The sequence below is a fragment of the Carettochelys insculpta genome, chromosome 2, assembly GCF_033958435.1.
Source record: "Carettochelys insculpta isolate YL-2023 chromosome 2, ASM3395843v1, whole genome shotgun sequence".
NCBI classification, from domain to species: Eukaryota; Metazoa; Chordata; order Testudines; family Carettochelyidae; genus Carettochelys; species Carettochelys insculpta.
In genome coordinates this window covers 101,756,283-101,900,461 of record NC_134138.1, presented here as the reverse complement: position 1 = coordinate 101,900,461, position 144,179 = coordinate 101,756,283, and the positions used below count along the sequence as shown (strand labels likewise).

The 144,179-nt window shown below is 41.1% G+C and overlaps 1 protein-coding gene across 1 annotated transcript; it reads right to left on the bottom strand.

The window, feature by feature from the left end:
- Window positions 1-23,330: 23,330 nt before the first annotated feature.
- LOC142008617 (cadherin-7) lies at window positions 23,331-130,195 on the bottom strand. Its single transcript, XM_074985853.1, has 11 exons — window positions 129,986-130,195; window positions 79,252-79,546; window positions 70,052-70,171; window positions 66,461-66,628; window positions 65,020-65,207; window positions 50,451-50,704; window positions 40,489-40,625; window positions 39,418-39,539; window positions 36,697-36,814; window positions 33,936-34,187; window positions 23,331-25,926 (listed from the first exon to the last, which is right to left on the bottom strand). Exons 1-11 carry the CDS (start codon window positions 130,193-130,195, stop codon window positions 25,433-25,435), a joined length of 2,358 nt encoding a protein of 785 aa, XP_074841954.1. The 3' UTR covers window positions 23,331-25,432.
- Between the last annotated feature and the right edge of the window lie 13,984 nt (window positions 130,196-144,179).

Sequence of the window (144,179 nt, the reverse complement as noted above, 5' to 3'; positions counted from 1 at the left end):
TTCAGAAGCTGTCCTCTCTTTGCGCCTTCAGCACTGGGAAACAAGATTCCTCAAAAGTTCCCAGGAAAACTCCCTGCCCCAACTGCCTCCTTTTACTAGCCAGTGGAGCTATCTGACTGTGCAGCTGCAGTCTTAGGTGGAGTTGTGCTTCTTGCAAACTACCAAAGCATAACTAAGCCTTAGAAGAATATTTTTAATTATTAAATGATTTATAGAGATCCATCAGCCCAACCCTCTATGTGCACCAGGAGGGAATAGGTAAACTGGAACTCTGCAGGCAAACCTCTCAATGGGTGGGGGAAGAAAGGGTGGAAGAGGGTACATTTTACTAGAGCACAGAGATTCAAAGGGGTCTGGAGCTCCAGTCAACCATTACTGCTGCAGTGGAGGGGCCAGAGCCCCAATCCCCTTTTAATGGCCACTGGAGCACTGTTCCACATGGCTCTGAGGACTGGGAGGTTAGAGAGCATCATGGTCAGGACAGTGCTGTGGGCCGACTGCCTGAGGCCACGCCCCTTCTGGGGGGTGCAGGGCTGCCCCACACCACACCTTGCCTTTCAGTTTCCTCTGAATTTCTGAGCCCACTCTTTCTTGGGACAGTTGCCAGACTGAGGAGTCTGTAGAGAGTCAGCACTGAAAAGTGCCAGGGACAGAACCTGCAGGGATGGTAGTGTATTTTCCTCCATAATCCCCCACTTATATCCCTTTGGGTACTAATGCATTTTGGAGAAGTGTTAATTTCTGCTAAATCCCAGATGTATTTTTTACGGCACAAATGTAGGAACGTTGGCAGCAGCAGGGGCCATTACGACATAACAGAAGGTCAAGGGCCCAGTGCAGCCCCTTGTGCCTTTGTGGTTTCCACAAAAAAATACTTCTCTGAAAATTTGGGAGCAGCCTCATGTATCAGTGCATGCACAAATTATTGAAAATCTGTAAGTATCTCAAATTGGTCTAATGATCATGGTTGAACAAACATGAATTATGAACTGTCTGTGGTGTTATGACTGAAGCTGGCCACTCATGAGTACAAAATCAGACAGCATTTTTCATCTCTGGAAAATGGCCTGTTGACGATTTTCAGTGACTGAGGAGTTAGGCCCTTATCCTCAGGAATAGCCAATGTGAACAAATCTGAGATGGGAGGAGAAGCAGCAAGGGGGTAAGTTTCTGTGTGTTTACATGGCTCATAACTGTTCTGTGGGATGTCTCTGAGTGTAGGCAGATTGTGTGCCAGCCTGGTGTGTGTCATCACTTTTGGCAGCCTGAAGGCTCCTCTAAATCATGCCATCTACCAAATGCCTTGAACGGCTGAAGATCAACTGAGCCTTGGGTTAACCAGGCCATACCCTCTCTTTCCTCCAATAATGCTTGTTAAGTGGGCACCAGTTAAGTGGTATCTGTAGCAGTTTTTGTGCTGTCTGAGAATTCCCTTACATTACAGAATTTGTCATATGATCAGAGATAATGTCTTCAAGGCCATAATCTTGTAGGTGTAAAATGCGCATTATGTATGATGGCTCTGAGCCATAGTGTTCAAATACAATTAATTAAACAGCCTTTGGCTGAAGACCTCTATTTTCAATGTACGAAGGATGATTATGAGTAAGAATGAGAAGCAAATAGTCAATCATGTCTGTAAAACCCTTGTCTTGGACTATTTCAAAATGTATAAAAATAATCCCACACAGGTGGTTTAAATTGTTAGACCACAATCTCTCATTGTAAAGCAGCTTTGTGGTATATGACAAATTAACTAAGTTAAGTCAGCAAGCTAAACAAAGGGGATATAAAGGATTAACAAGGAGATATTACATATTCTCTGCAGAGATTGTGGAATGTTTTTAGTCCACCAGTACTTTGAATGACATACTAAAAGGCACACCTTAGAATCCTGAAACCAATAACTTTACCAATTTCTCAATTAGGGCATATTTTTAATCAATTTCTGCAGAGACAATTAAATGACAATAGATAACAAGATGTTATCAATATATTTGCAAACAGTTTTTAATATATTGATAACTATTAGAAATATTCCAATTGATTAAAAGTTTAAATTGATTCATTTTTATACATATTATTTGACGAATATGATTCTTTCAAGCACCTATTTTAGAACAGAGACGTATGGAAATGAATTTGTTCACCTTGTCCTAGTTTTTGTCCCCATACCATGAACTGACATGTGTTCATTGACCTGATTGTCCATTCTGTCGCCATCAGTATTTTCTTTAAAGTAAGTGATTGCGGAGCTGCCCAGGAGATATTCAAATGCCGCCCAGACGATTAGCAGATCGCCACAGCCACACACAGCTGGCAGCATATGTGTATATTGGTGACGCACATCTGCACATGCCTTGGTGCACATAACAAGCTTTATTCTACATGTGAATGGAAAAAATTGAGGGAATGTTCAGCCCATTTATACCTGTGCAAAACGGAACCAATGACTATAAATCAGAAAGGTAGAATTTTACATCCACTTTGCACAAGTATAAATAACTGTATGACCTAAAAAGGTTGGGGTGACGTCTACAATGCAGGCACTCTATGAGTACAGCTAGGATGCCATAGCTACGCTACCTTAATCCCATAGTTTAGTTTTAGACTACAGTGATGGAAGAGATTTTCCACTGCTGTAGGAGCATCCTTTCTCCAGGGGGTAGTTGACAGACTAATGCAGCTATTTTTCTGTTGCCCTCCCTGTGTTTTCACTGAGCACGGTTTCCATGTCAGCCTAAGTGTGACGTACAGACCAGGCTTAGGTGCACTGCCACGGAGGTGTATTCCCAACTCATATCCTGTCCTTAAGCCATAGGTGATCAAATTTTTACACTTTTTGTCGCTGCAATTTTCAGCCCTCCCCCGCCACATACCTGTCTACTGTAATCCAAACCAATGGAAATGTTGGTTATGTTCATATGAAAAAATCTTTTTGGCGCGTGTAAAAAAATAAGCAAGCAGCGTATAAAAACTTTGATAATAGGTATAAATGTGTGAACACACATGCATAAAAACAAACATATTTCAACATTTTTAAATGAGATGGATGAGCCTGACACATAGTAGCAAATCATTCTGCATCCCCCTTATGAAATTTCATCCCCCCCGAGGTGTCCGCACCCCCAGTTGTCTCACCCCTTCCTTAAGCTGTTGCCCGGTGTTGCAAAAGGACAGGGTTTACAAAAGTGTTGACAGACAAGGGTTTCAAAATTATTAGATGGCAGAACTCCAGGTGCGTGTACATGACTTGCCTTTCTTCTCAGCTTCTATTTTTTTTATACTGCTCGCTAATGACTTACTGGCCGTGTCTACACGAGCTCCAAACTTTGAAATGGCCACGCAAATGGCCATTTCAAAGTTTACTAATGAAGTGCTGAAATGCATATTCAGTGCTTCATTAGCATGCGGGTGGCCGCGGCACTTCGAAATTGATGCGGCTCGCCGCCGCATGTCTCATCCAGATGGGGCTCCTTTTCGAAAGGACCTCGCCTACTTCAAAGTCCCCTTATTCCCATGAGCTGATGGGAATAAGGGGACTTTGAAGTAGGCGGGGTCCTTTCGAAAAGGAGCCCCGTCTGGACGAGACGCGTGGTGGCAAGCCGCGTCAATTTCGAAGTGCCGTGGCCGCCCGCATGCTGATGAAGCACTGAATATGCATTTCAGCACTTCATTAGTAAACTTCGAAATGGCCATTTGTGTGGCCATTTCGAAGTTTGGGGCTTGTGTAGACGTAGCCACTGTTGCTTAGATCTTGATGAACAAAACAGAGGTGAAAGACGGACAGAAGAGTGATAATTTAGCATTCAGGCTCTGTGCTCATGCTAAGAAGGGACTGAGTATGGGATTTAAATAAAGGCCTGTGACTGAAAAAAAAAAATCAAATGAAATAACTCATTGATGTTAGAGGTGTTGTGGGCATGAGTGACTTTCTACACTGAATCCTCCCTTGACAGTTACAGCTCTTTTCAGGAATGGCAGTTCAGAGAGGCCCACTGTGTGACATGGGAGGTAACAGTGGTGTCACACATAGCTGTTGATGGAAGATATTTCTTTTCCTACATATTTCTACCGTCTACCACATTTATTTCTGTTTAAGTTCTCAATCCAGTTAGCTCTTTGGTATCACAGCTGCTCCTTACTAGTCCTCAGTCTACCACTGTTGACGTGCAAGGAAAGTTTCACTATCTACTGGTTGCCATGAGCAGTAACGTCTTTCTTAAACCAGAATACGTCCCAGAAGAAAAGTTAAAAGAAAATGTTGCAGACATTTAAGCACAGAAAAGTAACATTCATGAAACCTTGTTATGACATGTCAAGTAAGGACTGGCCTATAGAATCTGGTGGGGTTTACTCCAAACAGTTAGCATGTATTTTAGATATCAGTCCCTTTTTTGAGTGCATTACTCCACTTTATAGACAAGATCTAAGGCAAGCCTGATTCAGTTTCCTATGGTTTCACACCAGCACTAAGCAGTAAAATATTTGTGTACAAGAAAGTAACTTGGCAGCAGAAAGGAGACAAGGAGTGAGGAATCTTGGGCTCTGATTTATTTCTGCAGCGCATTATCGGATGCTTTCAGAATCAGGAGCGGCATCAAACAAGGATGCGTGCTTGCTCTGACATTGTTCGGGATCTTCTTCACACTCCTCCTGAAGCATGCCTTTCTTCAACAGAGGGCATCTTGCTGCACACAAGATCTGATGGGAAACTGTTTAATCTTGCAAGGCTGAAAGCTAAGTCTAAGGTGCAGGAAGTCCTCATCAGAGACATGCTGTTCGCAGACGATGCTGCTGTAGTGTCTCACACAGAAGACCAGCTTCAAAAACTGCTGGATCAGTTCTCCAAAGAGTGCAAGGACTTTGGGCTTACCATCAGCCTAAAGAAGACAAATGTACTCGGTCAGGATGTTGCTGAATCCCCATCAATCAGCATTGACAACTATATGTTAGAGGTCGTCCACGAGTTCGTTTACCTTGGGTCCACCATCACTGACACCCTGTCGTTGGACACTGAGCTAAATAGGAGGATCGGAAAAGCGGCCACAACTCTGTCCAGACTCAGCAAGAGAGTGTGGAATAACAACAAGTTGTACACTCACACCAAAATGCAAGTCTACAGAGCCTGCATCCTCAGCACCCTCCTTTATGACAGCGAGACTTGGACCCTGTATGCCCGCCAGGAAAAGAGGCTGAACGTCTTCCACTTGCGCTGCCTCAGGCGCATCCTTGGAATATCATGGAAGGACAGAGTGACCAACACCTCCATCCTCAAGCAAGCTGGAATCCCAACCATGCACACTCTCCTCAGGCAGCGTCGACTCCGCTGGCTTGGCCATGTCCACAGGATGATTGATGGAAGGATTTCAAAAGACATCCTGTATGGTGAGCTAGCCTCTGGCAAAAGACCTCCTGGACACCCCCAGTTGCACTACAAAGATGTCTTCAAGAGAGACCTCAGAGAGGTAGACATTGAGCTGGACAAGTGGGAAGAACTAGCAGATGACCGCAGCAGATGGAGGCAGGGGTTACACAAGGGCCTTCAGAAGGGCAAGATGAGGATCAGACAGCTAGCAGAGGAGAAACGAGCACACAGAAAGCACAATAAGGACTTGCCAGACACCAACCACATCTGCAAGAGATGCAGCAAGGACTGTCACTCTCGTGTGGGTCTTCATAGTCACAGTAGACGCTGTAAATGAAGTCCTAAATTGAAACTATAAATGGCGCGATCCATAGTCTTTGTAGACTGAAGGATGCCTACTACTAGTACTACTATTGCCATGTGACCTTTGGCAAGTCATTTAGATGTTATACATTCCCCAGGCTCTAGTCTGGGAATACGGCACCAATACCTACATTACTGGGATTCGGGAAGCTTGTAAAGTGCTTTGAAATCCTCAGGGAAAAAAGCTCAATATAAATGTACAGTATTTTGATTATAATTCTCATATTATATTAGCCTTTCCCTGAAGAAGGGATAGAATTAAATTAAGGATTTAAAAGATAGCATGATTCAGCTGTCAGAGAAATAATTTTAATATGCCAAGGCATTAACTTTCTCCTTTCTTTAGATGAATGGCCTTATTCACAATAAATTATTTTTTGTAAAAAACCCATTATGTACAAATTACTGAACGCTTGCTCAAAGTGAAAAATATATTTAAAAATAAGCAATTAAAGGTAGAACAAATGCCCTGACTAACAGCCACATTGGCATGTAAATATATACCGGAAAAATTTTAAAAAATGTAAAATAGGGGCTCCTGTGTAAGTGTTCCAGACCTGCCTATACTGGCACACAAGTCTGCTGATAGGAATCTGGGACCCAGGACAGGACAATCAATAGGACTCCTGTCCACTTCCCTCACACTGAGCCAAAATCTCCCACCCCCTGCCCACACTCAGGGAGACCCCAAGCCCCACCCCTCAATCAGAGCATCCAAATTTATCACTAGCCCATCCACCACTTGCCTGGAGATGCCCTTCGCAATCTCTTTTCTCACTCGACCAACCTTGCCCAGCTCTACCCTTCAGCAGTCCCGCGCCCTGTGTGGCTCCTTCCCCTCTCTGCCCCATAGCAACCCTCTGCCCAGCTCTGCCCTACAAGGGTGCTGTGAGTAAAGGGGCCCCTTGCCCTCTGTGCCCCCCCACCAGCCATCCTCTGCCCACCTCTGTGCTCAGTAGTCCTATACCCAGTTCAGGCCCTTCCCCTCTCTGCCTCCCCCAGTGGTCTTGTGCCCCCAACTTGGATTCTTTCTCTCAGCTGTCCCTACCTACGTCTGCCCACCCCTTTTTTCTCATTCTAGTCATTCCCCACCACGTCCTGCCTCCTGGGCTTCTCCTCCGCACAGTTCCCTGCTCAGCTTTATCCCAGAGCTCAGCTCCCTTCTATGCTTCACAGCCTATCCCCGACTTTGTTACCAGCCTGGCTATCCCTTTCCCACTCACTCACCTGTTTAGGACTTCTTGGGCTCCTTCCCACTCTGTGGCTCTGTGGATCCCAGCTCTGGGGCTCCCCTTAGTCACTATCACAGGCCTGGTGGGCCTGCTGGGACACAAAAAAACCTTGGAGAAAAACAATAAAAATATTGCAGTAAAATTGCAAAAACCCAGTTCAAATGGATGCCAGCTATGCCCATGTCTTCTTCAGCTGCATTAAAACCAGCTCCCAGATTCACATTTCCTCTTTCCTTGCCTTCTGTCCATCAAACATTCCTCCCCTTACATACTGCTGCTTTCCTGTCACAATTCCCCATGGAGGAGGTGGGCTTGGAAGTTGTGCCCATCACTTCTGGATGATATTGTTTTGGCACCTTTGTGGAAGGGGAGCTCTGTCATTCAGTTTTTCTTGAATTCCCACTCCCCAAGAGGCAATGGAGCAAGAGTAAGTATATATGAGAAACAAAGAGCCCCATGTAGAGGTGTGAAAAGGAAGAGTCTGCCAAGGTGACCTATCTCTTGCCCATTGGCTGCAGGGTGTGCGGGTCTCAGTGGCAAGCAGAGAAAAAAATAAGTTTCTGACAGACAGCCAGAAAAACTGGAGGCAGTGAGAGGTGAGCCAAAGTATGTGTGAAGACACAGGAAACTGCCAGCATCTCTGGCCAAAAGTCAGGGAGGTAGCTGGCAGGTACAGTTATATGCAGCCCTCAGCTAACTAAAATAGCCAGAATATTATTCTTTCATGTCCCAACATTTGCAAATTCACATGAATTCATGGTAGTGCAAATGAATATCTCTTGGCATATTAATCCTAGATCATATTCATACCAGTTTAACAACATTAACCTCAGCAGCATTACTTTTACTCTAAAGTTCAAAATAAGTGTAAGATTAGAATTAGGGCCCAAAGATTTATAGGGTGTAAGTCCTATACTTCTACAGCTATTATCAGTATGGTTATATATTATCAGAATATGAAGAATAAAGTATTGTCTAGCAGTTAAAGTGCAAAAATGAGAGTCACAGAGTTCAAGAGATACATGTGTAACCCTTCTATTAATGTCAGGTGCCTGCCAGAAGGCTAGATTCAGTTCAGGGGTTTTCTGTCGATGATGCAACCAATCAGCTCGAGCATCCTACCCAGTGACCCGGGACAATCTTACCCCACTTGTTGGGTGCCTGCAAAGCAGTTCTTCCCCTCTTGCAAGCTCGAGCTTGTTTGTTAACAATAGCCTAACCCAAGTTTACACAGTGACACATGCAATATATCTAAACAAAAGAGAGATAAATCCCATTAACAATGTACCATCCCAATACTTTGGAGAACCAAGTTTCTTGCTGAGGGCTCTTTGCCTTTACCCCGTGCACACTTATAGGATATACCTCTCATGGTGCAGTCCAAAACCTAGAGTCCACAGATACATCACCATGGTGGTGCTTTCTGTCCACAGCTTCCCACTTGTTGCCTCCTGCTGCCTGCTGTCCACAGCTTCCGGCCAACCACCACCTGCTGGCCTCTTGTCCGCAGCTTCCTGCCTCCTGCTGGCAGCTTGCTGCTCCTCCTACCAGCTGGCCACACCATCCATCTGTCTGCTTCTCCTACTACTGGCCGGCCGGCCGGCCAGCCAGCCAGCCATGCCTGCCTGCCATCTGTCTGTCCACTGCTCCTCCTACTGGCCAGCTGCCAGTCACAATGTCTGTGCACTGCTCTGCCTGCCGGCCACCAGTTACACCCTCTGGGGTGGGTTTGGCCTCAGGCAAAACCCTGTGATTTCAGCTCTTAGTGGCCTCAGCTGCCACCCTGTGATTTCAGCTCTCAGGGTCTGCCAAAGTAGAGTTTCATAAAAGCTACAAACACTAGTATCCAGCTCTATCTTTTAACAGATGGGGAGGGCTAGTCAAACCAAGTTTATAGTTATGTGGCCAAGACTTAGGCAAGGCCAAGGTACTCAGCTAGCTACTTCAACCACTATCCCTCTGCTTCTACTTGACAATGATTTAGACCAGGGGAGCCCTGTGCAATCCATGTCTTCTGCCATTATGATGACTGCCCTGTCCCCCACAACAACTTTGAGCATTGGTGAGATTTCATAATTCTTATAGTGAGTGTTAGCATAAATCATGATTTTACAACAAGGTGTTTATAATAGACAAATCTCATTGCTTCCTTGCAATGGCTTTGTTTGCAAGGTATCACATAGACACACCTTAGAGACACATTCCTCCCAGCTTTCAGCAGCACTTTCCTTACATGTGTATCTCATAGAGCTGGAAGGGACCTTGAGAAATCATTGAGTCCAACCCCCTACACTCACATCAGAATTGTGACCATCCCTGACAGATTGTTGTTTTTTAACAATTTGAACCTAACCTAAACCAAACCTCAAAATGCCCCTGCAAAGATTGAACTCACAACCCTGAATTTAAACAACCAATGCTCTGGCCACTGAGCACTAGCATTTCAGCCTAGCTTGCTGGTCTGTTGAGTTGGTACCTTTCCACGGGTTTATCAATTTATTTGCAGTTTCAACTCTTGCACAATAAACTCAACAGCCTAGTCGGTGTTTGACTTTTCTGCAATCATCTCTCTTTGTTGCTTGCTTGTCAAGTTGAGCGGCAGTTTACATTTAGTGTATGCTCTTGTCTCGATCTGCCTCTTGGTTGAGGGTCAAATTCTCTCCTGAGCTAGACCAAATGCAACCCACTTGGGCAAGTCCGTGAAGAATTTGCTTCCAAACAACACTGGCAGAATGCAGCTCTTCCAGGGACACTAATTCAAAGGCCCCAGACTGCAGACTAACTGCAGCCCAAGGTTTTAGTTTCTGTGTTATTGAGGAACGTGATCCACCCTAATCTTCAGGAGACTAAGAATCTGTGAAATGAAATAACTTGATTAGGGGAAAACTGAAGGGGAATGAAGAAAGGGAAAAACAGAGTGAAGGCATACAAGAACAAAGGAAATTGAAGGCATCATGTGACTAGCTATTTATTTTCAAGCTGCCAGTGTGGCAACCCTATAAAATATTGATGGACTACCACAATGATTGACCTCTAAATCATCTTCTAACATTACACTATGTATTTATACCTATTTTAGGACTGGGAGAGGGTTAGATTTATTTGCCTGTGGGATACAATTTATATTCAACATCTTCTCTGTACAGGTTTACATTTTCTAAAGAGCACTAAATTTAATATTTCCCAGTTAACAGCTCTCAGATGTATACAGCTGCGGTAAACAAGACATTTTCTTTCTGATCTGGTTAGGATAGTAGCCTCATATTCTAACATCATGTCATTCTGTACATGACTCACAGAATTGCCTGTCAGCTGCAAGTAATGTGTCACTCTGACTCCTAAAATAATATGCATAACAGTACTTAATTTACATTGTGTCTTGGAATGTGAAAGTCAGCAGGGGAAAAAAAAAACTTTCCTTTACAAGGAACCACAAAAGGAAAAAACAACAACAGCAAAACAAAAATAACCCACAACAATACATGGGATGTTTGATGAGAGAGAAACATGTACTGGACACTTCTAAACCTAGCCAGCTCATTATTCTTCTAAACCAGAAAGATAGCCTGATGCTAAAATTGGGCACATATTGTGTGCCAAAGGGATGAGATTTATTTTAGAAAACCCCTGCAAATAAGAAAGAGAGAAGATGTATTATTTGACCTGCCATATGTCTTCTTGTGCAGCAGCTGGAGAAAAGAAGCACGGCAACTGAAAAATAATTAGAAATCATAAAAGTTGTTCTGTGTAAGCTACCAAAGATCTCCAAGTAAGATCAAGGGAGAATCTTCAAAAGAATTTTAGGTTATGTGACTTCAGTGGGAATTGTGCAGCTGACAACTCGTGAAATGCTTTGGACATATCAGGATAAAAGACTGGTATGATCTGTTACACTATAACATAACATGAAAAGGTGAAGACTGCATATGGCTTCCCTTTTTTCAACACTCAGATCTCCTCAGACTGAGCATCTTGCCACGTTTAATAGAGTAAGCAAAGTTAGACTTAGTCAATATTTGGTCAGAAGCACCCAAGGGAATCTGGCTGATGCATGCTTTTGTTATTTGGTGGTTGCTGGCTCTCTGCCTTCTGAATCAGAGTGCCCAGCTTCACCCCACCCCCCACAGAATTAAAGAATGGCATTGCGCTACTGAGGGTGTGATCTGCTGGATGGGATATAAAACCAACACCTTGTCCACTTGTGATTATTAAAAATCCTACTGGACTTTGTAAAACAGCAGGGCTGCTAACCACCTGTGTCTTAATCTCAATTTCCCATGGATTTTCATTTGGGTATGATCTTCTGTAGATCAGAACTCATCATAGAAAACATGGTTTTATGAATATTCATTCAGATTGGAAAAGCATGTTACTATTAACACAATACTTTTGAGTTCTCTTTCAACTGATATTTGAGCTCTTAAGCTTCATCAGCATGAATCCTTGTGAAATGTCATTTTTTAACCTTGAAATGTTCCCTAAATTTTATATCTGACTATAAAATTCACAAATTGCAACGTTTACTGTATTGGCTAGTTACATACTTTGTTAAATCTGGAAACAGAAATAACAAAGAAAAATGGTTTCATAACTGTCTATAATGTGAACTTACCAAAGATCTCTTAGATCATTGAACTCTTTGATTTACAATTATAGCATTTAAATTGGTGTTTTGCAAAGTATAGGCCAAGGGTCAGCAACCTTTCTGAGGCAGAGTCCCAAAATTTGACCTCTTGACCTCTATGTAGGTGCAAGTGCCGGTGATACTTTTAAAGTTACTAATAGTCCGACCACAACAGCTTTATAAACAAATAAATGAAGCTGCAGATCTGTACCATTTAGGTGGTGGCTGGTGACGTTAGCTGGTCTTTGGTTAACTCACATGTGGCATGACTTTGAGCAAGCTCCCAGCTACATGGAAGACGGGTGCAGGGCTGACCTCACTCCTTGCATGACAATGATAATTGGTTCATTTCCCACTCTTGGCACTCGTGCCAGGAGGGCTGCCGAATCCTGGTATAAGCCATGTTCCCATAAGGGTTGAGGCATGAAGGAGTACCAAGTGTAGGGGTCATGCAACAGTACCAATGTAAGTTCCCCCCATTCTGCTTGCTAACATGACTTGTTTGCAAGGGGTACAATAAAGTTCCTCAGGTTCCACTTTCAAAATGTTGGGGATTGCTGATTTATATGCCTGAAATGAAGGAAGAATGAAATTCTATTTCCCATACGCAATAGCCCCCTTCCTGAAACTTTAATTTATTCCTCTCTGAGATGAATTCAATCTTACAAAAATTCTTAGGAATAAACTCTCCACCACTACAAGGTGGTTATCCAGGAAGAGAACCCAAGAATTCCCCAATGGCAAAACAGATGGAAAATAACTGCACGATGGAGTTGAAACTGTTGTGTGATGTTATAATGGCTGTGAAGTTGGATGAAAGTTGCAGCTGACAGGATTTTCAATTGTCATGATGTTTATGTGTTGGTTTCAAGCCCTCTATATGTCAAGGACAGTGTGTTGACTCTTGTGCGACAGTCTCCCAACTTGAAAAAACAGTCCCACATGAACGTCTTCCAGTTTTTGGGAAAAAGGCACTTTGCACAAGTCAAAAGTGCAATGGTGATCAGTGATGGGAACAGGACAGTGAGAGCCAGAAGTTCCTAGTCACAGGCTGACACCAAAATGGTGGGTGTGGTGATTCAACTATCTTGCTCGAGAACTGAGGCAGGTCGATCACTTCGGTAGCTGCACCCATGACTGAGCAGCCCTTTCTAGGACCCCCTCCCATATTCCAGTCTCCAGGGGTCCTTTACAACACTTCCCAATTGGAGCAATGCTCAGAGGGCCCGATTTTGACCTAGGTTATAGATGTGCACAGCTACCACCAAACTCACCCCCGCTTAACCTCCTACTCCCATGTGAAGTATTGTCCACTCTGTTCAAGGAAAATGGAAATCCTAAGGCTGCTGCCTACCTTAGGTTCTTTCCACAGTATCACATCACTTTAATTTTTGATTCATTACCAGGTTGAGTGATATTAAAAATGAAAGCCACAAATGATCCAGCATCTGGACCAGAAGGTGCAGCTTAATCATTGGCTTCCAGTTACTGGTGTTATTGTTTAGTCCCAATAATTGGTATTGGATTCTGCTTTCTAATCCTCATATGTTAAATCCTAGAGAAAAACACAAACTACTGTCATGCCCATAAGAATTGGATCATTGCTTATTCATCTATCTTCTATTATTATTTATGCACCATTGTAATTTTTATATTTATGTAGTCTTTTAGGATTATTGTCCCTACTGAAAATATGAGCATTTCATTTCCTTGTAACCACTCAGCTGAGATCACATAATTGTGTTGTCTGCTCATTCTACATTCACCCTACACACATTTTCACTGAGAGGGGGAATGAATGAATGAGTACCCAAAGAAGAAAGAGCTAATGGATCACACTGTATCTTGGAGGACAACAGGAACTGGACAAAAAGAATGCAGAAACACATATCTCTCTACTAGCCTGTTTAGGTCACATAAGAAGAAGCAATTTTTAACCACATATATTGCTTGAATCCCTGCAAACTCCTTGAAAGTACCATATGCCATCAAAGGAAGGACATCTTTTCATCTTTGTTTGTGTTTTCTGTATGTCACAGTCAAGCACTGCCAGGAACTGAAGGGGGAAAAACCTAGTAGACATGGAGCTATTCCCTTCTAAAAATATTAAGAGCATCAAAAATGCATTTTGTCTGAGAACTTCATCCATTGATAAGGATCAGTGTGGGCAATGTCCATTTGGCAAAAACTTGTGACGTATGGGAATTTCATACCTGCTATTAAGCTTGCAACTATCTGATATCATTTCTATCAGTGTCCGTTATGGAGACTGGAAGCCTTTACTCTACAAGAGGACAATTTCATTTTCCTTGGGGGAATTTTACTGCTGCAACCCTATTCCCTTTTATCACTGGATCATTTTTCAAGCAATGAAAGCACCAGTGCAGAACTATGGTTTCATGTCTCTGTCCTCCTCTCCTCATACTCTTTTATTTTTTTCATCTAAATTATTAGAATAAAAATGCAAATTAAGTGACCTCCCTTACACTCAGAAAGGGATGTCTTGAGATATACTTGAAGAGTGTATACACATTAATTCCACTGAAGCCAGTGGAATTACTCAGTGTGAGTAAGGACATCAGAATCCGGACCTTAATGAAGATCTCTTAGAGCCATCTTACAAAGCACATTTGTGACTTTAGAAAGCTGTTATTTTTCCAGTCAGTATCGTATACTATGAAAAAATATAAACCACTTGCAACACTATTCACAGTATTATGTGCTGAGGTATCAATCTTCAAAAATGATCTGTGAGAGTATGTGTATTGTCTGTAACAGCAAGGTTAAGTGTGCTCTGTTGAAAGCAACTATATCATGCCATTAAAAACATGCTAGTAAGATAGGTGTAGTATCATAAAATATGTAAAGGATGCTTTATTGATGGCAGGACAAGGAAAGGTGACTCTTAAGACAGGAAAAGGAAAAAAGATGTGATAGAAAGGAGAGAGCATGAAACCTGACCAACTATCCTTTCTCCTGTCACTTTCAATAGTAATTTTATCACTCTCTTTTTACTATCCTCCACTAAGTGTGATTTTATCTTTTGCGTCTTAATGACCAGTTCTTTATTCCAACCACCACTTCATCAATGTGATAATATTTTTAGGAGGTGGTGAGTTTTTGTAATCACGAACAAAGTAAAAAGACTTAAAAATCACACTATCCAATCTTGCCAGTCTCAAATGATTTTATGTGGCTTGAATGTCTAGTTTGATCTCACAGTTACGCTTAATAGATCCATAGTTAGTCACAATAAGAGGGCAAGCTCTCTGTGTATTGGATAGTACAAAGACAAACCAGTAATTAAAGGAAAGCTATAAATGTCAGTGTGGATAGGGCATTTTGAACTCATGCTGTTTCAGTTTATTTTTAAATCTTTTTCTGTCTTTCTGCACACATATAAAGTGAATGCTATAATTGATAATGAAGAAGCCATAGTACAGGTAATGAACCTCAAAAAATGCTAATTTTAGTTTTGCCAAATACCAAAAAATAGTAAAAAATGACACTGTTCTGAAAGTGAACTATTAGCCTGGGCGGGCCAGGTGAATAGGGCTCTTAATGACAGCTTGACATTAACAATGGTCTCTACAACATCTTGTCATCCAATGCTGTTTTGTGCATAGATCTTGCTCTTCATCCTGTGATATGAGAAAGAATGTGTCTTCCTTCTTACTTCCAGACAATGATGGGTAGTTCTTATGGATAAGGAACAAGACTAGGCTTGAGAATTTAAGTTTTGGATCTGCCACACAATCAGCGTGACACTCTAGCAACTCGGTTCCTTTCTTCCCTATTGGTAAAATTGGGCTAAAACTTACCTCACTGCTAGAGATATTGAAAAGTTTACTAATGAATCTGAGGCAAAAAGCAGTTAGCTACCCCTCTGAGACTTAATGCAGGTGAAGCAGACAGGAAGACGGAGGAGCTGCGTTGACTCATGAACATCTTTCTCTAGAAACCAGCAGAGAAGTGGGGGTTGGATTGGTTCTTCTCTTTCCCTTATCCCTAGAAGCCGGGACGAGTGAGAGGCCCAACAACTTGTGAACCGTTGAGTGTTGTAGCTAGGGACAGCAAGAGTCTGCTTCACAATTAGCATGGAACTTTCTGGAAGAATCATAGGCTATGCAATGCTATAATCATATGTCAATAATGACATCTGTTGACAGAGTTGTGCCAACAAAACATCTGTCAACAGAGTGCATCTACATATAAAAGTGACTCAGCAAAGTGATCCACTCTATTAACAGAGTGCATCCACACAGTCAGGCTGCTCTGACAACAGATGGGGACCTAGAAGCCCACAGACAGGGGTCACATGGCCGGCAAGTTCTTCTTAGTTGGCTAGTCCTGTGTGCCCTTAAAGGGCTCCTCCACAACGGCAGCTCCCTGCAGTCCCAAGCCCATGCAGCCCCAGGAGCAGTGACAATACAGCACCTGAGGCAGTCCCATACCCCCAGTACAGAGACGTTGACCCAGACCAGACCCCAGACATGCCCTGGACCCCAGAGGTCTTGCAGTAGCTCCTGTTCATCCTGGTTGCAGCAGTCACCTACCTGTTCCAGAGGCCTGTGTGCCTCCACCATTGAAGGCCCTGAGCCCGGTGCATTGGTGGTGACTCCCCCAGTCCCCTACCCTGACCATTGGGCAGGTCTGGCTTTATCCAACCAGCAGTGACTGGTGGGACCAGATTGTCCTGGGTGAAGGGGATGACTGGCACTGGGTCCATAACTTTCTGATGTGCAAAGCCACTTTCCTCAAGCTCTGTGCCCAGCTCACTCCTGGCCTGCGCTGGAAGGACATGTGGATGTGATACGTCGTCCCCATTGAAAAACATGTGACTTGCCTATGGAAGTTTTCAACCCTGGGCTGTTACTGCTCAGTCGGGAATTATTTCAGGGTGGCCAGGTCCATTGTCAGGGCTGTGATCATGTAGGTAAGGCACACTGGGTCCCCAGGCCTTGCCCAGGGTGGCAGAGGTTGGGTCAACATAGGGAAACCCCAGGAAGTGGTGGGGGAAAGGGGTGAGGGGCTGAAAAGAGGGAGCCCCGTAGTCCTACCCTAGCACATGCCCATAGCAGGAGATGGCCCTGGGGGAACAGGGAACCATAGGCCACCTCCCTCAGCCCTTCACATGTGTGCTCCATCTCTGGGCATTGCAGGTTGTCAGGGCAATCAGTGATATCCTGCTGCAGAGGGTCATCCAGCTCGGTGCTGTGGATGTGGTCGTGGCTGGCTTTGCGACCCTTGGAATTCTGAACTGCATCAGTATGCTCGGTGGCATGAATATCCCCACCCATGCCCCAGACCACAGTGTGGCCCAGTTTGTGAACCGCAAGCGGTACCACTTGGTCACCATGCAGACCCTGGTGGACCACCAGGGATGATTCACTGACATATACATTGGCTAGTTGGGCGGGGCCCATGATGCATGAGTTTTTAGGACCTCAAGCCTCTTTCAGAGGATGGAGGAAGGTGCCTATGTACCCCAATGGGAGATGCCTATGGGGGACACAAACATGGCAGATGCAGCATACCTCATCCTGCCCTGACTCATGCAGCCATACACTGAGCACGTGGCTGCCTTCCAGGAAATATTCAACACCCATATCAACCAGGCTTGGCTGCCAACCGAGTTCACCTTCAGACGTTTAAAGGGTTGCTGTAGATGCCTGCTCACAGGGCTGGACATGGATGTTCAGAATGTCCCACAGGTGCTGGGCACTTGCTGTGCTCCCCCTAATATAGTGGAGAGCAAAAATGCAGACTTTCACCAGGGCTTGTCTGTCTGATGCCACCCCCGGGCCAGACAAGGGGCTGGCTGGGCCTGGCAGGCTTTGAGACAGTCTAGTACAGGACATCGATGGTGTAGGGAAGGGAACACAGTGAATTCCTTCTGCCACATGGCCCCAGGGACATGCCCCACCATTCACCATGAGTGGCGGCCCCTGACCTTGGGATGAGTCTCCTCTGTGTGGTGTGCCCAGCTGCATGGGAATGTGGCAACCCTCCCTGGTGCCCAAGCCCAGTGGGCTGGGGATGCCCGACCAGTGGGGACTCCCAGCATAGGTGACAACATGGCATGGCACACAGTGGCTCTTCCCCCGCAACTCCCCCACACATAGGGCCTGGAGTGCTGTGATGGTGCTGTCCCTGCAGCTGACCTGCATCCACCCTCGGTGTGGCCTCCTGCCCTCCTGCCCCTCCCGCAGCTGGGTGTGTGCCCATATGGTACTTACCCAATCCCCAAAAAAAGGTTTGAGAAGCCCTGGAGGTTGCCCTGCTGGAGAAGCCAGAGTCCAGAATGATGACCACTGGCCCCTCGTCTGAGGTGTCTGATTCCCTTAGTTGGTTGGAACCTGCTGGGACTCCAGGTGTGGTTCCTGCTTGTTCTGGGATGGGGGGGTCTAATGCACCAGTGTCCAGCATTCCCTCACAGGGGGAGCCACCACCGCCCCCCCCCACAAGATGGTGGAGCTTCTAATAAAAGTGGCACATGGATGTGGCTGCCCCTGGCCACTGTCTCATGTCCCGAGTCCTCATGTAGCCCTTGCAGAGCTCTTTAACTTTTCCTTCCACTTGTTCCAAAGTGTGGATAGGGTGGCTGTGCTCTGTCAGGGCTTCAGCAACATGGGCATAATGCAGGGCATTGTGCTACCTGGCTGAGGTGTCCAGCAGCATGGACTCATTGCCCCAGAGGGCCATGAACTTCACCTTGGTGAGTAAAGTGAATTACTCCGTGATCCTAGTTTGAGACTATAGCAAGCATTCAACAACAGAAATTCAACAACATCTCATGGAAATACGAGTTTGGGAAGTATTTCTGACACTTCCTGAATTCATCTGCATCAGAAATATTAAAAACATATCTGATTTTCCTCTTGAAGACTATCTCAGCTTTTTTGAGGTGGACCTGAGAAACAGTCATCAACAGATGTAAATGATTCCCCTACACTGCTACCACACCATTACGCTTAGGGATTGCCTAATGATTTAGGGAAGATTTACTGAACGGATTCTTTGGGAAACACACTGACCCTGAGTCCTTTACATTTTCCTAAAGAAAGAATACGGCATGATTGAATGCATATTTTGATTTCAGGAGATATTGTTCCCTGCTGGGATCTAAGGAAAATAAAAGATAAGATGCACAATGATGCATGATTCTATTCTCTGTCAGTTCTTTAAAATAGTCTGTGTGCATAGATTAAGAAATATTTTCAATATATTTTATTTGGCAGGAAAGGTTCTACTGATGTGATCATTCACAGAGAACAAAGTCTATATTTAGAATATTTAGTACTCCAGGCTTCTTCAATATTCTCTTCTGTTCAGGAGTTTAGTTTGCAAAGCAGAAATGCAGATATCTGGCAAGAAACAACACAGTCAATCTGTACCATTGTAACTTGTTGTTGGGGCTGCTGAAGAAAAGAGTTAGAAAATGGAGGCAGCCAGCAACAGAACCTAATCAAGCACCTGTGACCAGTTCAGACATCTGGGCTCCTGATAAAAGGTTTCCCCCCCTGGCAGAAGGGGGAAGGAGTGGAGAGGTGCACAAGGAGGAGGGAGGCTGGAGGGCAGGGCAGAACAGAACAACACAACACAACACAACACAACACAACAAGGCATTAGGGAAGTAGTGGGTGAAGCGGCCCAGGGAAAAGCCATTGTGGTAGGGCAGGAGCAAAATCCCCACCAGCTCCCTCTTCCCTAGAGTCCCTGGGCTGGAGTCCAGAGTAGTGAGTGGGTCTGGATTCCCCCTACATTCTCTTGGAGGGCTGCCCATATGGGGAAAACCAGAGCAGCCCAAGACCTGTGGAGGACTGGCTGGTGATGAAAATAGCTGGTTAAGTGCCTTGGGAAGACCCAAGGCAGCAAAGGGGCGGCTGTGAGTCTCAGACACGTAAGAAACCTCCAGGAAGTACAAAACTCCTATGGAATGAAGAATCTGTCACAGCACATATTCCTTTCCTTCTGTTGCAGATACATTCATAATGATAATTAGTAAGTTGATTTCTTCAGGCAGTCCTTGTCTTGTTGTGTGGGTTTTTCTTTTTTTTTCTTTTCAGGAGCCCCACTTGTAGGAAACGATTCTGTAGCAAGCCAAAATGTTACATAAACTATGACAGTTAGGCCTAGCCTCATTGCTTTTCTATGTATCCTTATCTCAGGGAGTGAATTCAGCTATTAGAGGACATTCCTGTTTTGTGTTCTGACCCCTTTTACCTCAGAAAATACAATGGCAACTCTTAGCCATTTTTAAATCATTTTTAAAAAACAGTGCTGGATGTCTCCAGCTGCCCTTGTGATACATCTGAGTGAAACATGATTGTTACTAGACAAGACGGAGGGAATGTGATGTCATGGCCTGGGCTCTGAACTGGGACTCAACAGATATACATTCTATTCCTGCCTTTGCTGTTGACTTCTCTCATCAGTAAAATGAGGATGATGATGACATTTCACCCCTTTGTCAAGTATTTTGAGCTTGATGGAGGAAAAGCATGTTGTATTACAGTGAGGCATGATTTATGTGTGATCCTTATTTCAGTTATCTGTGCTGCTGTGAATGTGAAGCTGCTTAGCATTACTGAGATCTGTGGAACTATGCACAGATTTTTGAAAAGAGCACAGTTTTTTAAAGGAGAAGTGGTCAGTGCAAAAATCAGCTATGTAATCATCTCTGAGCATGAATTTGATAGTAAATGTGCCGGAAACTACAGTCAACAATATTGTGTGTTAGCATTTCATCTCTGCAATATTCTTATATGTGCATATGAGTTTGTAGTTTACAGTGTTTTTGCTTTTCATGATGTCCATGTGAGAAAATACCACTTCATATTGTGTTATTTGGTACTTTGGAAGAAAGAAGAGATTGGTATTTTATATTGCACAACATAGTTTCTCCCAGAATCTGTACAAGAAAAGAGGATGGGAAATGTTTTGATATTGACAAGTGTGCATACAAAGAAAATCAATGGAGGAAAAGTAATTTAGAAGAGAAACATTGATTCAAGAGAAAAATTCTTAAGGAAGGAGACTTAAAGACTGAAAAAGGACAAACACGTTCAGAGAAGAGTGAAGAGACTGGACCATAATCTCATCTGTGTGTGATAGTTTTACCCAGACTTTTTCAGCAGTAAAGCTAGATTATTGCAGAAGCCTCAGGGAATTTCAGTTAGAAATGCCCACCATAAAATCCAGCAGAGAGTTGGTGGGAATAGGAAGAAATGAAAGTTTAATTATAGATGGCAGGTTGTTTGATATTCTGCCAAATGAGGACTTCAGTCAACTTTCATTAGCTGTAAAAACTAGCTAGAAGTTTTCAAAAAATTCATGAAAACTTTGCAGAGAAAGGTGAAGGAAAGTCTGATCAAAAGAGGTCTTTAGGAATGATCCATTTGCCCTGTGGGATACTATAATGAGCCTCTGTGGCCTCCCTCTGACTCAGAGACAGAGGAGGCTGTGCAGAGCCCTGGTGGGCGGGCCTGGAGCCAGAACACCAGTGGCCCGCCCCTCAGAGGGCGGGGCCTACAGCCAGAAGGGCCAAGGGCAGAGCTCGGGACCCATTAAAGCCTGGGCCTCCAGGCAGGGAGGGAGCACCTTTGTGGGCTCCCAGACACCAGGGGCAGAGAGCCTGCTGCTGCCGGTTGGTCGGGAGGAGCAAGCCCCCAGCAGCCCAGACCCGCCAGGACAGCTATGGATCCGGATGCCCCCGGGGACCTACCCGGACTTCCCAGATCTGCCAGGGCCCTCATGTCGGTGGAGGATCCCCTCTTTGGAGGAAACCCCAGGCCCAGCCAGACAGGCGGGGGCTAGCAACCACGAGGCCCCAGGAGTGGCCTGCCCCTGAGTTCCAGCAGACCCCTGCAGTCCCCAGGCCCAGGATCGCCTCGGACCCACCGTGCTACCGCCGCCGAACTACCCCAACGATGTGGAGATGACCGACTGGCTGGAGCCCCCAAAGGTAGACGATTTGGAGGGGGCCGACCCCGCGGGACCCCCTGACCAGGTGGACTGGGACCCTACACCAATGGAGGTGGGGCTAGGAAGTGGCTCGGGGAACGCTGCACCAGAACCCATGGCGCTGTGGAGCGACCTGGATCCCCACTGCCGGGGTCACATGTAAGCGACCCGTAGGGCCCCAGGCTGGGTCGCAGTGGTGTGGGAGGGCCTGAGACCCCCAACCCCCCTCCCCTCCTCGATGGGCTGCTGCCCTGCCCCGAACTGAGGGCTGGGCTTGTGCTACAAATTGTGGGTTTCTGCCCCACCCTGAACTGAGGGCTGGGCTTGTGCTACAAACTGTGAGCTGCTGCCCCGCCCTAAAATGAGGGCTGGGCTTGAGCTAGGAACCTTGAGCTGCTGCCCTGCCCTGAACTGAGGGCTGGGCCTATGCTGTAACCCTTGTGCTGCCGCCCCACCCTGAACTAAGGGCTGGGCTTCCCAGCGCAGCCGGTGTGGCTGCGGTCCCATCCAGCGCTATGGGCACAGCCATAGCCCCGGACACCTACAGATACACAAAAAGAAGTAGGACCATTTACTTTCACCTTTCAGACTTGGAAAAGTTATCAAATAAAAAGATAATAAGTGGGGATGCAGATATGTGTAAAATCATAATGATGAGGAGAAAATGAATACATTATAAATAAGTGACATCCCTTATTCACCCTTCACATAACACAAGAACCAGGAGGCAACCATAAAAATTTATAGGCAGCAAGGTTAAAGAACACACAAAAATGTGTTTCTTCATACAACACACAGGCAATCTAGGATGTCCTGAAGGACATAGTAGAACTGGGTTAGAAAAAATATTAGGTAAGTTTATGGATGTCCATCAATTTCCATCAATGAACATTTAAAAGTCCATCAGTGACTATTAGAGAAGAAGGTTACAGGTATGTCACTCCAAGTTCTAGCTCTAAACTTAGACTGCCAGAAGCTGAGACCGAATGTCAGGGATTGGATCACTGAAAACGGACCTGTTCCGTTCATTCCCACTGATGCATCTAGCTCTGATCATAGTCAGTTGGCTAGATGGGCCATCAGTCTGCCCCAGTTTAGTCATTCTTGTGATATTTAGTCAGCCATTTCACCTTGAATAATGCTTTCAACATCAGGCCACAAAGCAACAAAGGCCCCTAAAATAAAGAATTTTAATCCTATGAAAACCTAATTATCGTATGCTGCGGAGCGACTTTTTTAAACTAATTGCATTCAATGTGCTGTAGTAACATCTTTCATCAAATTTTAGGGACTTCTTAAATATCAAAATTTTTATACCCCACAGGCAAAAACAGAGACTCAGAATCATCTTCAAATTGTGTAATGGCAATGGACATGTGCAACGTTCTCAATGCATTAAATAAAGTGAAACAGATTTCTTCTCATAGCAAATGCAAAGCACAGCTGACACATTTTTATGATAAAAAGGATTAGAACTTGTTTTTTATAAAATCTAAACCAGGGAAAAAAATCAGGCAGTTGTGCTGTTTACTTAAATCACAATGAAACCTCCTTTGAGTAATATGTGCTAAAATCAGCACTTTTGACTTCATAATCCAAATGCATGAAGTATTGTATCTTCCCACCAATAAAAAGATTACTGTAAAAGTGTTCTCTCAGCACCTTGGTGATTTACCAACTAAATAACACCTTATTTTATTGAACTGCATGCAATAGATACATTTTTTTTCAATTTCTTTTATTGAAAATCTTACATACGTGACTAAAAGGCATGGGTAATATCTTTCAGTTCCATTACAAAATCAGTCATCTATTTATTTCTCTATATATGTATATATAGAGAGGAACAGATTTAATACAACTAGAAGCAAATCTACTCAATGATGAAACAATGATTGTCTACAAAAATGTTATCCAAATTAAGTAACTGTGTTGCAGAAAATCAAAATTATGTTTTCAATGAGGCTGAAGGCCACTTTCACACAGTTAATTGATAATGCTGGGTTGCAAGAGTTACAAAGCCTTAAGAATATTTTTCTAACACCCAGGTGCAATCCATGCACTAGGATTTCACTTTAAGGGCTCTCTTGTCAGAAAGAAGAATTTTCAGAGTGATCATCATCTTCTATGGACTAACTACTATCTGCATACTTAGGCCCTGACCCTTAAATGCTTATGCATGCCTCTGAATTCCTAGGAAGTCAAGTCACTGGAATTTAACACATGGATAATGTTTCCAAGATAAGATCACCTACATATTCTTCAAAACAAAAAAATATGGAAAGAATATTAAAAATATAATTACTTGAATATATGCTTTATTATCTAATAATAATTCATGAAAGATGAAGTATAAATGTTGTCAGAATTATTTAAAAAAATCTTATTCTAAGAATCCCTATTTCAAAAATTGTACAGTATTTTAACCTACTGCAATTGTCCTTTTATTTTGGCACTCCTGAATCTGTAGAAATTACGTGTTGTGAAGTGAATTCCTCTGGGGGAAATACTTACGTGAGTCAGGCTCTAAAGATGGCTTCTGGAGTTTATAATATTACATTGCTTAACATATGCAAGAAATTTTCAACTGTCTTTTACTGTGATTCATTAACAGTAAAAGACAAGGGGAGAAAAAAGCAGTCTTTAAAGTCTTCTACGCACAGGGGACATGTGACCTTCAAAAAACTAAATCTTCAGCTAAAGACACTCCCAACTACCACTGAGTCGTCGTCTTTCAAAAATGCAATGTACAAATATTTTATTCAAATGTCTCAGACATGGTAGTAGCTCAGAAGAATGACTGTGTGTCCTTGTAGCTGTGCTCCTTTTGGAGAGATGAATGGCAGGCTCAATTGCTTTACTGTAATTTCTCCATTTCCATGCTTCATTTCCTTCTTGTATCTGAGGCTGGAGAAAAATCAGCATGTTCTGACAAGTCTAATACCATGAGGCAGTAAAATGGACCTGAATTTAGTGGAGACTGGAGCTCCCAAATAAATATAACACTATATGTCAAATTAAAACCAAAACGATAAATTCTCCTGTACAAATCAGAAGAGATAATAAAAAATAACAAATAGACAGCAACTTTTTGCATACCTACACAGGCATCACAAGACTGTTTTCAGCTTTAAGAATCCCTTTCCATATTTCTTATTTTATGTGATCTGTAAATTATTTCAGTATGCTAATGGCAAATACTGCAAGTTTTCTTAGCATGGCTTGCAATTATTTTTGTTTGTTTTGATAAAGTAAGAATTTACACAGACTTCTGATTAAATGGCTCTCATGACTATCACAATCACCAACAAAAATATTCTGCTAAATTTCTTTTTTGTCTGTTTTTTTTTGCTTTTTGTTTGTTGGTTTGTTTGTTTTTTGAGCTACCAACTGGCATGCAACACTGTGAATAAAATTTGCCAAAAGATTTTGTATCAGAAAAATACAATACATTGTAAGACTGTGTTGAATGGTATACTGTGTGTTTGGTCCCTCTTCTACCTATCTCTTATTACAAACTTTACAATCTAGACATGGCAGAACTGTGAAGGCATCTACAGGCTATCATTGGCTCATTGAAGTCACAGTGCACTACATACTCTTAGAAGTTGCCTCTGCAGGTATCTGAGTTGCTATCCATTTGGATATGGCTGAGCATCTCATTTAATCAAAAATGCCATCAAATGCTCAGGATCTGTGTAGTCAGTGCAGTTCCTAGGACAAGTCTAATGAAAATATGCTTCACCAAGGCAAAACAAAAAACCAAAAACCTAAAAGATTAAAAATGGAGAAATATGTACAACTTGCCTTAGTCCAGATGTTGAGTTTTTTTTACTATTTTGTTTTTCTTCAGTGCATTTACATAGAAAGTTCCCAAGGCTAGGAGTACAAGCTGTCGGGTCCAGTTCCATACATATCCGCAAGTCGTTTAAAACGAGGCCCCCAGTCACTGAGGTAATCATAATTTTGATCAGAGTTTGAACTGATGGAATCTAAAGAGCTGAGTGACTCAGCCACTGAGCCATTTCCCTCAAATGCATATGTCTGCAAGGAATCATATGGTGGAGCACAGGGATCCACATCAGCCTCTTTTAGTCTCTCCCAGATAAATTCCCTAAAAATGACATTATCTGGGATACTTTTAAAAGTTGGTCTGCTCAAGAACTGAATCTCGGGAGTCACATCCCTTCTGGTCTTGGTGTCTCGGATGATGTTTAGATTTCTCAAGGCAGCCATGTCAAAAGCCTCTGTGTCTTCTTCTCCACCTCCTTCATCATCATATCTGACTATGTTTTCCCTGATATCTCTCTCCTCATCAAAAATGAGTGGCTCTTTTTTCCGCCGTCTCATGGTGACAATCAGCAAAACCAGCACTGGAACACAAAATACACAAGTTTTAGTAAAGCTAAAGTTTGAATTTAGCCTGCATGCAGATGTTTCCCAGCAGTGAAACTGTTCCTCAGTTTATACCACACAAAGCCCTTCTATATCCAGCCAGGGAACATAATGTCCACATCACGCAGTTAGATTTTGAATCACTTGCAGGTTCCAAAATGGCTTTTAAACAAAGACCTTTTAGATATTTCAGTCTATTTCCACAGTCATTCTGACTTAACGTCTTCATCTTTAATGCTTTATCCCACACTATCTGCTAAACATAAACGTCAGAAACAGTTCAGTCTGAATACTATACTCTGAGAGACACAAAATGTAAAATAAGATTTTTTTTTTATTCTTGAACTCCTAATTGCTCAAGTGGTAAAAGTGCAGGCACTAAAATAAAATAAAAAATAAAATAAAATAAAATAAAGCCCACCATGGAGTTTAACAACCATCATTAGAGAAGTGACTGAATTAAAATTTGCCACCATAGGTTCACTTGACTGGGAAACTCTGAGTTGTTAAGTAATTCCTAATAATGCCTGTTTGAGTTCATGGATTAAAAGCATTCTCTATATTAGGCTGCACTTTGCTTTAATGTACAAAGTACTATAGTTGATGTCCATGAATTATATCTGATGAGAATTGTTGAGGCTATTTGGGTTTATCAGAATAACTCCAAAATGTAATGATTCAAATAATTCTGATATTTTGGGTTTCTTTATTTTACTTTTCTTTTTGCTTTTTTCATCTTAAAAGACAAGATTAATTTGTTAGACTTGTCCAAAGAACAAGGCGGAGTTTTACTCAAGGTGTATGATTGAAGTCATTTACAGTTTAAATGTGGTTTTGGTAAACAACGAGGTATTATTCATAAACATAATTCAAAAGGACTAGTATGAATACTATATTCATGTCTGAGATAGAATGTTACTTATCTCCTAAAATTATTCTTTTAATATGGAGGCATCTGAATAACTTTGATGGGATTAGTGGGAGCTGTAATTTGCCCAGAGAGAGGGGAATGTATGCTCAAGGTTGTAAATATCACGAGATATTCAGTGGTATAGCGGCTCTTTCTCCCTATCTCATGGCATTGTGCTTTGGTGCTATATTTGATTGCACCAAAGAATGTATGTTTGTAAAACACACATTATCCAGGGTTATGTTTTCCACCCCACAGCACTCACATACGTCAGCTGAATGCTATGCATACTTCCTGAAGGGAGAAGTTCCTGAAAGCTAATTTAGATCAATTTTGGTTTAAAGGAACTCAGTTCTCCTTTGGGCTGATTTCTTGCATGCCATGCTTCTTCATGGACTGATCTTTTGTTTTAGAATATGAAACACCGAGCGTAAGGTTTTATAATTTAAACACAAGCACAACTGGATCTATAGAACAGACAGGAAGGAACAGCACAATAGGTTAGTTGAACTAAGATATTACATAATGAAAAATAAATTAGACACTGCTAACCCAAATATATATTATAAGCACTAAGTATATCAATAACAACCTAGGGATTTCTCCTGACCTACATGAACTGTCCCCAGGTAGTCTCATTTGTGACATCGGTGTGGTACATAATGCAGGATTGTTTCCTTCATAAGAACATTTTTGGGCGGTACTTTCTGCAAATAACAGTCTACACATCGGTCATAATAGGTGGATCTGATGGCAAAAACACCTAAGCAAGTCAAAGCCTTCAGTCTCATTTTCTGTTCAGAAGTATGACACCATATTTCTTTTGTAGCTTTTGCAGGCCAGTGTCAAATTGGCCTACAGCACAATCCAGCTTCTTGAGCACCTTGTGTGCCTTCTGACAGTAAGACTGAAACAAGTTTTTTTGCTAAAGGTTTCTCTTTTTGACAAACACAGTAAGCAATAAAATGTGTTTCCTTCAGTAGCTACAGGGCACACATTTAATAATCCACCTATTACCAGATGTGATTGTGAATTATTGCTGCATCAGCCTATATATTTTCTATGATGTCTATTGGCACAAGACTTATGTTATATTGAGGTGTCACTGGTATGAGACAAACTCTTCTGTGCTAGGCTTACCTAAGCAGTACGAACAGTTGGGATTTTGGCATTTAAAAGGGATTTAGAATATTTTCCAAACTTTTTTTATCTTAGCAGAACTTATGTTTTGTTGTAAATTGCGCTATGGTGAACATGACTCCGGAGGTTTCTTTTAGCCCTATGATTTTATGATTCAATGATATGAAAGTTATATAACTATATATTTATATATCCTGGAGAAAATGGTTAAATTTCACTCTTAACTTCTTAGTAAAGTGACATTTTTAAATGAAACACAAGTTACGTTGCTATCAGTGATAAATTTGTAATCTTATTTAAGATCACTCTAGATATAACTAAGGGTTCTCTCCACCTTTTAGTTCTTCTTTTATATTTTTACCACGTCAGTGTGACAATTTTTATTGCCATGTAACAGTCAGCTAATCATTTCCTTTACTAAAGTGTAAATGTGTTTTCACACTCCTGTCATGCTGAGCAGACTTCATTTTGACATTTAAATACCTGCTAATAAGTGAAAAATATGAAACTTAGTAGCTATCCCTGCCTAGAGGTACAATAAAAATCAAGATAAAATGAATGTTTTATGTGGTATGCCTTGTACGTGCCATTCTTCCTTGAAGCCAAGACAAATACAAAGCGTTTCAAAAGGTTAAATATTTTGGCATTTAGATGGCTTGAAGAGATTATTAATTTCTAACTATTCTAGCAGCTATGAACAACAACCTCTAAATGAACAAGCCTTAGCTGCATTGTAGGAACTCCAGCGATTATGACAGACCAAAATCAAATGTCTGTGGTACCTAAAGCAATCAGATCTGATTTTAAAAGTAGTGTCTTTCCCATTATGTTCTAGTTCTTTCCAATGTTCATCACGTAGACAGTGATCAAGAAAGTAAAGAGTACCCGCCTGACAGACAGACTTGAAAAGCTAATTGTATATATTGTACATTAGAAATAAAAATGTAGTACAAGCATTAGGTACACGTCCTAATTCCAAACAACCACACAAACAAGAAAGTGACAGGCAAAATCACTGGTTGTTATATTTAATGAGCAAAGCTGCTAATAATAACAACTGTTACAAACAACTAATCCATGATTAACCAGAACAACTAATGGCAGGGACTACATTCAGGTTATGTACCAATTTAACTAAATTTGTCAAGAAGAACAATTGCGTTAAATGTGATAATGTCCTTGTGTGGATGCAATTATACAGATCTCAATGCACTTATATCGGCACAGTTTGTTTGGATAAATTTGTCAAAATCAGCTATACCAATAACAATAATAATAATAAATCTTTCTATCACTTCACTGTAAGGGTTGTACCCATTTACCTTAGTCCCTCTCTAAATAAAGAGTTCAAGTCAATGCAAAAACTGTGAGCAGACCAGTGCCAAGTATATTCCTGTTTAAGTCACTGACTCTCAAAACCATTTTCAGTGTGTGTTAATTTGAAGTTCTTGCTTATCTCAGTAGGTGGTCACCCAGCACATCTCCCTGTCTCTGTTTTTGTTCTAGAATTTCATTTCAAATTTAAGGAAATTGCTGTGTCATTGTAAACATGCAATAATAGCCAACAGACAGCCCAGAGGAGAGGACCACAAACAGGGCTATAAAAATGGCATGCAGCTAATAAACAAAGATCATCTCTGCCATACAACTGTCTCATAAGCATGATATCTAATATAGCAAAAAACACATCAGGCTTTGAATTAGTAAACTATTAGTTCATGCCTTGGATGTAGTATAAGTCTTGAAGCTAAAGTGCCTTGGTAGTCTTCTAATTCAAACACTTTCATGGTTAGATTGATTTTGTGGTTAAAGCAGACTGGAATGAGGACATCTGCACAGACTTTCTGGGTGACCTTGTGTAAATCAATCTGGCTTAAATTTTCAGAAGTGACTGGTAAGGTTGTATGACCACTCTGAAAGGTTTTAGGAGGGAAGATTTTCAGAGGGTGGGTTCAAAGCATCGTCTGAAACTCAGCCCTCATTCAAGGTGTCTCAGGTTGCGTAACCCACTATTAACCCACCCCAAAACATCAGCCACTCAAAAATATATATAGGCCATAATCGTTTAATGAATAAGTTTAACATTCTGTGTCCATTTTTTTCTCTTAAGAGTGTAAGCTGTTTTAGGTCTGGAGCTGTTTCTGAATATGTATTTGTACCTAAATTGCGAAGATTCTCTGATCTCATTAGGATCCCTCATGATGCAATAGTCTGAACAACTAATAAATAATGTTATTTTAATTTTTAAATTACTTTTGAAAGTTTAACCAATGTACTATTATACAATGTAGCATATAGAATCATGTGTAACAAAGGTGGGTAATGAATGGCTGGGGGAGCCACATGCCGTTTGTCAGGGTTGCTGTTTGGCTCCCTGCCAGAGGCTAAGCCCGGCAAACAGCATATGGCCCGTGGGCTACCAATTGCCCACTCCCAGTGTACAATGAAGTGCAAAGACCTGCTTTCAGTATGGAATAGCAAAGTAGGTGTTGATGGTGGGTTATAGTCTAACATATGGAAACAAAACGTAGGTGAAGCACATTACTAACTAGACTAACTTTATCTCTCCACTGTTCCAATGAAATTGAAATTGCTGAGCTCTGGAAAAAAACTTATATAAGAAAATACTCATTTTGTGACCTTTAATGTATGTGTATAATAAAACTGTAGTTATACACAGTGCTAATTGCTTATTATAAAAATTATTATATCTGTGAGATGGTCACTGCAAAACAAGGTATATTGAATGAAACTGCCATATAATTTTCAAAGGAGTTAAAGATTTCCTCTCTTACTACTTAAAAGAATTGTGTGTAGGATAAAGTAAATGACACCCAGCATGGTACGTTTCAGATGCTCTCTGTAGCATAAATTAAAACCATGTTGTTCATTGGAAACAACGGCCCTGATTGATACTTGATACTTGTGCAGCTTTTCTAAGGAATTGACTGAATACTGCAACTTTCTTGTGGGACAGAGTTTGGAATGCAATCTTCTTTAGTAAGATTTGGGGGAAAAAATTCATCCCTTTGGCCCCTCCAGTCTGAGGCTATACATCTGGCATTCACACAGGATTACATCTTCAAAGTCATGTCTCACAAGCACCTGCTGCTTTGCTGCTAAGCACACAAATGTGACTTTGTAGGTAAAAAGGGGTAACATACTCAGATATGCAACTGTCCATAAAGACAATTAAAAGTGAGTTTTATGGGCATCTTCAGATGGCTAGTTGTGAAAGACCATAAAATACAATCAATGACACCTCACATCAAATACACAAACACAGTCTTGATACCTTACATCAACAGCCATCTCCCACATATGCTGCAGAACAAATTATTTACATCATATCTGCTGACTGCCTATCTCCTTTCCCAATTAACAACTAAATGCTGGTGAACAGCCTCAAAGTGATAGGTATTTCTGTGTAGCATTTTGGACCAGATTCCAAGTTGTGCAAACTTGGTTAATTTGTCATCTACCTCCAAGCAAAACCAATCAAGACCAGATCAGGATCTGGTCCTTAATCACTGACTCAAGTTTGGAAATAGGGGAGGACCGTTCTTTAGTTCTGCAGATGATCAGGACGTTTTATCTTTTTTTTTCCATATGGTTCTATTTCACCTTTAAACTCACATACTGTTCTTAAGTATTGAAAGAACAATTTGAGAACAGCAAAATGAGTAAGAAACAAATTTGAAAAGCTCCTTGCTTTGCATGTCACAGCCTTAAAACACTAGAAACAGGTGCACCAGGGCATAAGATATGTCCTGGGACACAGACATGCACAGATTTTGGTGGGCTGTGGTCCACTCCCCCAGCACACATCTGTAGGGTTTGACCCAGGTACTAATCCTCCATTGGGATAAGGGTGAATGAGCAGGCAGCCAGAGGCAATAAAGGAGATATTCAAAAAAGGTAGGCCCAATGCCTGGGGACCTAGACCTGGCGTGGGGCGGTAAGATCTGGAAGGGTCCTGGGATCCATGTGTGCAGCTCTCCTCCAGGAGCGGGGTGCAAGCCTGAGGCCCTCGTGAGCCCCTGGCCACAAAGTCCATCCATTGCCCCCACAAGACTCGCTGCAAGGGGAGGCAGGGTCGCTCATCCCTTCTGCCCTCCCAGTCCCCACATAAATTCCTGCCCACCTGAAGGTGGGGAATATCCAAATATCTTCCTGCTGTGTATAACAATGGTCTAAACCGACTGGGTTCATCTTACCACTGGTACTTTCTCATTCCATTAACAGTTAGTTTTGAGCCTGCCTAGAGGGCTGGGCAGAGTACACACAGTAGGTGTGATGCTGAAGGGATGCACAAGGGAGTCTTTGGGAAGGAGTGTCTGGCTCGCCACAGGTCCAGTTCATCCACTATGCAGCCTGCAGCAGGGAAGGAAAGGGATCCCTGCAGTGGACCACAGCTTGAGAGTTCAGAACGGCCAGCACCAAGAAAGGCACATTGCTAGATCCAGCTGTTGTACATGTAGTAGAGAAAACTACAGGAAAAGCTTTTTGTTTGGAATGACCTGATCTATTTCTGTATTTTAGCTTCCTCTGTGGCGATGATGCCAAACTGTGGAAATTGCAATCTCCCTGTGCATTTTGGGATAATATGCTCACCAAAAGAGCTCATACTGGACCCAGGAAAGCACTCCAACATGTGCTCAGCTGAGGCCTGAAGCAACACGGGGACCCAGATGGCACCAGAATCCTACACTGGATTTGAATACAGTCTTGGATTTTTAAACCTGTCATTGCTCAGTCAATTTCACCTCAGTCTCCACAGGGAGGTGAGAAATTCTGATCCAGCTAAGCTTCAAGTGTCATTTCACAATTTCCAAATCAATTTTCCTTCTTCCCTTATCTAGCTTCCATTTTGCCATGGTTTGTAAAATTCAGCTGTGCTAAGAGCTGCAGGTATAACAAAAGCATGTCATTCAATTGCTACTCACTTAAATGTGCTAATTCTCATCAAAAATTAATGTGACATTTGCTGTGTGATGTTTGCTCTCTGCAAATGAATAAATGTTATATGTGAATTATACCGTTAAAAGAAACAATATGTTGCATATAGATTAGCATGTTATGTCATGTTCTACAAGAGAGAGAATTCCATAAATCCATTTTTTTCACTTGTACAGTAAACCTTGGAGAAGTGCAATTGCAATTTGCGTTTAACTTGCATTAATGCGAGTTAAGTGCAAATGGAAACTCCTCCCCCACCCACTTCTACCCCCTGGCTCCCCACAGATGCAAGAGCCCAGTGGGCACACAGCTGCTTTTGGCATGATTTCTCCCAGATGGGAGAAACAGCGCTGCAAGCATCTGTGTGTTGCCCAGCTGGGAGAAACTAGGGGCCGCGTGGCTGCCCCACCCACACTTCCCCCAGCTACCCTTTCCCCCAGCCAGGGGAATTCCAAGGATCTCTCCAACTCTCCCAATTTATGCAAAATTTGATTTACGTGGAGGTTGCCCAGGATGCAAAGTCAGTGTAAATTGAGGGATTACTGTACTGTCTATAACTATTGTATTAGATACCATTGAAATTATTCCCTCTATCATTGCTTTCTGGCAACTTCACTTTCAGACAACCTACCTAATCTGAATAGCCAAACTAAATGTCTTTGTAAAAACAAAAAAGCAGTCCAGTAGCACTTAAAAGACTAACAAAATAATTTATTAGGTGATGAGATTTTGTGGGATAGACCCACTTCTTCAGATCATAGCCATACCAGAACAGACAATATTTAAGGCACAGAGAACCAAAAATGCCTTTGTGTGGTCCATGCTATAAAATGTCTCTGTTTTGGGAAGATTCGCTTTTCTTGCCTAAAGAAAACTGAGGATAAACAATAAACAAGGTGTGCATGGGGGGTTGCTCGCTGTTGCTACTGGTTTTTTTTTTTTTCTGGATGAAAAGTGAACAAAACACCAAAGACATACCTAGTAAAGTCAGGACACAAGCAAGTATTGCTATGAGTGCGCCCGTGCTAAGTCCTGCAGGCAAGACGTAAGCCTCTGCATTGCATGTTTGGGCTATGCCATCAGCATCACAGTCACATACTCTGATAGTGAGGGTGTTGGTGCTACTAAGCGAAGGCGAGCCACTGTCCACAATGAATATAGGTAAGTAGAAAACAGACTGTTCCTGTCTCCGGAATCCATTTCTCCTGGTTAGCACTGATGCAGTATTGTCTAAAAGAAGAGAAAGATAAGTGTAAGAAACATGCAGTTTCTGGAGGAATAGTTCATACGTACAAGTGAATTTTTTTCAGTTGGATGGACTTGAAGTTTTACATTATTTTATTTATTTCTGTTTCTGGCCATCCACTATAAGGAGCTGCAATGATATGATATGCTCAAGATTCCAATTCTAGCTCATACAAATTCTATTTAGGCCTCCTTTTACCAGTAAGACTGGGTCTCATATTGGGGAGGCTTGCACACTTTAATCATGCTTGCAGAAGGGAGCACTGTAAATGAGAGAAAAGTCTGAGCTTCACTTGTTTATCTAAGTAGTTATACAACATATCTACTTGCACTTCATTTCTCATTTTATGAGGCTCCATTTCCCCACCCTAAATGTGTACTGATATGACAATGGAAGTTAGAGTCACACATGAAGAGGAAAAAATAAGCCTCTTAAATCCACATTTACACTGCTTGGGTCCCTGCACAGTAGTATAAAAAAATATGGAAACCACACCCACAAACACACATCCGTGTGTATGAATGCACATTTAGATAACAACATATCTAATGATTTGTCTGCATGCATCAAAACCTATGTGTGAGCACAAATAATGCAAGAATCTGCCCATATAATGGGAGTCTGCATATGTTTGCAGGCTTTCCCTGTGTATAGAAGTTTAAAACTGAACTGGCGATGACAATTGTTTTAGCTATTCAACATCACAAATGAGCTTCTCAAAATGGTGCCCATGATTAATTGTTACACTGACTTCAACAGTGCCACCTATATTCCTAAACTTAAGCATACGTTATGCAAACTGACAATGTCCAGCTGCTGTACATATGCAGCAATTAATGAGCACATCATAAGGATTGTGTTTTCATCTCCTTTCACCAGGGAGAATGTAATGCTAATGAGGAACCTTTGTGTAGATCTTTGGGGATATATATCCTAGACTGTATGGCTACAGTTACACTAGCAAGTTTTGTCAACACAGGGGTTTTGTTGACAAAACGCCACACGTTTACACATAAAGTGCCTTTTGTCGACAGCCTATCAATGGCCTATCAACAAAACCCAACACTTTTACCCAACAGGGTTCTGCCTCTCTGCGATGAGGCATACTGCCGCTTTAACTGATTGCTGTCAATGAACCAGCTGTGCAAACACCCCCAGGTGGCCTCTCTACACAGACAGGGCATCCACACCAATGGGTAGCACTGTTTGCTGTGTTTCTGGGTTCCTGTTTTGTCGAGAGAGCAGCCAGGCAGTTTGGCTGTTCTGTCAACATAGCAGAGCACTCTTCTGGTTGGCTTTTGTATTTGGCCGCACTCTGTCGATAGAGGCTTTGCCAGGAAATCTCTTCCAACAGTGACTTCTGTTGACAGAACACTGTAGTATAATTGTAGCCTATGTGTAAATCCTGTAGGTAGCCTAAAAAATGAACATTCAGCTTCCACCTCTAAAAACAGTCTCAGAGGGGTAGCTGTGTCAGTCTGTATCTTCTCAAAATAAAGTAAGAAGTCCTGTAGCATCTTAAAGACTAACAATTTTATTTATTTGGTAATGAGCTTCCGTGGAAAATACCCACTTCTTTACATTCTGCAATAGTGTATATATAGAGAGAGAATGAGCCCTCAACACATGGCAAAGCAAGCAGTCCTGTAGCACCTTAAAGTCTAACAATCCTGTTTATTGGGTAGTCAGCTTTCATGAGAAAGACCCACTTCTTCAGATTCTGCAATATTATACATAATAATAATATATCGACAGAGGGGATTGCTCTTTCAATTCTTTCATGTGTAAATGCATGTCAACAGAGTTTTTTTTTTCCATAGATGCTTCTAGTGTAGACACAGCTTATGTACTCATGATCACATGATAAATTGCATATCATGCACCTTCTGCCACCTGACTTGCATTCTGCCCCCTAACACCTTCTCTATATAGATATATAATATTGCAGAATCTGAAGAAGTCGGCTGTTCTCATGAAAGCTCCTTACCAAACAAATAAGATTGTTAGACTTTAAGATGCTACAGGAGTGCTAGCTTTGTTTTACCTCCAAAAATGTTCTTCAAGTGTTAATGTTGTTTTAAAAAGGTGCTTTTCCCCAAAAGGAATGCTCATTTTGCTATATGTTGAGTGTTCATTTCCTTACGCCCTGTGTTCTATTAACAAAACATGAGGCTTCCGACATTTTTCAGTGGCTAACTGCAAAGAAAGCTTTAATTTGGATAAAGACCTATAGACACAGAAAAAATGAACAGACACTTTGGAAAAAGAAAAAGATTTGAGGTTCCTATGTTTAGCTCAAGGCTCAAAATGATTTAAACAGCTTCTTTCTCCAGACAGATAATCTATTAATAAAAATTACTTTGGGGGCTTATTGCTCTTTAATTAATGTCCTCACTGTGTGGGAAGTTAACACAATTGATAATCACTACGTGTTTGAAAAAAGGGTGGTGATCAGTGCATATATATGACACTCAAGCATATTTATGTTCTTACCTTTGTTGTCCTGCAAAGTAAAATTGTGGTTATTTGCTGCTTCTGCTGTCAAACTGAAGTAGAACTGGTGACCACTGGGTGGGTCATCTTTATCAACAGCACTGATTTTCTGGATTACCTGAAAAGACGAAGTTAGTTTGAAATTATATTAGGATTTATATTTTACATAAGAAGTATATACATATATACTGTATGGTCATGTCCACGCTACAGAGTTTTGTCAACACAAGTGGCCTTCTGTCAGCAAAACTCAGGGAGCACCTACACATATAAAGTGTTTTGTTGACAGTCTCAACAAAACCCAGCATTTGCCTCAACAGTGTTATCCCTCTAATCTTTGAGGAATAACACTCTGTCAACAGAGTTCTGTCGACAAAAGTGCAGTGTCGACAATTTTGTCAACAGAGGGCTTCCAGTTCACCAGGCAGCTCTGTTTGCAGAACTTCTGGTCAGCCATTCTGTCAAGAGAGGGCAGGGCAGTCTGACTGCTCTCTGTTGACTGAGTGGATTGCTGTTTCAGTCTTCTTTTATGTCAACAGACTTTTTTCAACTGATGCTTCTAGTGTAGACGTAGCCTATGTAGGCTGTACTCATGATCACATGATAAATTGCATATTATGCACCTTCTGCCACTGACTTGTTTTCTGCCCTCTAACACCTTCTTCTAATATTTCAACCTCACAAGCAATTTTAGACACCCCAGAGAAAATGGTGCAAACTGAATTCTTTTCCTTTCCTTCCCCTACCTCAAACTGCACTTTTCTGAGACACTATATGGACAACATTCATCCCATGATAAGTTAAGATCTAATACATCTTCACTCGATTAAGTAAGGAATAAGAGTTTTATGGTGTTGGAAAGGGGACACCTTATATGTGAAAGTAAAAGTGGATATAATATGTCAGTAGGAAGAGAATGACAAGCCACTCGTTTATTTGTGGGTAAAATTAATGTCATATGTTGTCTCTAAACCACAGGTGTAAAATAAAACTCCAGATTTTTTAGTTCATTTAGGATGAATAAAACATAGTTTAGTTTTAGTATTATTTTAATTGACATTTGCTGCACCATAACAAACCAGACAACATGTAACAGGAGAGGCTCATGACATTGTTTTTTTTGCAGTTTGTGAGTATCTGGATTAATTGATTAAAACCAGTGACAGAGTTGGCAGATACTTGTATGCAATTTGGGCAGTCCATCTTAATGCTCATGGCTTGCAAGACCCCTGCTGTTCCAGGTCCCAGTTTCTCTTGAGCAAATATGTCTAATTATGCTATTTTCTGTTGTAATTTTGAAGAATGGTCAGAATAGTGATGCCTTCTGTGAAAGAGGCATAAGGCACAGAGGTGGAAATCCTCTATGCAGAGGACCATCACATTCAGGGTGGGGAAGGGTGCTTCTAATTTCTGCCTTCAATCTTCCAGCGAATGAGTGCTAGAGCAATTTGAATAGATCTCTGTGGGTCTGATTTTCAGAGGGACCAAGGACAGCCAACTTCAGTCATAGCCAATAGGAGAAAAAGGTGTTCAGAACCTCTGATGATCAGGCCTGGAGAGGGCTAACCTGTATAGACTGTCAAAACAAAAAAGCAGTAAAGTAGCACTTTAAAGACTAACAAAATAATTTATTTTGTTTATTTATTTATTTCTTCAGGCCAGGTCTGAAGAAGTGGGTCTGTCCCACAAAAGCTTACCTAATAAATTATTTTGTTAGTCTTTAAAGTGCTACTTTACTGCTTTTTTGTTTTGATAGTATATAGCCTAGCAAGGCTTTCTCTCTGTCTAGACTGCAACATAAAATAACCCTCATAGGGGGCAATGTGTCCCTAAGGATCTTTTTTCCTTATACAGCCAAACTGATACCATCCCACTGAAATTTAAAGAGTAGAGTAGACCCCCAACCTATGTGGGGATTGGCTTCTAGTTTCCTGTCTCCTGTGAATGGTGGACAGTCGAGAGCCTGGCTCTGGGTTGCCAGCTGCTCACATGACAGGGGAAACTGACCAGAGCTGATGCACTGGTCAGTTTCCCTGCTCCTCTCAGGGATGGCAGCCTGATTCTTGGCTCTGCTGCCCCTGACAGGAGCAGGACAGCAGCTGAGAGTCAGGCTGCCACCCCGGCAGGAGTGGGAATCACTCCTGTTGGGATGGCAGCCTAACTCTTCCTCCCTGCTTTTGTCAGGTTTCCCTGCTCCTGTCAGGGTGATAGCTGAAAGTCAGGCTCTCAGCTGCTGCCATTGACAGGATTCGGGAACTGACCAGGGCAGCAGAGGGGAGCAGGCAGCCAGGCAGCAGCACTTGGCAGTTACCCCACCACTCAGAGTCGCATTAACCTGAGATACGTGAAACTTGAGTGTCCCTATCTCAAGGGTCTACTGTACTAGAGGATCTAGGATTCTAACATGTGAACCACTGAGCATCTCACTTACTAAAGAGATCAGTGGGAGTTAAGGGTGTTCATCCCTGTATGAAACCAAGCCTGCTAAGCATCACTTTGCCATGTAAGGATTAGATGTGCTTGTGCTCGTTTTTTTTTTCTGCAGCTCTTTCACCATAGTCAGTACGGTGGCATTTTTAGGGTTTGTTTATGCTGCATGGAAATTCCAGTGTCACTTGTTTCACAATAAGCTGATGGTTTGTTATCTTAAAGCTGGCATAGTTTCCAAATAAATTACATTCCAGCCAATATGAATAAACACCTAGAAGTATTGATCTGCACCTGGCCAGGCTGAGCATTTTCACAGACAGTGGTCTCGTAGTCCATGGCGAACTCAGGGGCATTGTCATTGATGTCAAGGATAGTGATGGCCACATATCCTCTCCCAATCTGCACTGGGTTCTCTGTGTAAAACAAAGAAACAAAGACTCTTTACAAGTGATTTTTTGGATCAATATGCTTTTCATTTGCACTTTTCATGGGTAAATTCAATTAAAATATTCCCTAGATATATAATGACAAAGAAACTCAAGGGGAGAAAAAGTGGCCTTTTTTCTGATAAGGGAAGTTTTGCCATTTAGTTCAGCAGGACCATATTTCCCTAGAGGAGTAAAATTCTAATTTCAGTGTATAAACCTCAGGAAAAAAAAGTCCCTGGAGGGGCAGGAGTGAGGGGACATAAAACCTCTGCCACTTCCTGTGGGCTCACAGCCAGTCAGCACAGAACTATTCAGCTAGGGTGGGGCATAGTTGGAATGGATATGAGACACATGTGTACACTTAATTCCCCTCAGAAATTCAGTTGGTTAGGCTCTGGGAGCCCATGACAGAATGTGTGGTTTCCCTGTAACTGTAGGATGCATAAGACAAGGATAATCTACCCACTCAAGTGAATCCCCCTGCAATTTCCTTCCTGGTAAGAAAGAATCAAGCTATAGGAAGTTTAGCAACCTTATTTGCAGGCATGGTATAATTCCTATCAGACCTGAATTACATCCCTCAGTTGAAGCAGTTATGGAAATTAGCAATAAATCCACTTCTTTCCCCACCTTGCCTTGCATCCAGTTCATTCACTGAGAAGACATGTGGCTTAATGAATAAAACACCTGTCTGCAACGAGACAGGTCTAAATGACTGCAGAAGATATGAGACAGAGCAGGGGTTTTATCTATCTATTTATCTATCTACCTACCCTTATTTATAACACAGCCTTCATCACATAATCTAAGTAAGACCATACATATAGATTTGAATTTTCATGGGTTTTTTTATTCAATGACATCAACCAATTATTTTAATTGAAACTGAAACTTTTGTTCCTTCTGTGTGTAAAGCCCTTAAATTGTAACTTACGGCTCTCCATAGCCAAGACAGTGATGTTATGAACAGCATTAGTTTCTCTATCCAAAGATTTGGCAGTTGTTATGACTCCACTGTTGGCATCAATATTGAAATATCTCTCCAGGTCTGTGTTTCGGTCTATTGAGTACCTGCATGAAAGATTGAATAAATCTTTTTATTTTTGTTCAATTTCAGTTTGTTAAAATGTTTCACTGTTTTTGCATTACATAGGAAAAAGCATTCATTTCTCCTTCCACATCACTTGGGATTGTCTGAGTTTTTTTGGAAGAAGCAAATCTATATAAGCAGCCTCTTCATGCTGTAAGGTGACCTGTGCTGAGAGATGTTGGTTCTTTTCTCATACACAATGACTTCTCAAAGGAGGTAACGGGTATTTCCTTATCTTATGTTCTTCCTTAAGGCAGCCATTCATTTATTCATGGACTAGCATACTTCTGAGCCCAATCTAATTTGAATCACAACGGGAAACTTGCCATATGCCTATGTCAAATTCATGCAGCTGCCATCAGAGCTGGCACTGAGTGGAACAGAAATTCTGTTTCCAGTGGAAGAACTCCTGTCTTACTCTGTGTTACTGGGCTGGGGACAGAATATTGGAAGAGGTCATTCATGTTCATCTGACAGCTCCTGGTGCTTTACTGTCATTAGACAAACATATTGAGGTTCTTGGCTTAACACATTATTTGCTAGGAAGGGAGAGATAGTTTAGCAATGAACAAACAACAACACAGAGGAAAAGGAGAGTCTGCCCCTGGCTCCACTCTTTACTTCTCTGTGTAAATGAGAGAAGGCATTATGCAGTTTTCAATTGACTAACAATGACTCCTTGACATAGCATTCTTAATTATTGCTCTCTCTGAGCTAACCATAATCTGCCCAAATGTTATAATTACTGTCATAACAATTCAACAACTACACTTTCAGGCTACATCCACACTAGAAGCATCTGTCTACAAAAGTTACTGCCAGAAGAGATGTTCTGACAAAACTTCTGTCAATGGATCGTGTCCACACATAAAAGCAGATCAATCTTTTGATCCACTCTGTTGACAAAAGGGCCCCACGGAGCATCTGCACAGCTTTTTTTTATTGACAGTTTTGTCGATAAAATGCATTTTTTGTGGAGATGCTCCACAAGTTTTGTTGACAAAACCTCAGTTTTGTCTACAAAACTCTCTAGTGTAGACATAGCTTTGGTGTACTACTGATCAAATCTTTGAAAAAATGTGGAAGGCTCAAATTACAGTAGTTATCTCAAAGATCTCACTTCCCAGGTATAATGACCATATCCCCTTATGCCTTTGTACCATGCTGTACTATGCTAGTTTGTACTGTGCTGTACTGCTCTGGTTTCATTTGTCTCTTTAGCCTGCAAGCTGTCTGGAGCAGAGACTTGTTATACAAATTGCTGTCATTTTACTGTACAACATTATGTAGTGAGGGTACTATAACAGCAGAAGCACTAATGAAAAGTTTTTGACTTTTCATCATTTGAAACTTTCCATCTCCCATAAATAAATACTACTTTTTATTTTATGGTATTTCCTGTCTTTTCTGTTTCATTTTTTCCCCTTTTCCCCAGCCAGAGCTGCTGCATACTTGGTCAGCAGAGTTCATCAACTGTTTCATGGCTGCCATGTTATCCCTAGAGACATGCTGTACCTGTCATCTTTGCAATAAGTCAGTCTTGCCCAGCACTGACATTCAGTTCCTTGCCAAGCCTGAGATTTTCTAGTTATTAACACCATCACTGTGCAGTCTGAGGTGCCAAAGATCTACTGTTAATGTATTACATAAATTGCAACATATATGCATAGAGCAAAAGGAAAAAATGAATGTTTTTAAATGTTAAAAAAATGCTTATGTACAAGTACTCTTTCCACACTCAAATCTGAATAATTATTTCAGTGTGATTTAATCTTTTAATACCTTATTATCCTTATTATCAATTGCATTTGAAATTAGTTTGGCAGGGTTTTGCCAAAGCTGTATCAAAATTCAGTAATTCTTATTACCTTATGATAGAACCCTGCTTTTCTTAACACATCCCACATTTTTCTTAAATGTCAAGGTTTAGCTGTGTCTAATCTTATCAACACAGGCCGTGTCTGTCTGCACGAGAAGCCTCTGTTGACAGAAGTTGCTGTTGGAAGGGATTTCCCAGCAAAACTTCTGTTGAAACCTATCTAAAGATGGGAATAGCGCCCTACTTTGATGTTCAACGTCGAATTAGGGCATATGTTGATGATCCGCGTCCCGCTACATTGAAATAGCAGGGTCCTCCATAGCGGCTATCAGCTAAAGGATTGAGAGATGCTCTGTCCAGCCCCTGCAGGGCTCTATGGTTGTCACGTGCAGCAGCCCTTAGGCCAGGGCTTCTGGCTGCTGCTGCTGCAGCTGGGGGTCCATGCTGTGTGCACGGGTTCTGCAACCGGCTGTCAGCTCTGTGGACCTCATGTATTGTGCAGGCCAAGTGTGTTTGGCAGGGGCCCTTTAAGGGAGCAGCTTGCTCTTGTCCCAGAAGGGCTAGTCCAGGCTGTGACCCCGTCCGCAGGCTTTGCTGGCCCCTTATTTCGACGGAGAGTGCTTGTGTGTGTGGATGCTCTGCACTTCCTTCCCAGGCAGCTCCTTTCAATGTTTCCCGTCACTACTTCAATGTTGAATGATGACAGCACCAGCCCTGGAGGACATGTAGATGATACGCATTGAAGTAGCCTATTTCGATGTTCTTATTTTGAAATAGGCTACTTCGATGTAGTGTGCTAGTGTAGATGTAGCCTTGGTGTATAGATGTTCCATGTCTTTTTTTCCAGCGAAAGCCCAGCTTTGCCAGGAAAAGCCAGTCATGTAGAGGTGGCCACAATCTCCCACCCAAAATTTTAAGATATATACATTTCCAGCCAATTCACTTCTTTAGTCAATATCAATTTTCCTTCTTGGAATATATATTGTTGAAGTAGTCATCTAAACTTCCTAAATGGATCAAGAAAAATCTCTCTCTCTCTCTGCCCCCACTCCTCTCCCCACCAATAGTGGTGAATCTGATCTCTTGTGTAAATTACAATAGACACAAAACATTCTAATTTATACCAGTGGTTTTTCAAGGTATGATTCCAGTACCCAGGGATGACGATAGTATCATCACCCCCTAGCTATTTATGTTTGGTTTGTTTGTTTGTTTCTCTCTAACCACACCTCCTATGTGGAGCAATGTAAATAACTCACTTTGGCTACGTCTACACGTGCCCCAAACTTCGAAATGGCCATGCAAATGGCCATTTTGAAGTTTACTAATGAAGCGCTGAAATGCATATTCAGCACTTCATTAGCATGCGGGCGGCAGCGGCGCTTCGAAATTGACGCGCCTTGCCGCCGCGCGGCGCATCCAGACGGGGCTCCTTTTCAAAATGGCCCCGCCTACTTCGAAGTCTCCTTATTCCCATGAGCTCATGGGAATAAGGGGACTTCGAAGAAGGTGGCGTCCTTTCAAAAAGGAGCCCCGTCTGGACGCGACACGCGGCAGCAAGGCGTGTCAATTTCGAAGCGCCGCTGCCGCCCGCATGCTAATGAAGCGCTGAATATGCATTTCAGCACTTCATTAGTAAACTTCAAAATGGCCATTTGCATGACCATTTCGAAGTTTGGGGCACGTGTAGACACGGCCTTTTTGGTATAGCTCTAATTCTGAAAAACTGAAAATGTCAACTCAGAAACAATCTTTTTTGAAAATTTCAGAAAATTGAAAAAATGAAGAAAGTTTCATTTCCATTTTCAGCAGCTTTTAAATGTATTTAATTACTGAAACTAATGTAAATTTCAAGAGGAAAAGTCATTTTGAATCAAAAAATAAAAATGCAAAAGTTGAAACCAAATATTTCAAGGAAAGGGTTTCAGTTCTTTTTACACACACAATATGGTGAACCTGAAATGATTTATTGAACTATTTTGGCATTGTTGAGTCTGCCATTTTTGATGAAAAAGATTTATCTGAAGAATTTTAGCCTGCTCTACCCCTGAGTCCTGCACAACCTTGGGATGCCCTTCAGTCTCAGGAAATCATCAAGATGCCAATTAAGCTGGTTTTATGGCTGCTTTTTGCTTCTGGTGCAAATTGATTAAAGTGAGATCAAGAATTTGACCCTCACCATTATACAGTCAAAAAGTGTACCATGAGGATGCATTGTAGGCCAATGGGAGTTGGAATTAACACTAATATTCATAGTTCTGCTAATTTTATAACCGGATGCTATAAACCAAATTTTATAAGACAGATGCTCACAACACAGTTGGAAAGCATTGGCATGGCAGAGAGAGTTTAGTGAAGATAAAGTTCAGAAGTAAATCTATGACAACTCATCCATTTAGACTTGTTTTTACATGCTAGGGAACAGCTATTTTGAATCTGTTGTTAATATGTATTGAGAAAGAGAGAGAGAGAATATGCGTACCTCACCTCTTCAAGTGAGATACATGTTTTATTTTTCATGTCAGGATTGCTGCATTGTACATTACAGAGCCACTACACAGTGGCAAAATCACCTCTAATAAGTGTAAATAAAAAATAGATAGCAGGAAAGGTGAAATAATCAATTATCACCATATAATGCTCTCAGTGTGCATGGCAAATGAATAATATTAATAATAACACTTAATAGAAACTTTCTTTTAAATAAATTGCCCTGTTTTCCATGGATCTCAAATAGGTTAGAATTTCTGTGGATATCACTGTGACAGGTAGTCCAAATGCCTATACGGTACTTAGAAAGAGAATTACAGTGGTCTGGCTGGGTTTTAACTTATGTGATCATTTTCTAACATTGTCCTTCTCTCCTGACACAGATTAAAAAAAAAATCACTCTACATATGGGGCTCTTTGTCATAGGTTCATAATACTTGGATCCCAAACATAATATTATAGCGGAATAGCAGATTCTCCATCTATACATGCACAGAGATGGGGGAAAGGCCTGAAACAGATTTTTCATTCCATTCTCTATAGTAGGGAAATGTGATATCTTCACATGTAGTGATGGCAAATATGTGACTTCAGTGTCATCTGTAAACAGAATCACACAATCACAGAATCACAGGGCTGGAAAGGGACCTCACGAGGTCATCTAGTCCAGACCCGTGCTTCAAACAGGATCAACCCCCACTAAGTCATCACAGCCAGGACCTTGTCCAGCTGGGACTTAAAAACCTCAAGGGATGGAGAATCCACCATGTCTCTAGGCAACGCATTCCAATGCTTCACCACCCTCTTGGTGAAGTAGTTTTTCCTAATATCTAACCTACACATCTCTCTCTTCAACTTTAGACCATTACTCTTTGTTCTTCCATCTGACACCACTAAGAACAGTTTCTCACCCTCCTCTTTAGAGCTCCCTTCAGGAAGTTGAAGGCTGCTATTAAATCACCTCTAAATCTTCTCTTCTGTAAACTAAACAAGCCCAAATCCCTCAGCCTATCCTCTTAGGTCTTGTGCTTCAGCACCTTAATCATTTTTGTTGTCCTCCGCTGAACCTGCTCCAGCAAATCCACATCCTTTTTATACTGGGGGGCCCAAAACTGGACACAATATTCCAGATGTGGCCTCACCAATGCCAAATAGAGGGGAATAACTACTTCTCTAGATCTGCTTGAAATCCGCCTCCTAATGCACCCTAGTATGCCATTAGCCTTCTTGGCTACAAGGGCACACTGTTTACTCACATCCAGCCTTTCATCCACCATAACTCCTAGGTCCCTTTCCATCATACTGCTGCTGAGCCAGTTGGTCCCCAGCCTGTAACAATGCTTGGGATTCTTCCGCCCCAGGTGCAGGACTCTACACTTCTCCTTGTTGAACCACATCAGATTTCTTTTGGCCCAGTCCTCCAATTTATCCAGGTCACTCTGGATTGTCTCTCTACCCTCCAACATATCTACCTCTCCCCCTAGTTTTGTGTCATCCGCAAACTTGCTGAGGGTGCAATCCAGTCCTTCATCCAGGTCATTAATAACGATGTTGAACAACACCAGCCCTAGAACTGAGCCTTGTGGCACTCTGCTTGAAACTAGCCGCCATCCACATATTGAGCCACTGACCACTACCCGTTGGGCCCAACCCTCAAGCCAGCTTTCTATCCATCTTATAGTCCAAAGATCCAATCCATATTTCCTTAACTTATGGACGACAATGTTGTGGGAGACCATATCAAAAGCCTTGCTGAAGTCAAGGTATATCACATCTAGGCCGTGTCTACACGTGCACTCTACTTCAAAGTAGCGGCGCCAACTTCGAAATAGCACCCATCACGGCTACACGTGTTGGGCGCTATTTCGAAGTTGAAATCGACGTTAGGTGGCGAGACTTCGAAGTCGCTAACCCCATGAGGGGATGGGAATAGCACCCTACTTTGAAGTTGAACGTCAAAGTAGGGCACGTGTAGACGATCTGCGTCCCGCACCATCGAAATAGCGGGGTCTGCCATGGCGGCCATCAGCTGAGGGGTTGACAGATGCTCTGTCTCCAGCCCCTGAGGGGTTCTATGGTCATTGTGTGCAGCAGCCCTTAGCCCAGGGCTTCTGGCTGCTGCTGCCGCAGCTGGGGATCCATGCTGCATGCACAGGGTCTGCAACCAGTTGTCGGCTTTGTGGATCTTGTGTTGTAAGTGCAACTGTGTCTGGGAGGGGCCCTTTAAGGGAGCTGCTTGCTGTTGAGTCCGCCCTGTGACCCTGTCTGCAGCTGTTCCTGGCACCCTTATTTCGATGTGTGCTACTTTGGCGTGTAGACGTTCTCTCGCAGCACCTATTTCGATGTGGTGCTGCCCAACGTCGACGTTCAACGTCGACGTTGCCAGCCCTGGAGAACGTGTAGACGTTATTCATTGAACTAGACTATTTCGATGTAGCGTGCACATGTAGACGTAGCCCTACTGACTTCCCCATGTCCACAGAGCTTGTCACCTCATCGTAGAAGCTAATCAGATTGGTCAGGAAGGACTTGCCCCTGGTGAATCCATGTTGGCTACTTCTGATCACTTTCCCCTCTTCCAAGTCTCCAAAATGGATTCCTTGAGGATTCCCTCCATTGTTTTCCCAGGGATTGAGGTACAGCTGACCGGTCTATAGTTCCCTGGACTGTCCTTCTTTCCCTTTTCAAAGATGGACACTACATTTGCCTTTTTCCAATCATCCAGGATCTCTCCTGATTGCCAAGTGTCTTCAGGATAATGGCCAAAGGGTCAGCAATGACCTCTGCCAATTCCCTTAGTACCTTCAAGTGCCTTAAATCCACACCCATGGACTTGTGAACATCTAGTTTTTCTAGATAGCTCAGAACTTGTTCCTTCCCTACAGATGGCTGTCCTCCACCTTCCCATACTTCATTGGCTAGGACTGCCATGTGGAAGTTGACTTTGTTCATGAAGACTGAGGCAAAAAAAAGCATTGAGTACTTGAACTTTTCCTGTACCATCTGTCACTAGGTTACCTCCCTCATCCAGTAATGGTCCCACACCTTCCCTGATAACCCTCTTGTTGTTAACATGCCTGTAGAAACCCTTCCTGTTACCTTTCACGTCCCTTGCCAGGTACCGTTCCAATTGTGTTCTTGCTTTCCTGATTACTGCCCGACACTCTCCAGCTGTATGTTTATACTCCTCCTTAGTCAACTGTCCACGTTTCCATTTCTTGTGTGCATCCTTTTTTAATTTAAGCTGACTAAGGATTTCCCCGTTAAGCCAAGCTGGTTGACTACCATGTTTGCATTTCTTACTATGCAGCAGGATGGTCTGTTCCTTCAGTAAGATTCCCTTAAAATACTGCCAGTTGTCTTCAACTCTTTTCCCCTTCATCTTCATTTCTCAAGGGATCCTGCTCATCCCTTCTCTCTGCTCTTCTGAAATCAAGGGTCTGTATGTTACTGCTCACCTTTCTGCCTTTTGTCTGGATCCTGACATCTACGATCTCATGGTCTCTGCAGCCCAGGTTTCCTCCCACTTTTATTTCTTCTACTAGTTCTTCCCTGTTTGTGAGCAGCAGGTCAAGTTGTGCATGGCCCCTGGTCAGTTCCTTCAGTACTTGTACCAAGAAGTTATCCCCAACATTCTCCAAAAACTTTCTGCATTGTCTGTGTGCTGCTGTATTGGTCTCCCAACAAATGTCCGGATGATTAAAGTCTCCCATGAGAACCAGGGCCTGTGATTTGGAAGCTTCATTTAGCTGCCTGAAGAAAGCCTCCTCTAGCTGATCTCCCTGATCTGGCAGTCTACAGCAGACACCAACTACAACACCACCTCTGTTACTTCCACCTCTAAGTTTAACCCAAAGACACTCGACTGGATTTTCTCCTTCCTCGTACTGGAGCTCTGAGCAATCATACTGATCCCTCACATAGAGTGCAATTCCTCTTCCTTTTCTCACCTGTCTGTCCTTCCTAAACATTTTATAACCTTCCATGACCATGCTTCAGTTATGCAAATCATCCCACCAAGTCTCCGTTATGCCAACCACCTCATACTTCTTTGACTGTGCCAGGCACACAGCCTAGCATATCCGAGCTATCCACTCTATGTTCTTCACACAACCATTATATTTATTAGAACCGCATACATAGAATCATAGAATCATAGAACAATAGAGCTGGAAGAGACCTAAAAAAGCCATCAAGTCCAGCCCCTCTGCCCTAGGCAGGACAAAACCCATCAGATCAGCCCAGCCAGGGCTTTGTCAAGGTGAGACTTAAACACCTCCAGGGATGGAGGCTCCACTGCTTCCCTGGGTAGACCATTCCAATGCTTCACCACCCTCCTAGTGAAAAAGTTTTTTCTAACGTTCAACCTGGACCTTCCCAACTGCAACTTGAGACCATTGTTCCATGTTCTGCCACTGTGAACAGCCTCTCTCCAGCCTCTTTGCAACCTCCGTTCAGTAAGTTGAAGGCTGTTATCAAGTCCCCCGTCAGTCTTCTCTTCTGCAGACTAAACAGACCCAATTCCCTCAACCTTTCTTCATAGGTCATATGCTCCAGCCCCTAATTATTTTGGTCACCCTCCGCTGGACCCTCTCTAGTGTATCCACATCACCAACAAACAACCAGATACATTTATTGACTGCCCATTCCTATGATTTCTGAATAATTCACATTGTGGAGATTATATGGGAAAACAGTCAATATTATATGTGGGACCTCAGGTCTAAGTTTCTGAACTATAAATACTAACATGATTTTGTTTTCACTTTTGTAGGGTCTGATTATACGACTCTTGTCAGTTAAGGGCTGATGGCTGGTATTATAAAATATCCTAAAGCTGAAAATCAATAGGACTCATGCTCCTGAGTTATTCTGAAAAATCTCATTCTCTATATATTTTTACCATAACTTTGTCTTAAAATACTTTTGTCTGGTAAAAGTGAAATGTACACACATAATATATGATTAATTATTAATTATATTGTAATAGAGTGAACACATCATTCAATCAAATATAAAGATGTAATTTGCTAAACAAATAACCTCCACTTTGTACTTCATGTAAATATATATTTAATAACATCCACACTGTCAGTTCATCCAGAAAATGCATCACTTCTTTCTTGTATATAGGTTTGGCATAATTAACATAATAGGAACATAAGCTATGGTTTGTGGATTCTTCCCAAGTGCTGCAGAATAATGAATTTGGATGATCAAATGATATTTTGTTTTGGAATCCTGAAAATATACATCTTTATTCATATTTCCATATTTTAAAACAGATTTAAATTAAATTAAAGGTACTGGAATCAAAATCAGCAAACTTTTCAAACAGCACAGACATATGTCGCAAGGGAAAAAAAACAAAATAATTCCTTCCAGGAAAATGAATAATCCAGCACTACAGTGAACAAAATGATATTAAAGGACAATATGCACATACATACATGTGTATATACACACAACCATACATAAAAAGAAGACTTCTAATTACCTAACAGGGCTGTTCAAGACATCAGGGTCATGGGCTGCAACTGTTCCAATAATAGTGCCAACCTTTGCTGCCTCAGATGCCACCAGGGAATACAAACGGGAGGTAAACACAGGGGGCTCGTCCACATCCTCCACAATTATCTTCACTGTTGTCATATCACTAAAAGGTCCCAGACTTTGAAAACGAGGGTCAACATGTTTATTTGCTGCTTCTATCCTCAGTGTGTAGCTTGTTTTAGCTTCAAAATCCAGCTCCTTTAAAAAAGAAAGTTATTGTGAAATTTAATTACCAATTAAAGAAATCGTGCAGTAAAACTCTTCCATTTACAAATGTCTCTGTATATACAACGAACTCTGCCACTGGCATCCTGGCAGTATGTTCAGCTGGCAGATCATAGCAAACTACTGACTTTTTTGCATTCAGCTTTTTGCAGTTTGCAGGGTCTCCCTCAGTCTACACCATACTCTATATTGTAATGTTTCTGGTGACCGTGAGCTTGATCGCATGCACTGGCTGCCTAGCTACCTGCATTATAGAAGTGTTCATGCATAGATAATAATGAAGGAACCAAAGCCTGCTAAGTTTGCAATTCAGTTAACCAGCTACACTTTCAAACTTCATCCATAACACTACGAAATACTTAAAGAAAATGACCATGATTTTACAGACAACGGAAAAAAACTGTTAGCATCTGAAATGTCCTGCCACAATAACTTGCTTATAGCTGCAAAACATCTTTATACACACTTGGGCTACATCCACGCTCTAAAGTTTTGTCAACAAAACTCATGAAGGGTCGATACTCAGAATGCGTTTTTTCAACAATCTGTTGACAAAACTCAGCACTTTTGCTGACAGCATTCAACCTCTGCGATGAGGAAGAATGCTTTTGTCAACAGCTTCAGCTGACGAAAAAGCTTTGTAGATGCTCCAGGAGGCCCTCTGTCAGCAGGCAGGGCTTTCCTTTCACTGGGCAGCCCAGTTTGATGAGTTCCTGGTTGGCCATTCTGTTGAGCCAGGCAATCCGGTCACTCTCTGGCAACAGAGCATAACGCTCTTTTGATCCATGTGTGTGTGTACATGATCAGTCAACTGAAGTTTTGTCAGCAGATCTCTTCCAACGGTAACTTCTCTTGACAGATCACTGTAGTGTAGACGTAGCCTTGGAGGAGCAGTATTTATGGGACTCAGAGTCAAACCCTTCAACTGGTAATCTGTGTATGCTATGGGACAAGCTTGCCTCTCAGTTACACAAGTGAAAAAAATTGGGTTCCAAGCAATGCCATGGAGAGGAAGGAAAAATAGATTTGCTGAAGATGAAAACATACGTTTTGTGCAAAGCCTATAAACTCTGAATCAAAGTGCACATCAATTCTGTAACTAAGTGTCTGAATTCTGTAATATTTTGCTATGCCAGTATCAGTTTCAGGAAAAAATGAAATTTTAAGGAACTATATATGCAAAGAAATAATACAGTCAATACAAAAGACTTATTTTGTTTATTTGTATATTAATTTCAGTTTAATAAGTGCTCTCCCAACATTGTCCATCTGCTGTAACTCAGACCACTCAAAACTCATATTTTAGGTTGCCTGAAGACTTAGGAAACAATCCATTTACTGGTTTGCACTTGCTGCACATTTTCAAGGCTATGTTTAAAGTTATAAGGCCAGATACAACTGAAAAACAGAAAGAAAAGTTTTTATTCTGGAGTATATATATAATTGTAGGTTTTAAGGTTAGGAATGGACTACTCTGATCATTTATTCTGACATCCATATAATATGGTCTTATAGTCTCCCCTATATTTATTCCTGCTTCAAATCTAATAGTGATCCATGAATTAAAGCATATGTTTCCAGGAAAAAAAATCCAATCCTGATTTAAAATATCAACATATAGGAATTCCTCACAACTCTTGATTCAAAAAGAAAGGTGCCTTCTTTCTCATCTGAACTGACTTAACTTAAACTTCCAGTCACTAGTTCTTGTTACTCCTGTGTCTGATGGAATGAGGCTAGCTGCATTGCCATACCTAAACTTGCATAGCAGCTCTCAACATTCCTGATAAGTGTCGACATAGCCTGAAAAGCCTTCTGTCACAGTTCCAGGGTTAACTGAACTTTTGCTGCCTCGGCGATCTGTTCACGAGTTCTCTTATAGATCTCATGCCTCCAGCTATCACTTCTCTGTGAGTGGGGACCTTCTTCCCTCTTCCTCCTGACTAGGGTGGTGGGGAAGGAGGCAGCAGCCATGCATTCTGTGCTGTGTTTGATCTTTGTCTCATTCCCCTGAGTGTTAGGGAGTGAGGGGGTAGTACCCACATTGTGTGAGCACCTCTTACTTCTGGACACTGAGAGAAGGGAGCAGAAGAGTAATTCACTCAACCCGGGTATGTTTTATGTTTAATGGTTTAATATGTTTTATATTTCAAATGTCCCTTTCATTTTAGAACTGCTTTAGGTTGCCTACATCTCGTAAAGAGTAGTATATGTTGAAGTAAGATTGTTTTAGATTACAGGAGGATTTCCTCATACAGGACGCAGAATAAAATATCTTTTTAATTAGGCATTCATGACCAGCTAACGTGTAACAAAATCAGCAGTCAGAAGAAAATGTTCAGGAGTAATTTGATTGTAAAAGAAAATGTGCATACAGTTCAATATGGGTATACAGTTCAACATATCTCATCAGATAAACTTGGCAAAGCCTAATTCAAATACAGAAGGGCACAACAAGTTAAAAAAGTATAAATCAAGGGTCAGCTTTTACAGACATTCCTGTCATTATGTATTATTTATAAAAATGATTTAAATTAAAATGTCTGGTAAGTTAAATAATTATACACACACTTGGGCCTTCAGTTTGCTGCATGGGTATTAATAGTTATTTGGCACAATGGCAAGCATTATTATTTTTTACCATTTTTTAGCCTCTTTTTCTACAGTTAGAAATTGATTTCTCTATTAGCCTGTAATTCAAGGATACAGTTGTGATAAAGGATGCAATGTGAAACAATAAAGGACAAATAAAATGCATATTCATAAAAGGGAGGTAGTTCATTATTGAGAAGAATGGATGAATAAGATTATGTAATTTGCATATGTTTTACAGCCCAGTTTACTAGGGTATCTAAAGGTCATTGAGGCTGCAGCATGAGCATTCAATGCTACTAATAGTTTCTAAATCTACGGAGAAATTTGGTCCAATTTTTAAAATACATTTTTGATGGAAAAATGTATTTAGTAATATAGAATAGCCTTTATTCACAGAAACAATACATTTTTAAGAAAAAAATAGGGCTCATAATTAAGTTTTGTAAATTGTAAGTCCCAAAAGGCACTGCGCCTTCACTTTCCAAAGAAATCAGCAGTCATAATGGTGATAAAGCACTCTGCAAATGCTTGTCACAGCTAGCCCTGGCCATAAATGGGCATTTCTCTGCTGTGAAAAATTTATATTTTTTGAAAAAAAAAATAGTAAAGCAGAGGACAAGTCAAATATTCATTTTTTTCATGTGAAGAAAAATTGTGAAAACTTCTGTTTCAGAAGAAATGAAGCCAAACAGATGCTGAACCTCTCTAGTCCAGCACCCTCAGCACCTGACCAACCCCAAATGAGAGAATCTGCCGAACCATAGGACTTCAGTATTGCCTAGCACATTACCAATACTTCCACTGCTTACTAGGCTCTTTGAAGACATTTAGGGGTAAATTGCAGCTACATAACAACACAGAACATGGAAAACCTGGCCTAGTTTCCCACAGAATAATTCTGTCGCATTGAGTCAATGCAGGGGTGTTGGTGCTTTTTTTTTTTTTTTTGTGACACGGCATCCTGTAAGAACATTTTCAAGCCACTTTACTCACTACCAGTTAGGAACAGCACCTTATTTTTCAAAACTGACCACTGGTATCCAGAGGTTGAAAGGGAAAAGGCTACATTTGTGAAAGAGAAATGTTAACTGTAAGAGATAGCTAAAGTCTGTGTAGAATACAGTTCTTATGATAATATCTTTCCCAGGGCCCCAGCTGAATAAAACATTGAAAGGCACTCATCTGAAGTCAATTGGACTGAAGTTCATGCTGAGAATCACTGCCTGAGGGCCTGACCCAAAGTCCACAGAACTCAAAGGATGGAATCCAAGTGAATACAGTGGACTTCAGATCAGGATATTGCTGAACAGAGATGGGATAACTCATGTGATTAAATTTAAGAAAAGTGTTTTGCTGAATGGAGACCCAGATCTCTGAAGAAAGTGAAAAGAAAATCACTGGCCTCAGAGGATAAAGGAAAACCATACAGTATGCAATCCCCGACACTTCTACGGATACAAAGTCAGGAGGTGTGGGGTAGGGTTTACCTCTTGAGGTCCAGAGTCTTTTTGCCAGTGTTGGTCTCTTTGATGAACTCATCTCTTTGGTGAACTCACGTCCCTCCCCGACACTGGTGAAATGGATTAGTAGAACTTGAACTCTAATGGCAGTACCTCCTCAGAAATAATAGGTGATCTAGCCTAACTGTGAATACTGTACTTCTTTCATGAATATGAATAAAATTCTCAAATTACCAGAGTACTCCAATAAGCTTTATATAAATAATAGAAATTATAAATATAAAAATGTCAGGAACAAGTTATACTAAATACATATGTATGAATATGGGTGGAATTGAAAATATATACACAGATATCCATAGATGAAATCTTTTTTTTTCCATTTTGTTCACATAACACAATCACACAAACTCTCCCTGATTCAAGTTGTTAAGTCATAACTCTAACATGTCAGGTGCATTGTCAGGTACCTTACTGTGGTACATCTGCCGATATTGCAGGCAGTAGGGTCCAATGTGTATCTTGTTTGTGAGATGAAAAGATCTGCAGAGCAGTTTGGATCTCACATATCTTTTCAGCTCCAAAGGATTGTCTAAACCCTCCTCCACCAGGAGTGACAATCTTACCTATAAGCTTTCTGCCTCCAGCCAGCTTTGGGAGTCCCTCCCTTCTCAACACTGTGGCTCACACTGTGGAAACCTTCCTTCCTAACTTGACAGACGTTTCCCAAATGAGGATTGGGACAAATGGAAAAAATCAATAAAGCTTGATTCTGTCTCTTTCCCTCTTCAACTGAGACTCTAGAAGGATAAGCTACCTCCTCTCTCCCAGGACTGTGGGCTCCAGGTAAAGAACCAGGCTTGGTCTACACTAGGCAGGTAAGATGATTGCAGATACGTAATTCTAGCTATGGCAATTGAGCAGCTAGAATCAACTTATCTGCACTTGACTTACCTGGCTGTCCTCCCTCAGGAAGGTGGACAGGAGAGTTTTTCCTGCTGACCTCCCTTACTCCACATGATAACGAGGAGTACAGGGGTTGACTGCTGACCTCTGATAGATCAGTTTTGCATCGCTATCAGGCCTGATTGACCTTGAGTGGGTTGATCTTCCAGGTAATGTTGCCATGGCCTCGCTCAGAGATCCCCTCTCTCAGTAGAGTAGTGATTCCTGCTTTAGTGATTTCTCTCCAGCCTTCTCTGTATTTAATGGAGGGCTTTCTGGCAACAAGGTAGACACCCTTCTGAGATGCTATCTTCAGCCTTGTCTGATCCCAGGGAAGCTTCTTTGGTCCCTTTGTGCAAAGGAACTTAAGGAATGGGAAAAGAAGAGCTACAAGTATATTCCAGAGTATTGCAGTATATGAAGCCTCTGTCATTACCTGTCTATATTAGATCACAACTCAAAGAAACACTTGTTCCACATAAATAAAAATGTGTTCCACTTAGCACTTCGTAATTATTTATAACTTTTAAATTCCTTGTGCACATAATAATAATCATGGAATCTGCCTGTATAAGTTATGTTACAAAGCATATTTCTTTTTGTGAAGAATGTATTTCCCTGACTAAAGAAAACAATCCTTAAAACTATTAACTGATCTTTTCAGTTAATACAATCGAGTGGCCTCAGCTGTGAAAAGAATGAACTCAGTCTAGATATTTACACATTGCAAAATAATCCACTATTGTTCAGCAATGGAGGAGCTCTGATTGTTGATTGAATTACTAATCAGCTATCAGGAGATGATAAGAGCAGATTTTCAAACTATTGTCAAGCCAGTTCATAGGATAGCTAATTCAGCAAATTTGTAGTTTACTGCAAGAGAAGGACCCAATCTTATAACTGTTTTCTAGCAAAGTAATGCTCAATACTGAGTAAATTTCAGCCTTGAATAGGGGACCTACATAGGAATGTGTTCTACTGTACTATGAGTAAGGCCACATGAACTTCAATGGAACAATTTATAATAGAGATTAAGATGTCTTGTGTTTCAAGGCAAGCCCTGGAGCTCAGTTCCTGACTATCACAAACTTCCTGTGTAACCTTGTCAATCACATATTATCCCCATTCCTCCTTTCCTCAACTGTAATATGGAAGTCATAACAACTCTAGTTATATTAGGTATTATATTAGGATAATAATATCATCTTTATCTTTAGCAATATTATTGTCTTTTTAGACTATAAGATCTTTGGGCACTGTCTGTTAGCATATATGTGCATAATATCCAGCATAATAATACCCCAATACTAATAAGATAAAGTATCAGCAGTAGAAAGAAGCATTGGTAGGATCAACCCCTAAGTGTTTGATACTGTCATAAGACATATTTCCCAAAAGCTCATTGAATAGGTCTTTTGTGCCATCTATGTCTTTTGGGCAGAAAAATCAAGTTATACACTTTAGGTAATCTGGAAGGGTTTCTCTTTCTCAGTTAGGATATTATCTGATAAAAGCAACAGACATTATAACTGACCTGGAAAAAAGTGTTTTCAAAAAAGGTTAACTTTCAATATAGAAAATGAAGAAGATACTGCACATTACAGACATTAATGGAAGACAGAAAAAGTACACTGGTAAGATCTGTAGAATTCTTTTCTCTATCAATCTAATTAGCACTGATGCTTATTTTATACAGAGCTTCATTTAACTGGCCTAAAGATTATTCTCTCATTACTGCATGCTGTAACAGAAGCACAGTTTTCAATAAAAGAATAGCAAGCCAACAGCTTGCAAATCACTGTGTTAGTATTGAAGGTTAAAAGGACAATGTATACTTTAGTTCTTCCTTCAACACAGTGAATAGAGTTTGACAGCTTCATTAATATTTGTGCATCAGTGTTATCTGATTAGATCCTGTACAGGCTCCATTCATCTTGTCTTTGTTTTCCTCCTTCTTTTTTTAGGGAAAGGATTTTGTCTGTTTGAAGAAAATTACAAAACAAGTCATCCATATCACAGAAGCTGGATATTCAATTATTCGTCAAAGTAAGCCCATTTTGTAATGCTCTTTTTTTTCTTTACTGTATGGTAACTTTGTAATAATATACTTTACAAAGTTGAAAAATTTTTTTTTAGCCTGGTTGAGGTATCAGATTGAACACCACAGTACATCACACAAATGCACATTGTAGCTCAAAGGAACCAAGAATGGTTCAAGTTCTTATATTGTAAACTCTGATACAAAATTGAAAGCAAATTTTGTAGATGGAAAAAATGGAACGTTAACTCTCAAATGCTCACCCTTTAAAAGCTTTATTTTTATAATTGCCACTAGTACTCCTAGAAACTAGCTCAGGTTTTTAAATGATCTCTTTACAGATATACTATTTTGCACCTCATGTTTCAATTGTCTTCATCTACCATTCAAATTGCTTCTTGGTACTTTACTTGTTTCCAAACAAAAATCAGCTATGACCATCTTCCAAATACTTTTTGGTATTACTCACTGAATTAAATTCCACTGAAGTCTTTCCATTGACTTCAAAGGACTTTGGATCAGGCTCTATCACTTTTAAGATTTTTAATAAATATCTTATTTAAATAAAAGACAATATTCAGTACCTACCTATTTCTACAATTGTCACTTCATAGTAGAGTAGGATGGATAGAAGAGACTTTGTTATCTATCACGTGCCTTATACAATCATTTTCTTAATGTAGTGTGTCATGAGGTGACTTTTTGTGACTGTAAGCTTACTTTTTGCCTACAGTAGTTGTTTTCAGCTTTCCAAACATGCTGTGAAATTTCATCAATTTCTCCTCACTATGGCTCTTTGCAGAGCTGGGGGAGGACAGTAAGGGAATTGGTGACACCATGTCAGCTGGGGCTCAAGCAGCAAGGCTGCCTGAGTCCCACTGGGTGAGTGGTTCATCATTTCCTCCCCCTCTCCTCGTGCTGGCTCTTTGCAGAGCTGCTGCGAGGGAAAATGCTGACCTCTTAGGACCTTGTTTGCACTGGGAGACAGCTGAACTGGTGCTTTACAGCCCAAATGAGCTGGTGGGACCTGCCCCTCCAGTCCCTGCTGTGGCAAGGAGAAAGGAGGGTGGGAGCCTGTTGGAGCTGGGATGTTGTTTAAATAGGCAGGGAGGAGGGTACCCTGCTTTCTGGAGTCACCTCTCCACACATGAGTAATTGAGTAGCCACTGAATTTTTCTGTGGTTACTCATTTCCTCAACATCCCTAGCTAAGATGGAGTATTGTGTGGCGGGGGATTTGAAACATTAATGCATATGATGCCTGTGTAGCCTGTTGTGTGCACTACTATTCTGCAAATCTCTCTAGTAAGACTGTAACCATAGAAAATGTAAGGAAATGTGATGTTTATGGGCAAGTGAGTCAGCTGAAAAAAGTGCAAGTGCCATGGAATTGTTTGTCCCATTGAAGTGTTCCACATTACTGAAAAGATTGCAAACCACTGGCCCACAGTAAGGGTCTAGGCACTCTTTTGATATATATTTTAAAATATATTAGTAAGTGAATTTGAAATCAGTATGCATGCTTCTCTTATCCATGCATCAAGCTGAGGTATAAATCCTTCAGAATGGGTATATGCAATGGCATGCACAAAATTGCATGTAAGCATTTTCACACAGGAATAATAAAGCACTCTAAAACATCTGATGTGTGCACCTACCAATAAGGATTGTGCAAACAGCCAGTGCAAGTTTTGCAATTGCGCATGCACAATTGTATACAGATACTTTGAAAAACTAAATTCCCTTTATTGTGATATGGGGTAATAATAGATCAAATCTTGATTCCACTTCTAGATATTCTATTCTAATTCCAGATGTGCTTCTGGAGAGATGAATGTGACATAATTTCTGCAATCATTTTATGAGTAAGGAGATTACTCTCTCCATTAAAATGCTGCTAACTAGAACATGCACATAATTTATATAGGTCCTGACTAAAAATAATATTAATAGCTGAATGTTGATAATGCTCATTTAAGAACACCAAAATTGAGCAACAAAAAGAAAAGTCATAATTGTGCTCTCTCTCCATTGTGAAATTGCTACAATCACTTTCCCTCCAGCTAAATCTTCCAGTAAATAAAATCCACAATGCCAACAGAGTAACATGCCCTTTCAAACCTAAAGTGAATTTTGAGGATTCATATTAATACAAGGCAACACAAAGGTTAGGGAGATCAACCCAAGGAAATATAGGCAAAGATTTGAAACTCTGTGCATGACTGGTAAGTACTGCCCAGCAGTTCTTCTTGTGCATGGTGATTCTAAGTCATACACATCTGTAGATTTTAAGCTTTAAAAAAGTTTCCTATCAATCTTAGCTACTGATAAGGCCTCCATCCCTCACCACCTTTAGAATACGTACCCTCCCTACACTCCATGAGGTAAGGAAAAGCTCTTATCCCTACTTTACAGATGGATGACTGAGGAATAGAGAAACCAAAGGTATCTGCATTTGACCAGTAGGTTTTGTACTCTGACTCATACATATCTGATAAATCTTTCAAGTCCTGAATACAGGTAGTAAATTAAAATTGACCTGCTAGGAACAATGTATCGATTTATTTGGTATGTGCTTTTCTACATATAAACAGAATGAAATGTTTGTGCACACATCCCTTGCATGCATCGTTAAGTAGGGAACAGATTAGTAATTCAAATGCATATGTGCCATGTGATATGGAAGGTCTTTAATTTACTGGTTGGTTGGTTTTTCTAAAATGCCAATAGCAAAGTAAATGCCTCATTTCTATAATTATTATTATTTACTAGATTAAATTTGGTTAATAGCAAAACTCTCATTGATCTCCATGTTCTAAGATTTCATCCATTATTATTATTCAGTCCCCCCACAGAGTGCTCTGCTTTATAGATGATATGTCTCTTCTCCTGAGAAACTACCTCAAAAATCAAAAGAAAATAAAAAAACCCAGCAATGTATGTGACATGAGCTTGAAAAAAATTAAATACCAAATACTTCTCTTGTTCATCCAGTCCTGGTGCACATTCCTAGCTGGCCAGGCATGGAACCACACACAATCACTCAAGGTAAGTCTTGTTCCAACCTCTTCCATTAACTCAGGTGAGGTCCTTCCAAAATTTTCAGAGAAAGGAGAGTTCTAGGGACTCTACTGACCTATGTACAAGACAGCTACACAGCCTTGCATAGCAATGCTGCCCAAGGCTATGGAATCACTGACACAGTCTTGCTATTTATTGTGTTGTGAGTGAACAGTGGGAAGAAGCTACAGAGAACCTATATTCTCCTTGCCCAGTTTCCCCCCACCCTATTCCCAGTCCTTAGGAGAATGCAAACTGAGGGAAAAGCTACAGTCACCACAGACAAATATTGCCTGACATGGGGCTTCATCTAATAGCTATGAGATGTAGCTAGCAGCCCAGTCAGCTACTGCACACTGTCACTTACTGCTAGGCAGCAGCAGTACTGCATTCTAACCAGCATGTTCTCCAAGTCCTGTTATGGCAGCATGAACCTTAAAAATAGCAGATTCACTTACTTTCTGGTATCTCTCCCACAGTAAAAAGATTTCATCCAAAATCAGCCTACAGGGAGCCTCTACTTACACCTGTGCAACCCAAATGACTTGAGCTGGAATAAAAGGGTATACATGGGCACAGGATGATTAGAATATGTATGCACAAAACACCCCAAAAGGTCTTGCCCCTACCTTAGAAATGGAGTTTACTTTTGATGTATTGGATACCTTAGAACAGAACTACAAATAATGTATCTCCTTGTTTTGGAGTATGTGTCCCTAAAATGGAGAGGAGAAATATGATCAAATGAGTACGGGAGGAAAACAATTGCCTTAACCCCTCCTAAATCTCAGGCTGCTTCTACACATGCCACCTCCAATGGGGCAATTCAAAGCAGGCTAATGAGGCACTAAGGTGCATATTCAGCACCTCATTAGCATAATGGCAGCCGTGCGAATTTCAAAGTGCAGCTTTGAACTGCAATTGACATGGTAGATGGGAGCAGCTTCAAAATAAGCCCCCAACTTCGACATTCCCTACTCCCACTAAACTAGATGGGACTAAGGGAATGTCAAAGTGGGGGGCTTATTTTGAAGCTGCCCCCATCTTCTCTGTCAATCTGCAATTTGACATCTGCACTCTGAAAATCGCATGACTGCCATTATGCTAATAAGGTGCTGAATATGCACCTTAGTGCCTTATTAGCCTACTTCAAATTGCATCATTACCATGGCACCTCCGATGCTTCTACACATGCCACCTCCCACCTCTGATGGGAAGCAGCATGTGTAGAAGCATCCTTACACTTCACCCTCAACCTCAACAAAGGCAATATCTATATTAGCTAGGCAAGACCTATTAGCCATAAATGATCTCGCTCTATACACAAATGTGAATTAGCTTCTTAGTCTGAAAATCAGCCTATTTGTCCTATTCTTCCCTTAACAAATTATTTTAAAATAGAGGCTGAACCTCTCTCATCCAGCACCCTTGGGACCTGACTGATGCCAGTCAAGAGAATTTGCTGGATGATGGGAAGTCACTATTTTCTACCACATTACCAACACTTTCACTGCTTACTGGGCTCTTTGAAGAAATTTAGGGGTAAATTACAGCTAAATAATAACACAGAACACTGAGCCAGGACTGGTCGCTATAAATTAACTTTATGGGACCACAGGAAATGTGACCACACCCATGATAGCTGGCTAAGTGATTATGGAGTTTGCTGGGCAAGAGTGTTCCAGATTAGAGAGATTCATCCTGTAAACTACTTATGCCTTTTGCTGACGTGGATAGTTTCTTTGATTCTCCCATTCAGTATTAATGTTTGAAATTCTGCTTTATTAATGTTCCTAGCCTAATTCATCCCATAACACTGACATCTTATTTTAAGGAAATATAATCTTCATTTATTTTAAGTAATGATTCAATAAGATCCATGTATGATTTGCAATTAAGCAAACCTAGACTTTAGCAATGGGACCAAATTTTTAATTATTTCTAAATTAATGCTCTACTAAAGCCAGAATGTAAAATCTATAATTTCCATGAGAAGAGCAAGTAGCAGGAGGCCAAATATTAAGCAGAGAGCCAAATGTAACTGTGTTCGTATATTTACCCTAACAGTAAGTGGTCATTTGCATGCCCTTTGGACTGATTTGCCAAATGACTATAGCAATTAAGCAAAAGCCAAGTTGCAGAGTTACACCTGCATTTTTGTACACTTAGCACATACCTCCCTATTCAGAAGTATTCCTCGTGACATCTTATTGCTTAATGTAGGTGCACAAATGACACCTGTACATACACAAACAGATTGCATATTATGTTATGGGCAAAAATTATGGAGGTTGGAGACTTATGTTCATTCCCTTACTCCTCTATTCAGAGCTTAGTCATGCTACCATGCAGTGACAACCTCTGGCAGATCCAGTTCAGAGCTAGCATGTTCCTCCTTACAGTTGAAATCCACTTCATACAGAACAATAAGCCCTCAAAGACATGAGGGTTGTGTTCCTGCAACAGCCGTGTAACTCAAATTTTTGTGCAAGTCACTCCTGGCTCTCGGCTGCCATCCCTGGCAGGAGAGGTTTCCTGCTCCTTTCCGGGGCAGCCATTGCATTAATCCAATGGTATCTCAAGGGTTTACTGTAACCAAAACTGAATTCTGTAAGAGGGGACTGCAGAGAAAGGGAATTGGGAAATGAAATGGTAATCCCAAGCCTGGAGTCACCTGGAGTCCTCCACTACCAATCCTCCTCCTCACCCTACGTTGTCTGCAATGGGGTGTGCCACCTTCACAAAGCAGCTCTGTTGACTGTGCACAGCCATACACCTGCATACCCATCCCCCACCGATTTCCCTCATGAAACTCCAGTGCGGAAGCTATATACTGTGGAAGGTCCTGAGTGCACCATGTCAGTACCGCAGTTAAAACCAGGCTGCTAAGAGAAGGAAAATGGAATGCGATGACAAAAGCAATCTTATAAGAGAAAGAAATTAAAAGATGACAGTGTTTCTGTGGCTGTGTTCTTTGACTCGAGAAAGGTTTCAAAACAGTTAACAGAATGGAGAAGTACAGTGAGTCAAAATTTGGTAACCTGTTTAATGTTATTCACCAGAAGTTTAATAAAACACTTTTCAGGCCAAATTTTCAGCAATGAAAAGTATAGGTCAACATCCAACAATAAGTTTACCAATGACAACAGAGATGATAATAATAATAATAATAATGAATGGCAGTTATTTCTCCCTCTCTGCACAACACTGAAATTGAGAGCCTCTGAGTGTAAGTACCATGCCTACAGGCTCATAGCAAAATTAAAACATATGCATCAACTCCTGACTTGGATCATAAGAGACCCTAGACTGATTCAATATTGTTCAGAATGACACTGACAAATGTTCTCCCTCTAGGATAGGCATAATTCTTCCAGAGTTGTACTTGGGAGACATTAAATGAGCAAGCCGAAGAAGCCACACTGAATTTGGCTGCTGAACGAAGAAAAGGCTAACTTTTCATTATCTATATTTCAAATATGTGCTAAGTAGAAATCAGCACAGGATGTGAGAAGTGTGCTTGATTGCTTCCACCTTGAAAGAGATTTGCAAGTCATGATTTTTTGGGGGGAAGCTGAACATCATCAAATTGTTTTGACTTCAGGGGAACAGTTCTCAGGAGCTATGCAGTACCTTCACAGGATCAGGCAGTATACTGCAATATCATTACCTCTTTTGTATGAAAACAAATTGTGGAATTTCCCATAGAGTGGAAATTCTGGATTCTATACAGATCTAACTGTGAATTTAGGCCCCTAAAAATGATAACAATGGCTTAACAATCATGAGATTTTAAAGATAATAAATGTGAGAACCTTTTTGTTTGCCTTTTGGCTTTTGAGCCTTCAAGGTGTCCCCAGTTCACGTTTTCTTTGTAATTTTGAGGGCTAGAAATCTACTTTTTATAAATGGAAGCTGAGAGTCTCAGATAATTTTATAGGGGCTGGGACTTTAAAAAAAAACACACCAAAGCTCATTGGATTCCTCATAAGGTCAGAAGAGTTTTGGGGACAAATGCCATTTAGGCATTTTTTAATTGAACTGAAAATGAGACCTGCTAATATGAATCTTATCAGCAGATGAGGATCTTCTCTGTCTTACCACATAATCTCATCCTTATACCTACTACACTGGCCCTGCTGCACAACAAACAATTAAAAAAAAAAAAAGAAAAAAAAAAGTCCATGTTACCTTCTGAATTGTAATTATTCCCTCCTGTGTATCTTTGTCAACAGAGATTTTGAAAACTCCAAGGCCATCACCATCCACAATTTTATATTCCATTTCAGCATTAGATCCCACATCAGCATCTGTGGCTTTTATTCTAGCCACCACTGAAGCCAGAGGCAAGGACTCTGGGACATTATACTGGTATGACCCTGTGAAATGTAAAACAAACATTGAACCTGTGGTTGTGAACTTTAACTTATGAATTTTATTGAAGGTAACACCAAAAAATCTTAGTTGATAATCAGAACAATTGTCCCCCCACCCACGGCTGAAAGATGGCAAGTAGTGTTTCTCAAGCCTATGCTCTTTCCCACCAGGTTTGTGGGATGGTTTAGACAGGACATGTCTCTAAGTTAAGGTGTGAAATAAGAAGATGAACTGTTGTTAAAAAAATTCAAACAAAGAAAAATTTTGATACATTTCTTTTAGCTCTTAGTTTTACAACTTTAAATCTCAGGGAAGATCTGCCCTTGCTTGACATGGCTGGATCTTGAGATGTACTCATTTTGTGACCCTTTAATAATAAGTGCCTCTCCCTCTCCCTTGAAAATTTCAACCATGTGTATCAAGTAGTTGATATATAATGAAGCTAGAGGAGATTTCTGAGGTTGTGTGCAGCCAATATTTTCCCCAGAAATAGATTCACTGTTGTTCTATTAATACCACAGACAATTGATGGCAGGAAATCTAACTTGCATTCTCGTTGGACATATTTGTTTTTCATATACACTTGAGAAGAGACCAGACTGGGCATGAATATATTCTGCATATTATTCTAATTTCCCATAGCAATGACTTTACAAGAAAGACCATTGGAAGAAAGAAAAGGGATGAGATAAAATGTAATGCATAAACAGGGTGGCTGGAATTTGGTAATATACTTATTTCTTCCCTTTCCTTGTTTAAGTCAAGAGCCATCTTGGTCAACACAAATAAATTGAGGGCAGATGGCTTTCTGGTTCTTCCAAGATTGACTTCTTATGAAATACTTCATGTCTACACAAGAAAAATGTTGCTGAATTTCCCAAAGAATGGGAAGGGTATGCAGAAAATTAGAAAATATGCATGTTGAAATCCAGGAAGTAAATGCTACACTATCCGTCTTTTTTCTTTCCTTTGATAGGGCAAGCACAAAAGAGATTAATACATATACATAGTGTGCATTGCTTTGCTTAAACAGATCTGAAAAAAAAACTACTTATATGTGGTAAACAAGATAGATTTTTGCAAGGTAATAATATTAATACCACTAATAATATAACCGTGATGTACAGCAATTTTTATAGAGATCTCAAAGCACTTTTAAGTGAAAGTACATATAAGCTCCATTTTATAAACGGTGTGTAATATACAGAATTCAAGATCATTTAGAAAGTGTAACAACTATAACAAAGTAACTTACTCCGTGGAAAGCGTGGAGGGTTATCATTCACATCAGTCAGAGTGACAGTTACAGATGTGGTCCCGGATAGTCCACCATTTTGTCCAACCATATCCTTTGCTTGAATAACAAGTAAATACTGGTCTTTGGCCTCCCTATCCATGTTTGGAAGGGCAGTCTTGATAACACCTGGTGAACCACAAAATACACAGTGCTATTGGTTGTGTTTATTAATGGTAAATATCTGACATAGACATTATGTTTGTCTTTAAGTAATAGGGTTGTAATAAGACACAATGACAACTCAAGCCAATATTTCTACGTCTACATTATATTGTAAGGCACAGTGGTGAATGTCCTTTTAGGTTGATATGAGAAAGTGTCATCATCTATGGATGTGTCTTTCATGTTGTGAAATTAATAATCAATAAAATAGTTTATAGAAAAATAGAAAATATAATTATATAGGCATCAGCCATCCAATGCAAGCCACTATTTGTGACTGTGTTTTTAAAGCTTGGTCTGAAATGACTTCTTTTGTGTCAGTTTCCATGTCCATTCAGTCCTTTGCATCTCTGTTTAGAGTGCCAGGAAGGAAGACAATTAGAAAAATTAGGTCATGGCACTTTTTCACTAGGAACTGAACTGAATCCACCAACTCACTTTTAAAGCGCCCAATAATTATCGATACCAAAAGGTAACAATTTTCATCCAATGGCACCATGGGCTAAAGGCTCCCTCTGTCTTATGGTTTTATACTGCTACCCATCACTGTACTATGAGAGCTGTATATGAAAAATCAATAGCAATATTTAAGTCCCTAGTGAACTTCATGGAGTTACTGGCAATTGCACTTTTTTGGGGTTCTCAGTCATCCTGTCTCTCACACATCTTCATTTCCCCACTATTTTGGTGCTGTGGAGAAAGATGTATTCACTAATACATTTCAAGATTTCAAGCTGAGAGAACAGTTAAACAAATGCCTTGAGGTATTCATTGACCAACTGGATTCTTAGTATTATAATCTCATATCCTACTAATGCATTCAAATGAAGCTATTTTTGTTGGACACTATTCATTTAAACAGTAGCCACTTCTAAAGCACTCCATGTATGGAGGTGGCTTTGATGTGTTAACTGAAATATTTTAATGTTTGAAACAATATTATTGTTGTATCCTCTTAGTCATTTATACACAATCTGTAATTATGTTTGAAATTTTAAAAGTGCTAAAAATCCAGTCTTTCACACATTCTGTTCTGTTGATATGTATCAGTTAAATAAACATGCCTTCTCAAACCAAGATGACTTTCTGAACATTTCATGTTTGGCACATGGTATATCTACTAACTTTGATTTCCAGAGAGGCAAGTATTTACTCTACAAATGCTTTATATCACTAGCAAAGGAAGCAAATGACCAAAATAAAGGAGAGGCACACTGGAGTTCATATCTCTTTATTGGAGATTTCTCAGAGGTTTAGTTCCATTTTTTCTTCTCTTCTTTCAATGCAGGACTCTCCCTAACTATCTCTATGTAAAAATACTTGTTTTACAGAGAAATTTCCCAATGTTATATGATAACATATTTGTGGAACAGAATATTTAATTTTGTACCATTCTTTTTAATTGTCTCTAACAATTCTTATTTGCTTGTCTTTCTGTCATTTATAGCCACTGTCACAACTCTACCAATTCTAGAAGACAATTATCACATATGCAGAAGACCGTAGCTTCACAACTAATAAACACATAACAAACATTTCAGTTTCATTCTTAAAAAGATTTTGACTGAGCAGGACTGACCATCACACTGTTTAAGATGCTGGTCTATACACTTTCTGTGTAGCACTATAACAAGTTAGAAACAGGTATAGCTGCAGTGGCACAAATGTCCTCAGTGACTGCAGTTATTCCAGAACAGAGCTCATTTCAATAAATTCAGGCATTGTTGAAATGTGGGCAAGAGGATCACCATGAGGTTAATGCTCTGCCCGCGGACTCAGAAGAGTTATATTCACGAGCACTGCCACAGACTTCTTAAGTTGCCTTAGGTAAATCTATGTGCGCATGTGCTTTAGTTTGTGTGAACCATAAATTCCTTTTTTCATAGGGACACTGTAAGGCTAAATGCACTAATGACTTCTGAGTACTCAGCGGCTACATTGATGGGGCTCAGAAATATTCTTAGACAAGGCAAACATTACTAATCTTGTCTTCATAAGAATTGATGCAATAAAATGGTGGACGCTCACAAAGATCACGATGACTGTGAGGACATTGGAATACAAAAGTCCACATATTTCTATGAAACAGATAGAAAATTGTTTTTAATTTTTTTTTTGTGGTAGTGACTGTAAAACAAGTGATGTGGTCACGGGAATTCAAAAGCATGTTGTCTTGTTTTTAGCTCTGGTCAAAATAAAAGGAAACATTTTTAAAGAATGATATTCCTCATGAAATTTTCATTTTTCAGTCTCTGAGAAGGATATCAGGGGTCAGAAGATACTCCAAAGAGAACACTTACAAAATGGAAGAACAAGGGAACAAAAACACAGAAATGAGACGGGTACAAAATAAAATCGGGCAGGGAGGCAGGTCTTAATCAGTATCTCTTGTATAGCATATCTTGAATGCTTAAATGAAAACAGTAACTTCAGAAACTATACAGCAGCTGAAAGCAAATGTTTATTGATATCACAATAATGAGCCCAGTATGTAGACTAGAAAAAAAAAAGAATAATGGCTTCTGTTCAGCAAAATGCTTATAGGCCCACAGTATAAACCAAAGTGTTTGTTTACAGTCTACTTTTTAGTAATACAAATAACACCATTTCTGAAGTGTGAAGAACACCTTGAAAAATCAGTGCCAGAAATTACTTTCTTTGCAGCTCAATCTCATTGCGTTGTACAGATTTGTATTGATGTGGTTGAAAGTGGAAACAGGTTTCAGGCACAGGTGTTGCAATTTTGATATTTTCTCATCATCAAGAAATGCCTGAACTTTTAACCATTTTCCTTTGCCAATCCACAACCCTACCAAAACTCTCATCCCTTGAACAAGATTTAATGCTGAAGCGTAGCAGGTTCATGACTGTGTATTGGTTCTGAGCTGGCCACTTGCATGCTACTAGGAACAGAACATTACATTCATCTGAGAACATCTAAAGAAAATCAGAAATGTTCAAGGTTTCAAAGAAGCAGTCTAGGCCAGGCCCCACAGTCTAGTCCAAGCCCATGGAGACTAGTTGAGCCCCACAGTGAAGTATTTGGTAACAAAGGGAAGCCAAGCAAGGTGGTCATACAGAGGAGTTCTCAGGATGCATGATGAGGGCTCATGTGTGTTGGGTTAATGGACAAGTAAATTGGTGAGATTGCATCGAAGGACAAGATAGATAATATTTTCCAAGTGGTTATATGTTTCAAATGTGTGTTATTAAATGACAGACTGAACATATTCTTCACATATGGAAATAAAAGAACTAAAACCACAATTATAGTCGAACAAAATACAGCACTAGTAGGCATCATATCTGAATTTCAGACATATGTGGCCTAAACTGTATATCAGCATTATTGTGCACTTATCTTGGGTACGGGGTGGAGAAAGTTACCTGTCTTTGGCTCCACAGAAAAGTAAGGTTGTCCCTGCAGAATACTGTAAACCACCCGGGCACTGTTGCCATAAGTAGGGTCATCTGCATCAGTAGCTGTTACTTGAACCACAGAAGTTCCTGTAAAAGGTTTAAGACACTACTTCACTTAAATATCCCACAGTTCTGAATTCCACTCACACACATTAGACTTACGAACAGTGTTATACTTTTTCTAGCCCTGTGCTTCCACCTAATATTGCAACTTACCCATACTGCAATACACCGATGACACTTGAATACAAGGCCACTTTTCTAAATGACTTCTACAGGCCAAAGTTTGTAACAGTAGCACAGATCAACTGCTGCCCTTTAGCACCTCACCAAATGTACAATAAGTACATGACCTTGTTGAATATTTTGCCTTTACAGCTTTATTATTATTATTATTATTATTATTATTATGAAGAAAGAGATGGCTTGACAATTTTTGTGCTGTACATGCTTGGTAGTCCACAAGATAAGTCCACAATGGTAAAGGGCAGTGAGAACCAGCCCATTCTACCCCATCAATGTAGTTGAGTCGTGACCTGGAGGGAAATAATTAAGGTGTCAGAGGTACATTCATTCCCTATGACTGCTTCATATTTGTGATCAGACTGTCAATAAGGGAATGCATTAGGGACACTCTGGTTGTCATTTGCTATGTAAACATCTGTGCACTGAGACGTGGGATGAGACCACTAACTCATTATTAGCTATGGCAACAGCTCTATACATGCCCCTCACCTACCACCCTCCCCAGTCATGGGCCAATGGACCCTTTAAGTATTAGCTCTCCTTACTTTCCTCTCCTCCACGAGGGTGTCCAGCCTTTTCATTGGCTTGGCGAGAGGATGCTGGCTGGCTGAAAGGATTCCCCAGAAGTTTCCATGCACTTGAGACGAGGGTTAATAACCCCTTTCCTTTGCACAGAGTGTAATTATGCATCTCAAACCAACAACTCCTACCCTCTCCCTGTTTGGGATTAGAGCAGGGCTGTGTTTCTGGACCTTGATGTGTGTATCAGGCTAGTCAGCTTGAGAACTGTGGAAGATTTTTTCTCACAGCCACATTAGAAAGATTAAGACCTTTTGTTCAGTAACTCAAACTAACTTTTCAGCTTCATCTACAATGAGAGTGAATACAGAGGTCTAATTTAGCCCTGTCAAAATCCTTAACTTTTGAGTGTATATATATATTATAACCATTATTCAATACTCTTATGTTCCTTGCGAATGAAAGGCCTAATATCTTGGAATTAAAAAGCTCTTGCTGCCAAAGGGGTTACAAAGTCTCAAATATTGCTGATGTTGCTTACAAGATGCACGGACAGTAAGGTCTTTCTTCACAGATCGTGGTTATTCCAAGGTCTACAAACAAATATCTGTAAGGCAGTGACAAGCTCTGCAGTCAGAATAGAAGGCGCTTGTAAATTCTGTACATTTAACTGTGCTTGCATACTTTCAAACTCCACTGATGAAGCCAATTCAGCCTGTCAGCTTCAAGAGAGGAATAAATAAATTACATTATGAAACCATTGTTTAGTGCAGCTGGTTCTCCTCTGGAGTGAAGTAAGTCCCTTAATAAAAAAACATCTCCTGCAGAAAACTTTCTACGTAGGAAACCTTTGCATAAAAATCTTCTACAGTATCTGTTTCTGAGATGTTCTATAAAAGACTAGTTAGAAATGAAGAGTTGTGTGCAACCTACTTATTTATTTATTTATATATATATATATATATATATGATATTCAGCATGTAAAAGCCTTTATGTAGCACATTTACAACATGACATCACCTGAGATAGAAAGCTTTCTATGTGAAAGTTTTGTATAGAAAATCAGCCAAGAGAGGAAGATGTTTTCTATGAGAGCTAAAAGAAACAGTTTGGAGAATAAGCATTTCTATAGCTCAGAAAATGGAATAGCAACACAGAGTCCTGGCAGTTTTGCATATGGGTCTCTGAAGGAGTAGAACAGACTCTCCCCAGTTGCTGTTTCATAGTTTAAAAAAATATTTCATTTTTTTTCCAAATGTTCATTAAAATAGCAAGTAGCAATGGAAAGAAAGGGAAGTAATACTTGGAAGTCTTACTTTAAGAAAAGAAAAGAAAAGAAAAATTTTATTTCCAAAAGTTTGTTAGAATACATTTAAGGTCAATAATCTATATCAGTGATTTTCAGCCAGTGTGCCATGGCACACTGGTGTGCTGTGAGAAGTGTCCAAATGTGCCATGAAATTTTATCAATCTCCCTTCGCTATGGCTCTTTGCAGAGCCACCAAGGAGGGGTGGGAGGGCAACTGAGGACCCTGTGCCAGGTGGGGCTAAAGCAGGAAGGCTGCTGGAGTCCCAACTACCTCAGAGTATATCAATTTCCTACAGCAGTGGCTTTTTGTGGAGCCACTGCTGGATGAAATGCCAATGCAACAGGATATTGTTTGCCCTGGGAGGGAGCTAAAATGCTGCTTTCCACCCTGAACAAGCTGGCAGGGAACCTGCTGCCACTCCCTGCTGTGGCAAGGGAGAGGGAGGGAGGGTGCTGGAACTGGGAAACAGTTTAAATGCTGCATCCTGCCTCCAACAGACTGGCGAGGAGGGAAGCCTGCTTTCAGTGATTACTCCTTTACTCAACATCCCTAGCATGGAGTTGAGCAGATTTTGAAAACGTGTGTGTGCTCACTGTCTAAGACAGCATATTCTGTGGCAGCTTTGAAACATTAATGCATTTGATCCTTGTTTAGCTCATTGTATGCACTACTGAGATGCAAACCAATCTAGTAAGACCATAACCCTAGTAAAGGTAAGTAAAAGTGATGTTTATGAGCAATCGATTCAGCTGAAAAAAGTGTGTGTGCCATGGAATTGTCTGTCTCATGGAACTGTGACGTGTTACTGAAAAGGTTCAGAATCATTGATCTCTACTGCTGATGAAAAAATAATAGATTGTTCTGCAGTAGTTATAATTCAAAAACAAAACTTTTATGTAAGGAAACTAGAATTAAGGCTCCGACATGAATGTTAAGGCTTCCTGTTACTTTTGACCACTTTTCCCCACATAGGCTGTGTCTACACGTGCCCCAAACTTCGAAATGGCTATGCAAATGGCCATTTCGAAGTTTACTAATGAAGCGCTGAAATGCATATTCAGCGCTTCATTAGCATGCGGGCGGCAGCCGCGCTTCAAAATTGCCGCTTCTTGCCGCTGTGCGGCACGTCCAGACGGGGCTCCTTTTCGAAAGGACGCCGCCTACTTCGAAGTCCCCTTATTCCCATGAGCTCATGGGAATAAGGGGACTTCGAAGTAGGCGGGGCCCTTTCGAAAAGGAGCCCCGTCTGGACGCGCCGCGCGGCGGCAAGGCTCGTCAATTTCGAAGCGCCGCTGCCGCCCGCATGCTAATGAAGCGCTGAATATGCATTTCAGCGCTTCATTAGTAAACTTCGAAATGGCCATTTGCATGGCCATTTCGAAGTTTGGGGCACGTGTAGACACAGCCATAATGTTCAAATATGGGCACAGAATCTCACAGTTCCATGGACAATTCTACACATTGCTTTGCAAAGTGTGAATTCACCTATTAATTCTGGGCCACAGAGGCAAACCCTATTTGTGCTCCAGATATGAATTAGGTATGCTACATCTTCCAATTTATATTTCACATACCAATCACACCATGCCACACGTTACTGCCCTCTGTCACTGCTAATGACCTGGAAGACCCAATGAATCTAATTCACCATTTCATGGTCATTCAGAGACCACCCCCCTCAACCTCCAGATACAAACAAGAGATTAATTTGAGTCATGTCCACCTACTTATAAGGCCTGTGGACCCCATAATAAAATACAGGCTATGTCTACACTAGCCAAAAACTTCGAAATGGCCATGCAAATGGGCATTTCGAAGTTGACTAATGAAGCACTGAAATACATATTCAGTGCTTCATTAGCACGCGGGTGGCCACGGCACTTCGAAATTGATGCAGCTCACCGCCATGCGGCTCATCCAGATGGGGCTCCTTTTCGAAAGGACCCTGCCTACTTCGAAGTGCCCTTATTCCTATGAGCAGATAAGACTAAGGGGACTTTGAAGTAGGCGGGGGTCCTTTTGAAAAGGAGCCCCATCTGGATGAGCCGCATGGTGGCGAGCCGCGTCAATTTCGAAGTGCCATGGCCACCCACATGCTAATGAAGCACTGAATATGTATTTCAGGGCTTCATTAGTCAACTTCGAAATGGCCATTTGCATGGCCATTTCGAAGTTTTTGGCTAGTGTAGACACGGCCATATATATTCATAATGTCTTTTGGTTCCCCTGTATCTCTATAGCCCAAAAATAATTGTATGCGTTTTCATCATCTGTACCTGGCACAGAAGGTTCTTCCTTTTCTCTCTGATGTGCATCTCACCACAATTATCTAGGCCTTAGTAGCTTCTAGTTTAAGGCTATATCTTGAATGCTTTCAAAAAATTCAGTTAATGCAAAATGAAGCAGTGTGCTTATTAAATGGTGTTTTGTGCAGAGAGAACAAGAAGAAGTCTTGTGGCACCTTATAGACTAACACAGCTACCTCTCTGATCTTTGTGCAGGGAATGAATATTACTTTCTCTCTCTCTACATATGCATATATGTATACATATATATAGAGGGAGTTGGAATAAGCTAAAGTAACTGATGTAATTACTCCCTTATTTTAGAAAGATGGAGGATAACAGCAGCATATATAGAGAGAGGGACCATTGGCTTTAGAACTTCTTCCCATTTTCATTCACCAGAACTCTGATTTGGTACAATTTAGGACATGCTGCAAAAGGTCTCCTATTTTCTGAGGTGGTTCTTCTTGGTAAAATGCTGCTTGAGGTTAACTACTTGTAGCAGAGGATGTTATATGGGAGTGGGTGTTTGTAGATTTTTAAAAGTTGTAAGTATCTTGAGAATAGTGATGGTGCTGGGGAGAGTGATGATAAATGAGATTCTGCAGAGAATACTGGGGAGAATATTGTTTTTAGGGGTGATGTAGCTCACTAAGGAAGACCTTTTCTTAGTGACTGGCTGTCCTCGACAATGATCTGTTAAAAATGTAGGCCCCTGCAGACTTGACCAATGGACACAAGAACTGCTTAACATAAATAAATATAGTAAATTATCATACTGTGAAAATTCAAACTGTGAGACATCACATATGTAACAGGACTAACTTCTTTTATGTGGCAACAGGGAGAAATTCTTGTAAGTGAAGAACTGGCAGAGTGAAGAAAGAGAATTAAGGTAGGCATAGCAATCTTAATTTTCAGTTCCTTTACTTTTGAATCACAGAGACACATTTTCAAGTGTTCTGCGTGACCACTTTTTTCGGTGACCACAATGGAGCGCTTGGGCACTAAGCCCTTTTGAAATTTCAGTCTACATTGTAAAAGCAATTTGTAAAGAGTTATTTTCTTTTTATTTGAAATAAAACACTCTATAGCATTCTGAAATAAATAAAATAGACTGTTACACATAATAACTTTTTTTTGTTATGTCTGACATTCCTGTGAGCCAGGGTGGCCAATCCAGCGTTCATTTACAGTTCAAGCATGTCTTTCAGAGCTCCCATGGCCCCGCTCCACCTACCAGACTTGTAAGGCGACCTCTACATTGCAGACTCATGGTGGATGGAATGGGCTTCTGCACAGCAGGATGGGGAGGGGGTGGTTTTGGGGCTTCAGCCCTGTGAAGTGTGCCTTGTGAGGTACACTCTGCAGGGGCTTCCCATGGAGAAGAAGCTCTGTGACCTGGTAGACATACCTCAGATCTTGGTCTTCTGATAATTGTCATATGCTGCTAAGAGGATTAATGAAGTTGGCCACCACTGCTATAGGCCATACTTTGGGGGCTCTTTTATTTCCATGGATAAATTGGTAAACAACCAAGATGTTCCCCATACAATATTTTCATAGAAGTTCCAATCCAAACTTGACTAAAGCAAAGACTCTGATTGGCTTCAGCAGTCCTCAGGTAACTATCTGTATCTGCATGCCTGCACAATAATCCTACTTTGGAGTGAAGGGTTAGATTCCTCATGGTTTTACAGTTCATTTTGATTTATAAACCTGTGATTTTTTTTCTATTCTGTTTCATATTCAATTAAGAAAGCCTTGTCATGTATATAATTTTAGACTAAATAGGGGAGAGATACTTCATTTCCCATTAATATTGCATAAATTCTGTATATATTTAATTAGAAATAATGTATTATGAATAAACTATGAATCAGTGTGACTAGGTAAGATAAATGCAACACAAGGGCTTCATGCTACTAAATCCTTAATCCAGTATTAACACAATATTCAGCATTACTGCAATGCAAACTCCAAAGATGTTTAAAATGTATTATTCTAGGAATCTCAAAGGAGGTTCAGTTCAGTCTCATGCAGAGGTCAGCACAAAGCCTACACACCACTCAAGTCCCACTTAAGCTCTATTTTGAGGATTTAAGTAGGAGTTAAATGGCATATATACTTTGCACTGATCTCCTGCATGGAGGAGAATTTCACCCATTCATATTAGTGAAACATCAGAGAAATATGTGAAAGTAGCTCACATTAAACAACAGTGTGGTGTTTATACACTTGTGTTCATCTTTCGGAAGAGGCACACAAATGAGGGAAAACAAAAATGCAAATGAGGTGCAGATTTACATAACTGGTGCCTCATTTGCACATTCTTTCAAAAGATCTTCCTTCAAAAGAAGAAAAGCAGTGTACATGCGGCTTTTTTGAAAGTAAACCCCATCTTCGAAAGAACACTTCTTTCCATTAAAAAAGGGGAAGAAGGGTTCTTTCGAAGATGGGGTTTACTTTTGAAAGAGCAAAATCTACACTGCTTTTCTTCTTTTCAAAAAATATGCAAATGAGGTATCAGATATGTAAATATGCATCTCATTTGCATTTTTCAATTCCCTCCTTTTCATGCCTCTTTTGAAAGAGGAATGCAAGTGTAGACACAGCCTGGCCACGTCTACACTAACCCCTTCCTTTCAGAAGGGGCACGGTAATGAACGAATTGGAAAGATGCTAATGAAGCGCTGCCATGAATATGCATGAATATGTGGTTTTTGGAAGAAGGGGCTTTCGAAGTCTGGGGGTTTCCTTTCGAAAAGCCCCCATCTACATGGGTGGTGCACAATTCGAAAGCACAGCTTTCAAATTGCATGTGGCCACCATTATGCTAATAAGGTGCTGCATATTCATGAAGGTGTCTCATTAGCATATTCCAAAGTGACACATTACCATAGACCTTCCGAAAGGAGGGGCTTTTGTGGCCACAACCCCGGTGTATTCTCTACCATATAAAATGCCAGTAGTGTGGGTTGCTATCAAATTTCAAGAGAGTCAGGTGCACAATCCAGCTTTACAAGAAGGTACAAAAAGATTGTTTTCCAGTACATTAGGGGGAAGAGGGAAAGCTCTTCATTTAACCCATGGTCACAAAAGAATATAAATCAGCGTGCGAAAAGGCAGAAATTACACCAGGAGGGAAGACTGTCCTTCAAGATGCAGGACGAAGAAGTTAGATATTTTGAAAACCTAATTCTCGCTACACTCTGTATAAATCCACTTGAGAAAATGCTTTAAGAATGATATATATTTAGTACAAAGATAACTGAAAACAGTAATGCTGCAGTAAAATGGGCTTAACCCTGAGATAGGTCACTTCATCTGTATTTTAGCTTTTCTTAGTAATGAATGAATGTCCTTAAACTTTTTAGATTATTTCTTCTTAATTCAGAGAATTCAATAAACTTTCATCTTCTCTTTCCAGAGTGCAGCAAGAAACAGTTTTTAGAAGAACCTCACCAATTCATCTTCCCCTGATATTTTTAAAAAATGTTGATTTCCTTTTTTCATTCAGATGTTATTTCTGCCTGTTCTGAAGCTGACATAGCATGAAATGAGTGTAGACAAATCCATAGTATCACTAAAGAATCATAGATATGATTCCTGCTAAGTAAAATCAAATGGCAGTAGCAACATTCTGCTACTTCTCTCTCCTAGCATTCAGATTTCAGATGAGTTTCCTCTATTTTGTAATGGCAACTAATGATTTCAGCCATCCTACAAAATATTTTTTTTTCTTCTTTCTCTTCATCTCATTCTGGAACAGTTACATAACTCTGGCCACAGTGTTACAAAAGTGTAACTGAAAAAAAATCCTAAAATGGTCGCAATTCATACCTTCCAGGCAAATCTGTGTATGGATATTGTTCACTCAGATTAGATGTCCCATTTTGATATAACTTCAATCAGTAAAAATCAACTTCAATTAAATTCTTATAGGACACTCAATGTTAAAGAGGATGGTCCACACATACAGGTGCATTAAAATAATGAAAGGTTTGAAATACAATAGATTTTGAGGGTTTTTTTTTTCAGATCTAGTTTATATATAGACATGCCTGTAGCTTGGAACAAAACTCATTGTAAGTGACCTAGTTTCTGGGCCAGATTCTTAGCTGGTATAAAATCAGCATATCTCCACACAAGCCAATTTACACATCAAGGAGTCAGACTTTGAAGGTGACTAGAAAATGGATCTGAAGGTAGGTAAGTTTTATACCTGAAGGCATTCTAACAGAATACCTGAATTAGTTACAAGGTCACACTTCTATTCAATCTCAAAACTCTTTTAAGTTGGCCCAAGTTGTGTTTTTGGTCCAGGCACATGTTCCAACAGGGCAAAATACAGCCACTACAAATGAAGTATGGTTCTAACACATCAATATAAGCAACACATACCAAACTCTTTATATATTCAATGGATTTTCGAGGTGTTTGTTCATAATGGAGTTGATGTTCACAAAAGAGGGTATTATCACCTCTCTGTGCCACAACATAGGTATGACTCTTTCTATTCTTAATGAGAATTATAAAACAAAGTTTCTGGGCACTGAAATGAGAAGTACACCATAAAATGCCTATCTAAATCCTTATATAGCTAATTTCATTTTTCTAGTATTTTGAAAAATGAAATATCTTGTCAAACTTTATTTTACAGTCAAGTCCAATTGGACAATTGTTGCAGGTGGCTCATAGATAATTAAATAGCTTGGTGTGATACAATAAAAAATGAAATTTAGGAAAAAAAAAAGATAATAAGAACAGATTTCCCAAGATGTGAACAAAGTATTCTTTACTTACCCACAGGAGACATCTCAGGAACCCCCGCTGTGTAAGGGCCATCCAGAAATTTGGGTTCATTGTCATTGATGTCCTGAATCTTAATGACGAATTCCGATTCTGGTTCCACAGGTTTATTAGTCAGCCTATCTAGTGCTTGTGCTCGAAGAGTGTAGTAGGCCTGCTCTTCCCGATCCAGCCTCTTTGTAGCATGAATATCCCCCGTGTTTTCATCAATAATGAAAATGGAACTTGCCCCTTCGCCTGACAAGATGTATTTGATGGAGCCATCTCCTTTATCAACATCAGAGTGAAGCTGGTGAAAAATTGATGAGAGCTGAGATTAACTTACAAAAGAGTCAGTGATATGAAGATATGTAAAAATATTTCTTATGTCATGCAGCAGTACATGAAGTTGTATTGTTCTTGGAAAGATAAACTGAATGTTTATTGTGTGCGGTACATAAAAGGCTGTTAGAATCTGCCAGCTTGCTCTTGTGAGCAAGACTATTTCTCTCCTTTCTTTATACAGTCTTACATTCAAATACATTTCCTGTCATTTCCAAACAATGGTAGCTCACACTATGTTTCTTCCTTACAATGCTATCTTTTCTTAAATAAGTAGAGCTCTTTGGTAGCTATCAACCCTGCGCCTACAGTGTATTTGTGGTTTTGGACCAAAGTTACAATTAACCACATCTCAGTAATTGTTTCTTCCCTTTTGGATGCCCTAGGTCAACTGTAAGATAGCTTTCCCAAGTGTTCACTGTTCAACACAGTGTGGGAAAAATCAGAATAGATTTGATAATCAAGGAGTCTTGCTCTGTTCCTAGTACATGGTTTGGCCTTAAACTAGTCACTTCATTTCTCCACCTCAATTTCCTCATTTATATAAACTGAGGATAATCCTTTCCAGCCTGCACTGCATTATGCTGTTGCTAAAAATGAGATCAAGATGAAGTTCACAAAACTCCATCCAAAACGTGATCAAAATGCATTTGTGAAATACAGTGTAAAAGGGTAGATCAGTAAAAACCTGGAAAACAATCACAACTTTGCCTACTGTGCGAATGGTACTAGCATATTCATTCTGAAATACCTAAACATCTAAAGCCTGCCCTATAGTATAGGAAGAGTACTCAATCTGCTCAAATGTAAGTGGTAAGACCACTGTATTGTGCAGCTGCACTTCATTGCTGGAACTAACGTTTGCACAAGCATGCGGCTACAACATGAAAAGAACCAAGTGTGCCCTTACACCAGCATATAATGTTGATCACTTCACAGCATGAATGTCAGAGTGTAGGTATGGGACAGAATCGTACAGGTTGTACCTCCCTGGTCCAACATGGTCATAACCTGAATAACCTTCAAAAAGAGAATTTGCCAGACCAGGGGAGATCCATCACCAGGTGTCCAGTCTCCCACTCCCCACGGACTCCTCTCTGGGGTTGCCATGGGGCTCCAGCTCTGGCTCCACACTGCTGCATGGCAGGCAGGGGACCCTCCTCCGGCCATTGGCCCTGCGCTGCTCCAGGCAAGTGGTGGCTCCAGCTCCAGCCCTGTGCTGCCATGTAGTGGTAGGGATTCCAGTTCAGACCCCCAGCCTGAGTTGCCTGCTGTTGCTCTGAGCCTGTCCAGCCCCATTGTTGCTGACTCCAAGCAGGTTGCTGGACACCAGCCTGGGGAAGGCCGGTTATGAGCCCAAGCCCCAGACTCTCTGGTTCTGGAACATCCATGGTCTGGAAGGACTATGGATGTGGCTGGATGAGTGAATCCCACATTTGAGAGGTGCAACCTGTACAAGAACCTGCACATGCACAAATTCATTTCCCACTAGATCTCGATAACAGCTTTCCACAGGCAAACTTAGGTCTTCCTCAGTTCAGAGTATGCCAGCTATCCCACAGTTTCTTTATCTCTTTTGTGCCCTCAGACACCTTTGTCATATTCCACGTGTTTCCAAATACTGATTAGCACAGCAGAATTGGGTAATCAAGTCAGAGCAAAAAACAAAACAACCAAAAAAAACCAAAACACCTCCAACTTCCTCTCCCCTAGTAAAAGCACAAACAAACAAACAAACAAAAAAATTCCCTAGGGAACAAGTAAAAACCTTATCACCTACTGTTATGTTAAAAGATGCTTCTGGAGGACAATGACAAAGATTTCAAACTGTTTGCTTCTTTTATCCTCTTTGGAATATTTTTCAACCCATATCAAATGTAGGTTGAGCCTGTTTGTACTTTACCCTCATCATTGTCACGTTTTCCATCACTAATATCTATCTATCTATCTATCTATCTATGTATTTTTTTTCTCAGCTGGGACTACTAGTAGAATTGTAATCAGTGCCTGAGTTCATGAGCAGAAAATTGCTGTCTCAGTCAGAACTTAATACAATTGCAAAAACCTCTGTCATTTCAGTAGTGAAAAATCAGAGACCAATTCTGAATTTTCCAAATGGATAAAGAACTACCTATTACTTATACATTACCTAGCTTATACCCTCTGAAAATCTACTATTTATGCAGATGCAGTACAATGTTAATAGATGGAATGGAGTCTGAGCTTGTAGTGGATAACTGATACCATGTGGACTGAAAGAGTGACCAGTCATGTTCTTTGATAATACAGAATTCTGGCTGGGGGTGAACTACATAAACTGCATGTACTGTCTTATTAAAATTACAGGATAGCTTGTTCTACTAGAAGAGCCACTCCCTACTTATTAAATCTTAGGGAAAACCTGAAATTATGGAAGATGGCAGTGTGGTGTTCTCCTTGTTTAAGAACACTTTAGAGTTTCTTTGAACACCTTTTTTGAGTGTTTTAGTTCCAGCATGAGAAAAAATAAAAGTTCCATGCAAGGAACAATATAAAAAATTCCAGTGATATTGAAAGGATTCTAATTAATGTTCATTGGACAAAGTACACATCAGCCTTGCTTTAGGTGTCTTTAGGGTACAACTGTTACAGTAAACTCTTTTACATCCGACAGCCTCAGGACAGGGAGGTTGACAGATATTCAAATATTCTGGATAATAGTGTGGTGTACCTAACACTGCATAACACTAAAAAAAAAAGATATTAAGAAGCAAACAAAAATGTATGCAGAATACTTTATTTACCAACAACAGTAGTATTGTACACTGTATTCACTGCATTTATTTGTCTTTACCTGTATTGTATTGTACATATGGAAAACATAACTAAAACTTATGGTTAAAATGCCAGTTATTTGAGAGTTCCGGATGATAGAATGCCAGATATGAAAGAGTTTACTGTATTAAGATGCAGGAAGTAACTCAAGTTGTACACTGAGCAGAGGATTTAGACCTAGGAGTTCTGGGTTCTGCTTCCATCTCTGTCACTAATGTGGCTGTGCACTACTCACACTTTCAGTTATTCAGTTACCCCATCCAAAGGGCAAATAATGGGGATATTCACCTGTCTCAGAGTCAAAAGCTTACCAAATCTTTGCAAAGCATTTTGAGCCCCTTGGCAAGGCTAAATATTGACATTTAGCTTTGCAACTGCAGTGGGTTGATCCAAGGGGGGTTAATATGCAGAAGGAGATGGTGCCAGTTCTGTAGCAAACTTTGCCTACTGTTTTCCAGGGAACACCTATTCTGGAACTGTGTGTGGAATGCTCCAGAGAGGTTTTGCAACTTAGACTGGGTGTCAGATAAACTAGTATTCTTCTATGGCACTGTCCCAACAAGTCCTCCACTCTACTTGTGATTCCCTACCCAGAAATCCTAGAGGGACCTAGGATAGATGCCTAAAAGGGGGCCCAGCCAGCAGCAATGCAAATATATTATGATTTCAGCTGAGAGGGATCCAGCTGAGCAACATGAATTTCTCATCTCTTTGCAGAGGGGTGGGTCCCAAGATCCAAAGGGTTTGTAGGTTTTGCTTTTGAGGTCCCCTAAGTCATCACTTTTCAGGGCACAATTTGTAGGAAATCTAATAATCTTCACCTCAGAGAGCTGTTCTACCCCACCAGCCACTGTCTTCATTACAAGGGGCCATAATTAAGTGGGAATGTTTTCAATACGTTCTCTAAACCCAAAATTACTTTTCCCCAGGAATTCAGAGCACTTCATTTAATGAAGAAATTACATGTCTGCCCCCAGTTCCTAGGGCCTCCATGCAAATGCACCATTGGTCAGTCACCCATATTAGCTGTCCCACCTCTCCACGACATCTGAACACCTGGGGACCTAGGTCATCCAAGCTGTGTCTTCAAAGATCTGTTGAATGAACCCAGATACGTCTCACCTGAGCCCCAAGCACATCTCCTGTTAAGTTCTATAGGTTCTTCAGCTTAACATTCCCTGACATATATGGTGCAGAAGATATCCCAAGAGTTAAGACTGAAGGCACTAGACTCTAAAAGAGAAAGCACAGAATGCATCCTCAAGAGGAGGAGGATATTGCCATAACCTTATACAGGTCCCAGAATCATGTTGGTCTACTGGGAGTGAGAAGCCCTCCAGTGGGCTGGTCATTATCTGATCCACATATCCAGTAGAGTCTCAACATTCGCAAGGGTTCTGTGTTGAGAACCCTCATGAATGTTGAATTTCGGAAATAGCTCCCGCCTGGAGCCCGGCTGCCGGCTCTCCTTCCCGTGGCCCCAGGAAAGTGGAGGCTGCTGGTGCTTCCTGCCCAGGGCCCCAGAGAAGCAGCAGCTGCCAGAACTCCCTGTCCAGAGCCCCAGGGATGCGGCAGCTGCTGGGGCTCCTGTCTGGGGTTCTGAGGAAGTGGCAGTGGCCAGGGCTGCTTCCTGGAGCCTTGGGAAGTGGCAGCCACTGACGCTCTCCACCCTGGAGGCACGGGAAATGGTAGCTGTCAGCACTCCATGCCCCAGAGTCCCAGGGAAGTGGCCATTCGTGGCCTCTTGTAAATAGTTGAATTTGTGAACCTTGGGTTTGTGAACGTTGAGACCCTACCGTATACATTTTTCAGATCTGTGTATCACTAATGACAATTATTTTTAAATTGTCAAAAACTATTAACACTCATATTAACAAGAATAAAGGCCACCTAGCACTTCACAGGATCAAGCCTTAAAAAGCCACCCCTTTCAAATATTCTTGTGTGTATCTGTGTGAGGAGGAGAGATACAGCAAACTCCTTAGATATTACCCAGCAAAGACACTGTTTCTCTAATAAAAATAAAACCAAAAAAAAAAAAAAGAAAATTATGCCCTCAGTTACCCCAACGAGTCCTGGTGAACCTTCAGGGTTAAAGTTCAGGGTACCATCTGGCCTGCCGTGTTTGTATTTATTTAGTTTGGACAACAGTTACTCTGCCTTTCAGGATCTAATTACTAGTGTATTTCTTTCAGTTTCACTGACAATAAATGATCTCTTCTTTCAACCCTCCTGTAGGCTGTGATTCACAGGCCCAATAACAACGTCATTTTGCATTACTTAGCATTACGGTTTGCTGTTGTAGCATCTCCGATAGACTGAGACATATTTTCCCATCAATAACTATGAACACGCGTGCCTGACTTCTGGAGGCATAGATTGTTATTTTTCTGGTTTTAGATCTCTCAAAGCAGGCTGAATGCTAATCTTTCTGTCTTCCTCTTTTTAACATTAAATACATTTTAAATCTGTGTCTGAAACTGTTTCTTGTATTGACAGGATTGTTAATGGCTGTTGATTCATAGAAGGTCCAGAGATGCAAGGCCTGGGGCTTGCTAAAAAGAGAAGGAACAGGAGGAGCTGCAGGCTTTCCACCACCAAGAGGTCACAAAGACAGTGGCAGAAAAAAGGGAGAGAAAAAGAGTGTGAGAAGCTGAAGTATTCAGAGATCCAGAGATATTGTGCATTTTATCTTTATTTGACACACAGCAGAGACAGTCTCTTGGGGAAGAGGCATCACACTGCACATTTTTGCTATCCCACTAAGAAAAATATGAGAAAGGGATGAGGGACAAAGGAGAACTGATTCTTCTTCCATAGTTCTGTGTGCTGTGGAGATGACACAAATTCATCTGCTCCCCTGTCTCAACACTAAAACTGAACAGGGATAATTGGGAGATAGGATAAAGAGGATTAGAGGAATAAAGAATGATAAAATAAAGGAACTCTCTATTTGGCTCCACAATTGTGGATTCTTCATGTTTTATGTCCAGGCAAGAGTGTGGAGGAACTAAGTCCTGGCAGCACCCTTGCCCCCATTTTTCATACACACACATCTAACCCAAAAGCCTGGAAATGGACTGTAGAGTGAAGGACACACTCACAACTGCCTGCTGCCATCCCATTGGAAGACTGAAAAGGGAGTTGGAACGGAATGCACAGCTAGATAACCTGGACGAAACTACAGGTGCTTTCAAAATATTAAATTGTCCACAGATGGAATGAAAGCAAGGAGAACCCCAACAAAATTATCTTAGCAAAGACTATATTTGCCCCTTTTTTTCCACCTCTTATTCGGTGCTGGGGTCACAAAACAAATATGATGTTCCATAATTAATTAGTATTGGATTTATTATTTTATTTGATTGCAGCTGAGTAGATTTGCCATATATATTTATATTGGTGTGCACTGGCACTTTGAGTTGTTGTTGGTAATTTAGAATGTGATACATATTTCTATAAAATATTTACTCATACAATATTTGTTACATGGGACAGTATTTGAGATCAAGGCTAAGTGAACTGGAATAATTTCAACCTCCATAAAAGTTTAAATTTGGAAAGAAATGCAGTCTATGTAGTTCTAGCATCAAAGTTACATTGGATTTGGAGACTTGTCATGTTCCTGCTGCAATAGGGGTGTTTTCTCTCCCTAGCTCTCACCCACGTATTGACCTTACTGTTCTCAAAATGACTTCTTGAATACTGAGCACTTCTGAAAATCTAACCATATATCATGAATTGCCATTTTGCCTCATAACAAAGTCATGTGAAATAGAAATAGATAATTGTAATATATATAACTGACATCAGCAAAGGCTTGTAATTAACATCATTCACCTCTCACACAGAAACCAGCCATACTACTTCTCAGCTGATAATGATTTTATTTTAGAAACCTGCTTCCAAAAAACACAGAGAAACAACTCTTGGAGAGCAAATGTTTCTTTCTCCCCCCATCCCCATCGCTACTTTATGTTACATTGCTGTACAATGCTAGAATCAAAATAGGGGAAAACACTATTCTGTCCTCTCTTTTGCAGTAAAAGACTCAATATAGAAACGAGACAAAGAAAAGAGAAAAGTACCATATAGAAATGGATGTTCAAAAACAACTATAATCTTAATAAGGGCATATTAAGAAAAATGCTACTTTAAATAATACTCTTAATTAGGTGTAACACCAGCAGAAACATCAAGGATGACTCAGAATCTGATTAAGTCCAGATCACAGCTTCTACTGGACACAGCCCTGAAGTTACCATGAAGAGCTGAGGCCACCTGCAGTGCAGGTGGCAAAAGAGACTAGTATTGGGTTTTCAGGGAAAAGGAATATCACATATCGGAGCTAACGGAGAGAACAGAATGTGCAGCAGTGTGATGTGAGGAGAAAAGACATCAGCAGAAAGAGAATAAAGTAGATGTGATGCCACTGACCATACATGGGAAGAGTGAGAGAAAAGCAGTTGTCAGGCATGGGGTCAGAAAGGGGTGAGCACACCAGCCACGGAGGTCAGAGGGCCAAAAGGAAAAGAGGGAAGGCATTGGGTGAAATATATCAAAGGAGAAAAATAAAAGGAGAGATAGAAAGTGTAAAGGAATGGAAGGGAAAAGTACAGGGCTATGGAGATGGTAAAACTAAGCACAAAACGTAGTTAATGGGGCTGATTTTGCAGTTTAGAGGTGCAGAAAGAATCTCCAGGATAACATGGTGGCAGCTTACTAGCAATTTTAGTATTCCAACTTGGGCAATGGAGACCATATGAAAGTCAATCTCATTTTCTGCTGCTGAATATATTCTGCTGTTAAGTATCCTTGCTTATGGAGAAATTGTGTTCTCAAGGGGGAAGTGTGTATGAACAGTTAAATCATATATTAAGAGGCACAGTAATGGCTGTAATGCATTTTATAAGGTTGAGAATCAGCAGAATCAGGTGCTATGGAAAAAAAAAAAGGAAATATGCAAGTGACCACTCATGCAGGGAATAGTGAAAAGAATTAGTTTTCTTTGTTTTTTCCTTTTTTTTCAAAACTGAGAGTCAGAGGCTCAGATCCTCAGCTGCTCGCAAGCTCTCAATAGCATAGCTGAGCAGTAAAATGGAAGAAAATATGGCTTTCAGCAACTTTTGTGCTTCACTAACTTTCCAGGCTGCCATGGGTCACTGCAGCCCCTCAAGTAATTTAGAGCAGCCCAGGGCTGTTCTAAATTCTGCAAGTTCTGAGAAGCCCTGTTAATGGCCTCTGTGCTGGCAGATGATTGCCGCACCATCTCCTGCCCCTGAAGTCCTTTTGATGGAATGGGCAGCCAGGGAAAATGGTATTGGGATGGCTATACTAATTCTAGTCAACTAGCTTCCCTGTTCCTATGTTGTATGATTGAACTATGATCATTTATATCATTAATATTGCCACTGTCAGAAGACTGCAATAAATCTTGTACAAAGTATACCATGCAAGGTATCAGTGGAAAATTATGATGTTGATGAAAATGATTATCCTGTTTACAAGCATGTATTGTTTTGTATCTGAAGTTATAAATTGTGGTGATATAGATCTATATTTCAAAAGTGTCTGCTCTTGAAATAACAGCCACAACATAATTTACATGCGGCTTAGCCAGCACACTGTGAGCGGTTTGTGACCCTCAAAAAAAATGTTTAATTCTCACAATGGGACACAGAAGAAGCTAGTGATCCTTCCTGTTAGTACTTTAACCAAAATATAGGTAACAACTACTTTTACGTATCATCAGAACATGCTCATGTGACCCAAAACTCAATCTTGTAATTTTTCCCAAACTAAGCAGTCCCTCCACATGGAAGATTGTATAAAGGAGCCTAGAAGCATCCCCATTTTGCCACTTTCCTGCTCTGATCTGTAGACTATGGATTTAGATCAGAAATTGAAAAAATGTGTCTCTTCTTCCAGAAGTCATCGTCCATTCCCAAAGCAGGAAGAGTGCCTTTTTCTGAAATAATCTTTCAGAAGAAAAGGTTGTGTAGACTCTTTGATGGCCCTTCTCTTGAATGAGAAGTCCTCATAAGTACTGGATTTTTTTATTCTTGGCCCATTCTTTCAACAGAGTGAAGGCCGTGTGAATGCTTTTTTTCAAAAGAGCAGATTGGTCTTTCGATCCACTTTTTTGGGTGTAGACATAGTCTTCAGAAGATTGTCTTTTGGAAGATCACTGTTGTGTAGATGTGGCCAGTGGGTGAAAGATTGTAGCAACCAAGAGGTCTCCTGGGATAGAGTAGTTTTGCTAACAGTGATTGTGTATCTAGAATTTGTTTGGTGTGTTGACTGAACCATAGCAACACTTTGACTGGATGCAGAGGGAGTACATGGCTCTCACAGTCAATGCTGTGTGCAATCACCATGCCTCTCAGGTCATATGCCAAGGCTTTAAGAGCTTGTCACTTTTGCAATAGTGGTAGGGAAAAAAAAAACTATGTGGGTGGAAAACAATGGAATCTGGCGATCCTGCACCTGGACAATGGTTAACAAAATGTCTCATGATATGCACATAGAATCCCAATGGGCTGCATGAAGCCCTTGGGCTGTAGGTTGCTCACAACTGGTAGATGCATTGTCATCCTTATTTCTGCAGTGCTGATGGTGAGGTGCCGTCTTCAGAGACGGGAACGTGACTGACAGTGGGATCCCTCCATTTCCCCCAGCTTTCAAGGTAGCACAGAAGTAAGGATGGCAATACTGAGACCCTCCTCTAAAATAATGTGTCAATCGTCCTTCATCTATCTTTTGAGTCAGGGACCCTTAAATTGAGAAATGCTGGTCTCCCCCGTGAAATTTGTATAATATAGGTTACACGAATACAAAAGATCAGATTTCATGGCCTGTGCATGGTCTGTGTGGTGTTTTTCATTGCTGTTTTTCATAGAGCCCTACTCCTCTTGAAGTCCAGTATCTGGGTGGTGAAACAAGGGCTGTAATATCCCAGGAGGCTGCATTTTAGACATTGTTAAACCAATGTGGTGAGACAGAAGTTTACTTTTGTTGCTGGCTGGCTACAGTTACACTGACCCAAGCTGCCAGCAGCAGTATTCAAATGTCGGTCTCAGAAATGCAAATAGCTGCTCATTTGCATATTTGCTCACCAGCAGAGTCTGCTGCCCACAGAAAAAATGCAGTGTAAATGTGTTTCTGACTGTTAACCCCTGCCCATCCTTTGTCGGCAGATTTTTATGTCTGATTTTTTCCAGGCAAAAAAAGGCTGCCGACAAATGGGGGTGTTTTGCTAGCAGAACCACATTTACACTGCTTTTTTTCTGTTGGCAGCAGCCTCTGCCAGCAAGTGAACATGCAAATGAGCTGTCATTTGGATTTTTTAAGACTTCCCATTTGCATACTGTTCCCAGTAGTTCAAGTCAGTGTAACCATAGCCACTTGGTATATCTCATGATAGAATAACCACTGTCTCAGGAGTGATTTTCCCCTATTTCTCCACAGTTTTCCCAGAATCTGATATCCACAAACTGTAACCCACTGTGACACCTGTTAGAGAAGCTTTGTGGCCTTTTTCTGGTGCTAGAGCAATAGCTGAGAAGGTACTTCGCTACAGAGAGAAAAATAAGAATTTTATTCATTTCCTCACAGGAAACATATCTCCTAACTGAAGGTGAAGCTTGAATTAACAAGAAGACTCACCTGTCCTCTCACTCCTACAGGTCAAAAGTTGATATGTTTTGATTGGACAGTTTGGTGAGGCATGCGCTACAAAAGCCATGCAGCACCTGTTCTGTAAATACAGAGGACATCATCATACCTCCCTGCCAAGCCTACAACAACCACAAACATTAGAACTTTCCTTTAAAAAGATTCTCACATTTTATTTTATCCTTTGGATCTTGAAATAGCCCGAGAGCTTTTATGAAGCACTGAGGCTGTCTTCCTCTTCCAGCTGGTACTATATGGTGCTAATGTTTTACTTTGTGGCTCATTTCATGTTTTTAAACAACCTCAGACCCAGTTGAACATTCATTGAATCAACATTAAAATAAAGAAATGTTGGCAAAAAATCTGGATTCCTTGGTAAATTATTATTTAATCATAATCAACTGAAGAAGTGCCAGTATTCTTAAACCTACTGCTCAAAATTTTTTCAACTACAATCTAAGTAAGCCCCAAGCCTTCTAAACGAAAGACCAAGTTCAGATGAGACGGTCACCCCTAGGAATATGAAGAACTGTCATCTAAGGACTGAGGCTTGAATAATTAATAAGAAAATATAGATCACTGGATGTGACAAGGGCATGCAACTCACACACATGTTCCATAACATGTACACAAGTTGTTTTCCTCTCAAGCAATGTCACTAAACTAAATATATGCATAATGTATAATGTCATACATCTAGAGATATACATCTCTGTGTTGAGTCCTCGTCATTTGTTACATTTGCAGAGGCTGCAATCCTAAACCTCTGCTTTCCCCTACCCCTGTTTTAATGAGAGCACTGGATGCCCTGTGGGTGCAAGAAAATATACAGCAAGCCCATAAAGATTAGCAGTTAAAGAAAGAGCAGAGAAGCAGCTGTTCTTGTAAATGTAGATGAGTGGCAGATGTATCCCATGAATACTCTTGCGGAGTTTTAATGGGGCATCATCATGGTATATCACTCGTCAAAATGGTCGTATGTCATTCACACTCTCAAATGACAGTTTGGCAGCTCTGAGTGGTGTACAAATGTACCATTTGTATATGGTACATTTTCACAAACTGATCACAAACATTTTAATTTGAAAAAAAAAACAAACTCATCAATTCTGTCCTGTAGTTCCACTGACAGATCACAAGTAATATCATATTTCTATGATGGGAAATGGTTGCAAGTAAGGAGGAATATGGTCACATACACTGAACTAAATTTTGCCCTCTCTTATACACATGCAATTCCACTGAATTCAATCAGTTTGGAAGTTAGAACAGGGAAATCATTTTCATTGAACAATGAACTGGATGAATGTAGCCTTTTTTTCCTGACCAGAAATTGCCTACATGTTTCAATGGCTGCAAATCTGGTTGCTCTTCCACTTTTTTCTACAGATATCGTAAGTAGACCATTTTTATTGTGAATATTTCTTCAAGTACTCAGTACTACTGTTTTGACATTCAAACTCCATAGTTTTCCAGATAAGTGATACACTGTAGTGTCTCCTCTCTGATCTAATCAATATAAACTACTGATGTTTCTAATCCAAACCCATCTGTAAGCAAACAAATCTCGGCAATCTGCACGTGGTCCTACAAGTGCTTATGAACACAAACTGTGTGAGAATATGCTTGAAGCACAACTCAGTTTAAAAGGTGCTAGATAATTATTTTCATTTGAAGGAAAAGACAAATTTGGACTTTTGAATTTACTTTTGAGGTCAAAATAGCATCAAACCTCTCTTCCAAAATGTCACAGGTTTTATCACATGCTCCATGTCGATGCACCATGCACAACACTTCCTGATATTATTTATTAAGCCAGTGTATTTACTAGTCCAGTGATTTCATTTATTTTGCTGCCAAAAGACATGGAAGCTGTAAAACAGAAGCCAACTACTCTCCGTTCCAGCTTTCCATTTCCAATTTTCCTGTGCAAAATTGTCCTCTCTGGCTACGTCTACACGTGAAGCCAACATCGAAATAGCTTATTTCGATGTAGCAACATAGAAATAGGCTATTTCGATGAGTAACGTCTACACGTCCTCCAGGGCTGGCAACGTCGATGTTCAACTTCGACGTTGCGCGGCACCACATCGAAATAGGCGCTGCGAGGGAACGTCTACATGCCAAAGTAGCACACATCGAAATAAGGGTGCCAGGCACAGCTGCAGACAGGGTCACAGGGTGGACTCAACAGCAAGCCGCTCCCTTAAAGGGCCCCTCCCAGACACAGTTGCACTAAACAACACAAGATCCACAGAGCCGACAACTGGTTGCAGACCCTGTGCCTGCAGCATGGATCCCCAGCTGCCGCAGCAGCAGCCAGAAGCCCTGGGCTAAGGGCTACTGCCCACGGTGACCACAGAGCCCCGCAGGGGCTGGAGAGAGAGCGTCTCTCAACCCCTCAGCTGATGGCCACCATGGCGGACCCCGCTATTTCGAAGTTGCGGGACACGCAACGACTACTCGGTCCCTACTTCGACGTTGAACATCGAAGTAGGGTGCTATTCCGATCCCCTCATGAGGTTAGCGACTTCGATGTCTCGCCGCCTAACGTCGAAGTTAACTTCGAAATAGTGCCCGGCACGTGTAGCCGCGACGGGCGCTATTTCGAAGTTAGTGCCGCTACTTCGAAGTAGTGTGCACGTGTAGACACAGCTTCTGTGTATCCCACATCCCTAACTCCTATAAAAATGAATAGGCGTTAGGAACAAAGCATAAGACATGAATACCACAGACCTCAATGCTTCCATGCAGGAGGACTCCTCAGTCTGCACAAAGTTCCACTGACCTCATTGTGTCAGATCACATGGAGAAGCTTCTGGGATTATGATTTTAATTTGCAGCCAGAGGTATCAAGCACATCTGAGAGGGTTCAACTATTTGCCCCAAATTATTTCCCCAAAACACGTAAAACAAATACTATTTCCAACTTCAGCCCCAACGGCTGGAAACCATCCAGAAGCACTAGCTAACATAATGTCAATAGAGACTAAATTTGCAAAAGCAAATGTTGTTCCAGAAACTGCATGGTTTTATTGCATTATGTAAGTCATCTATTTTTTATGGAGTTTGCAGAATTTTTGAGGGAAAGTGTTTTTCCCCTCCTTTTTCTTTTATTAATTATTTAACATCAGATTTGTTTTTGACATTACAAGTTTCGGTTCTGTACTTCAGGGAGAAAGTGTATGCGTCTTGGGGAGAATCTATATAGGACACATAAGTTCAAATCTGTAAAATTATTACTCTCCCTACCCACCACCCACTGTTTTGGGGATCCATAAAAGGATGTACTTAAAGAAAAAAACCAGACCTACCTATTGGAGAGCTATTTCTGCCACAATACTTCTTCTGTTAGTTGGTCATGATACTTGAAACATGAGCAAAATGCTTAAAAGTCAGGGAAGCAAAAAAGTATATTTTTTTCCATCAACATTTCTGAATCATTTAACACCCTCCCCCTGCCACTAAAGAAAGAAAGAAAGAGTCTTTGGAACTACTTACAACAGAATTATGTACACAGAGATGAGAATTTATATCTATTCTCTATGTATTTATAGATTATAATCGATAGAGTAGTATATAAGCTTTTTTTGTCAAATTATTGATCTACTGTTTTGAGAGATTATTTTTCCATTCAAAATATCCAAAACAGCTTGCTGCACTACTTGATTGATAATGATTTTCTCATAGGAACCTACTACCGAAGAACATTAATGCATTAAAACCAAGAAATAGATTCTGGGAGATTATGTGAGATTGTTTTTTTTTCTTTTATTTTGTTTTAATGTTGCATCCTTTTATTGATGTTGAAAGTTTAATCTTACCAAAAATTCTCTTGTAATATTATAGTGCAGATCACTATGGCTGTGGCCACACTACCCACTCCTTTTGTCCCAAAACTAAATGGGAAGAAGGGGCTTTCAAAATCAGGGGGTCGTTTTGAAAGGCCCTGGGCTACATGGGTAGCATGAGTTTTGAAACCAGCACTTTCGAAGCTCATGCATCAGCCATTATGCTAATAAATCACTGCATATTCATAGCAGAATCTCATTCGCATCTGCCGAAGTGGCTCATTACCATGCACCCTCCGAAACGAAGGGGTAGTATGGCCACAGCCTATGAGTTTGGGAAGTGCTAAAACCTTAATAGGATGGGTGAAAATGGTAAAGTATCTAAATGTAAAGCAGTCAAAGTAATTCCTATAACTAAATGTCTCGGTAGAAGTCTATAAAATACTGGACTACAGTCTTATGTCTGATCTGATCATTCTGAATGATGAAATATTCATAATGCAGAATAGATGCTGTAAGCTGGATATAAATCTTCTCTTACCTTTTATTCCCTGAAAACCGTTGAAGACTAGTTAAATAAAATCTGTGAAATTATTAAAGTAAAATAACATTATTGTCACTTGTCTCTCCCATCATACTTATGACCCAGCTGATACACACATACAGGCCCACTGATGGAGATGGGGAGAGGGCAATTGACCCAGGGACCCACAGATCCCTTTGAAATTCCACAAAGCACTGTGCCACTACATCACTGTTTCATGTGTTGGAGCGCGGCAGGGTTCACTAATGTATGTCCTGCCCCTTTCACTCATGGCCCCACCCCTTTTGGAGGTGGGGAGCCACATGTCCCCCACCTTGTCCGCAGGCTTACAGAAGTTATCAGTGCCACTGCGTACATGTCAAGACATTGTGCTCAGCTCTGGCTTTTTTGCTTAAAAGAAAAGTTACTCCAGGTTGAACTTCTCTAGTCTGGCAACCTCGGAACCTGGAGCCAAATGAAAGAATTTGCTGGACCACAGGAGGTCAATATTGTCTATCAGTATTACCAACACTTCCACTGCTTACTGGGGCCTTAGACATTTAGGGATAACTTAGAGCTAAAAAACTGCACAGAACAAAGAACCAGGACTTGTGGCTGTAAACAAACATTATGAGATCACAGAAAACTTGGCCACACCCATAAGGAGGGGTCATCCAGCTAATTAAAATCAAGCCGAAAAAAGGATGTTGTCAGACAAGAGGGTGCTGGACAAAAGATGTTCAACCTGTATAATTAAATTTATACACCATCATACAGCTGTATGGGTAATCTGATCTGAACAAGGAACACATCCCTGCCCTGACAAGTTTACAATCAGTTACAGGCAGTGCAGTGCTATACAGCACAAGGAAACATGAGCAGACTAAGTTTAGGAGGGCTGCTTATTCATTCATTCATTCATTCCACCAATGACCTTCAGCCAGGAATCACTAAAGACATTTGGTCTGTTTTACTCTTAGAAGTATCCCCACTAGATTAAATGGGGCTGCTCACAGATTTAGAATTAAGCATGAGATTAAGTTCTTTTCCCCATCAGGACCATAATGGGCAGCATTTTCTTGCTTATGGTACATAACTGAAAAAAAAAAAAAAAAGGCAAGGAGTTGAGAGTGGACAAAGGAATTAAAAGAAGAGAGTAGCAGTGAAACATGGCTTTAGCATGTGTAAATTATCATACAAAAAAAGGGAACCAATGAAAAGCTGTACTATGCCATAGCAACCCCATTCCTACTAAGACATAATGGCCGTGTCTACACGTGCACGCTACTTCGAAGTAGCGGCGCCAACTTCGAAATAGCGCCCGTCACGGCTACACGTGTTGGGCGCTATTTCGAAGTTGAAATCGACGTTAGGCGGCGAGACGTCGAAGTCTCTAACCCCATGAGGGGATGGGAATAGTGCCCTACTTCGAAGTTGAACGTCGAAGTAGGGACCGTGTAGACGATCCGCGTCCCGCAACGTCGAAATAGCGGGGTCCGCCATGGCGGCCATCAGCTGAGGGGTTGAGAGACGCTCTCTCTCCAGCCCTTGCGGGGCTCTATGGTCACCGTAGGCAGCAGCCCTTAGCCCAGGGCTTCTGGCTGCTGCTGCGGCAGCTGGGGATCCATGCTGCAGGCACAGGGTCTGCAACCAGTTGTTGGCTCTGTGGATCTTGTGTTGTTTAGTGCAACTGTGTCTGGGAGGGGCCCTTTAAGGGAGCGGCTTGCTGTTGAGTCCGCCCTGTGACCCTGTCTGCAGCTGTTCCTGGCACCCTTATTTCAATGTGTGCTACTTTGGCGTGTAGATGTTCCCTCGCAGCGCCTATTTCGATGTGGTACTGCCCAACGTCGAAGTTGAACGTCGACGTTGCCAGCCCTGGAGGACATGTAGACGTTATTCATCGAAATAGACTATTTCGATGTCGCTACATCGAAATAAGCTATTTCGATGTAGCGCGCACGTGTAGACGTAGCCAATATGAAACCAGTGGATGGCTCAGTTTTTTATGTTAGTGATCCTCACAATTTAATTGCACTCCTGTCACGTTTTAATGCCAATGCTGGGTAAAGACAATGAAAAAAACAAAATCCACTGCTGTTTTTTAGCTCTTCGTTTCAAATTACGGACTTCTGTTGCTCAATTAATACTCTTGCTTTCAGTTATACATATACATATGTGTCGATGTGTGTGTGGGTGTGCACACAGATGGTAGTTCTCCACTGCTAGTGGCTCAACTGATGTGCAGTCAAAACACACTTTAGTGTTCTCCACCAGCTACTGCTAGTGTTTACTGAAAGTTGCAGTACAATACAGGTTTCCACAGAGCAGACTACCAGATGATTTATCCTTTTATGCAATCAGAAGCTATGGGCAAGACAGTACCATTTCACGTCACCTTCCTTGTTTTTATTTATATTTATTTTATATGTTCTCTTCTTTCCCAAGATTGCTTTTCCTTTTCTTGTTAACCAGGACATTGCTGACACTTTAATCTCAATGAAGAGAACAAAGTAATTGAATGCAATATTACACCGGATCAAATCTGTATCAACAATTATCTGTTACAGGAAATCGGGCATATTTGTAAAGATTTAAGACATGCTTAAAACTCACATTGAAGTCAGTGGATCTTTAACAGATGCTTAAAGCTTGGCACATGTATAAGTGATTTCATGATCATGTGCATGCAAAGCAAGGGGATTTTAATGAACAGAAAAGTGTGTAACAAGAGGGAAGCACTGAGACCATTTGCATGAGGCAACATTAGTAGTTAGTAGGATTCTATTGCATAGATTCACAGTGTAACTATTCAGTATTCAGAACAAGCTGAAGCATGGTTTGCAAAGTAAATATGGATGTTTCAGAGTCTGTCTTAAATTGTTCAGATCATTTAAAGTGATCCCCAGTGAATAAGTGCTTTATATGGTTTGGTTTCTTCTCAATTTTTTCTTAACATTAACATTTGAAGTTCTATTGGGACTTCTAAATATAAGCAGATTGGTCTGTGGACAGTGATTTACATTTAGATTGGCATTTTTAATATAGGTGACTGGGAAGAACGGAAGGGGACAAATACAAACCACCTGCTTGTGGCATAGATGGCCAATTATCAGACTACCTGCTTATAGTACCTGCTGACTTCAATGGGAGTTGGAATGGGTTTATCATGAAGGGTATAAAACCAGTCTGGTGGCTGAAGGGAACAACATTTTTGTTTTTCCCTTTCTATTCCTGTTTGTATGCAGAATGCTAAAAAAATAAAATCTCATCTGTTTCCTTAAAAGTATAATCTCACTTGTTTCCTTTAACATGATCAGTTGCAGACATTAACTGAATAATATTAAAGCTCACTTTGTGTCTGTGTGTGTGTGTATATATATATATATATATATATATATTCTGACTTAGATCACTAATGCCAGAAAAATTACATGATTTTATCTATTTTTCATATCTGTGCTGTTGTCTCTGTTTTTCTTGTAAATTATCCTTCACTCTTAATTGCTGGTGATATGATGGATTTGTGTTCAATTTGTGACCAAATGGTAAGGAATTAGTGAAACAGCATGTACTGTTTTACTCTGGATACATGGGATTTCTGAATCTACATTAAAACTGAAATTTTGCAGTATGAGGGGATGGAGTCACGCACTGAATCTTGCTGTAGACCTCAGGGCTCTACCAGACCCATCTTAGAAAGGGAACGCGGAATGGTCCTCCAAGCAGGCTAGAGTGTCCACACAGGAAGCAACCAATCAGGGCCCCAGAAGGCCAAATAAAAGGCAGTGGCAGAACAGACCAATGTGGCAGTGGGGTGAGATGGTAAGAGTTGTTGGGCTGAGCTGCTACTGGGAGCTAAGAGGAGATGGACTGGATGCCCAGCTGAGGGAACTGCAGCACAACCACAGTTATGTGGGGACAGGGACTCAGGGGGGTAGGTGAGAAGCTCCTGGCTGGCTGCTCAGACTGGGCAAGGACTGAGCCTGGGGAGGCCCCCGGGAAAATATTGGATACAAACCCTACCAGGGTATAGGATACATAAAGGCAAAATCCCACATATGGCTCTATAAACTTCCAGAGAAGCACTAAAAGAGATTCAGCAGAGAATAAAAAATGCAGACACATACAACTGGAGTGGGCACTCATGACCCCGACATATGCAATCTCTTTGTTAATTCTGAAAACTGTATGAATTCTGCTGGAAATGTTGAAAGTTTCAGTTCAGAAGCTCATTTCTGATGGTTCCACTATTCCACATGCCACTGGGAACTTCAGGTTTACAAAATACTTATCTGATTATATGACACAAATATTTCATTTTACCTTCACAAAACATTTTTCACAATATAAGCAATTTGAACATACAGAGACTCCCAAACAAAATTACGGAAACAAGAGCACTTCATCTAATAATCACTTTCATGTTGTCTTTCCCTCTGAATGAACTTTAGTAAGACAAGAATAGAAATACAGTGCACTCCTGCTATATGTAGAGGACACACCAAGTATTTTAAAGATTGTAACCATCATAAAGGTACAGAAGTTATTTGCATTGGTTATTTCATTAACTGTAAACTGAATCTGTTTCTTTACTTGTCTGCCCACGTACAACAACTTTACTAAATTTACTGTTGCTTGCCCGCCTGTGATATTTCTTGATTCTGCATATCACCAACCATTTCCTAAAGGAAACTTTTATTACAGTGTCTGAGCACTTCCTTTTTAAACCTGAATCCCCAATGTGTTGTTTTTGAAGATTAGAGTTTAAATCAGTGTAATACTTGCCCCCCAGCATTCAAGACTGATCTTTGCTAAGTTTCACTTGACACAGCATGTAAACTTCTCCACCAGATTGTTTGAGCACTCTCAAAGCTTAATTGATCCAATTTCCATCTCTCATCTTGGCAGAATTGTGTATCATTTCTATCCTCTTGGACTAAGTGATCGCAATCTAATCACTTTGTGTACAAAGCATATGGCAGGTTTCCAATTCCTTTCCTATCCCTTTCCATGCACCCATGTTAAACCTTTCTAATTCTACAAGCAACCTGATAGTCCAGTATTTTTACAGGATTATTGTCACATTAATTGGCCTTCTGTCACCAATTATAGTACTCTAAAGCCAATGTACATTTTTTTATTTTTTTACACAAGGCATTTTCACTTTGCCTAACACCTTCTAGTGGGCTTTTCTATAACTGTATTATTTAACACAATGTTCATGTTAATTAATCCCTCTAGGGTAGTGTCTATCAGGCCAGATCTTCTGGTGTTAATCAGCATAGCTCCATTGATTTCAGTGGCAATATGGAAATTTACACCAACAAAAAATCTGTTCCTATATTTTTAGGGAAGAAAGTAATCTGTCATTTCCTCATCGCTCCCATCTTGTATACGTGCAGGGAGTTTAAAGAATTGGACAGATTTTTCACCCAAGTTATATATTTCAAAGGGAAATAGTGACTTTCAGACCTTCAGACCTCTGGGATATATATATATATATATATATATATATTTCAAATGTTAATTATGTTTTTGCACTTATTATTTTTCACTTACCAAATTGTAGTTGATCCCAATGTTTCTCCCTACCTAAAATGACCAATTAACAGTAACCATACTTAAATAAAATAGTGATCTCTTCTTAAATTCTATCAGAGAGATAGCAGTGTTAGTCTGTATCTTTGAGAACAACAAGAAATCCTGTGGCGCCTTACAGACCAACAGATATTTTGGAGCATAAGTTTTCGTGGGCAAAGACCCGCTTAATCTGATCCAACTGATAAAGCAGGTCTTTGCCCATGAAAGCTTATGCTCCAAAATACCTATGAGTTTACATGGTGCCACAGGACTTCTTGATCTTCTTAAATTGCATTACCGATGAATTAATGAGAACCAGCTGACTAAAATTACACAGATACATTAAAAAGATTAAAAACATGAAGCATACCGGTCAGCTTAATGAAGACCAAGGATGAATAAACTTCAGAAATAATTAAAACCAAGCAGTAGAGCAGAATGGAAATTCTATTTGATCAGTTCAATTTTCAGCTCAAGGCTTTATCTTAATTCTGCCCATGCCCCAACTATCATTATCAAAATTCTACGTTAAAAATGAACACCAGCCCCCTTTTACTCACTGCCCTTGGCACTAAGTTTTCCTGCTTTGTGCCCATTCTCCCAGGATCCACAGACAACTAATCACCAGCATTCTTGTATTAGTTGACTGCTGTTGTTGGGTTTTCTCCGATGTTCTGCCTTGCTGTTGTACCTTGTTCTTCATGCACGTCTCTAATCCTATTTGTTCAACCAAAGCTTTAGAGGAGAAGACAGGGAAGTCCTGCCCCTCTCTTCCATTATACGTTAACATTAAATCACACAGTTTACAGGATGCAGATAGTCTTAAAAATTAGAGTTGACAACCACTTATGGTGTCGTAGCTAAGAGAGAGCCAGAGTATCATGTTATGCTGTTGCAGATGATTAAGAAAACATAGGAAGGACTAAATGATAGTAGATGATGAAGTCTTGCAGATCTGAGTGAGCACCCTTCCACATCTGCACGAAGACTTCTGTGAGAGGCATCCAAGCCTCTGCTACTCTGCATCCTTGATTTCTTTCATGCTCCTGGAACTTGAAGAGAATCCAGCCACTGACACAACTTAAGGGTCCCCAGTACACACTCAAGGTGCAGACCTTCTACCTGGCACCTGTCTCTGAGGCTGTGTCTACACTAGCACAAATCTTCGAAAAGGCCATGTAAATGCATATTCAGAGCCTCATTAGCATGCCGCTGGCTGGAGCACTTCGAAATTGCTGTGTTTCGCTCCCGCACGGCTTGTCCAGACGGGGGTCTTTTTGAAAAGGACTCCACCAACTTCAAAATCCCCTTATTCCTATCTGCTGAATAAGGGGATTTGGAAGTTGGTGGGGTCCTTTCGAACAGGACACCTGTCTGGACAAGCCACACGGGAGCAAAAAGCGGCAATTTCTAAGTGCCATGGCTGGCGGCATGCTAATGAGGCGCTGGATATGCATTTCAGCACCTCATTAGTAATCTTCAAAATGGCCATTTGCATGGCCATTTAGAAGACTTGTGCTAGTGTGGACACGGCCTGAGTGTTGGAGCCTGCTTTCCTGCCACATGGCCCCTTGTGGGTTCAGGGCTGACTGTCAGAAATCTGGTACTTAAACACACTCCTCTGCCAAAACTCCACCCCAAATGTGCAAACTTTTGGTTTAGAGTTTAAGGGCATGTCTACACGTATGCCGCTAGGCAGTGCAGCTGTTGTGGTTTAAGTGTGAACACATCTTTAATCATGTGTAAGGAATGTGCCAGCAGGAGCTCAGTACTGCTGAAGGATTTGGGGAATGTGTCCTTTAGAGATTATTTGCACGAAAATGCAAAGGTGTGCAAATGTAATGCCCTGTAAACAAAGCCTGATGGGAACAGGTGAAGCAATGATGTTTCATCTGTTGTAAACAACATTTTGTAAAGTCACAATTTATGATGTCACCCAGTGGAAGAACTGTGGAGTCTCACCAATGCTTGAAGTTGTTGTGGGGGTACAGGGAAGTCATCACTGCTGTGTAAGGTATGGATTGCAGAGGGCTCCCTCCATCTAAGCACTGTGAGGTGAAAGAAGTGGGACAGATAGTGGTTGCACCAGCTGGTTGGAAGCCTTTTGGCTTTTCAGCCATAAGACTGGTTTGACTAGTTCTCCCCCACCTCTTCCCCCCACCCCCCAACCTGTTCAAAGGTAGATCTAAAGATAGGTCTATAGCTATTCTGTGAAAATCCACCTTGGTAGATACTGTGGCTAGGCCCAGAGCTGAATGCCACTATGAACTGAAATCACTGGTATCGGAAACTACGGAGACCTAGAATGACAGGGTTTTGCCTACAGCAAAACCCACAAGACAGTAGCAGTCAACCGGCTGGCAGGAGAAACAGGGGGCAGCCAGCAGGCGTGACCAGTGAGCAGTTGGTGGGGCAGCTGGCAGGGGGCAGTGGAACACTGAACCAGCACAAAGGTGGCATCACCTCAGGTTCAATGACAGAATGCATCAGGGTGATGTGTCAGGGCCTTCATGGACTGGACAGAGTTGTAAGTGGGGCATTTGAAGTGGGGTACGGAGAAAGTTTGGGTATGTGGATTGGCTGTTTACAATATGGGACTGGTGTGCCTGAGAGCACCCACAGCTGGTAGCATGTGTTTCCATAGGTAGTGCACATCTGCACAGGCCTTGGTGCCCATAACAAAATTTATTCTGTACATGGATGGAAAAAATGACAGGGGACTTTGCTATTCACACATTTCTAGAATTCTGGACCTTCTGCTACTTCTGGGAATGGGCTACCCCTGCCCCCACAGGTGTGGCTTTGCTCACAGAGCACATATGAGATCTTGATGCACGAAGGACACCGTTTTGAAGAGTGTGTCAGCCTGCACTGTGGGCGTGACTTTGCATGCGTGGAATATGTGATTTCAAACTGCTGGGGGGCAGGGTAGTGCACTCCTCAAAGTGGCATTCCCCATTGGATGCTGGACAGCCCTGCAACTGGATTTGTGTCAGAACCGAATGAGGACAAACCATCCAAAAAGACGACTGTCTGGTTTAAAACTGAACAAATGACCTGCTTACCCACACTTTCTCTTCCTGGCTAACTGCTTACAACCAACTAGCTTCATCTGTTGTGCCCCTGAAGTAACTTTGCACTGCTCCTGAGTCCCCTCCTACTTTCAGAAGTGCTAAACTGGGACTAGTTTTCTAAGGATGCAGTTTGTCCATTGTTCCATTGTTCACATCTAAATAGAATTGTTGAATCCTAAGCACCGCTCCATCCTATCTCTGGTGTGCATGTGTTAGCACGGGTGCCAGGTGTGTATAATATTTGACGGTGCCCAGAATGGGTCCAAGCAAAGCCATCTTAACCATAGGTGTGGCCAGGGCAATAACTCCAGGCCCCATGCTTTTGGGTAACCCTGCACTTCAGGGGGACATGGGGGATCAGGTGAATTGGGGCTGGGAGAAGGTGGACCAGGGGTGGGAAGAGGAGGCATGGAGTACAACAGGGCAGGCCGGGTCTGCAGCTAGTTCCAGGCCCTGAATACAATGTCTCCTTGTAGTGCTGGCCACCCTAAAGCACAGGGCTTGGGGAAGCCTATGGACAGGACAGCCCAAAAAGTATAAGCCCAAACAATGGGGAGAGCCAGGCCAACATTCCTAAATATTGGTGAAACATGGGAACTATGGGAGCCTATAACTCATGGCTTAAGAGTGCTGCAGAGCTAGTCAGAAGTGACAGACATATAGGCACCCAGGACACAGCCAGTTTTCTTTACTGAACTTTATATAATGAGCCTGAGCTCAAAAGGCATGCAGAAAATTTTCATTCATCATGCTAATGTGGCAGGATAAGCATATAAGGGAGAAAGAAGGTGCTAAGCGCTGCATTTCATTTTAGGCAACAACAGAGGAGTGCAAGCCTAGTAACAGAGCCCTGGAAGGCCCTGAGTCTATGCAAAAATTCTGGTTTGGATAAGAGGAAATATTTATATGAGGTGTCTAAAACAATCAAACAAACAAGAAAAGCCCCTATGAATTAAATACTGTATTCATCAAAGAACTGATTCAGACAGCCCTACCAATTGAAACAAATGTAATGATAAAAATGTTCAGACAGGCTTGCTCTTAACTTGATTGTTCTCTGAAACATTCTTGGTTAAAAACGTTATGGAGAGGTAGCCGTGTTAGCCTGTTTCTTCACAAAACAAAAAAGCAGCCATGTAGCTCTTTAAAGACTAACAACATGATTTATTAGGGGATGAAATTTTATGGGACAGATCCACTTCTTCAGATCTGGACATTCTGTGGGTCTGTCCCACGAAAGCGCATCCCCTAATAAATCATGTTGTTAGTCTTTAAAGTTCTACAAGACTGCTTTTTTGTTCTAGTTAAAAAAGGCATTGTGAGGAGATATATATATATATATTTGCCTCCTAATGATTTGCATATCAAACTGGCTCAGTGAAAAGCAATTTGTGAGCAAGTACCATTTTACATAGTTACTTTTCAAAGTAAAATCGTACCTGAAGCAAAATAATATATGGAAATATACTAGAAGCCATTGAAACTTTCTAAAAGGACATCCAACTGAAGGTATGTACTTCCTCTACTTAATCATCAATATGAAAGTGCCTTCTGAGCTGAATTATATGTGCTACTCCCTTATTATTCACTATGGTAGTTCTATGCTTTAATTATATTATGGCAGTGTGCAAGGAAACCCAGACATGGACCAGGTCCTGTCTGTGCTATATGCTGCACAAAAATGGACCTAAAAGATGGTGCCTGCCCCAAGGATTTTACTGTCTTAGAACTCCACTATTTCTTTGTGTATTAATTAAATAAACATTGCAACAGTTTTTAGGGAAACAAATATGAACAAGCATATTTCTTTTTCAAGACTCTGTAAAACTTTGGCTACGTCTACACGTGCACCCAACTTCGAAATAGCTTATTTCGATGTTGCGACATCGAAATAGGCTATTTCGATGAATAACGTCTACACGTCCTCCAGGGCCGGCAACGTCGATGTTCAACTTCGACGTTGCTCAGCCCAACATCGAAATAGGCGCAGCGAGGGAACGTCTACACGCCAAAGTAGCACACATCGAAATAAGGGAGCCAGGCACAGCTGCAGACAGGGTCACGGGGCGGACTCAACAGCAAGTCGCTCCCTTAAAGGGCCCCTCCCAGACACACTTTCATTAAACAGTGCAAGATACACAGAGCCAACAACTAGTTGCAGACCCTGTATATGCAGCACGGACCCCCAGCTGCAGCAGCAGCAGCCAGAAGCCCTGGGCTAAGGGCTGCTGCCCACGGTGACCACAGAGCCCCGCAAGGGCTGGAGAGAGAGTATCTCTCAACCCCCCAGCTGATGGCCGCCATGGAGGACCCCGCTATTTCGATGTTGCGGGACGCGGATCGTCTACACGTCCCTACTTCGATGTTGAACGTCGAAGTAGGGCGCTATTCCCATCCCCTCATGGGGTTAGCGACTTCGACGTCTCGCCGCCTAACGTCGATTTCAACTTCGAAATAGCGCCGAACACGTGTAGACGTGACGGGCGCTATTTCGAAGTTACTGCCGCTACTTCGAAGTAGCGTGCACGTGTAGACGCAGCTTTTGTGAGTCAAAAATAATGCTCTTAAAATCTCTGCTAAAATATCATTTTATCCTCTGTCACATATTATTAAAGACTCTCTTACTCTTTTGAATTGAAAAAGCCTATCCAAGCCTACATGATATAAACAACTACAATACCTCTAGCGTCTCCAGCTAGGCAGCATATCTTGGTTTTGTCAATGGGTTTGGAAAGTGTTGAACACATCATCACTTGTGCTCACACTTTCAACAGAGCAATCTAATCATTGGAAAAACAGTCTGGTTTCAGGCCATTACTCTGTACAACCACTCTCCTTGAATTCACTCTGTACATCTGTACTGTCATAGATAAATGGCTATTTACAGGTGAAATGATGTTGAGAGTCAGTAAAAAACTTTTAATACCATTAATCACTCTACTTATTATGACAATAACATTCTTCTGATCTTAATGATCAATCCATAATTTGTTTCACATGACATCTTGCTAATCATTCTGCAAAGTAATTTTCCAGGGAAGTGAATCTGAATGACAATTGTTAATTTGTAATACTGTGGTTCAAGGCAGTGTTCCTATTTTCTCTTGAAAGCTTAAGAATTTCACTAATATTTGTACAAAATGCATGAGACTGTAACACACTAATGAGTGTGTACGAAAGTACCTCTCTGAGGTCAATCCATAGAGAGTATAAATTTATGAAAGCCCCTTCCAACCAGTGTTGGCTCTTCAGCTCTAACTATCAAGACTCATTTTAACTCTGGAAGTTCTTAGTTCAATATATGGTGCATCAGCCAAGATGGCAGCCTTCTAAAGAGGTCAATGGGATCAGATTTCATTAGTTCATCTCCCTCTTTCCTTTTAGTTGGTTAATTAGCAAAATCAGGGATTGTCCTGAATTAACAAATTTGAAGTCTTGATTATATCACTTATAAGCAGAGGTTGTCATAACGTAGGCTTCCCAAAGCTGTTATACAATAATACTGTCAATTACTGCTTTCTTATTTTTATCAAATAATAAGCAATTAGGGTCTAAGGAAGATTATGTGCATTATTAATGGAATACTGCTGGCACATGGTACATAGGAAATTAGTTTTGAAGCACCTCAGCTGTACGGGCAGAGAAGACCAAAAGGTTTAATAAAGTCCCACTTGTTCAGCTTAACCTGAATTCAACTTCACTCTTTGGGGTGGGAAGGTGGGGGGTGGGGACACATAGTGGCATCTCCTGAGCTTTGAGTTCCCTGAAGTACCTCACTGCTATTCACTGAGCGGGCACATTTATATGCCCCCTTCAAAGGAGGGGGCTAGGATAGACAAGCCCCCTGGGTTTTAGATTCCTAAGTCACTTAGGCAGTTCTGAAAATGTTAACCTCAGTTTTATTAAAAACTACATGATCTGGAAGAGGACGTAAGCAACATATTTATAAATATTACCAATAATAAACTAAAGGGGGATGGTAAAACAAAGAAATAATAAAAAGGGACCCAAAGAGTTTCTAGCACAATAGAATGAAATTTGCCTTGGAAAAATTCCAAGTAATGCTAACTGAAAACTCAGTTCCATTATCTGGATGTTTGCAAGGGCCTTGGGTTGCTAGTCTGGGATGTAATTGACCTGGTTTGCTGTGTTATTGCTTTAGAAGCAACTGGAGTTATGGTAATAACCAAGTGGAGTCAAAATTTTATCTCCAGCTCCCTGAGGATGTGTATATAGTTGGTGTCAACCTGCCTTGTACAACTTTCTCTGATGCCTCTGGCCATGTCTACACTAGCCCCAAACTTCGAAATGGCCATGCAAATGGCCATTTTGGAGTTTACTAATGAAGCGCTGAAATACATATTCAGCGCCTCATTAGCATGTGGACGGCCGCGGCACTTCGAAATTGATGTGGCTCGCCGCCATGCGGCTCGTCCAGACGGGACTCCTTTTCGAAAGGACCCCGCCTATGTCGAAGTCCCCTTATTCCTATGAGCAGATGGGAATAAGGGGACTTTGAAGTAGGCGGGGTGCTTTTGCAAAGGAGCCCCATTGGGATGAGCCGCGCGATGGCGAGGCGCGTCAATTTCGAAGTGCCGCAGCCGCCCGCATGCTAATGAAGCACTGAATATGCATTTCAGCGCTTCATTAGTAAACTTCGAAATGGCCATTTGCATGGCCGTTTCGAAGTTTGGGGCTAGTGTAGACATGGCCTCTGAGTAATTTCAATATACATGGTGTGCTGTGTAAAACCAAATGAAAACAAACCCCACAAGCTCTGATCAGAAATATTTGCAGCTACAAAGAAATAGGGGGTATGAGAACAGAGGGGCAAAGGAACTTGAAAAAAATACAGTATCAGCTGTAAAACAGATCAGTTTATCCACTAACTGACTCCAAAATTCAACTGTTTGCTCCCTTATGTCCCTGAGGCTTCTGAATGTGACCTTAATTGTCCAGCTAGTAGATTTAAGCCAAAATATTTTTAAAGCTCCTTTCTTTTGGCTTTTGCTTCTGGACAGCTGGTCTGGAAAGTTCAGCCAATGGATCAAGAGCAGCTTTAAACAATTTTCAGTAATCCAAGCCAAATTGTAAAGACATGTTGAGGAGCTTCCTGAAGTCACAGAAGCCAACAGTGAATGATCATGTGCTTAAAATCCAGGGTTTTTAAACCCAATAAAAAAGTATGCAACACTCAGCCTGTCTTTTCCCCAAGGATTCTCTGATTAATTAAACCATGATCTAAGGGGAATTCTGTAGGCCGTCCATACCAGTCAAAGGATGATGTAAATGGAATTTCAGGAACCCAAGCTCAGCAGTCTGAACTGTGGAGACACTTGGGGTCTTTGTTTTCCCCTCCAAAAAGCAACCCTTATCTATCTTACATACCTTATTTGCTCTGATAGGCTATGTGTACTCTATGAGAGAAATTCGATTTTTAATAAATTTGACTTTTACCCTCATTTTTATGAATTCAAATTTGTGTCCATAAACCTTCTTGAAATTTGACCCATCACTTTTCTGTGTTGAGTTTCCACATCCCTTTTGCCCTATGCAAGTTTGACAGCATGAGCACTGCATTCTGCATACCTCTTACACAATGCCTTAGCCCCAGTTGCTTGTGGGTGTTTCATGATAGACTCCCAGAATACAAAGCACTGCCCCAGAATTTAGAGCACACAGTAACAGAATTCAGACCTCCCAAATAGCTACCTAAATAGCTGAAATTAACATACTGATCATGGCATCTTTCTTGTGGTAATGTCAACAGGGACTGTTCTCCCATTGACTCCAACTACCCTTGCCACCCTCCTCCAGTACCAGAGGCAATGGGAGAGCACTTGGAGATTGATTTATCACGTCTAATCAAGCACAATAAATCCATAGATGTTGGATCGATCACTGCATTTCCATCTACTGTGTAGTGGAAAGAAGCCCTCGTACTCGGCAACAGCTGTGGAAAGGAGAGAGGAACAACTGGTTGCAAGAGCCACTGTTTCCATAGCCAGGTAATAAGTGGTGAAATGGACTTCACTCTCTGAAGAGCACAAGCCATTTAATACCTGTCACATAAATTCACTGCACCCAGAGAGAGTGATTCAAGAGGAAGAGGATGCATTCAGTAAGGGGAAAACCCTGAAAGGCAGCTATACTTAACAATGTCCATCCAACAGTGGTAGTGGACATGAGTTTTCAAAATCATTTGTGATAAAAAGGGACATGCAACTTTTTAATTGTAAACACTGATAGTATAATGGAGCGGAAGCTAACAGTTTTTTTTCTGCAGCATTTAAACTATAACACACTGTCCATTTTTGGACTTTTGGTTATTGGGAAGAGACTGAAATATTGGATGGAGTGAAAAAAGAACAATAAAAATGAGCCGGGGTAGAGCAGTGGCTCTCAACCTTTCCAAACTAATGTATCCCCCTTCAGGAGTTTGATTTATTTTGCATAATCCCAAATTCCACTTCACTTAAAAACTTCTTTTTTACAAAATCAGACATAAAAAGACAGAAGTGCCACAGCCCACCAGTACTGAAAATTGCTTACTTACTAATTTTACTATACAATTTTTGAATAAGTCAACTGAAATATTTGTATTTGTACTTGCATTTCAATGTATAGCATATGAAGTAGTCTGCATAACATTTCCGTTTGTACAGATTGTGTTAATTTTGTTTAATGTAGCCTGTTGTAAAAATAGGTAAATACCTATTGTAGGGTGTGAGAAGACTTTTAACGGTCAAGAGTGCAGTCTGACCCCTCTGTGAATCCTCAGGAGAATTCCAAACAGACCAGTCTGTGCAAGGTGAAAAGCTGCAAAACAACTAACCCTGCCATGGCAACAACTGACGCAAAGCACGCTTGCCAAAACTTCAAGGCTACGCTGGCAGTAGGCCACAAGAGATAGTGATAAGGAATGCATAGGCAATTTTAGGCAATCTCATGTTAATAAGTTAAGCTTTATCAGCTAGTGTTAGGAGGCCTGTTACAGAGCCTCTCCCCGAGTGAAGCTCCGAAGTGTCGGGTTTTCCCCCACTAGTGACTGTGGCATCTCCGGGGCTCCCGTCGCGGGTATCACGCACTTTCAATAAACCAAATATAGCACTCGCTTTCTGGGTGCAGTCTCGTTTCTGGGGAACCCGAGCCTGGTTGGTTACACCTATGTAAGTATATGTACCCCATGGAAGATCTCTGCAGCTCTCTGGTTGCAAACCACTGGGCTAGAGGGCAGAATATATATATGTATTCCATCGTGTCTGACGATGACGTCTTGAGCTTGCACAGGCTTATCGGTTGTGGACTCGCATGCGGCTGAGAAGTCCAAGCTTTGAAGGGCATGGGCGTTCACAGTGGGGGCAAGGGAATTGTCCTGGCTCTGTTGGTGCGGCTGCTGCTGTTGCTTTCTTCCTCTCACGAGCACCAATGAGGCATATGCGTCACTGCTCTTCAAAGTTGTCATATGCGTGTCATACGAGAGCACGCCAGCCTGATCGGTCTTTTGCACGCTGCTCTAGCTGATCTGGTTTTAAACCAGCATGAGCAATGTTAGCCTTCACACAGTCTTTATACCTCTTGTGAGGCCTACCTTGATTCCTTTTTCCCTGGGAGAGTTCACCATAGAGGAGCTGCTTAGGGATTCTTGACTCCTCCATTGACATGACATGACCTGTCCAGCAAAGCTGGGCTTTCAGAATCATGGCTTTGATGCTTGTGGTTCCTGCTCTGTCCAGGACTTCCAGGTTCATAACTCTGTCCTGCCATCTAATGTGCAGTATTGACCTCAGGCTGCATGTGTGGAAGTGCTCCAGCAGTTTTATATGTTTTCTGTAGAAGGTGCAATTTCATAGCCATACAGGAGACAGGTCAGGACTACAGCCTTGTACATTTTCAGTTTAGTGGACTGTTGGATATTGTGCTGATTCAACACTCACGCTCTCATACAGCCTATGAGGTTAACGAATCTACTCAGGCAGCCAAGTTTTGACAGGATAATCCACAGGGCTTCTCTGTTGATGGTGTTAAATGCCTTGATCAGTTCTATAAAGACAGCGTACAGATCCAAGATCTGCTCTATGCACTTTTCCTGGACCTGACGAACAGCAAAGATCACGTCAGTGGTGCTGCAGCCTGGGCAAAAACCACACTGTGCCTCTGGTGTGTGTCTCCTCTGAGATGCTGGTGATCAGACGGTTGAGGATGACTGAAGCCAAGATCTTCCCAGCAGTACAAAGAAGGGAGATACCCTGGTAACTTCCACAGTTAGCTTTGTTGCCCTTGTTCTTGAAGAGCAAGATGATTGTGGCATCCTTAAAGTCTTTGGGCATGTCTTCTTCTTCCCAGATGCTGATCAAGATGTTGTGAAAGGCTTCAAGTGACACTGGTCCTGCTGCTTTGAAAATTTCAGCAGGGATACCATCCATCCCAGGGGCTTTGCCAGACCTGGTCTGGCTGATTGCCTTTTTGACCTCATCTATTGTAGGGGGGCAGGTCAAGACTGTCTATTGTGGGTTTCTGAGGGATCTGGTCTAGGGCCAAAGGGTCAACAATGGAAGGTCTATTGAGAAGGTTGCTAAAGTGCTCTCTCCACCTACTGTTGATGCTGTTCTTCTCCCTCAGAAGGGTTATGCCATCTGCAGAAAGGAGAGGTGTAGTACTTGGCTGTGAAGGTCCATATATAGCTTTGATAGCACTGAAGAACATCTTGGAGTTCTTGGTGTCAGCATAGTATTGGACTTCACCAGCTTTACTCTCCCACCACTCATCTTGCATTTTGCGAAGTGCTGTTTGCGCCTGGCTCTGAAGGTGTTTGAAACGATCACATCTGGAGATTAAGGACTGATCAGTTTGCCATAAGAGAAATGAGTTTTGTTTTTTCTCTAAGATCTTCATGATGGCTTCAACATTTTCATCAAACCAGTCTTGGTGAACTCTCTTTTTTGGTCCTTGTGTTGACTTGGCTGACTCCGTCACCAGGGTTTTGAACTGATCCCACTTTTGTGTTGGGTCTCCAGTCAGAGGTCCATGGGATGTCAGCACTTCGTCGAGGCAGCCTGCAAATTTCTCACGATGACCACTATGTTGCAGCTTCCCAGTGTTGAAGGAGGGTCTGACAATCTTGAGCTTCTTGCGGTGCAGTGGTGTGATGTGCAGCACAAGGACTGATCTGACGAGTCTATGATCAGTCCAGCACTCAGCTCCCCACATGGCCCTGGTGATCTTAACATCTCAAATGTCCCACCTGCGACTGATGACATAGTCAATCAGATGCCACTTTTTTTTATCTCGGGTGCATCCATGTGCTCTTGTATTTATCAGCTTGCCTGAAGAAAGTGTTGGTAATCGCCAGGTCATTTTCTGCACACAAGCTCAGCAGAAGGTGGCCATTGGCATTCATGTTACCAACACCATGATGTCCCAGCACCACTTTCCAGGTCCTACAGTTCTTGCTGACCTTGGCATTAAAGTCACCCAACAGGAGAAGCTTGTCACTAGGAGGAGTTGCTTTCACAAGATGCTCAAGGTCCTCAAAGAAACTTTCTTTTGCTTCATCGCTGCTAACCAGTGTGGGGGTGTAAGCACTGATGACTGTAACATGGTGAGAGGTGTTGAGGGGGAAGCGGAGCTTGATCAGATGCTCACTGATGCAAGTTGGTAGGTCAGGAAGCTGATGCAGAAGTGATGTCTTCATGGCAAGTACCACTCAGTGGATTCTGTCTTCATTTTCTGGCCTGACTTTCCAGAAGAAGATGTAACCTCCTTTTGGTTCACAGAAGGATCCTTCCTCTGTCAGCCAGGTCTCACTCAGGGCAGCTATGTCAATGTTATAATGTGCCAGTTCACTTGCTACGAGGGCCATTCTTCTGTCAGGCCTCATAGCATTCTCCCTGTCCAAGAGGGTGAGGACATTCTATGCTGCAAATATAATCTTTCTTTTCACTGTTTTTTGACTGTTATGAGAGTAAAACTGCCAGCTGCAGCGTGCTGGCCAGTTTGGTTGGGACAAGCAATTTTTGGGACACCTTTTCTAGTCTCCTCCCTCATTTTGAGGGTGGGCAGTGCTGTTCCTAAAAAGGCCTTCTCAGTTGCCTGGGATGCTGCCGAAACTCCTCTGTTGTCCCGGGGTCAGAGTCGAGTGACCAAATTCCACAGGCCGCCTATGTGCATGTTTGGAGCTACAACTCCCAGTGGTCACCTGCATCTGTTGCTTCGCCCCTCCGCCATCGCTGTAGGACTTTGAGGTAGACAGAAGTGATGAAAATGTGCAAAGAACCTGTGCGGGAGAATGTTTAAAGTGGACAAGCCGTTGCACAGGGGCAGTTCCACTCTCTCGACCTCAGAAGCCTGGTTCCAGTGGTGCAAAAAGCTGTCATGGCTGGGACTTCCTAGGCTGCAGTGGATGGCCATGCCATCTTTGGTGTCTTGTCATGCCCTTCACTCTCCACAGAGCATTGCAGAACTGCCTTCGTGGTCGTTGGATCTTGCTGTTGAGCTCATCCACCCAGTCCATGGGGGCCGACTTTGCATGCTGGAATAGGCAATTCCCTATCTCAACACAGGTTTCAGACCTGCCAGCTACCCTCACCTGGTTTAGCCCTCCTGTTGAAGCAGTTTATCGGGGTGTGGCCGCTGCAGGCTACAGCTTCTTGGAGCCACAGGTGAGAGCTGGGCGCCAGGTGGGGATCAAAGGTGCACGAACTTCCCTGAAGAGACATGACTAGTCCCCATACCAGAGGTGCTACCCCTCCCTGGACACTCCATACACCCCAGAGGGCAGAATAATGAGACAATATTATATCAGTGATATATGCATGTTACTTGACTGAACAACAGCTAAGTGGTTGTGGAAAGGTGCATAATAACACTCTACAAATACTTAAAGGGTGTAAACACCTAGGAATGACAGGAGTTAATTAACGATCTTCATATAAACCCCACATAGTATCACAGGTCTATAACTTAAAAAGAGAAACAAAAATACATAACACAATTTTAAGGAAGTTTATACCATTTAACTTGTGCACCTTTTGTGGAAAGCCACTTAAAACTATTTACTCATTTCTGGTATCCCTTGTATGTCACCGTGACACATCTATGAAAAAATATGGACCCAGGCTTCCCAGACTGTGACTGAAAATCTTTCATTGTTGTAAAAATCAGATGTTAAAACTATATAACAGAATTCTCTTGTAAGCTCATGGGGGAAAATAATGAGCTAGCTTTGACTTTCTAGCAGACAGGAACTTCAAGTTAATACTTCAATATAAATTCTTTTAACATTATATCCCCCTTTTACTGTATCTAAGTCTACATTTATGGTATCTAAGTCTACTGCACTCAAAGGTGTAATTTTGTAGCTTGCTAAAAATACCTGTGAAGACAGGGTAGAGCAGATTTCAGGGCTTACAACATGCATACATATCCAGGTGGGTTTGCATACCTCACACTGCAGTGTTCTTACAGATAATTGTAAAGACCTACCCAGAACAGAGCTATGACACGAACTAGCAAAATACAGCCTGTCTGAACTGCAGATATAGCTTAAGAATAAAGCTTGTTCTTATTTTTCCAGTGCCTTACACAGAGGCAAACACCTGTGACACTCACACCACCTTTACACCAACCCAATTTGCTACTTCTTTTAATCTGAATGCAGTTGCTCCTGATTTCCACAGATGTGAAAGAATAATGAGGTCAAGTGACTCCAGTTCATTTCAAAGAAAGTCAGAAACCCAGCTATCACTTGCAAATATAGGGCTGTATTAGTGTCTCTTTCCACTATTAAAGGGTTAGAATTTTTGGCTCCCTGTCTCTCCACACCAGCCAATCCCACTGCTGGGGCTGCCGAGGTGTGGTACTCAGTGCAGGCAAGTGGTGGCACAAAAAAAACAAAAACAAAAAAACAAACATGGGAGTTTATCAAGCACTAAGATGAATGACAGTCTGTCGAGAACACAGAACTTTAGGAAGTTAAGGCATTTTCTTTTTCCCACGGCAAAACTGTGGAATATATTGCCATCTGTTGTCAAGAAATTCGCAGCACTCTTTGTTTAATCATTTGTACGGTTAAACAGTGTGACTGAATTTCCATAAAATGGATTGAATAATTTGATGGCCAAAATAATATGGGTAATTATGCACATGCTGTAAGAGAACCAGTAACACTTAACGCTTTAGAGTGTAAACTGATCATCTCAATCTTTGCCTCTTTGAAAAGTGTCAGGATACGCCCCTGTTTGGCCAGGGCTGCAACGCCTGCCCAAGGTGAGTGCACAAAGGATCATTCCATCTTAGCAAAATGGCCATGCCCCCTCACCTCTGCAGTATAATACCAGTATTGGGACTGAATCTTCAGCTCCACCCCCCTCTACAATCAGCAAAATACTTTCAAAAGTATTCACCTTCCTCTGAAACATTCCATATTATCCCCTCTGGGGGAAGAATACTAAGCAAGACAGACTGAGAGTATGAAACATTATGGCAATTTCTGTGTCCGTTACATACCTTCAGTCCCACGAAAGGTCACCTAATAAACTATTCTGCTAGTCTTTAAAGTGCTACTTGACTGCTTTTTGTTTTGATAGTGTATAGACTAGCACGGCTTCCTCTCTGTTACTATACCTTCAGATGGTACAGGTGCTTATTATAAATTTATGTTCTGTACTTTTACCTCAGTGACTTCCTTTTCCTTCAGCACTGTTTGTCTTCCCATGTATTTTAGGATTATAACCACAACATACATATGTCCCAAGACCACCAGTCCTTCAAAACACTACCAAGCATTGGGGCTATCTAAGGCAGCATGTACAAAACTCTTATCTAAACAAATCGAAGACTGAGTCTTCAACATACTTTATTATTTAGCACATGTGGTTTTCGTTGCCAGAAATAATATACTACATGTTCCTTTAATGTTTTCAGTTGGTCTTCCTCATCAGCTTTTCCTACATGAAAATGAGTTACCATATATAATGACCATACAAAATAAATGTTAAACAAATGTGATATATTTTACTTTGTTTTAATCTGGAACAAAACAACCTTTGGTAAGCAAGGTAGATGCTTTTGATATAAGCAAGAAACATAAAGTGAAATGTATTGAATTTGACTGGCAAAAGTGCAAATGTTATGCAAATATGCAACCCATTATTATATTTAGGATATAGGCCTGATGAGTATTCTGCACTTTTTTGCATTAGGTAAAAATATTTACCTTAAGATAAAAGTGCATACATAAACAGTTCTCCTATAAATGTTTTGGGAGCAAAACAAAATATGCATTTTATGGTTATTATAACCTGCTAGCCCTTTAATAGTGCATAGTTTAGCAGCATATTTATGTGATCTATTCTTGTCTAAAACAAAAGGTAGAACTAAAATATTGACAGTAATTTGAATTAACTGTATTATTCTGTTCCTCTTCATATGATAGTGTTGAAAAAGAGTCTTCAAAATAATACAGGGCATAAAAAAAGTAATAGTAGCACTTTAAGTTGGAAGAATTACAAATAGAAGATTTCCAGCTATGGTAGTTAATTAGACTATAAAATTACAAAAGTTAATGCTACCTACCAGCCAAAACATGAACATAACAAATATGTAATCACTTAGGGTCCTGTCTTACTCTTCTAAAAATCAATGGGAGTTAGGCCATTGACTTCAGCAACAGCAAAAGACAGGGTTTTTTCCTTTATTGAGAAGTTGTTATTGTTAAGCCGTTGGGTTTTTTGTTTGTGTTTTCCCATTTCATACAGCACAGCTAAATGAGACAAAATTAAATGATATCTTCTGAGGTTTCATTTAATTTAAGGCAAAACAAACAACAAAATACATAATCTGTTTTAAGAATAATACTGAAATGTAAAAGAATGCACTTTCACCAGTACTGACAAATGTAAGTCAGCTGTAGTGTTCCCAAAATAAAGTGCATAGGTAACTGTGTAGTTGATACATTATCACTACTTTGAAGAACTGAGTCTCAGAAGGGTAGCCACATTAGTCTGTAGCTTCCCAAAAAGCAAACGATCCTGTAGCACCTGGAAGACTAACACATTTATTTATTAGGTAATGAGCTCCAATCTGAGGAAGTGGGTTTTACTCACGAAAGTCCATTACATAATAAATAAATTTGCAGTATTTAAGATGTTACAGGACTGCTTGTTTTTTGCTGAAGAACTGAGTTATTACTGACAATTTCTACACAGAGAAATGTTTTCAAAATAATTTATGCAATTTACACTATGCAAATTGTGTAAATTATTTCAAAATACCTTATTCCAAACTTGGTGTCTTCCAAACAGCACCAAAGTTCAGAATAAGGGGCTATTCTAAACATTCCATTACTCCTCTCACAAAAAGGGGTACTGGAACCAGAATAGCACACCCAAAGTAGCAGCGCTGTGAAAAGCTGCAGCGTTGCTGTCTCAGGATACCTTTGTATCCCTAAATAGCACCTGCTGTGTAAATATAACCACTAAGAGCCAACTGGGGGAGGGGGGCATTGTAAGTACGCATGGGCTGGAGCAACGAGGGTAACCCTAGAGGAACCAGATCACAGCAATGCAGAAGGGGAGTCACCCTGGGATCCTGCAAAAGGGGTACTCATATAAACTCCTCAGCCTCCCAAACGAGACAGACAATACCAGGGGGCACCAACCAGCCAGGGGGTATCAACAGGACCCAGTCTGTTATCACTGTGTTCAGAAGGGCCCCAAGAGAACCCAGTGCGCCAAGTTCACAGGCTGCCTGAGCAAACAGAGGCCTCATGGGGTTAACCTGGTTGGGGTCCAGCTGCAGGAGGGGGCAGGCTCACCAACCTAAGGTTCTAGCTCTACATTCCATTTTGATATTCTTTGCATACTAAAGGTTATAACATATTCTTATTGGAACACAGAAGCTCCTATGCCCATTCCCTGGTCAGAAGTAGTTGGCAATGGAAAATACAAAGAACTGATTGTCAGTCACTGATCCTCATTCATCCAGTCCCATTGGAAGCTACAGTAACAGGAAATGCACTTCTGCTTACACAAGAGGAGGAGGTTGGAACTTATGTGGTGGCCAGCATTTTGGCTGACACATTCAGGACTGAATGTGATCTCGAGAGCTAAAAGCGTTAGCTCACATAGCTTCCACTAAAGAGTCCATCCTCTCTAATTGGGGATTTCCAGGCACATATCCTCAGTAGATCAGACAGAAAGGAGGAGCTATAATACACAGCCCTCAGCTGCGGGAGGGGGAGGAGGTGGAATCAGGCATAAGAGAGATTAGCTCCAACACACCTCCACCTCCCCTTGACATGAACCTAGCCTGCACTCTGTGCACCCTCTCCTCCCAAGTATGTTGTCAGTGTAGATCACAATGGATGTACATTTACACCAGGAAAGTTTTCCCTACACAACAGAGAAATTCTGCAACACAAATTTATATTATGACAGACAGGTAGCCGTGTTAGTGTGTATTCTATCAAAACAAAAAAAGCAGTAAAGTAGCACTTTAAAGACTAACAAAATAATTTATTAGGTGAAGAAGTGGGTCTGTCCCACAAAAGCTCATCACCTAATGAATTATTTTGTTAGTGTTTAAAGTGCTACTTGACTGCTTTTTTATTTTAAATGTCTATTATGTATAAGTTCACCTGGTGGGGCACTCAAAGCAAACTCTGAGTCTTTAATCTTTAGAAACTAACATTGAGGCTCTCCACATGTCTTTAAACCAAACGTAAGCACTCTGTTTAACAAAGAGGAAAATCTCATACTGCAAAAAGACCCATATGCTCTCACACATACACATACATACAGGAATATGGATTGCATGTTTTGGAACTTTCACTTGGAAACATTTTGTCTAGACTATAATTACGCAAGGCACAAAGGTGGTGACAGGAAAGCAAGGTTGTTATTTAACAGCTGAAGAGCAGAGTATAGAAGACAGTACAAGAGCCACAATGCAAGTAATAGCCTATAGCACAGCGATAGGTCCAGCAGCACTTTATGACTGTGAGAGATGAAAACACTAAATACCTGGAGAGAAAGCCTGAAGGGTCTTTATATAGATACTTGTGTCAAATGCTGCAGGAAGGTTCAGTGAAAGATGTCAAAGTAAGGAGAAAGACTACCCAGAACAGGTGCATTACACTGTCAGATTGTAAAAGAATCAGGATTGCTAGACATGTTTCTGATCTCACCTCACAAGAGTCTTGAGCCATAGCTTATTAAAATGTATAGAAAGACTACCATTGCCTTCCCTTGACTGTATGGACAGCTAGTTTGGAACTGGCAGAGAGGACAAAGGAGTTCAAATGCGCGTTATGACCCGTTCTTGACTACCAATGAGACACAGATTGTAAAGGTGAGATAAATGGTTATCAGTGCATGGAATTTAAAATTATATAGGACTCTCTTTTAGGATAAACAAAATTAACATTATCTTCCAATTAGTGCTTCTTCATTTCAAATGTCAGTAATTTGCAATAATAAAAGTAGATAACAAAAAGTAAAACTGTACAATTAGTGATGTTTAAAAGCTATGGGTACAGAACTGAAGGATAGGCTCAGAAGATAACAAGGCTGGAAAATGTGAGTGCAAGAGAGAAGCAAAATAAGTACTGTGAATTGAAAAATAAACGGAAGCAGCATGAGTGTGACTGCCATCAAAATTGTAAATCTGCTCCTGTCTTCATACAGAAGAAAGCATTTTCTGATAACTAGCCAAGCATCCATGAAAGCTGCATCTACATCTATTGTTAAAGAAGCTGTTAAAACAAAGTTTGACAGCTTTCAGCACATGGCCCATTAGGGTAATCCACTGGTGGGTCACAAAATTTTTTTACATTGACTATCCATGAGTGAAGCTCCTGCAGCTTTCAGTGGCCATGGGTCACCATTCCCAGCCCATGGGAACCACAGAAGTGGAAGGCCACAGGGATATGCTGGCCAATGCATCCCACAGCTCCCATTGGCTGGGAATATTGAGCTGCAGCCCCTGGGAACTGCATGTGACCATAGCTGTGGAATGTCAAAGTAAACAAAATGTGTCTCAGCCTGTCAGTAGACTATTCTGTCAGACAATGTGCCAAAGGTTGCTGACTCCTGCCTTAAAACAGTTTAAAATAACTTCCAGAACAAATGTCAAGCATAGTGCTACAGGAGGAGGCCACTGTCCATTCACAATGCAGAATGACTGTTAAAAGATTATCCAAATAGCATGACTACAACTGAAGAAAAGACTCAGGCCAGGGCAACTTAAATCAACCAGCCCCATATGTGGCCATCAGGCAGACCTTCTGGAGTCTCGCCAACCACGGCAGCTTTGGAACACTGGAACACCCACCTTTCCTGTAGGCTCTGCAACCTGCCATCCATGGGATCCAGGCTACCAGCCATGGAAGCTGCACTGCCACTCTGGGTCCTGTCACGAGCTTCGGGCTGCACAGCCATCTGTGGATGTGGTTAGGTTGATAAGTCTCCTGGACCTGATATCATTTTTTGTGGCAATGATGCCTAGTCTATCCAGCTGGGGAGAGTTGGCAGGTCCAGGTGTGGCCCCAATCTGGGGCAGTGAGGGGTGTAAACAAATTTTGGGAGAGGATGCCCCTCAGCATCCCACCCCAGAAGTAGTTTCAGTGCCACTAGTAGGCTGGGAGCAAAACCCAGTTTTAAGGTGGTGAGAACAAAATGTGGCCATGGTCCCTGCCATGATTTGTCACACAGGCCCAGAAACCTGGCCAGAAACAAACAGGGAAGCTTGCTACTCCAGCCATTAGAATAGTGCAATCCCCTTCTATGCCCTAGAGCTCCAGAACTAGGTTATGTCTACACTAGAGCAATCAGTCAATGGATGTTTCTGTTGGAAGATCTCTTCCAACAAAATTTCTGTCAACAGATCGCGGCCAGACTGCCAAGCATATCACAAAAGTGATCCGCTCTGTCAACAGAGAGTGGCTGGACTGCCGTGCTGCTCTCTCTCGAGAATGGTCAACAGGAAACATAGCAGACAGGGCTGCTTGGTGTCCTGAAAGTCTTGTCTATCAACAGAGGGCCCCCTAGAATATCCAGACCAGCTTTCTGTTAACTGAATCTGTCAACGGAGGCATTCTGCCTCATGGGGGAGTGAGAGAACCGTGTTGACAGAAGTGCGGCGTTCTGTTGATTTACTGTCAGCTGAACATCTTGGGAATGTGGACACTCCCCCATTTTTGTCAACAAAACCCTCTAGTGTAGACATAGCCATAGTGTGGTTGTATGCAGCCTCAAAGGCAAACATGCTTAGGCACCTACCTACATAGAGTTGAGTTTCATTTTATTTCTCGTTTGTTTCAAATAGCAACAACTCTTGCAATGCAATGTCATTGACAGGAATAGTGGTCTCCCTTTTTACTTAAGGGATCAAGTGTTATCACTCTGTATTATATGAAGCAATAAAGAGCTGCTAAGACTGATAAACTTCGGAAGCATAATAGAGTTGTTTTATCAATCTCTAGAACAGTTTATTGGGAATATACAAAGCAATAAAGCTTACTATTATGAGATAGAAAAAGGCACAGACAAGAAAATATGTATACTTCCTCCAGTTGAGTTTGAAATTATTCTGCAGCTATTTTTTCATATCTCCCAGAAAGACATTAGGGACATGGCTAGGAATATATCGTGCAAAAACACTTCATTTATTTGGTATCCCCAGTGTAAGTTGCCATAACTTGGCATCTGATTGCAATTTCAGAGGTTCAGTTGAGAATTTGTCCCTTAGTGTCAATGACTATGTGTACACTATGAGATAACATTGTTTTAAGTCATTAGCCCGATTTTACCAAGTGCCTGGCTTCACTGTAAATTCCATTAGCTTGATTTATGGTGCACTAAAATTGACATAAGATCGATATCATAATATCGTAGTAATCTGACGTGTAGCAGTCAGTTTGAATTTAAACTTCGAATGAAGGGTAGTGTGGAAGTGCTATGTCTTTAAATAGAATTCATTAGCATCCAGAGATGTCCTGTTTGTGTCCCACAGTTCTCCACTCTGGCCTCTTCCATCTCCACTGCTCTCAGGTGTGGAGGTATTAGGCAACAGGAAGGCCATTTCAATTCAGCACCTGGAAGCCTGTGGCTATAGGGTCACGAGAAGCTGAAAAATCTTCTTTCTTTCTTTTCTATTAGCACAGCTGTGGGGTCTGTGGTTCTGTGTATACTTCTGCTAGCTGTTTTTTCTGTGCTGCCTGGCGCCAGCCATTGCCCCACCCCACCGCACCATGCAGCAGCTAGGCTGTGGTGGGGGTCGTGCTTGTATGATACGACAAGAAACTTCTTTTCAGCTAGTAACAGAGAGGGAGCCGTGCTAGTCTCTATACTACCAAAACAAAAAGCAGTCAAGAAGCACTTTAAAGACTAGCAAAATAATTTATTAGGTGAGCTTTCATGGGACAGACCCACTTCTTCAGACCATAGCCATAGCAGTCTATTCTTTAAAGTGCTACGTGACTGCTTTTTCTTTTCAGCTGTTTACTTTTTGTGCTGACCCCACATCCCATTCCTTTCCTCCCCCCGGAGGTGACATGCAGTCTGGAACATTCACATGGCTTGACCCCAGACTAATAAATAGACATGCTGCACAAGGTGCCAGCCAGCTTGCATGTGGTGAGGGTCTTGTAGCCGTCTGAAGGAAGTCTCCCGTGGGGCCTTGGGTGTTGGGGGGATGTCTGCTATTCTTGGGTCTTTAAGCCACCTGGGGGAATTCTCCATGGGTAGTCACAATTTTGGGGGCTGGCAATAGGTGGGGGTCTTTGAGCTGCCAGGGTAAAGTCTCCCTCGGCGGACATGATTTTCAGGCAACAGAAGAAAATACATTGTCACAAGAGTCGCTGTCCTTTCAGAGCAAATTCTCGTGTGGGTTTTATCCAAAGGCCAGGGGGCTGGCTATAATCAGGGGTCTTTTAGCTGCCTGGGGGAAGTCTCCCTGGGTAATCATGATTTTTGGGGTCTGGCTATAGTTGTGGGCTTTACCAAGGGACATTGAAGGCAATGTAGTAGCTCTACAATTATCATAGTTCTCTAAGTAAGGCTTGCAGCAACGAAAATTCTGGTTCTGAGGGTCTTCTTTAACATGTCTAAACCTAGATCCAAGCCTGGGCCCAGTGGTAATAGGGACAGGTGTTGGGCCCTGCCCAAGAGTGTTGGACAGCATCCTGGGTTTGGAGGTAGCCCTGCTGGAGCTCCTTCACCTTTGCCTGGACTTCCTTCATGCTGCAGCAGGGGGTGGCCTTGTTCTGCCAAGGTGGTGGCCATTCGGCACAGGATTGGGCATTATGGCACTTCACCTTGGGGTCTTGGAGTAGATCCTCCTCACCCCACAGGTACAGGAGGCTCTGAACCTTTCACTCAGTCCAGGAGGGACTCACCTCTTGGCGCCCTGGGCTGGATCTTGGGCTTTTGAGACAAAATTATTGATCTGAGGACCTTCTTTGAGAGGAGGTCTAAATTCAGATCCCAATGATATCAAAATTATTCATGCTGTAACACAGCAGGGGAATGAGGGAAATGAAATATGAGAAGATGTAATCAGATACCCACAGCCACTTGTGGGTCATTTTTTCCCATGCTGCGCCAGTGAAAATAGCCAGAATGCTATGGGGTAAGGGAACTGTGGGATAGGTTCCCACAATACACTGCTCCAACAATCAATTTAAGCTACTTGTGTGTGGCAGCAATAAGGCGATTTTGTGGGGAGCATGTGGGAAATTGAGGATGCTCAAAATCGAATTGATAAACCCCAATGTTAACAAATCGATTTAAATAAATTTGATTTTAGCTCATAGTGTAGATGCAGTCAATGACAAATCTTTTGGTGGTAATTTCTAATAGTTGGTGAATAGACATTGTTTGCATCAAGAGGTTTTCAGCTTTCCTACATTATCATCTTAAATGAAAAAGTTGCCTCAGTTTTTGGGGAATGATAGACATCATATGTATAGCAATCAGAGAGAAAGACCAACATTTTAAAAGCACCCTAGTTTGGATATACCCAAATTAAATCATACAAAATAAATGATTGTTTCTGAAAACAGTGGTTTATGCTCTTTGGGGTAGCTCTTTGTTGCTCGAGTCTGCATTCTCTGTAGAGCATGCAATATGTTTCTGGCATGTTATAATAATGTATGTGAATATCATTCCTCCTCCATCAGGCCCCCACCTCCTACATTTATAGTGAGGTAACAGAAGCTTCCTCTGCCTCAATAAATCTCCTCTTGTAGCCTGGAGGAGAAAGGGAAGGAGAGCAGTAACCCTCTTTCACAGGCCTGGCAGGGCTGGAAAAAATACTGTGCTCTCCCATCTGCTTACACAGAAAAGTGAGGAGAATTTGGAACATTCCATTTCCCTACCCATTTCCCACATGATGCACTGCACGTGTATACCTCCTGTTAAAGGTATTGGTCCTCTAGGCAATGGGCTAATGGTCTTGTACCTCCTCTTTAGTTCACAGGATTATAGTATGTTTCAGCCTCAGAGTTAAGTAAGAAATTTTAGCAGTAAGTGATTCTAAGACACAGCATAGAATGTAGGAGGAGATGTGTGTTGATTACCAGGCTCCAATTAAGAACATTTAATGACCATCGATTATGAGCCTATTTCCCCATTCTCCCTTGTCAAAAACTGTAGATAGGGTAAGTGGACCAGCTGACCACCCTATTATGAAAAAAATAAAAAAAAGGAGTAAGTAGAGGAACAGATTATCTCCTGCACATGTCAATACAGAAGACAGGAAAAGTGGGATAAAATGACACGTGACTATATTTTAACACAAAGAACTCAGGCCTAATGTATGACAGCCACTTACCAACATCTCATCCATGGTGGTTTCCATAGGTGTAAGATCAGGGCCCTAGTTTTTGAGTTCTTTGAGGAAGGGAACATACCCACCTGTGTGTTTGTACAGCGTGTAGTACAATGGGGGTCTGACCTTGATTGGGACTTTAGGCAACTACTGTAATGAAAATTATTATTATTAGTAGCAGTAGTAGTAGTAGTAGCATTTTTTTTTTACATCTGACCCATATTTGAAAACTGTATCCAGCATGTCTTTTTAACTTCAAGTAGTTAAGAGGAAGCCCCAGGAGGCACACAACCAGTAAGCAAGATGGGGCTGGAAGCCCTTGTAACCCACATGCCTAGGTGTGGTTCACTGTCCCATGTAGTGGCACCTAGACAAATTACATAGGAAAAAAAAGAGTCTCCTTTAGCTCAGACAATATTTAACTTGGGCATATCACTGAACCTTTCTTAGCTTTCTCATCTGCAAAATACCACTTAAAATTCATCAGGATTTTTCTTATTGTTTTCTTTCCCTCATTCATACCTATTTTCCTTCAGATCCTTTTGAGATTATATTTAAAAAAAAGAATGGATGGACAGCAGCAATCTCACTGCTCCCAATTCTGGAAGACTTTAGAGTCAAGATCTAGGTTCAGATCTGATTTTTGCAGCTGGTGCCTCTCTCTAAACACACCCCGATCAAATCAGTAAAGCCAGAAATCAGATTGTAAGCTAGTACTTGCCCATTCACAGTCTTCCTTTCTTGTTCTGCTTTGTTTATTTGTTTGCTTATAAAAAAATATAAGTGCTTACAGCTGTATGAGGTCTGGCATCACTGAAATACCTCACAATGCTGTCGAGGAGCCAGAACTCCTTATCAGCATTTTAGTCAAAAACAGAAAAAAACTAACAGAACATTAGGATTACATGGTTAAGCAATCAAGAAAATAGAACACTCCCAAGTTACCATTGCACCCACAATTTTAACTCTGCCCTCTGGTGCACCTGTGTTTCCACACAGACTTTAATTATATGATCACATGCTGGTTTTCAAATAGTACATTATACTAGCACACATATTTTTCTCCAGCTTAAAATGCATATAAATAGAATTGTTTAGTATTGTGCACTATTATTTGTATGCCAAACAGACTTCATTAAAGTCATTTATATGGAAAATAAACAGTAAAGCATTTTAACGCAAAATACTGCAGAGTAATAGTAAACATTTCCCAACAAATATCTTCCATCTAAGTTTCCAGCTATATTAGCTTCAGAGCCGGCTGGCTTATCCCCTACCTCTCGCTGCCAGTACACATATGTGTGCTACTTGATAAGCTAAATAAGTTTTTATTCAGTTAGATTTGCTAAATAATTAACTGCTTCATCCCCAGAATTGTACCTGAGGTACCTGCGCTGATGGATGGAAAGAAATTGCAAGTGCCTTATCCTTGTAGTTATTAAGCACTGATCATGAGGTCCATCCTCACACAAGGCCTGAAGTACGGAACAATTCTCTGCATGTGCATCTAAAGCTGCAGACAAATTTTATGCTATTACATTGCATTATTTGAGAACTACTATGTAATTCAAATGTGTGTGGAAGCTCAATTGCACCAGGGGGCAGAGTTAAAATTAATCTATAGGCTGCCACTAGAGCAGACCATGTTGTGCTAAGACCTAATTTGCCAATGAAATACAGCTGGGGAAGAAGCTGGGCCACAGTTAAAAAGGCAGGAAGCCAGCAACAGAAAAAGTCTGCAGGGAGGCAGACTGTTATCACTCCCTGGGAAAATGGAGATGTTGGGGCTACAATTCCAGGTATGCTGGAGTTTATTCCTGGAAGGAGGAGGGTTTAGCTGGTAAACCCACAGAGATGAAGGAGCCAGAAGATAGAAAAGAGAAGCAGAAAGATGGAGGAAGAAGTCCAGAGGAAGACTCACATGTTTGGGAATAATCAGGCCACCATTGCTTGAGATACAGTTGAAGGGCTGGAAGCTGAACTACTGGGGTGTCCCAGGTTCCTCTACCAGCCACTGAGGAGATGGCACATCAGGGCAGTGGATGAAAAGACTGCCTGAAGCCAGCGATATGGGACTACTTTGATACCCCAGAAAAGGAAGGGCACAATGAGTTGGCCAGAGGGTAAAGTCATGAAGACGGAGTCACAGGGACAGTGAGAAAGATGACAGAGTGTGCAGTAACCAGCAGAAGGGAGTGTCAGACATGAGCGGAGCTAAGCCCTGTATGCATGTTCAATGGCAGGACAGAGTTGCAAACATGGAAGTTGCGAGCATTGAAGCCATGATTCTGAAAGCCCAGCTTTTCTAGACAGGGCATGTCATATGAATGGAGGAGTCAAGAATTCCTAAGCAACTCCTCGACAGTGAGCTCTCCCAGGGCGAAAGGAATCAAGGTAGGCCTCACAGGAGATATAAAGACTGCATGAAGGTCAACATTGCTTATGCTGGTTTAAAACTAGATCAGATAAAGCAGCATGCAAAAGACTGAACAGGCTGGTGTGCTCTCGTACGACACGCGTATGACAACTGTGAAGAGCAGTGACGCATACGCCTTATTAATGCCTGTGAGAGTAAGAAAGCAACAGCAGCAGCCGCACCAACAGAGCCAGGACAATTCCCTTGCCCCCAGTGTGAATACCCATGTCCTTTCAAAGCGTGGTCTCCTCAGCCACATGCAAATCCACAACCGATGAGCTCGTGCAAGCTCAAGACATCATCGTCAGACACGACAGACTACCTACATGCATTTTGAACATGGAGCTAGGCATAGAAGAGCTGACCCAAGAGCAGAGCAGACAGGAATGGGCCTTGAGTTTGGTCCTGCTTCCCCCTTTCTCCACAGAGGAAGAAAACTACCCCAGCACAGCTTACTTCCCCCTCACTTCAAATGTTGGAGTGCAAGGTTTACCCCAATCACTGCTCCTGCATGATCACTTGCCAACCACCTGCATGGAGGTAGAAGCAGTGGTTCATGAGGGCCTGATCACTGCAGAATGTTACAGAACACACAGGGAGTGTCTACACTTGAATTCCTCTTTTGAAAGAGGCATGCAAATGAGGTAAAAATTTGCATATTTCCACCTCATTTGCGTATTCTAATTTCAAAAGAGCTTTTTTCGAAAGAAGAAAGCCAGTGTAGATGCTGCTCTTTCAAAAGTAAACCCACCTTCTGTATTTAATGGAAAGAAGGATTCTTTCTAAGATGGGTTTACTTTCTAAATTAGAATATGTAAATGAGATTCTAAATATGCAAATTTACACCTCATTTGCATTTTTGATTTACCTCATTTGCATGCCTCTTTTGAAATAGGAATGCGAGTGTAGATGCACCCTTGGAGTGTGGATTTCTTTACCTGTGAACAGTATTTCTACAATGAGAACACCATGGAAAATGAACCAAAAATGTGCAAAATGTAAATTGCAATGGATCAAATCACAGTCAACCTTCTCTAAAAATATCTGTATATATTTCTCAACCAGGACTATATCCAAGTCAAAGTTTAACTTTCTGCTATCAGTCAAAAATAGCTAAATATTTAACCAGACCTACACTCCCACAGAGCAACAAAGCTGGACAATTTCAACCTCAAAGGCTGAAGCTCATAAATGACTAAAAACAGGGTTTCAGAATGGAAACACTTACATAACCTTAAAAATAACAGGCCTTTTCTATGATTTTATAATTTTCTTTTTATAAGAAGAAATAACCAGAACCTCTTCATCAGCTCATCTCTGATCCTAGTCGGCCTTTCTGGGCTCAGTTGTGCAACATGTTCAGCACTCTTATTCCTGCCTAGCACAGCACTTAAACATGCACATTACTTTAAGCAAAGGGCCCATCTCTCTTTTGATCTTATAAGGTCTACTCATGTGGTTAAAGCACCTGGCAGGATCAAGGTGTAGTCAATTTTGCAAACACTTACAGTGTAAATAATTTTGACATCACTGGGATGGATCACATAAATAAAAATTATTCACATACCCAAGTGTTTGAATCAATAGGTTCCAAATTATTGCAAATGGAACCTGGTATTTTATTTTCAACTTCTTTTAAACATTTATAATTTTGCCAGAAAGAATTACTTTATTGTGTTTTGTATGTTTGCTTTATTTTAGCCAAGAAACTCACCACTTTTATTAATGTATAGATATTTCTCAATAAGAAACTAGATTGTAAAATGGGAGAACAATGTTTATTTCAATAAACTGTTACCAGAGCTATTACATAAACCCTCAGTGTTTCTCATCTGGAACGTTAATAATGGAGATATATTTCACACCACCACAAAACAAAGAATAAACTTTGGACCAATTTCACAGCTGTGCTCAATATGTACTGCATATAGTTAAAGAGGCTACAAAAAAGCCAGTTGGGACACCCAGATGCTGGAGATTGTTGCACACTGGCCCAGTGCCCATTTAGTGTAGCCCTGCATTTGGGTTGGGGTAGAGCATAGTGGCCTGTTATGCCCCCAAAGTACTCATGTGCCACCCAAAGAAACACAGAGTTCACATAGGAGCATACATACTCCCTCATTCCTCTAATTACCACCTGCCATTTTGTCCATTCACCTTTGTTTTCAGGAATAAAGACAGATCTTAAGACATTAAGCAATACAGGATAGAAACACTGTGTTTTATTTGTTTTTGTTTGTTTGTTTGTTTGTCTGTTTGTTTGTGGGTGTTTTGGGGTTTTTTGTATTTTTTTGGTGTTCTTTTTGTTTTTCTGATGTCTTGTAAAGGACTGTGTACAATTATGCTACTATATAGCTATGTAACAAATAAATGTCACAAAACATAATGAGCATCTATTAACATTTTATGAATAATTAAGTACTGTATCATAATTGTGTAAAATGTGTAGACTATCCTAATTCTTTTCTTTAAATAGCTATAATATATGGTTTTGCAAATTTTTAACTAAAATCCTGTATAAGGAATCATAGACATAGTGTATACATGATATTTTTGTGGTTCCATCAATCTTTCATTTTATTTTTAAATGCATTCCATCCTGCCCTACTTCTACCAAGTCAACAGAATGGCAATTAATAGTAGTACTGTATAAATGCATCAAGGAAACAAGCATCTTCACTTTCCAAATGCTGATCAAATCCCCTACCTTTCCTACATAGAGAGGGTCTGTACCCATGTATTCCTCCAGCACAAAGAACTGATTCCACACCCAGCTGCGCTTGGTTCGTGGCCTCCCAGACTGAAAGAAGGGTTTTGATCTGGACCTTGAGAGTTCTGCTTGATTCATCCCAGAAAGACACAGGAAAAGAGCTATTATCTGCAAAAAATGGCAGAACTCCACTATGCCAAACTTCATCTTTTTCCCCCTGTGTAAGAAAAAACCTTGATAAGAGAGTGGGTGAAATTCCAGTTGGCTCAGTAGCTCTAGCCTCCGGCAGGGTGTCAGCTGGGAGTCCAGAGATAATAGTTTGTGGGGTGTTCAGCTGGAAGAGGTCACCATTGCTGAGTAGCCTTCACCAGAAAAATGGTATAATAGGTACCTATCAGAGGAAAAGAGAAGACTGTTGTAAGTTAAAAAAACATACACTTGCTTTCAGCTTTCACTTGCTGCATCTTATATAGTTTACTAAAACTTTTTTTTTCCCCATTATTGTTAGTAGTAGCCACAGACTTTGGCTTATACAATAAGGATTTTGCATGATATTGCCTTCCTTTGATTGTATTAATCTTGCTGCTTGATTTGTATTTTAATCACGAAATCATAGAAAGTTTTGTATCTCTGATGAATGTTCTCTTGATTTATGCAGTTTCCCTAAAGCAAATGCCACAGTACTTTCTCTTTCTTCCCCTCTTCTAATTGTTTTACTTTCACTAGCTTTGATTTTCTTTCTTTTCTATGTTACAGCTCATTTTATTTCTCATTATTAGGACACAAGAGGAAAGCATTTAACAGCACCGATTCATGACAATGGATAGTACATATGTTATCTTAAATTGCTTACATCTAACAGGAGAGTGACAGAAAGGAGTATAAGGTGACTCAGTAACACTTGATTGATTCTGAGTCACACTACATCAGATGTTTTTATGTGCTCTGATTTGAATCTGATCTTCTGAAAAACCAGGTACAGGTTGAACCTATCTCATCCAGCAATCTCTCGTCCAGTAACAACCGTAATCCGGCATGCTTTTAGTTAGCAGAACAACCACTTATCATGGGTGTGGCCATAAAGTTTCCCATGGTCCCATGAAGTTTCTTTATGGCCATCAGAACTGGCTGTCAGTGTTCTGTTCTGTTATTTAGCTGTAATTTACTCCTAAATATCTTCTAAGGACCCAGTAAGTAGTGGAAGTATTGGTAATATGCTAGACAATATTGACCTCCCATGGCCTGGAAAATTCTCTTATCCGGCACCGTTCAGGTCCTGAGAGTGCTGGATGAGAGAGGTTCAGCCTGTATTTCCCCTTTCATTTTGTCCCCATTTCAAAACCATCAAATATGACATGAAGCATGTTAAACAACTATTTATATCTCCAAAAAGGTCAGACAGTAATTCGATTTTATATGCTGGGTGCAATGTTGGTATGAAGCTGAGTGATTATAATGTAGTAACACAAACAAATATTTTCTTAGTGACAGAGAGATAGCCATGTTAGTCTGTATTCTATCAAAACAAAAAAACAATGAAGTAGCACTTTAAACACGAACAAAATGATTTATTAGATGATGAGCTTTCGTGGGACAGACCCACTTCTTCTTATGTATCTTATCTGTTTCACTTTCAATACTAAGGTTATTCAGGAGCTGGCAGAATTTACTAGAAAAGGTGACCAATTAAACAAAGGCTGTGTCTACACTACAAAAATAACTTGAAGTTGCTTACTTCGAAGTAAGCAACTCGAAAGTTGAGCAGCTCTACATACACCATACTTTGAAGTTCAACTTTGAAGTAGGGCACTACTCCATTCCTGGAAATGGAATAAGGACTTCGAAGTTGGGCTCCCTACTTTGAAGTTAATTTTGAAGTAAGGGAAAATGTGTTCAGACTCTCTTCTGTCTACTTTGAAGTAATGCCTAACTTTGAAGTTAGTTCCCAGTGTAGACACACCTATCTCAAAGTAGCATGGGACATTTACCAAAAGTATGTATATATATCATTCTGACATACTTTCTGTCCTCTTGCATTTATTAAATCTGATTTGATCTAAAGACAAGTGGTTATTTTACCAAAATCTTTAACCTAAATAATTACATAGAGTTATCTGAGAAAGCCAAAAGGAGGTATTCTGTCGCAGAGATATCATCTCACTCTTTTAATTCTGTGTAAGCAATGCTTTCTCCCACAGTAACGATTTCTACTCTTTATCAGGCCCATGTGTCAGGCAGTCAACATGCATTAGAAAAGTGTCAAATATAAATGGGCAAATGAGAACGAAGTTAAAATGATTACCAAGTAATTCATACAGAGTGAAATACTGTGACCTAGGAAGCCCTGGAAGAAGAAAAGAACTAATCTTTTGCATATTTTTTACTTAACTGAGTGGACTTGCAACTACATATTATATGCATTAAATGCTTCAGATAAATTATTTTCTTACTAGCCATCTCTATTAGAACTGAGTGAAATACTGTCCTCCACTAGCTGTGCACGGAGCGTTGAAAAAAATGATACACAATTTCTATATATCTCCCAATGGTAGCTAGAGGGCAAAAAACCAAAACAAATAAAAAGCCCTTCTGATTACAGTCTGTATTTAATGCCTTTTTTACAGTAATCCCTGTTGGGTACTGCCTTGCAACTGAAAGGCTCTACTTAGAGACCAGTGGAATAAACCACAAACCCACTAAGCATGTTCAGTAAGCAGCAGTAATTTGAAAGCTCCTTAAGGAAAGAGCTAGCGCCTTGCTACGGGCAGTGAAGAAAATAAGCGACTTATTATCTGGTGACCCTGCCTTCTAAAGGTTACAAATCTGAAGCACCTCTGGAGCATGGAAGATTCCCTTTGCAGTGGAACTAACATAAAGGTGCCAGTTTCAGCTAACTGAAGTATGAATTATGTATTGTATTTTTGAATGATTACTTCTAAATAGCCATAGCTCAACTTGGATGTAAGTTTTAAATTAAGATACTTGCACAATTTAAAAAAAAAAAACAACCCACAACCAGCAAAAATAATACCATGAGAATAAGGGCGAGGTTTGATTGCTTGTTGGAAGAAATGTTTCTCACTTCACCGATCAGTTCCATACCAGAAATTGTACAGTCACACAAAGTACCAATTCAACATCTCCGTTACTCCAGGTTAGTAATCTGCTATTAATAAACTGTCTATTTCAAAGAAGAAACACACAAATTTCTAACAGACATCAAACTATGAAACAGGTAATCACAAAAATGTCAGTAAAACATTTACAGTATGCTAGGTCCTCTACAGAGAGTTCTAAAATGCCTTGCTCCAAACTGACACTTAAAAATTAGAATTGCTATAACCTTAATCTTGAACATTTTCTGATATCCATTCTTTTATAGCTAAAGGAAAGTATAAAAACCCACATATGGAGTGCCATCCTTGTTGTCCCTGGTGATACACCAAGGCATGGAACTGAAAACACACCCAAAATACTAGGTGAAATACAGTCCATGTACTAATCAACACAACCTGAGGAACAGCAGAACACTAAAGTACTTTGGAAAAATCATTTTTACATGTTCTCATACTGTCTCATTGTTCCAACTACTTTTATTCTTGCTTTTATTCCGATGAATGGCAACACAACTTTTCCAATAGATACTTTATTTACCTTATATTAATATACTGTATGTTATTTTTATCACAACTAATTATTTAGGGTTTTTTAGAACTTCCAGAATAGTTAATATTTCAGAGTGATAGTTCCTTTAAAAAAATCAACATCCAGTGCCTAATTGTCAAAGCAAAACAATTATTTATTAAAGCATTTTTAATTTTGTCTCTCATTAATATATATCTATGCACATGTATATGATACCATATATACACCTGTAAAATTTTCTCCATCTTATTGTATGAATACAGACAAATACACATATGGAGAATAATTCTCTCCTCTAGATCATCAGCTGCATGTATATGGAATATTATCATTTTGATGGAGCCAAAAGGTAAACTACAAGATTCCTTTTTTTTTTTCCTGACAAGACATGAATGTAGGGTTCTGTGTGAGGCAACTAAAATTGAAAGCACTTTATAGAATGCATCTCTGTCCTCTGATTTAAGTGTCTTTGTGTCATCTGCTGCTGAAAAGCTGAGTATCAAGTGCAGGGGAAGCTGATTTTCAATTATTGCCTATTTGGTCTAAAATGTTCTTGTTTTCAATAAGGCTGTCCACACAGTTTCCTGAGTACAAGTGATTGAGGGAGACATATTTACAGATGCAACTCATGTAAGTTAAATATGTGAACACCTAACTATCTTTAGATCAGGTAGTCGGTCACCCACATGACATTGGCTGTGTCCACACAAGGTTTGGAGTGCAAATCTGTGTACTCAAATTGTGGGTTCAGAAAAGGAGGTGTGTTTTTTAAATGTGAAAAGTGTAAAATAATTTGAGACTGTACATATTTTTAAAACACCAGAGTTCAATTTCAGTGAGAATCTAGCTGTGCAATTTACTTTGTGCAAAGGTCTCTGGTCTGCCAAAAGCATCAAACATCAGTAAAAGCAACCAAACTGTAATTCAAGGAACACATGCTATAATCAAGGAATATATTCTGTGACAGGGGTGTTTAATATTTCTGTTTGCAAATGACATACCTCAGAATGGCTCAAATGTATATTTTATGGAATGAGCCCCGAGAATTTAAAAAAAAAGCCAGAAAGAGTGACTACTGAATATTTACTGTATACTGTTTGTATTCTCACACATTTACCTGGCTGAGCTGTGAAAAATCAAGGTATAAAAGAACCACATGTCTAAAGCAATCTTCCTTTTCAGAAGATTGTATCTGCTATTTGGAAACTGAACTACATTTGAGGTAAAGTCCACAAGGAAAACTGAGAAATCATATATGTTTATATTGCCAGCACAGTCTAACGGTGTCGGAGAGAATACTATACATTGTTTCAGAATGGCAATACTGATAAGATGAGAAGAGCCAGCTCATGGGTCCTCATCTGTTCTAAACTGGCAAAGCCCAATGAGTTCAAAGCAACAAGGTCTACTTAAAGCAATTGGAAATCTGGCCCAATGTTTAGTTTCAGTGACTGATGTCTGTGCCAGTAATAAAACTTTTCTTCCTTATTGTTCATGGTTAGAGGTGAGCTACTTCTCCCTCTCACCTTCCTAGAAATTCAAGTTCTCCCTTTTGCTCCTTTTCTGAAGCCTCCAGGACATTCCACAGAAGGTCCTTGGTGCCACTCCCTGCCTCCCATGAACTCCTGTGCTTTACACAGAAATTATACCTCATTGTTTTCATAAGCCTCCACTCAACACTCACATGTTACCACCACTGTCTCATTGCCATGGTAGTCCACAAACCACATTATTCCTCCAGTCCATCTCCTTAGCCACACCTCATCTTCCCTGCTTTTCAATGCCCAATGTGTGAGCCCTAATACAGACTGAACCTCTCTAGTCCAGCACCCTGAGTACCTGCCCAGTGCCAGAGAATTTGCTGAGACATGAGAAGTCAATATTGTCAAGCAGGATTACCAACTTCTCCGTTTCTAAATGGGCTCTTACAAGAAATATGGGGTAAATTATACCTGAATAACAGCACAGAACAATGAGATCCAGGACTGACGGTGGTAAGCAAACTGTATGGAACCACAGGAAACTTGGACACACTCACGATAAGTGGACTTCTGGCTAACCAAAATCATGATAAACCATGGATGTTGCCAGGCTAGAGATGTTCAACCTGTACTTCTTAACTGAGATATTTTGAAAGATTTTCTAATCCTTGATTTGTTCACTTGACAGTGTAATGCTCTGTTATTTTTGTGTATAACTTAAGACTGTTACCACATCTAACCCCTTTCCTTCCACACATCTATTATCCTGTCTTTAAATAGCTTTAACTTGTCAATAACATGGTAACACACACAAGTTAACCTTGATCTTCACTATCTCTGGAAACATCCCTGCAGTACGACCCAACCAATACTACCAGGTAAATGTTACCCCAGATGGATCTACAGTACAGAGTTATCCCTTAATTTTCTCACAATAGGTCAGTCACTCAATAAAATAACACCCTCTGTGCTGAGATAATTTGAGACTTGACTGTTTGCCACTGAAACTCACACCATGATCCCTTGCATGCAGCAGAATCAGCGGGTTAGCCCATTGATAGCTGAGCTACTAAAACTGAAATATTTATGTTCTGACACTGTACTTTACAATGCCTTTTGGAAATGGTATCATTTGCTGTGCAAAATAAACTCCCTTTTTAGTGACTGTGTCTCAACAGAGTGTCACAGATGCTACAGCAGCCTCTTTTACAGTAGCGTTAAATCCAGGCTTGTTTAGACAACTATAGATGAAAATATGAGAACAAATCTAGATAATTATAGTATAGATTGCAACTGCTGGCTCTTACCTTTCTTCTCAGAGAATGAGAGAGAATGCTCCTTTGAGCAAGTGCAGTTCTACAAGTCAAGCCAGCATGATCAAACCCATTAACTCCCTGTGCCAGATGACATTACAACTACAGACCACAACCTCCTGCCGCTAACTGGCCTGAAAATTCACATGGGAGCACTGTAAATGGAGTGCACATCCCGTAATCTGCATCTGGTTACCAAGCAAGAAACTAACACTGCTCCAAACATATGGCACTGTTACACAAAACTAGCTCCAGTACCTTCTGACTCAGGTGAAAGGACTTGGCAAGGCAACAAAAAACAACAGGCAGATTTTAATAAATGGCACAGTCTGGCATAACATACACTGAAAGCAAGTGATTGTTATTTTGTCTTCCATAGTACTCTGGAGTTGATTGTGTAATATTACACAGCTGAAATGCTATGTTTTTAAAGCATACTTTTCAAAAGTCTGTCATTTTCTCCAGAGAAAAGTTCTCTGTAGCCTCCCTGTCTTCCCATATTAAGTTGTTGCTGAAAAGGGTCATGCTAACTTGATTGGTTATGTAGATATCTGAAAATAAATGTTAAAACTATTTTCACAGCTGTCACTATACAGCACAAATAGTTAAATTTCAGCACTGGCCTTTGTATGATTTTTGTCTTCTCAGTTACTTTATAAATATAGATATCCAATATCTAGGGGAAGACATTACTTTGTGGTGTTTCCCTGTATAACTCCTAAATCCCCAGAAGAGGCACTCCTGTATTACTGCTTATGGTTAAGCCTAGTGTGAGAAGCAGGTGTTGAGGGAATCATCACACATTTTTATGCACTCCCCTTCATCTAGAATTAACTGATTCTTTATTGTCACAAGAAAGTAAAACCCAGTGGTGACACGAAAGCAGACATGAACAAATTATACATGATCAACTAAGGCAAATTAGATGGCTGAAGAATTGGAGCCACTGGAAGTGGTATCACTATGAGGTTTTGAAGTAGCCAATGCAACATAACCTATTAGCCAATACCGCACTCACAAACCAGCTCCTAAGCAGCAAATTTAGTCCCAAATCACTTCAAATTGAAAATACTGAACTCACAATTTTCTATGCATTGAAGATACAATTTGTGTGCATTCAGAACCCTTAACAAACCCATGGCAACACTATTTTAATAAACAAGAACTTAAAATCAGGGTAAAGTGGTATGGGTTTTTTATCTATTAATGAAGATTTCCCCAAATTTTTAGGGTCTGACTTCTAGCAAGAATAAACAGAGATGCACAGAACATATTTGTAAAAAGTTCCAATCTACTGAGCATATATGTGAAGGATCAATGGAGGCTGCATCACTTTCTGTTCATAGCACATTACAGACAACTCAAGGATAAACTGCAGTTATACCAAAGCTTTACAATTATCCTTCCATGCAGAAGAGTAAAAGCACTTTGCTATTAAAACAATAAAAGTAGACTTAAAAGAGTTGTGAGGCTGTCAGATGATTGTTAACACAGTCCTAATGACCTATATCAACCCTTAATTACAATAATATCTCACATTATAAGGGCACAAAGCTCTCTGATTAAGACTGCAGAGCTTAATGACTCTTTAGCAGGAAAATGGTCTGCATTACTGATTTTTTTTTTTTCTTCACATTAACTGACAGCTATTTCCAAAGTGTGGAGTACTATTTAGCCATGTAGTCCCAGGGTATTAGAGAGACAAGGTGGATATTGCAATATCTTTTATGGGACCAACTTCTGTTGAGGAGAGAGACAAGCTTTCCAGCTGACAGACCTCTTGACTTGAAGAAAAGCTCTGTGTGATCTCACAAGCTTGTCTTTCTCAGCAACAGGACCACTGGTCCAATTAAAGAACACTTCCAATATACAACACTACATCAGACTGTTACCACTCTCATGTGCCTAACTCTGTTACAAGTACGTGTCTGTTAAGTTCTCAAACTGAGGACAATATTTTTAATATAAAAAGTTGTCAGTCAGCTCTTAGATCTTTTTCTCTTTTCTCTTTAGTGTGGTCTTTGTTTTTTGTTTGCTGGCTTAAATATGTTTTCATCTTTTCTCACTGTTCCTAAAACTACAAAAGTTTGATTAGATCCCTGCGTATTTATTTGCAGGCTGGAAGGGCTAGAAAGTCTAGACAATGACTTTCAACAGAAAGTCACATTTCAGCCTTAGCCGAATTTTTCAATGATAATAATTCACGGTCAATCTATGCTAGTTTTAAAGAGGCATGACTGGAGTAGTTCTAAACAGTCTAAAATCACTGCTGTCTTCTTTTATACTGTGTAATGTTGCTTCCAGCATGATCTTTCCTAACTAATTTTTACCTACTGTATCCTCAAAAGCTTTAACTGCTGCCTAGAAAAAGGCAAGTTATAATTACACAATTTAACTCCTATTAATATAATCTGTCAATCTTGGTACTTCTATGACCCTCATCACCTTAATTGGCTCTCACTAATGACCATGCAATAAAATACCTTGCTGTGCTAACTACAAAGCACTTTGCAAAAAGAAAAAATTAACACAATAAAGTCTGAAAAAAGTAAATTATCTACACCTCATTACCAAGCAGACAAGCAGATGCACTTCAGGAGATTGGCATTCAAGACTGTATAGCTGTAGGGCTGTAGGGTTTTTTTTTTTTTTTTTTTTTGCTTGCTTAATTTTTCTCCTTCCCCTGAGAATGATTTTATTTTCTTCAAGCTTTATGATTGCCCACTTTTATGTGAAAAATGGCAACACAGTATGTCTGGTGAGGGACTATAAAATATATGCTGCCCTTTCAAGTCTTTGCTTTCACTTGAGAAGTTATCAATCAAGCAGAAGATTTTTTTTTCTTTGCAGTAGAAACAGATTAAAGTATCAACATTTCAATTCTCAGAGTCAGAAAGCTTCAATAGCTGTAATCGTCACCCCATCACACAAAAAATCCCTCCCTGTATTAACAGGGAAGTCAACCCTAACATAACCCTGACTCTCCTGAACTACATCATCTAGTGGAAGCACAGGGACAAGAGCTGATTTTTTTTTTTTTGGGGGGGAAGCCATTTTTCTCTGTGTATCCACATGAACCCTGAGGATCCAGATCATGAAACACTTACCAGCAATGCATGTACTCTGCTCTAAGAAAGCAGGACGGGCTTGTATGTGTATGGGTGGGGGTCAGTATCAAATAGCCAAGCACTGCAGAGCTAACCTTACCAGCTGAATACTAATTAAAGAAATAAGCTTTTTCCCATTTCCACATTTGCAAACCGTAAAACGCTCCTGACACTAGTCACACCAAAAGAAACAGAAACCATAACCATCAGATTTCTCGGTCCGATAATTTTTCATTTTATAGCAGTGAATCAGGACTTTGCGCATCAAACAGCCACTTGAGTTTCGCATCAATTCCCAAGAAAAAGATTTGCTCCTTCCTAAACGTTGCCCGCGTATTCGGCTTTCCCCCTTTTGTCTGCCTGGTTTATGGGCAGAGACTGGGCGATTGTCTCGCTAATTTCGTTTGGAGATCGCTGTTACAGCGCTCGACGATTTCTGCTGTCACATCTGGTGTCTGTATTCCTTGTGGCGTTTCCAACCACACGGCTCTCGCTCTCTCTCGCCCGCTGCTCGGGCTATTGACTGAGACACCGGCGAGCACAAGCAGAAGGAAACTTCTGCCTCCCTACCACACCGAGCCACCTCCTGACTCCGCAGCGCAGCATCATCTGACTTTCGGCGGGGACCAGCTGAGCGAGGGAGAACGCGGGGACCAAATCGGAGACAAACATCCTTCCTACACCAACTCCTCCCGCTTCCCACGCCCCAGGGCTGAGCCGGCACTCACCTGCCTCCTCTTCCCCCGGCTCGGCAGCTGCGGCGAGGCTTTTAATCCAGCCGGCCGGGGCTGGCTCGCCGGCCGAGTCCTGCCTGGCAGCTCTCCACCATGTGCCCGGGCTGGAGAGGACTCGCGTGGCCAGCCGGCTCCGGGCAGCTCCCCTCCCTCCAATCCCCTGGCGCTGGGAGCCCGGCAGCGGCGCGAGAGGCTCCCCCCACCCCCGAGCGCCTGCCCTGGCCGCGGCGCAGCCCCCCGGGGAGCGCCCCTGCCCTGCGCGCAGCCTGGCTGCGGGGGGAGGGCAGCACTCAGCGGCCGGAGCCCGCGGGAGGCAGCCAGACTTTGCCTCGCTCCCGGAGAGCCGCTACTGGAGAGCGAGCCAAGCAAGCCGCCTTCCTCCCCACCATCCCCCCCCCCGCCCCCCTTGCCAGGCTACAGGGATGGATACAAATCAGGAGCCGGGCTTCCAGGGGGTGGGGCTGGAGCCGGGCTGGCTCCGGAGGAGCTATTTGCATGGCAAAGCCCGGCTCTGGAGCAGCCACTGGAAGGGGTGAGGGTGAGGTGGGGGGACGGGTCCGAGGCGCCCCCATCAGCTGAGCCCCCGCGGCGTGGGAAAACTCAGCGCAACTTACGGGTCTCGGATCTCGCAGCCGGGCCCGCTGCGTTCCGCGGGGAGCGGCGCCCCGTGGGAACACGGCCGCTGGCCCAGCCTGGAGCCGCTGGAGGAGAGTGTCCCCCGCAGGGGCCGCAGGAGGAGGGCGCTAGTCTCGGCAGCCTAATTACCCCGCGCCGCAGCGCCTGGGGCTCGAAGAGCTTCAGTACAGCGGGGCTGGTGGGCTCGGGCTTAGGCTGTCCTTGTGATCCCACGGGGCTGCTGGGCATGGCTTAGCCTGGGAAGCGCCCCTGCCCCTGCCCCTGAGCCGGGGTCAAACCCCAGCAGGGAAACGGGAGGCTGAGTCAATGGTAATGTTGGCCCCCGGAGAGAGAAGGCGAGCACCTTGTCACACCAGGCGCGCGCTAACTCGCACACTTCACAAGAGAGCTGTCAACCATACACGCGCTGACTTGCTGTCCTCGGTTCATCTTCGCGAGCAGAAGCACAACTTTCTGTTTCATCGCAACAGTCTTTAGACCTTTTCCTCCTGCAATAAAGCAGGGGATACCAATTGTGTGAGATTGTTACCAGGAGGTCAGAACGCTCCCGTACATAATGGCACAGGGTGCAAATGATGTAGCAGGCTGACATTTTCCTTTGCGTCAGTATATTTTTAACTCCAACTCCTTTTAGAACAGTGAATGGTATCAAGGGCAACTCTTTGAAATAGGCCTGGGCCAGTGTTGTCTTTTGATTTACAGCCTTTTTCCAGAAAGCTTTCTCGAACTTTCAAAGAGCAAAACAACACTGTAGAGGTTTTTTTTTTAAATTAAATATTGCTCTGGGATAGCTCATATTGTGAAGTGTGGCACCACTGATAACCAAATATCTTGAGAGTAGAGCCAGGAGCTTAGTTTTGTTTTAAAGAGAGAGCTATTTAAAATTATTCCCCAAATCCCCAAAATGGTGTGTATATCTTTGGATTTCTTTGCAGTTTCCAATAACTGAAATACAAACACTAATGTTCTAGCAAATGCAAAATGGAACAGTTGCTGTGGCAGTATATGTGTCTTGTCTTTTAGCTTCATTTTTAGGCCTGTGTTTTCTGCAGTCATCCTTCTAGGAGAGATAGGCAATATTACATCATAGCATTTGTGAACTGAGGGAAAAGTCATTTAAAGATGTAACTAGAAGCAATCTCCATTCTGTAACCTATATAGTACCTGAGTGCACGGTCATATTCTAATAGGATGAATTCAAGCAAGAAAACCCTGATATATGACTGTGCACAGCTATTCACATTTTGCAATAAAGGTATTTTAATGCATCGTTCATGAATAAGGGAAAACTGGGAGGTTGGTACCGATCTTTAAAAAAAAGAAAAAGAAAAAAACACCTTCTTTAACTCACCCAGTACAATAAAAAGCCTGGACTTTGCTTTTTACCACATTTTATGAGATTTAATATGAATCCTTAAATATTTCCAAACTTAATTTGAGAGCCACAACTTAAATGATAAGATAAAATATGTTTTCAAAAGATTTCATTTTTGAATATGAATCAAGGAGGGGACATTAAACAGTAAGAGAGAACTCATATAATACATTTTAACTGAATGCAAAAAAGATTTATCCTGTTGGGACTCATAGCGTGGACCAGTTAATTATCTGATCATTTTAAACAATCCATGAAACCAGAACTCTTTCACCTTTATTTTTATTCTGATATTGACACCACTGAGGCAGAATACTAATACACAAGTAGTAGCCAGATTAAAAGATCTCCTGTGAAACTTTTAAAATAATAATTTCAAAAATGGCTCGTATAGTTTAAATGTCTACTGTTAAGTACATTGTGCCGAAGATCTACATTGTGTAACCAAAACATGAGTTAATAAACATAAAAGAGGTAAAGGGAAATAGCTGTGTATTTTAAAAACTGATTATAATGAAAATAGGCATTTTTTACTTTCCCACATAGAAATTAAATTTATTTAATCAATTGATTTACACGGAAGCAAAATTGAGGCCAGTGACTTCAAAAAGAAAAGCAAAATTGATTGAGCAGACCAGGGTAATTTCACTGCACTAACTGAATAAAATATAAGACAATAAATTATTCTTATTCAGTTTTTGAAACCTAGAACCTTATTAGTAATACAAGCAAATATTTTAAAATATATACATGTATCTTCACTGCCCTACTGTTGAGTTTTTGATACAGAAGTAGGCAATATCCAACATGTTGGCTAATTGAATTTTGCTGTCACTCACATGATTAGTGATTTTGTATTTCTTTTTAAACATTTTCTAAGGAATTTAGTGATTATGAGAAGTATGGGCTGGAGAGTTCTTAGTTTTTTCAGGGAAACAAGCATGACAAGGGAAGCAAAATCATGAGCTGCATCACCCTGTGAACATGTCTTCACTACACCTTGATGGAACCACTCCTAGGTATGAATGCTCACTTTGGTTATGGCTACACTGGAGAGTTTTGTGGTGGAGCATCCCCACACAAAAGTGTTTTGTTGACAGTATGTTAACAAAAGTTGGTACTTTCGCCAATGATCTTCTGCCTTGTCCAGACGAGGAAGAGAACCTTAAAGAGTTGTGTGGATGCTCTGTGGAGCCCTCTGTTGACAGGGCTTCCAGTTCACTGGGCAGCTCTGTTTGCTGAGCTTCCAGTCCGCTGTCCTGTCATGAGAGGGCCAGGCAGTCCAGCCACTATCTTTTGATACAGCAGATCACTCTTTTGATCTGCTTTAGCATATGGCTGCACTCCATCAACAGACATTTTATTAGAAAACAGAAACGTCTGTCTTTTAATGTAACTATAGACTTCATTATGTCCTTTCACTGCTTGATCTCTCTGCTATGACTACAGAAGGGCAGGCCTTTTTTATACCAGTTGTAATGATTGTAGTGCTGTAGACATTTGGTCTGAGCTGAGATCACAAACTCATTTCACATAGACTCTCAAAGAGCCACCAGATGATAACAACTTTTGGCCACTGCTGCTCAAGGCTGGTTCTGAACTGATATGAAGAAAAAGTTCTATATCGCATTATTCCCAGAGCTGTCCAGTCTCCCAACACTAATATCTATAGCCATACTTGAAGGATGTGCTTTTTAAAGCAATGACTTAGTGCTGGTAGATGTAGCTCAGTGTCTATGTAGGCAAAACAAAATAAAACAGTCATTATGTGTTCAGCAACAGCTTGCACAGTGCCTTGGATATTAGAATATATTACACTCAGAGACATAATGTTAAGTTACTTTCCCTTACTATTCCAGAAAGTACAGGAGCTTACAGTTTAGCATTCTATCTGAAGGAT

Excerpts from the sequence above, each read along its gene's own strand:
- LOC142008617 (XM_074985853.1), bottom strand. The coding sequence starts at position 130,195 with ATGAAGTTTGGCATAGTGGAGTTCTGCCATTTTTTGCAGATAATAGCT. Across the intron at positions 50,705-65,019 it reads GAATAATTACAATTCAGAAG|GAGCTGGATTTTGAAGCTAA; the intron begins GTAACATGGACT and ends TCTTTTTTAAAG. Across the intron at positions 25,927-33,935 it reads TTGTGTCCTGACTTTACTAG|TGCTGGTTTTGCTGATTGTC; the intron begins GTATGTCTTTGG and ends TTTGTGTTCCAG.